Source organism: Molothrus ater, chromosome 8 (assembly GCF_012460135.2).
Source record: "Molothrus ater isolate BHLD 08-10-18 breed brown headed cowbird chromosome 8, BPBGC_Mater_1.1, whole genome shotgun sequence".
Taxonomy (NCBI): Eukaryota; Metazoa; Chordata; class Aves; order Passeriformes; family Icteridae; genus Molothrus; species Molothrus ater.
Window position 1 is genome coordinate 20,097,053 of NC_050485.2, and position 144,179 is coordinate 20,241,231.

At 39.8% G+C, this 144,179-nt stretch overlaps 3 protein-coding genes across 6 annotated transcripts; all 3 read right to left on the reverse strand.

Annotated features, from left to right (window-relative positions):
- Positions 1 to 3,691: 3,691 nt before the first annotated feature.
- Positions 3,692 to 6,885, reverse strand: LOC118688238 (cytochrome P450 26A1). The gene is made up of 7 exons (XM_036385683.1): positions 6,570 to 6,885; positions 6,149 to 6,373; positions 5,770 to 6,057; positions 5,501 to 5,650; positions 5,042 to 5,176; positions 4,671 to 4,823; positions 3,692 to 4,482 (listed from the first exon to the last, which is right to left on the reverse strand). Exons 1-7 carry the CDS (start codon positions 6,756 to 6,758, stop codon positions 4,141 to 4,143), a joined length of 1,482 nt encoding a protein of 493 aa, XP_036241576.1. The 5' UTR covers positions 6,759 to 6,885; the 3' UTR covers positions 3,692 to 4,140.
- A 3,586-nt stretch (positions 6,886 to 10,471) lies between these two features.
- On the reverse strand, positions 10,472 to 17,702 carry LOC118688360 (cytochrome P450 26C1). The gene is made up of 6 exons (XM_036385869.1): positions 17,511 to 17,702; positions 17,212 to 17,436; positions 16,816 to 17,091; positions 15,049 to 15,204; positions 11,106 to 11,612; positions 10,472 to 10,834 (listed from the first exon to the last, which is right to left on the reverse strand). The coding sequence occupies exons 1-6, from the start codon at positions 17,700 to 17,702 to the stop codon at positions 10,472 to 10,474; spliced, it is 1,719 nt and encodes a 572-aa protein (XP_036241762.1).
- Positions 17,703 to 18,406: 704 nt separating this feature from the next.
- On the reverse strand, positions 18,407 to 106,921 carry EXOC6 (exocyst complex component 6). 4 transcript variants are annotated; one of them, XM_036385332.1, is made up of 24 exons: positions 106,769 to 106,921; positions 85,991 to 86,162; positions 84,657 to 84,704; positions 84,453 to 84,543; positions 83,503 to 83,548; positions 76,113 to 76,317; positions 74,857 to 75,012; positions 74,144 to 74,212; positions 70,696 to 70,779; positions 70,556 to 70,602; positions 70,028 to 70,148; positions 68,077 to 68,148; positions 67,383 to 67,480; positions 66,184 to 66,289; positions 64,229 to 64,338; positions 63,083 to 63,194; positions 62,145 to 62,279; positions 59,009 to 59,188; positions 55,945 to 55,974; positions 50,258 to 50,399; positions 42,426 to 42,499; positions 20,389 to 20,501; positions 20,003 to 20,014; positions 18,407 to 19,538 (listed from the first exon to the last, which is right to left on the reverse strand). In XM_036385332.1, exons 1-24 carry the CDS (start codon positions 106,888 to 106,890, stop codon positions 19,406 to 19,408), a joined length of 2,478 nt encoding a protein of 825 aa, XP_036241225.1. In that variant the 5' UTR covers positions 106,891 to 106,921; the 3' UTR covers positions 18,407 to 19,405. The 4 variants fall into 4 exon arrangements, with proteins under 4 accessions (XP_036241225.1, XP_036241228.1, XP_036241229.1 ...); XM_036385335.1 differs by lacking the exon at positions 106,769 to 106,921 and adding an exon at positions 104,499 to 104,587; XM_036385336.1 differs by lacking the exons at positions 55,945 to 55,974; positions 106,769 to 106,921 and adding an exon at positions 104,499 to 104,587.
- Positions 106,922 to 144,179: the final 37,258 nt, after the last annotated feature.

Genomic DNA, 144,179 nt, shown 5'->3' on the forward strand with positions numbered 1-144,179 from the left:
GCAGTATATCTCAAACTCAGGATTTGTGTCTGCATTTTAAAATTTCTAAATCTTTGCAAAAGTCAGTAAATTAAAGTTTGGTTTATGCAAATGTCCTGCCTAGCCTTGTAAAAGATCCAGGAGCCTTGCATACAATCCTGTTAGACTCTTCTAGGAAAGATGATATGCACTAATTTTCAGGTAAAAAAATTCAGCAATAGGTTGCTTACACATGGGATATTTAATCTATTTAATTGGTGTTTAAGACTATCAAAAGTAATATTGGATTTTCAGGCAGTCTAGGCAGTGCAGCTCCCTTTGAGATAGATAGCAAATTTTCAGAATTTATACCTCATGAAATCAATTCCAATCATAAAAAAAATTAGAACAAGGGTTCTAATTTTATGCACATTAATTTCTAAAAGACAGACATATTATTTTATCAACATCCACCCTGAAAACCTCTGCAGATGCATAGAATTAACAAAGAACAGCAGTGTTCTGTTCTCAAAAATAGCTACATGCAGATTTGTAAAAACATTGTTTAAAACTTCCTATAGCATGTAGGAAAATGCAACTTGAAAGTCAAAGATTAAGTATTTTACATATTATTAAGTATTTTTCTTGGTACCTCTCCAAAGGTTAATTCTAAATCACTGAACAGAATAAAATAAGAAAACAAACAATCGATTGAAATGGGTAGAAAGAAGGAAAACCTTTTTGTCAGCCTCTCATCTTGCAAGGTCCAGGAAAAGACTCCTGTAAGGAAATAAAATAAAATAAAATAAAATAAATAAAATTCAAACTTTAAACATACAAGACTTCAAACTATATTGTCCCTCAAATAGGTGCTTCTATGAACCATAACAAAGGAAAATCTTTCCCAGCTCAACTGCTGAAAGCAACATGCAAGTAACATACCTTTGTTTCACAAGGACAAAATAAATAAACCTGATCAAGTTATTTTTAATCGTTTCCAATAAGTCTTCAGCATTTTTTTCCTTAGTCATATAACCACTAGCAAAATTCACTTTTACCTGTTTTGACCTTATCTGGAAATACTCTTACCTTTCAATCAAATATTGATTTATCAAGTAGCATTCCTCAATGCCAATTTCCATCAGTGTAATTCATAAATGTCGTTTTGATTAAAGAGTAGATACAACTGTGTGTTGTTAAGAACAACACATGCAGAACTTAACAGATAGTTTAGAAATTCTAAGCTTTAGAGATGCTGCTGGCTGGCAGGAGCTGTTACTCACGTGATTTTGGGAGAAGTGTGGGTTCTATTAACTCACCTTACCCTCGGGGAAGAACCAGCATGCTACATATAAATCATGGCTTTTTACTCCAGGACCAAAGCACAGCACCTTCTAAATTGTGTGTGATTTTTTGAAGAGAGACCTGGTCAAATATTTTTCTTTTAAATAACAGGCTAACCAAGAGGACGAATATGAAATACCCTTCCTCCTGTCTGGGTGCAGCTCCCCAGCACAAACTATGCTCATGTGGGGAGCTGGAATGAGGACCTGGTCTGGCCAAAAAGCAATTCGTTTTTTGATAGGTAATTTTTCAACAAAATCAGTTCCGGACCCGGCATAACAAGAGGGGTGGGGGCTCGGGCTGCAGCACCTAAACAGCAACCACAGCCTCAGCATGTGCCCACCCCAGCCTCTGCTGAGCAGGCAAAGCTGCACTCACAGCAGAGCTCACCTGAAACTGGTCTGCAGCCAGCATCCAAGCTGTCAAAATACAGCTGCATACAGGAGATTAGCAGGGGTTGTAAAACCTGCTCAAGAAGTTGGGCAAATATTTCAGCAATTAACCCACACTGAGCTCCGTTTTACTGTAGCTGCACTGCTAGCATTTCTCAGGATAGCTGGTTTAAAGCTAGCTCCAGGATGCCTAAATTGCACAGCAGTGACAGACTGCTTAGCTACAGAGATAAATTATTACAGGGGCAGTACCTAACATAGGTTATGTTGTCATGATTTACAGCAGCTGAGGATGTGCCCCCAGATGTCCAGACAAAACCAAATTAAGTATATGATTTTTTTTCTTCTCCAAACATAAAAGCCATGCAAACTTGACTCAAAACCAAAAATTAAAGACTTGCATGTATGACCTTAGACTTACACTGTGCAAGTATTTGTATTCTCCAGACAGCACTTAGGTCCCTATTCTTTATAAAAATAAAATGTAAACTAAAATAATATGAAGACCATGCAAAAAGTTCCCACATATAAAAGATTTTAATTAAACCCAAACAAAACATTTAAAGAATATCGACATCTATTTGGATTTGGAGAACATTTTGATGTTACAGAAGAAAATGTTAGTAAAGAATACTAAGATAAGAGTCCTGCTGTTCTCCAGACTCCAGATCACCTCCAAATCAGGATCAAGGTTTGCAATTTTCCATTACTATATTGGCAATAAAGGGGTTTAAACTAAGGTTATTCATCAAGTCCCTGAGAAACATAATGGTACAAGAAATTTGCACAGGAGAAAATATTTAAGATTTTAAACACTGTCAAGATGACTCAGATGCAATTTAAAAAGAATGCTTTTTGGGGCCACAAAAAATTGAGTACAAAAAATTATTGATAGTTATACTTGTACGTAGGCTGTATCTAAAGCCATGTGTCAGACGCCCCCATGTTTAAAATGCTAGCTGGAAACATATCAAATGCATTATAGAAACACCCTTTAAAAAATTCCAAACCTCATAGATGCTATTTTGGGCAACTGGTACCTGCAGCTATTTTGGGCAACTTAGCTTTGTCCTTAATTTTGATCTTGGGAGAACATAATAAAAAAGTGACTGTTTTCCAGAAGTAAACAAAAAATTTAACGATTCTATGTGGTGCTACAAGTGCTCATGACACTGAATTACATTGCTTTACTTTGTAGATGTTTATAGAGCCACCCTATGTTGTTTGACTTTTGAGGGAAGACTAATAGGTGTAGTAAGCTGGGGTGGCCACAAAACCCCTTACGGTTAAGCCAAAATAGGGGTCATGCCTAGGGCATTTTATCTGCCCTGCTTACACACCCCTGGGGAATTGCATCTCAACAGTTGATTCTCTGTTAATCAATTCACATTAGTGCCTGCCTTTTAGTTTTCACTTTGCTGAATTCCAGGAAAGAAGTTCTTAAACCAAATGCATGCTCTCTCTCACCTAGTCAGAGCTGTTGCATTTCAAGGAGAAATAAGCAGATTTTATTTGCTCTACCAGCTGATAAGAGAACCTTCGTAAGTAAAGATTCATAGCTAGCAAGCTCAACACAGAACAAGATTCAGTGGTGTGTTTACACAGGTCAGCACTAATATGGGAGGAGAGGACATTTGTGGATTTTTTTCCTCAACTAGCTCCAGAGAAAAACTTATGTGACATTATTCTGCTTTCCTTTTCTTTCTGATTTACTGGGGCACAACATGATGTGCTTGATAAGGAGACCTGTAGCACTTGCCATCACTCCATGCAGTTTTCAGTGAGCATGTGGTTTTGTACTGTTCTTGCATTTACAGCTAAAATTTATAACAATTAGCTACTCACAATAAGCAACTACATGTGAAGGAGGGAAGAGTTATGGACAAAAAAATAGCAAATACCTCATTCACAGAAGCAGATCTGGCTTTACATCCAAACCGTAGAGCCACGTCCATTAAGTTACTCTCTAGCATACACACAGATCTTCATACAGAGGATCATCAAAAATAAACTTTATTATCAAACTTAAAATTCACACATTAAACATACAATCTAGACACAAATAATACTGAAAACATTCTCAAACAATAACCATTTCAGGTAATTTGGATGAGTAGCTGGTTGCCATTGTTTTGAATGCTTTTCGGATATTTCTTATACATACGCCATCCTGAAATGTCTTTGAATGCTTAGCTGGCCAGTTTTCAATGATATTTTTAAATAGGGGAAAATTTATTTCTATAGAAATAACATTATCTAATTATGAATCAGAGACCCATAATTGTAGTGCTGGGGGAAAAATATCATAGCCTCTTGAAATACTTAGAAGACATAAATAACTATTGTACATTTACAAGTTTTAAATATTTAAAGGCCTTTGTTACTATAAAAAGTTACTATGTACATATTAAATGCTATATAGGAATCCATTTGGAGGGTTGAGCTCTCAGATTTGGCCACTGAAACCGATGAATTTGGTAGGCAGATTGTCCACAGGGTACACTATGGGGCCCGTTTTCATTGTAGGAGGTCCATTCAGCAGCTGCCAGTCACAGCTCCGAGCCAACTCCACTGTAAATATTTTTAGAAGGACTTTTGCAAACTCTTTGCCCACGCAGCTCCTCAAGCCCCCACCGAAAGGAATGAAACTGAACCTAGAGGAATCCTCTGGAGATGGAGACATGAAGCGATCTGGGTTAAATTCTTCCTTGTTGGTAAAGAGGTCTGCCACATCATGTGTATCACAGATACTGTAAATAACATTCCAACCTTTAGGGATTTGGTAACCCTATAAAAAAGAACAGAAAGGAGATGTGGAGCACCTTGCTGTGTTAAATAAAGTGAAGTGACAGAACAGGACACATCAGTGAACCCCACCTCCCCTCCTGGCTTCCTGCAGGTCACTCTAAGGCAGACAGGCTACATGAACACAAAATACTTTGCAGCTGCTCTGAGTTGTGCCCAAACCTTGCTTACATTTAGCTCAAGGGTCTTGAGTGCAATCCGAAATCCTCCGGGAACAGGCGGGCTCAGCCTGAGGGTCTCTTTGATGACGCAGCCTGTGTACTTCAGCTGCTCCAAGACCTCCATGTCCAGCTGCTTCTCTTGGTTGGAATTGCACAGTAACCCCTAGAAAGGAAAATGCTGCCATGACATCCATGAACCACGCAGCCAGGGCTCCTGGCACTGCAAAGCAGCTGCCCCTCAGCTACAAGCAGTACTTTCCTGCCACCCCTAAAAGCTGGACACCACCTGGGTCAAAGGGAGCCCTATCTGGGATACCTGTCCTGGAGGTACCTTCCTCCCACTGCCCCCTCCTGTCAAATGCCTCTGGGGAAGACACAAACCTTGACCTGCAGCTCTTTCCTCACTTTCTGCAGGACTTCATGGTGGAGCCCTAGGAAGGCAATCAGTGACGTGGCAGCACTAGCAGTGGTTTCATGGCCCCCGAACAGCAGCTCTGTGGCAGACTCCTTCAGCTCCTTACGCAAAGGACAGAAGAGGCATAAACCAGACCTTGAACACTGTACCAGGCCCACTCATCCACTGCAATGCTGTACATCATTCCCAAACTGGAACAGACACCCAGGGGTCTGGACGGAGATGGTTGGTGGTGCTTATACTCCTTGGGAACCTGTCTTCCCATCCAACAGCCTGACTGCAGCCTCTGCATCCTAGTGCTCAATACTAGCAGATTTATTTCATGGAGAAAGAGAGCATCTCCTGCTCTCCCTTTTGTCCCCACAAGGTAAGTGTGACATTCTTAGGGGGCATGAGGGAAAGAGATAAATCCGGGGGAACCTTACCTGCATGTTGAGCTGCTCGCCGTTACCCTGTGTGTGTTCCATCAGCAGCTGCAGGGCATCCTTGTAGCCCCCCTCAGGCTCCTTGCGGGCCATCTTGGCACGGATGTTCTCCTCGATCTTGGCATGGATGATGTTGCGTGCCCGCAAGCCCTGACCAAGCAGGAGGGAGAGCAGTTTGGGTCTCAGACTGTACTGCCATCCCTGCCCCCCGATTCCCGTGCCCTGGCCGCAGGGGCACCTCTTCCCTGCTGGCCCGCCGTGAGCCTTACCCGGTAGAGCCCACTGAAGGGCACATCGATGGGCAGGGAGAAGAGGTTGCGGATCATCTCCTCGAAGGCCTCGACCAGCTGCTGCTCGCCGTCGGGGCTGGCCTGGCGGGGCTGGAAGCCCAGCAGGATTCTCATGGCAATGCGAAACATGAGGCGCTTCACCTCGGGGTACACGAGCAGGCAGGGCCCGGCGGCGCCCAGCCACCGCGCCAGGCAGGCGCTCACCTCCTCCTGGATGACGGGCACGTAGTGCTGCAGGGCGTCCCGGGAGAAGGCCCGCATGATCACCTGCCCGGGGGGACGAGGAGGAACGGGACAGAGGCTCAGCCGCCGCGCCCCAGGCGACCGCGCCCGCTCCCCGCCCGCCGTCGGCCCGTACCTTTTTGCGGTGCTTGTGCTGCCCGTTGTGGAGGTTGGAGAGGCAGCCCGAGCCTAGGATGGTCCGCACCGAGGCGGGCCACTGCACGGAGACGAGCCGGTGCTCGCCCAGCAGAATGTGCCGCACGTTCTCGGCGCCCATCACCCGTACCGTGGGCCGCCCAAAGAGGTGAGTCTTGTAGATGAAGCCGTATTTCCTGCGTTTCATCTGCAGGAATTTCCGCCTCTAGACAGGAGATGAGAGGGGGGAAACGATAAATAAATTTTAGACAGCATAAGAGGAAGAGGCAGGGAGAGCAGCTCTTTCCCACCTGGGCACGGAAGCCTGTCAAAGTTGCCGCTCATCTCCCTCCCCTGCAGCCCGAGGAGCTCTGGCTCCAGAGAAGCGCCTCTCCGTTCCCCGCGCCATCGCCTGGCCTTACCTGCAGCACCAGCTGCAGCGTCTCCCCGAAGAAGGGGAGCCCCATGGTGCCCGGGGGCAGCGGGAGCGGGCAGCTGGGGTCGCGGCTGCTCACGCAGTACAGGTCCCAGAGCTTGACGGCAGCCAGAAAGAGTAGCAGGGGCAGCAGAAAGGTGCACAGGGCGCTGGCGACTAGGGCGGAGAAGCCCATGACTGGGGAGCGACTCCCACCCAGCCCCCCGGGAGCTCTGAGTGCGCGGGCTGGGCTCGCCGCGGGCCGCCTTTTATACCCTTCCCAGGTTGCTGCCCACCCCTACCTTGGTCCGATAAATTAGTTCACCCAAAGTTCATCTTTAATTGCGGATTGCGGCCTGGCTCCTCCCCTCGAAATCTTTAACTATTTGCTTTGCGTAGTGCATCCTACCCGCCGCAGACGGCTGCCGGGGAAGGAAAGGTGCTGTCGGGGGCGCCGGCAGCGGCTCCGGGCTCGCTGACCGTGCACCGCGCTCGGTGAGTGGGCTGCGGAACGCCGCCGACAGCTGACAGCCGGTGGTCGGCCACCACCGCCTCCTCGTCTCGGATTTATCACCGATGCTCGTTCGAGACCAGCGGCTGCACCCAGAAATTCCCGCGCCGGCACCCGGCGGCCCGGCTGTCCGGTCACCTACCCAGCGGCGCTGCCGCCCGGCGCCGATGCGCTCTGCGGAGCTCCTTCGTCCGCCCGCCACCGTTGTCGGCTGGGAACGGCGATGTAGAGGCCGGACCCGGGAGACACCGGGCCGGGACCGTGGGGCGGCCGGAGCGGACGGTCCCCCGCGCTGGGACAGCCCGGAGACCCTCTGAGCAGAGCCGCCGGGGCATCGGCGGAGGAGCCTCCGCTGTCCCCTGGTTCACCTCGAAAGGCATGGCTTGTATTTCTGCCGGCCGTGGAGCAAGGAGCCGCCAGCAGCAATCCGTCTCAGCCTTCCGATGCAGGTTCAAGCGCGGGTCACCGAGGGAAAAGAAGGTGAGCGCGGAAAGGAAACACCAAACTCGCCGTTCCCAGCTCCTCTCCCCGGGATCCACTGCCCACCCTCGCCTGAGGCTCTCCGGCATCCCGTCGGGGCTGCCGCGGCCGGGAAGAGGCGGTCGGCACGGCCGGGCACCCCGCCTGCAGCCGCGGCGCGGAGGGGCGGGCGGGCACCGGCGCTGCTCTCCGGACGGGAGCGGCGGCTCCGGGCAGGAGGAGCGCGGCGGGAGCGGGGCGGCGGGAGGGCGGCGCTGGCTGGGGCGGCTGCTGCTGCTGCTGCCGGCGCAGGAGCCGCCGGGGAAGGGGCGCCCGGCGCGGACCGCGGCTGCGGGGCGCGGAGCTCTCCGCCGACCACGGCTGCGGCCAATACACTTTTTTTTTTCTTTACTGTTTTTATCTTTTCCCTCCCTGTTACTTTTGCATTCTTGTTCCCTCAATAACCTCAATAAACCTCAGCTCAATAAACGCTGGAAGTTTTGTGTGTGCGTCTGTGTAGGGGAGAGGGAGATGTCGCTTTTAATTATTATTTTTCTAACAAGCAACGCATCACACGAGACCCGCCCTCCTCTTACGATGCCTTGTTGGAGCGGGGCTCCCGCCTCCGCAGCCCCTTGCCCAGGAGGGAGCCCCCCGGAGGGTACTGCCCCGGTAGCCCCTCGGGGTTCGCCGCGGGCCCGGCCGGCGCTGGCCGGGAGCGGCGGCCGCGCCCTGACCCGGCGCTCTCCCCTTGCCGGGCACTGACCTGCTTGTGACCTACAACACGGACCGTGACATCTGCGTGAACCCGGCCGGCAACCGCGCCAAGTTCACTGTCTATCAAAATAACGAGATACGGTGGCCTGAGCAGCGATAATTGCCACAGGAAGGCTTTATTATCTTTCCAGCTGTGTATTCCCCAGCCATCGGCTTGAAAAGAATCAAATGGTAAAGAGTGAAAGGGATAATTAAAAACATCTTGGAAGGGGGTCAAGAAATTAACAGCCTAATATGAACAAACTTTGATTACAAGTAACAATTATTACACTTCATTTGTAAATGGTCGTGTTTATCTGCAAACAAAATCAGTTTATCTGTTTCTTTTTGCTTCTTTTTTTTTTTTTTTTTTAACTAGATTCATGTTACATTTTTCAGCGGCTTGCTGGCGCTCAGGGTAATTTTTAAGTGCCCTGCTGGAGGAGCCCTGACCTTCCTGCCCAGGGTGCCGGACGCTGCAGGCCCAGCCCTGCCCAAGTCCTGCCCGCGGTGAGACCCTGAATCGCCTGCAGTCTCAGCCAGCCAGTAGCTCCTGCTAATTAAAGTTAGTCATTGCCACTTGCAGCCACCATCTACTGATTTCACCTCTGATAGGCAAAAAGATTCACCTTTCAGGACAAGGTCAGGAGGGCCAGAGGCTCTGGTTCACTACAGGGTCGACTTGCCAATAGCACTTAACTCAGCCCTGCAGTTCAACCTTTTCCAGATTTGACCTGTCACGTTTGGGAGCCAGGTTTCTGCCCGAGGTAGCGTGGTGGTCACTGCAGTGCCCCAGCATGGCCAGGCAAGGGGGATTGGCCAGGGCAAGGCCATCTCTAGCACCCAAGCAGAATGATGATAGAGTTTCAGGAGCCTGGAGAGCTCCCCAGAGCCTTTCCAAAGGGACACTGTCTTCGTGCTATGTTTTGGCCTTCACAGGCCAAGCTGGTTCTTCACACAGAGCACATGGACACCACATCAGGCTTGGGGTGCTCTGGAGGGACAAGGAGGATTATTTTCCCACTGCATTCACACAGAATGCATGACAGTGGGGAATAGAAGTGAAGCTGAAAGAGTGTTGTTGTGGATCAAGGACCTGTGCCCAGCTCTGTTCTCAGTACACAAACAACAGGACTCACTTTATTTTACATGGGAGAGAAATACCCTGTAGGGGTACTCAAAAGCCATCTACAAGGGTGCCCTCAGCACCCATGTTTAGCCTCGGGTACCACCCCCTGGATAGATGCATGGAACTGCTGTCCTGACACTTTTCCTGGCAGAGCTGGGCTGACAGAGGTGACAGTCAGTCTGGCCAGCCAGCCAGCTACCACAGGGCCTGTGGCACCTTGCAAATGTCCCCTCTGCAATGTGAACAGCATCATCAGGAACAAGGGACTTTGTACCACAAATCAGACACATTCAGAAATTTCTGTTTTCTAAACACTTGTTCCCCAAAGCCCCCTCCCCCTGCTTCAGTCCAATCCCATGAGCAGGTTGTGGCTGGGGAGAACATCCTGGCAGGACCTCAGAGATGGTTTCATGGCAGACCCCAAGCAGCAGCACAGTGCAAAAGCACAACATACACAGCTGCTACTAATGGGTGAACGAGACATATCCTCCTTGTGCCAGCTCTAATGGGAAGTGCATGAATGAGATTAAATATTTACAATAAAAACCACTTTACACCCTATTATTCTAGCTAGAGTTGATGCTGGGGATTGGGCAACTCTGGCTTGTGTTTTCCTGCAGAGCGCCCCACCTCCCTCTTTTTTCATCTAAAAAGCTACAGTGTGCAGGATGTTTGTCCTGCCTCTCCTATAACACACCTACAGGAGATAACTGGGAGTCTTAGCTGTGGGTCTGGGAGTTTTGCTCCCCATCTCTGGTAGCTGGAGGCCTGTATGGGGCAGGGGCTGACTGAGCCCCCATGGCATATGCACCCTGCCAGCATCTTCAGCAGGTTTTGCCCCAGTGCTCAGGAGTGCTCTGCAGGACACCCTACTGCAGCACCCTGCACACCCTACCAGCCTGTACACCAGGAGAGGAAAATAGAAAGACCTTTAAGGTTTTGTTCAGCAGTAACCCAGCAGCATTCCCAGCATGGGGCAGCAGAGACCTGCTCCTGGCAGCTGTGGCAGGGCATCGGCCCCAGGGCTGAGGGGAGCAGTGCACCCCTCACCGGCTCAGGCCTCGTGGCCTTGGCTGGGCTGCAAGGGGTGGAAGTAGAGCTGCAGCCCATCGTCGACAGGGTGCACGATGGGCACGGTCTGCATGCTGGGGTAGCCAGGGGTGGCCAGCTCCCAGCGGGCCGTGCTGACCAGCTCGATGGCCAGCAGCTTGAGGATGGCCTGGGCCAGCTCCTTCCCGATGCAGCTCCGGGCCCCTCCGCCGAAGGGAATGTAGTGGAAGCGGCTCGCAGCCTCGGGCCGGCCGGCGCCAAAGCGCTCGGGGTCAAAGCTGCTGGGGGGGCTCTGGTAGACAGCTGCTGTCTCATGGGTGTCACGGATGCTGTACATGACGCTCCAGCCTTTGGGGATCTGGTATCCCTGGGGAAGGCAGAGAAGAGGGAGGAGAGGACTGTTACATACCTGTGCTACTGGAGGGTGAGCAGAGGGTGCCTGCAGACAGCCCCACTGCACTTCCCACCTGCTCTACAGTTCCTTTTCTCCCCAGCCCAGCTGAGACTCACAGAGGCTGCTGCTGACATTTCCCCTTGAGCTACGCTGCCAAGCACCACCACTGCGCGGGACACAGGGTGCTTGCTCACAACGGCAGGCAGCAGCTCTTAAGCAGCCTGCTGGAGTGCGGGACACTTACATCGAGCTCAAAAGTCTGCAGCGCCGTCCTGTAGCCTCCGGAGACTGGGGGCAGCACTCGCAGCACCTCCTTAATCACACAGTCCAGGTAGCGCAGGCGGCTCAGCTTCTCCAGGCTGATGTCTGCGGTGCAGTGACAGCTTTGCCCTGGGGGTGCCGGGAGCTGGGGGCCGGGGCAGGGGGTGCTCTGGGGGACAGTGGGCTCCAGCACGGCACTGGGCTGGAGGGAATCTTCCTCCGCCGGGGCTGGGGGCTGGCTCTGGTCCTTGTGAATGTCGTTGGCCATGGGGTGGGAAAGTGGTTTCTCTCTGTCCCTGCTCTGGATGGTCAGGGTGTCTAGGCAGGGTCCTGCAGGGCGGCACTCACTCTGCTGGTACAAGTCATGGGACATCAGCTCCTGCCTTATTTTTTCAATCACTGAGGGGTGCTTCAATAGCAGGAGGATCAGGGAGGTGCTAGCACTAGCCGTGGTGAAAAAAGCAGCAAATATGAGCTCAATTGCTGATTCCTGGGAGAGGAATGAAAATTACAAGTTTGAATAACATTTCAAAGAAATTGTGTCTCAGACTGTTCTCACCTTTTGCAGGTTTCGCCCCTGTGCAGGGGGCCCTGGCCCCCACTCTGCTCTCCCCAAACCCACACCCATCCTGGGTTGGCAGGGACCAAAGCATTTCTGTATGAACTGGACATCCACTTGCCAAGTGACTGCTGCAGAAGCACAGCTGGAATGAGTACACATTACCTCCAATCCAGCTCTTCTGAGCTTTCTCACAAGATTTACCAATTTTAAGGCAGCGCTTTACCATGCATTATAGCACATTGAGTGAAGTCCATTTCAAGTATTATGCTTTTTATCATCATCTGCCAATTCCCCTCTGCGCCCAACTTTTACTTTTCTGTCCAGGCAGTGGATATGGGCAGTGGTTTATGCACAAATTTTAGGTGTGCTGGCAGCTAAATGGGTTGCATTTGATCCATCTCCAGTTGTGACTGATCTTACCTGGGAGGGGACTCAAGGCAAGAGTCAAAAGCATGAAGGCCTCTCTGCTAGAGCAGGTCAGCCTGGGAAGTGCTGTAGCCAGCAGGGAGCACACACCAGGCAAAGGACTTGCTTGCTTTTCAAGCTGTACAGCCCGAAGCACAGCAGAGTTCCCAAAAGCTCCACAGCAGAGGTATCCATAACAAGTTAGGAAGTTACTCAGCTCAGATACATGGACCACAGCACAGCCAAATCTGTAATGTGTGCCTTGTCCAAGGTCAGGGGTCCCCTCGCAGCCCCCCAGCCTTTTTGGGACTGTCTGCAGGGTCTATATGGAACAGCACATGCCAGGCTGCTGGGGGCTGTTTGCAGCACCCTCTGACCAAGTTTTGCAAATGGTTTCCCAAAAGTTAAGGGTTGCCCATGGCATGACACATCTCTGACAGCAAACATAATGCTCAAACCTACAGCACCATCTGAAGGTGCCAGTGGCTCCACAGCACAGGGCTGGGAGTGCTGAGAGACAAAAGCCAAAGAGAAGGCAAAGGGAGGAGTACCATGAACTGTCCCCCTGGAAGGCCTGGGACCTGACTGGTATTACAGAGCACTAATGGCTCCAGCCCAGGGGCAAAATCCCACAGGGACACAGAGCAGTTTCCTTTCACATGACTGTGCCTGGACTTTAAATTGTTCTGACACAGTCGGTTCTAAAGAGGTGAAGCCACAAACACAGAGAAGAACATTTGAAGACTGAAGGTACTTGGATTCAAATCTGATAAAGTTAGGGATAATGTAACAAAGATGACTCCTTGCTACCATCCCTAGTGCCATATATTGGCTGGTCTAGATGCTTTGCCAAAGTGCAGCTCTCAAGGGCATCTTTCAGCTGAAATAAAACCCCTGGAACAACAGATCCCTGTCAGCCCCTATCACACCTCCTGCAGGCATTAGCAGGAATTTTTACATTCACAAGTAACAGACACAGATGAAAAGAAACCTCTCAGTTCCACCACATGCAATTAAACCCCAAGACATTTCAATAGCATGCAAGGAATTTAGGGCAAGCTCTTAGGTTTGAAATAACAGCCCTTATGCTCTTTGCATCAACCTCTGACAGTGCTGCTGCAGAACGTGTGCCACAGCTGCTGTCACAACTTTCCCTCCCTGCCACTGCAAGGCCAGCAGAACCAGTGACTGGAAGGCAGGATATTCCCAAGCTTCTTCATCAGTACTGTGCCTGTCCTGGGAGGCAGAATGGGCAGCATTACACCCAGCCAGTGACAGCATTATTATACAGGATGGGTTTTTTAAATCTTCCCAAGGTTTAAAATATTTTAAAACAGTATTGTTGGCAAAGCAACATCTTTTTAATGACCTTTACGTTTCAAGGGCCCTGGTGAGTTCATAGCAGCAATACAAATCACAGTGTATTTAGAAAAATTTCTGGGAAAAGTCTCTTTTCAGATCATTTGAACAAAAAGCAGATTAGTAACTAGTTTGCGCCAGTGTCTGAAGTGTTTGTCAAAGACAGATATATCCACAACTCTGAGACAGCTTTGGACTTTTTATTCAATTACACTGCTTCATTAAATGAGACCTCTACTACTGTTTTATTAGGGTGGAGAATATTGCCATAATTGCAAGCATAGGCAGTTCAGTTTGAAAGTAATTTTGTTAAATACAGAAATTTTCTAACCATGAAGGTACATTACAACAAATGAATATATTATAATTTGAATCAGCTGTCCCAAGGTTGCTGCCATGTTACTCAATCTATGTTAGATTTAATATCTCCTTATTCCATTTGTGGTCAGAGTCAGGGATATGATGAGAGATTGTGAAATTATTCTTGCATAATATTAATGTGAATACTAACAGAGATTAATTAATCTTAATCAATCACATTTTGAATCTGTCAATTATTTTTAAGAATCACAGTATAATAAAAATTGTTAGATTAAATAATGTAATAAAATTTATTTAGTAATATGTACTGGTTCTAATTATATCTAATAGTTGTTCAAAGCTTTTCAAATATTTTAGATTTAGAGATTGCATTTTTACAAAATATTTATAAAACATTAGTCTTTAGTAGTAGATAGTTATCCTGAAATACTTAAATAAATAGTAAAACTACCTTTAAACTATACTCAAATACTTTAAAATCATATCCAGCTGCTGTACCCATGCAAAACTGCTTCAAAACTTGTTATATAAATGCAATACCATCTATCATTCACTGATACCATGTGATTTGGAACTATGAATGATGCAGTACTAAAGACTAATTTTTTTCCCAAGACCTTTGGCAAAATACTCATCACATTCACTTGGTGGTTTTGGCTCAGTAAGGATCACTGGGTTCATCCCTATGTCACAGCCATACATCACATTCATCATAGCAACCCACAAGCTACATGATCGGATGAATGAGGAGGTGCTAGGAATGACCTGGAATCCATTGCTGCATCCCTAGACCTATTCTGGTTAATCACCCCAGAAATTTCTGGGCTCACAGCCCTGAGGAGTCCAGTGATGTGATCTACACCCTGCCCTAGGCTGGGTGCTGGGCTGTGTTTGAGAAGCACACAAGTAGCTCTGAATATTTCCAAGAGAGTGTCCTGGAGGTTACTGAGTGCACAGACGTGCAGAGCCTTAACACAGCCACATAACCCTACCAGCATCCTACATCGGGCTAAGGCTGGTGGCCCTGAAGAGGAAAGGTAGAAGGGCATTCATTCCCTTTTAACAGGTCCCTTCTATGGCAAAGAGACACAGGACTACAAGGGCGTAAGAGTGTGCTGAGTGCAGGAGCTGGTGTCCTCACTGCGGCTGGGAGGGGGGCAGGAGCCAGCGGCTGGGGGTGGTCCCCAGCTCCCCACAAGCCTCCTCCTGGCCCTCAGCCCACATCCCTCAAACAGCCACTGAGTCAGGAGTGGCACTGCAAGGCAGAGGCTCTCCTTACCTTTAGCTCCTGCATGGTGAATTCTTTGCCATGCTCCTTGGCACTGTTCATTATGAAATCCAGAGCATCACTGTGGTCTTCTGGGTTGTTTCTCTGCAGTTTTTCCTGTATAGCCTTCTCCATAAACTTATGTAGCATGTCCCGTGCTTTGATTCCCTGTGAGAGGCACACACAGTTCAGGAGAACCTTAGGAACTGTCCCCCTCTCTAGAGAGACCAGGGGAACCCAAGTGTAGCAATCCTTAATCCCAGGACCTGTAACAGCAAGAACTGTTTAATCTGCTGCCCAGCCCCAGAGCCTTGCAAGAGGCAGCAGTCTGGGGGGAAATGCTGCACCTTCTGTTGCCTTGCTGTTGTGAATCAAATGCAACAAGTCCCAAGAAACTCTCTGGGAGGAAAAGACAACAGTAAACCCATGCTACCACGTTCAGAGGCATCTGCACTGGGCAAATCTACAGTTGTGTCAGGTCCAAAGGAAGCTTATTCCAAGGGAAAGAAAGGTAACAAGAAAACTGAGTCCAGACAGCAAGGCACAAATGGTTTTACATGGGAGTAGTGGATAAAGACACATTAATCACAGTCAGCTCATCTTCAGGTGTGTTGCACTCCTGAAGTGCAGTGCAGCAAAACATTCCTGTAAGATCTCAGCAAGTCAAGTGATCAGCAATGCCTTTGCAAAGTGGGATGATGGAGTCACACTGTACGACTCTCTATAAAAATGTCTCCTGCAAAAGCCACAAGGACCAGAAATTTGAAGTTAAAAATAGCCACGGTCAGATATTGGGAAGAAGATATAAAGGCTTAGATTTGAGGTGGGAAGGATTGGACAAAGTAAACAGGGCAGGGAGCGAGGTGAACGACAAGGGGACCTAAAGGCAAGTTGAAGATGTTGGTCTGGGGCCAGACATGCTTTAGCTGACCTGAAAGAGGGCAGGGGGATGAAAGCTCATACTGGTGACAACCTGCAAAGGGAAACTGGACAGGGAAAACAAGAGCTTTGATGAAGAGTAGCAGGGAGGCTGGGGGAGAACTGAGACTGTTTAGGTAAGGTGATCCAACAGGGCAGAGCTCACAGTGGAAATAAGAGATGAGGGAAGACCTGTCTAAAGCAGACAGGAGACTTCAGCTGTGGAGAACCCAAAGATAGAGGAGGGAGGAATGTGAGAGGAAGAATAGTACCCAGGACCTATACCTAGAGCAGGAGTGTGGAGAGGCAGGCAAAGAGGGACAGAGCAGCAGGGAAGAAACTGCAGGCTGAAAGAGGCAGAGGAGACTGTCCCTCTCCCTGGGCTGTCTCTGGGCTGCTGGACTACAAGGGACCGAGGACCATAAGACAGTCTTAAATTCTCAGCCTGCCTGAGTTTCAGAGGAAGTGCTAAGCTGAGGTGTGCTGTGCCCACCTGTCTTTGTGCTTATGCCCACAGATGCCTCTGCCATGGGCTGACATGAGTTCAGATGGGATAGGGTCAGACATGATGGACTCACCAGAGGCAACATATGGGATGAGGGAGAAGAGGAGCCCTATGCTGAATAATGAGCTGGAGCCAGTGCCCAGAGGTGTTGGAAGCCAGCCAAAAGCAGGTGAGAAGTGCAGAGAGAAGGGGAAATGGCTGGGGTAGGTAAGACACCACACCCTGACCTAGAATGGGGTGTTGCAGAAGTCCTGGCCCATCAGAAATGTCCCTTGGTGGACCTAAGGACAGGGGGTCTGTGCCGCCAGGGCCCAGGCCCTGCCCCCGGGCAGAGGGAGCAGTGCAGGCGGCAGTACCTTGCGCAGCCCACTGAAGGGTAGGTTGAGGGGCAGGGAGAAGAGGTTCTCCACCAGCTGTTCAAAAGTTTTGGCCAGATCCTTGAACTGCTTTTCCTCCAGGCAGAGCCCCAGCAGAATCCGAGCTGCAATGCGGAAAGTTAAGGTTTTAGCGGAGGAATAAACTGCGATAGAGCCTGGCTCCATGCACCAGCCCCGCAGCTCCCAGCTCACAACCTTCTGGATCCGCGGCAGGTAGCTCTCCAGGGCGGCACGGCTGAAGACTCTGGCCAGGATCTAGGAGGAGAAGGGGGAAGAGAGGCAGGTAGTTAAAGCAGGGGGGGCACACATGCCACCGAGGCCAGGCCTGGGCGCTGCCTGGGCTGTGTGCCCTGTCGGGGTGGCTGTGAGGCTCACCTTGCGGCGCTGGCGGTGCAGGTCACCAGTGGAGCTGAGCAGAGTGTGCGAGCCCAGGATGATCTGGGTGCTTTGGGGCCACTGTGTGCTGACCAACGTGTGCTCACCCAGCAGAATCTTGCGGATGTTCTCAGCGCCTGTCACCCGCACCACAGGCCGGCCCAGGAGGTGGGTCTTGAAGACATTTCCGTACCGCTCCCGCCGAGAGCTGTGGAAGCGGGAGCCCTGGGGACGAGCTGCGGGTCAGCCCGTGGCTCCCGCCAGCGCCTTCCACCCCGCCCCGTCCCCCGGCGCCTCACCTGGAGCAGCCAGTGCAGAGTCTCCCCGAAGAAGGGCCAGCCCATGGAGCCCTTGGGCAAGGGCAGGGCGCTGGCGCGGTCCCGGCTGAGGCTCCAGCGCAGCGCCCACAGGTGCCGGCACAGGGTGATCAGCAGAGCCAGGGCCAGCAGCACCAGCGCCGCCGCCTCGGGCCAGGAGGGCCCGGCCGGCATCCTGCTCCGGTGGCGGGGACGGGCCGGGTGCGGCTGTCAGGCTCGGGGCCCCGGCGCCCCGCGACCGACTCGGCTACGGGCGCTGCGCGACGGGCCCTGCCGACTGCTGCCCGCCCGGCCCCGCTCGCCTCCTGCTGCCGGTTCGCCCCTCGGCCACATTTATATAGATATTGGCCACTTACGCCCGATCCACCTTCGGAGATGACGTATCCGCTGCATATTTAAGCAGCGCGGCCAAGTGCGGTGATTGGCGCGGGAGGGCCTGGGGACAGCGGCCGAGGGGCTCTCGGGCAGCCCCCGGGGCCGGGGGCCAGGCGCCCCTCCCGCCCCCGCCCAGCCCCTCGGGGCGCCCCGAGCCGGAGGCGGGACGGCCGCTCCTGGCAGCGGGGAACCTTCTCCGCCCCGCCGGCAGCTGCCGGCGCCCCCTCGGGCCAGCCTGCCCAGGTAGAGTCCCGTCCCGGGCTCCCCCGACCAGGGAGCGCCCCAGCCCTGCTCCGCAGCCCCCACCGCCCCCCGCTTCCCGGCCTGCAGCGGCAGTCGGGGCGGCCCTGCAGCGCTCCCGGCCCGCACCCCGCCGTCGGGGCCGCGCGGATCCCCGGCCGCCTTTCCCGGGGAAAAATCACCAGTGAGTCGGGACCTGCACAGGTCCCGCGAAACCGGCTTCGAGGTGTGCTCCCGTGTGTGAAATTAAACAGGAATACGGGTGAGGTTTATATTACTGTATTTAGACCGTCAATAACTTAAAAATACAGCGAAATGTACATTATTTTTACACGTTCCATTTGGTTTGTATTTGTTAGACATTCTCTTAAGTGTCTAAAATAGCCAGGAGGGGACAGTGCAAAGAGACCAGTAGTGGAACAAAATGCCAATCGCTGGGATGGGGCTGGCAGGAGAAAGCGCAAACTAACAAACAGATGCGGCACGAAAACAACAGCGGCAAACCTATTCCTGACTGCAACCTGGGATAAAGAACCCGAGATCTTTACAAAAGTACAGTTAGAAATAGTAACCCTGAGGAACAAAACCAAAATGAAACAACATGTCACATTATAAAGAAATCAAATGGTTATTTACATTCACAACCTCAAGATTAAACCTTTTGGAGAACAAAGCCTGTAAGTCCTAATGCTAAATAGATATCAAGTCTAGTTCTCGGGTAGTTTTCAAAGGTACTAAAAATCAGAAGACCTTTTCATACCTCCAGACTACAAAACCTGGTATACAAAATTATGTCCAATCACTTTAGGGCTAATTACATTTAATGCAGGAAAACAATAAGCGGCATCTGAAACACAAGTATCTCAAGCTTAAAAACTTTAAATTAGGATTCAACCAGAAAACAGCAACTAAGGGATCATTTCTCAAATAATTCCTACTCGGAGCAAAATTTTGGACACCATATCTGCAGATATTTAAATAACATATTTACAGTTCAGCAGTTCCATGTACAATACGATTGCGCTGGTTTTTATTGTACAACCTCGTTTTTCACCATTTGTTTACAATATACAAAATAGTATTCGACCCATTAAAAATACGTACAAAGAATTGTTTGTTGAAGACTACATGTACAATCTATCTACTGCATTTTTCCTTTTCTCGGTCAAACAAAAGTCCTAACTGGTATCACCATTTGCTTAGTAGAAATAGTGGATAAGAAACACCTCTTGGTGTGATGAGATACTGTCGATTTAAGAGGCCTATGTGTGCTGGGACATACCATTCACTAAACTCCTAAGTTGTTTTACTACAGTCTCTATTAGCTTCTGCTTGTCACGGTCATTCTTCCTGAACTGAGCAAAAATGTTGTTCTTTTTGCTGGAGTCTTTCATTCTAGAGAAATAAAAAAGCAAATGACAAACACATCAGAAACATAAATTGAAAACGAAAAACCCGACTATTTAGATTGGTTTACTAACGTTCTTCTTTTGATCTTTCTGCTAATAAGAACTGAAAGATTACAAAACCTGTTCTTAAATTAAACTTCTGCAATGCAGAAGTGCAGAATGTGTTTGTTTCAACAAATACTACTTTACAAATAACCTGTAAGTATTAAGCAAATACCTCTTCAGCAGGACCCTGATCCTACCAATTGCCTTAGCAGAGAAGCAAGTCAGAAAACCCGTTAGTATCATCTTCATGGTAAATTCAGACTCAGCGAATGGGTGAATTTTGTTCACCGTCAATAACGGGCATCTATATTGCTGATTTTCCGTACCAACGGATATAAAAACGAAATTCGGGAAATTAGGCAAGTTACAGAAACAATATTTTGTAACAATATAGGCGATACATACCCTCTGTGAACTCTGGAAAAGACATTTTCATCGCAGGCAGGGGAGGAGAGAAAACACTGTTAGAAAGCGTTATTTAAACCACAACGTGTTTTGTTTGATGCGGTTTTTACAAGCAGGTTGGTACCGTGCTGCCGGTAACGCGCCCTGCTCACCCTGCCCTCCCTGCCCGCCCGAGACGCTCGCACCGGCTTCACCACGGCCAAAGCTCAGCGTCTCCCTTCCCCAGAGCGGCAATTCGGGAGCCGCCGGCTGCTCCCGCGGCCCGGCCCCGCCGCTCCCGGCAGGGCGGCTCCGGCTCCGGCTCCGGCTCCGCTCCGCATCCCCGCGCCGGCAGCTCCGGCCCCGCTCCGCATCCCCGCGCCGGCAGCTCCGGCCCCCGCACTTACTTCTCCAGGAGCGTGAGGGCCGTGCTGGGGTTGACCCGCAGGTACTTGGAGGTGGCCTGCCCGTAGTCAGCCAGGTAGGTGGACCAGTCCCACACCATGAAGAGGTCCAGGAGCTGCGGGGGGAGAGGCGGGTGAGGGAGTGCGGGGAGGCTCTGCGGAGAGAGGCCAGGCGCAGCCCCACGGCGAGCCCAGCCACCACCCCCCCTTCACCTGCCCATTTCTTTCTTTAACGTCTCTCACCTCCCTCAATGTGCAGGGAGGCGGCTGTGCAGGTTTGGCCCCAGGAGGGGAAGCTGATGGCTGCACGCTTTAGTATTTAGGAACTTGCTTTACCGTGGGGAGCAAGACAGGGATGCTAGTGTCTGCTGCTTCTCACAATGATTTAAACGAGGTTCAGGTAGTCCAATTAAAGCGAATTAAACACCTCCTGGCTGCAGTCTCCATTATAACTGATCCCTGAAACTCAGAGCCAAGCCCTGGGCACACTTCTGGCCCAAACAAACCCAAACGCTTCAGTGGAGGAACAAACTGTCTCCAACCACAGTACTACGCTTGGCTGCAGTTTCAAATCAGGTCTTGGACTCATGATCTGAGAGCTGCTGTTCAACAATAACCCAGCCTGCTTTTACAATCAGATGCAATACTGCACCTCCAGCAGCCAGCACCCTCACAGCCCTCAAAGCCTGATTCCCCCTCCATCATCACAGGGTGCAAGGCCAGGCACTGCTGGGCACCCTGCCCAGGCTGCCAGGGGCCAGGGCACAGGCAGCCCTGCTCGGGGATGCCTTTCCCACGGCTACCTGCGCGCCAGTGGGCCCCACTGCCATTGACGTCAATGGCGGGGCGCCCCAGCTTCCCCCTGCGTCTGGGGCCTGGCCTTGTCCCGCTGCTGAGGGCTAACAAGGGCTTGTTCTCAGGCCGTCCCGTGTTAGCCAAACCTACTGTTAAAAAAAGCCTTGGGAACCATTAACAGCACTTCACCCCAGCGCAGAGTGCCCGAGGCTGCTCCGCTGAGCTGGGTCCTCAGTGTAACCTAGAGCCCTGCTTGCCCAGAGACCTGCTGAATCACTAATTCCAGAAAGGTGGGCTGGAACTGGATTTTGTGTAACAAAACCACCTGAAAAAAAATGTAACAGACTACTGCAAGTCACATCATTTTGCTATTTCAAGGAAGAACTGTTCAAACATTTGCTTCTGCTACACCTGACCAGAGCTGTTAGAGCTGGGACACAACAGTAGCAGCCCTGCTCCCACAGGCAGAGGTGCAGCAGGTGCTCACTCCTCTGACTTCTCAGGCTACACTAAGAGGAGGGCTGCACCCCAGAGAACCTTACCTTGCCTTACTTAAACTTCTCAGTGTGACAAACTGTCAGAAGAGTCCAGCAATGCTCATGCCCAAAATCATAACACCAATTCATTTACAGAAAAGTATACATCCAGTCTTCTCAGATTCAAATTTCAATGCCTCTCTTTTGCAAATTTTTCCACTTCCAAAGCACTTTCTTATGTTACTTTCAAATATAGTGTCTAATTTAAACACATATTTTTAATTAATTACTTCTTCCTTATTTGTAGTGTAATCTTTTAGGACTAGGTAGCAACATTTCCTGGCATTATAATGGACCTCTGACACATCTACTTATATTTTACATTTAACTATTTCATAAGGGTGAAAGGGTCTAAAACCGAAGGAGGCAATTTCACTCTCTGCTGACTAGATATCCCTTAAAAGCACCAAGGTCAAATTCAAACAGTTCTTTCCCACAAAGCCCTTTCTCAAGATGGACACCACCAATTTTACTGAGTTGCTGAGAACATGCCTTCAGTCACCATGCAAACAGACTTGGGAAGGCTTGATAACTCAGCTGTGAAACTCACAGCCTCAGTTGCTACTGCATGTTCTCATCACTTGTTATTACTTGTGTGACACAGTTCGGGTGCCAGTCCTCACAGAGGTATTTTAAAGCACAGCCAAAAGAGTGGAAAGATAGGACAGGGAGATGCACAAGGCAAGGTGTGAGGATAAAGCTGACAGGAACCCAAATGATATAATCTGGTGATTAATAACTTATTGGTACTTACAGTGCTACTTGTCATGGGCTTCCCATGGGACATGGTCCTTAAGGATGGACCCATGTTCCTGCAGTTGTATTCAGTGAGTAAGAAGTGAAAGATTTAATTTCTTATCCCAATAGTACCATTGAAATTGAGGATTCTGGGTAAATCTTAAACAACCCTGACGCTCATATGGGTGAAAGGTACCTAAAATATCCTGCTAGCAATGTGCAGCCCAAAGCCATTGATGACTGACACAATTACAGTGCTGACAAGTTCAAAGGAACTTCCCTGACAATACTGCATGAGTGAGTTTCATACAATGCTTTCAAGGGTTGACTCGACTGATTGTGCCATGGCTCTGGGAAATCTCAGTGATAGTGACGACTGGAAGATTACACCTCATTTGTGACCTGGCCAAACACAGGTAAGCATGTAGGGCTCTAAACAGACCATGAAGCCTGTTGTTTTTTAACACGAGGTAAAAAGATGTCATACAGAACATGAAGCATATTCTGTGCACTCCAAGACAGTCCTGGTCCTCAAGAATGAACACCTAAAGAGACACTGTTGGCAAGGGTGATGTACCCAGAGCTCCTTTCCTGCTGCATGCATGGTCAATGAGCTGCACGCAACCAACCTCATGCTAATACATCTCTTGAGTTCAAGCAGCTGTCATGACACGTGGCAGGTAGCTCAAAGGCCCAGACATGCAATCAAATGACACATGCCAGTCAGTCACAGCCCCCTTCCCTCCTTCTGTGCATCTGTTCAGGGGCTGCAGTGTGACAATCCTGTCCTGGATCAGGATTAAATGTGGCAGGGAGCTGCAGACACTGCTGGAGCCCAGACTGCTGCTGTGCACGATTCTGCACTGTGCATTTTGTCCCATCACAGCTGCAGTTCTGCACCATGGCACACTGCTGTATGCAGTGGGCTTGGACAGCAAATACTGCATGCAGTGGGGTGGGGAAGAGCTGCCTGGTGTGCAGCTCTCAGGATCTGTGTCCTGGCCATTCCTATCACCTACATCTGCCCTGGCACCCAGGCTCAGTGGATGCACAGCCCAATGCTGGTTCTGTGACAGTAGTTTTTACTGCAGCATCTAGCATCAAATCAAGGCCAAGTTAAAGCAACATTTCCCTACTACTGTTTCATTTATTAAAGCTTTCACTATTACTGAGACAAAAACTGAAAATGAAATGTATTGTCTAACAAGGAATGCCCCACACTGGCATACACGGTCAAATATGGGCAAACAGTAGGTCCTGGCAATAAGCATTTCCCAGCCTCAAAAATCAGTCAAAGGCCACAGAGTTTATCACATCATACCAGTGCTACTGGCTACAACTCCTTTAAGGTTAGACTGTGCACAACTTGCCTTGAAATTACAATAGGAAAAATGTTTATTTTGCACATCCATCTTTCCTAAGTTAACATGTGTGGAAAAAACCTGACAGAAAGGCAGTCTCAGCCCCACATAAGGAGCCACCCAAGGGTGTTTAGTCAGAACCAGCTTATCCTGCAGCCAAAACATTGTGAAGCACCAAATAAATATATGTACTCTGCTACCCAAGAACAATGGCACTGCTGTGCTCTTCATCCCATAGTAACAATAAAAAATAAGAATAAGCTCAGACAGGCAATACTATACTCAAGTATTTTATAATGAAGCAGAATATGCTTCCCTAGGAGCAAGGAGCAATTATTCCCTTCTGACTAGGAACAATTTGCAGAGATGTATGTGTGTCTGAGTCATTTGGAAAAAAAAAAGGAACAAGGAAAAAAAAAGAACAAGCTTTAGCCTTTCCTGTACACCGCAAAGAACATCCTATATATTGTCCACTTACTTACATTTACAAGATACAGTCCACACTTCCACCTTATTTAGAGGATTTTGCTTTTTCTAGAGGTGTGATATAAGGGGAACCTTCATCCACCATCTTGGAACCATCAGGGCCGATGATCAGAGAGCAGCACTTTTCTTCTACTATACATGCAACAATGTTGCTTTCCCAAACCATTACATTATTAGTCACATATATACTTCTAACATTATAGGTAACTTAAGCCTCTGGTTGCTGTACTGCACTTTTATTTTGAATTATACTCTACATTGCTTTGATTTTGTAATTTTCCCTTCATGTGTAGGTATTTTCTAGATGCCTTTTATGTCTAACATTAGGTCTCTTTGTAGAAATAAACATCACTTAGAAAAGAAAAGGTGTTTATGTGTACTTACGTAAAAGTTTATAGTAATTTCTGACATTATACAGGTAACACTGCTATTTTTAATTGGAAGACATTTTAAAAGATACTAAACTATGTTTTGGTTAAAATGTTTGGTTACTCCTACTGTAAGACCTTGTTAGCGAACAGGATCAGTTAAGACAAAACATTATAATACTGATGCTATGAGAGGAAAAGATCTTCAACTTTTAGGGACAGAATTCTGATTTCAAATAGGGTACTTGCACCTATTCCTACAAGTTAGTTCTCTAGCGTTTTCCCAGTATCTAGGTGATATGGCCATGTTTGAATAGAAATTACTCTTTATCATTGCTCACTAAAGCTTTGTATTGTATTACCTAAAGTTCAGAGCAGCTCAGCCATAGTCCTGTATTTAGGCCATCTTGTAATTACGTGAGAATTTTGTGCACTGGGAACTGCTGGAATCGACCATCCGGCCCTTTCAATGACATCTGAGCCTCTTGTCACATCCTCAGATATCATACAGATGCCCTTTCCTTTTTACTTTTGGGCAACTGTCAGGAATAATCTTGGAAGAGAATGCAACTTTGGGAAATAGCTATGCACAGAATGAGCACAGCAACAGACAGAGGAGGAGACGTGAGCTTTGCAGATGGAAATGGGGGCAGTGTCCATTAGACCCTGTGCTGGTTATACTACAAAAATCCTAATTGTAAATTATAAAGGTAGCTTAATGCAAGTTGGAATGGTGCGAGTTGCAATCTCTTCTGAAGCAGCATGAGCATCAACAAATAGCTTTGGGTGTACAAATGGCACCAGTGATTCAGGAGCTGGAGATAAAACTGAGTTGTACACTTAATTTCCTACTTACCTTTCAGTAAAGCCAAATATTCCATCCAATGAAAAGTAATTCTTTTAATATATCACTGTCAGTTATGTCAGTTCTGGCCCACTCTCCTTGCTCACAAGCTGAATATTTCTTATGCTAAACAGTTTATTAACCCCTAATCACCCAGTTACTTCTGGACTTGATTGCATGTGTAATTACCTTTTGTCAGGTACAATTTGCCTGATAAACATGTCAGAACACTTGCTGCTTAGTCTGTTGAAACAGATAAATGCTGTCTTTCCACAGCCTTGGGGCATAATTAACAGGGAAAAAAAAGGCAGTTATAAAAACACACAGAAGCTGATTCAGTGAGGCAGGAGTTCACAGCGTGCAGCCCGCCAAGGCCCATTGCCCGGCCCGCTACGCTTGCCTGAGCTCTTATTGAGTTCCAGCCTGCTGTGACAGGGCAAAGGGGGCAGCCCTTAAAAACTGAGATTTAAAGTAGGTTTCCACGTGAACTTCAAAAAAGAGTGGGATGATGCCTGTTGGGAAAAAAAAAAAAAAAAGAAGAAGAAAAAACCACACAGTGAAGCAGATAATGAAATTGGTAGAGTCCCTGTCATCACTGTGTGTTATACACTCAGATTCTCCGGGATGGGACCAAGAACGGAAAAACTAAAAGAAAGCAGAGGAAAAAAATCAGGAAACGCAAACAGGTCAGGATTAACTAAAAATGCTTTGTGGCATCCTTGGGCTCAATTGCTTCTGATTTCTGCCCTGTAGTGTTTGCAGGTTATGTACCCGTGCGCTACGGGGAGTGCGAAAAAAGAAATCCTTACCTGACCTCTGGATAACCCAAACAGGAGATTAGCCCATTTCCAAGCAAAGCAGGTTGTCACACTGTTAGGCCAATTGCTTCTATTGACACTTTGCATAAACATCTTACACAGGGTGATCAGAAAGGACTGTTACGCCATTAATGCTCTTTTTATTTTTTTATACCTAAGTCTTACAGAATAAAGGCCTTTCTGAGTAAGGGATAACAAAAGGGTCAAAAGGTCACAAACATTCTTTTAAGTAGGCAAAAATCAGGGAAGTTTAGATTCATTGAAAAGTGCAAATTGGAAATTTTTTGCATCCTAAACATTGCAGCACGCTCAGCTTTTTCTAATTTCACTTCTAGTAAATTCATTATCTACTTAATTGTGCATTTTTACTTTTAACTTTTAAATAAGAAAAATGCTAAAGTCTTAATTTTAGGAAAGAGCAAGCTGTCTAACCTTCTCAGCTAATCAGTAATCTAAACAGACTTAGACATTACCATTGAAATCCTCGTGAAGACCAGTGTGAAAATATACAGAACCTTTTCTTGAAGTGGGATGACTGAACAGTCTCTCCTGTACAGTTTTCACATAATTTACACAGCATGTGGTTTGCACTGTGTACAGCAAAATATTCTACATTTTCTTTTGTTTTGCTTTCACTTTGATCAGAGATGGAAACAATCTCCCTTTAATAGTATAAAAGCCACCTGCTGGGCATCACAGACTACAGCTAATTGGCAAATTCTTTGAAATTTTGATATAATGGATTTTGACCTCTTTAATTAAAAAAACCCAAAGCCTAGAATACGGTGAACTCTTCTGGGAAATGAATAGTGCCAAGCATATACAACTGCAAGCTACACCAATCTTTTCTTAGGAAAGAATACAGAAGTAGCATTACAATTTTTCCCTTGAGGATGCATGGCTTTTGGCCTAGGGAAAAAAAAAAAAAGACTATTGCTAGCTATGTATCATTTCAGTCCCTAAGATAAAGACAGAGCAAACACATTAATATTTCAATTATTTCTACTTTTATTGGGCTTTGGAGCAAGCAAAGCACCAAACATGAAGGTGACTTTTTCATTTTAAACACAGTAAACTCACAAAAGCCACTCACAAATATTCCAGTCCGAAACATTTCCTACTCCAAGGAGCTCACACTGTACCAACCCAGCCTGCCTTGTTTTAAGAAGGACAAATGGGTTTCAGGACCCAAAAGGAAGCCTGTCAACCAGAATTGTTGCTGTTTCATAATCTCTGACATAACGTTAACCTTTCAGTGGAGCTATAATCTCATTGCTTTGGGAACTCTGAGGCAGCACTGTCTTTCTTTTGTTAAAACACTTATTTATATTCTGCCCAGCATAATGGGGCCATGGTCCATGACTGGGACTCATAGGCACTGCAGTAACACAGCTATACAACAACAACAACAACACCAGCAACACTGTTTTAATCTTTGCTGAGGTTTTGTGCACAAGTATCCATGAACATACGTTACACAGGTATACACTTATTTACAACAAAAACCATCTGCATGACCATGAAGATAATACCATCATTGTTCACCAAGTTATGCTCCTGTTAATTAAAGCATGCACTCCATGAGAACACTTACTAAATTGGAAAACAAAACATAAAGGACCAGGATCAGAATCAAAACTGGACAAAGACAAGTCTTGTTTACTCTGAACATTTCTTGGTTGCAAAGGAACAACAGAACTACTTAAAATGTAGATACCTAAGTCCAGCTTGAACGAAAAAAAGAGAGTTTGCTAACTGTAGAATAACACCATACCAACCAAACACAATTATCACTTAATCAGTAGGTGTTCATTACTGCTGACAAACATCTTGTTAGCCTGGTTAGCAAGTCTGCCTGCCACTTGCCAAAATATTTTGTTTTATTTAGACCTGGTGACTTATTTTGTGAATGTGGTGAATTTCAGAATCCCCTCTACTGATCACATAACTGGAATAACGCACATCGGTCTTGTATTTCAAAGTGTACATTACTCTCTTGATCTGTGAATGTCTCCCCGTAGTTTATGCCGTTTATCTGAATTGGTACAACAAATGGATTTTCAAAGTGATGTTATGGGGACTTAGCTATGCAATTCCCATTAGTGTCAATGGGGGTCGCAGGCTAAATTCCTAGACAATGCTTTGAAAACTGAGCCCTGGATTTTCAAAGGAAGGATAGTCAGTGTTAGAAAGGCAGTGTCTTTCAGTTTTTAAGCCACTGCACTAAAACCTGCCTTTTTCTTTTAAGCACGATACATTTAAAAATTGTGTCCAAATTTGGGACATTGAAATGTTCACAAGAATGAAATAATTTTGTATTTAAATGCTACCATCTGTTTCAAATTTATAAGTGAAATTGTATCTGTCACAATCTTGAATGTTGGGATACAATCTTCAACACATTCATAAATGTACAATGTATAATGTTATGACAGCTGAACCATTGGGATTTGTTGCTATGCTAAGAGAAAACAGAAGTGATTTGTGTTCATATACTTTTATAAGAAAAAATCCTTGCAAAGGACAGAATTCTTTCCTAAAATCTGGACCTTGCGGTATACTTTGAGAAATGCCTGGTCTTGTTATATTCATGAATTTTTTTTTATTCTTTGGCACTTCAAATGAACTTAGGCCTGCCTATAAAATAGAATACTTGCTGCTGAAGCCACGGGAACAAGCTCATTGCTGTTACCATAACCAGAAAAACACTCACAACATATAATTTTTACAAATCCCATTAAAACTTCAAGCAGCCCAAGATATAACATCTGAAGACACAGAAAAATAGTTTCTGAGACAAATATAAATAGCTAGGCCCTATGAAACACCCAGTACAGCAACAAGTAATACCTCTTCAAAGAAGATTTGTTTAATTACAGTGAAAATGTTTATTATGTAGTGTGTTGTTCTTCATCATTAAAGAATAAGCTGGACTAGTAGCAAAAGAACCATCTTTTGAGTCTAGAAGCAGAGAAGTGTTTGAAAAGCAGGAGCCTGGCAGACAGTCAGGCTCCAGAGGGCACGGGCTCTGGCCAAATTGCTCCTGTCAAGCGTGTTAGTCCGTACACAGAGTCCCTTCAGACAAAGCATAAAACTATGTCAATGGCAAAATTTGTGTGGATTAAAAATTGTGTATTATGCAATGGTCAGGTCATTCACCATTTTTTTCTGACGCAGAGGTGTACACATTCAAACAGCACACAGGGGTGACAAGTGCAGCCTCCCAAACAGGCCATCTGCCTCTCACCTGAACAAGACTTTGAAAACACAATTTCAACTGTTCAAATTATGAAGGATTTAATATAGCAGAGGTAAATCTCAGCTGGCATTTCCACTTGGCTTCTGGTTGTTTTTCTAAACACAGGTTTGCCAGTAGTACTTAAATATTGACATCTACTAAAAAGAAATTTTATAGTTTAGTTTATTTGATCTTTAATTTTCTATAGGCACTTTTTTAATTGCACTAGACTCACAACAGGTTTGCTTTAAACTATTCACTTGTCTATGAAATAATGCCATAAATAGCACATGATGAGGCACACTATCTGAGAGTAAGCTTCTCGGGGATTAAAACTGTACCATTTGTCTCAATCCTTCCTGTAAAAATCCATTTGAGATGTTTCACTATAAAAATGTTGTCAAAAAGTTAAAAATCTAAAGTTAAAATTTCACTACCTTCTCTGGTTTAGAGGTGGGTCTAATTAAAATTAATCTAATTTGGTGTAACTAGAATAGAATTCAAACATAAAACACACTTCCATACTGTGTTCTGGAATTGAACACTCTTGTCCCATCTGCCACATTTAATATTTAGCACTATCCATAAGAGTAACTCCAGATGCCTGCAGTCTTACAAGTGTGTATATACACCATACCATACATTATCTGACAAATGCTGGTTCTGACGACTCCAAAACTGTCCTTGTATACACACACACCCAACCTAGACAGTCAGGCTGCTGTACCCTAGAACTAATCATCTGCAGTAGTCTGCCCAAGTATGCATCTCCAAGTTTAAACTTCAGTCCAGTTAATTCTAGGATTAAAGGAAGAAGCTTTAGATACACAGCCCTGGCATGTGAATGCAAACTGATGCCTATGGGAAGACAAGTGAGCACTGCACAGCTCCATGGCATCAGCTTTGTGCTTACAGAGGAAGAGAAGACTTCAGCTCTTTGTGTGAAGCTGCAGCTCAAGAACAGACCCAGGACACCACCAATGCAGGCACTGCTGGGAACTAGGGATTCAGTGAATGGGGCATTTCCCTCTCCCAACTTTCCGGTCATTTTTTGTCATATTCTGACTTGGAAAAAACACCAGAGAAAATTACATCCATGAAATATGCTGAAATTACATTGCTACAGAGATTGATTCAACTTAACAGGAGGATATACAACAGGTCTACAAGGTTTATGAGCCCTCTTGAATCTGCAGCACTTAAATCTCCACAGAAGTCCATGATCTACACTGTGTACTATGAATCACATCACTTCCACTGAGATAACCTGAGATTCTACAGCAGGTAAGGGGAAATAGTTCAGTTCAACACAACAGAGTAATTCTTTTTTAATTAACAACTTTCTTTTGGTTTAGTTTCTTTTAGCATCTGTGCATTTCTCAAAAGCTACACATCCAAAGTAAAAAATTACAGCCACAGTGTGCCAGATTCTTCTCTTAGGCAGCCATTAAAACGCTTAGAATTTTATATACAAGGTGTCTGTTTGAAATGCTTCTTCAGAAAGCAGCTACAAATACAGCAACTGCTCAATAAAGTATCTCAGCTGATCTTGGGTGCTGAGCTAGAATACATGAAAAGCCACTGAAATTCAAGACATAACAGGCCACAAACCAGCATAATTTTGTTTGCATCCAGAAACAAAAATCCAGTGCAATCCATAAGGCACAGATACTTACAGATGTGGCCATCGTAAGTTTACTGTAAACAGATAGTTATTTCTTCCAATGAAGTTCACTCAGGGTATGGCTGCATAACCACCCTTTATAGCAGATGAAGTTACATCCCTTAGGGAAAGCTATGCTAGACCTGAGAACCTCTGGACAAGGAATTCAGCAGTCAGTAGCTCAGGAATGTAAATACAGATGAGTTAAAAGGAAAGCCAAAATCACTAGGAAAAAATTCTCATATTCTTTCATGGACAATCTTCACTTTCCTCTTCAGCTACAAGAAAACATTTACTTCCCTATTTATATCTATCAAATGACTCTCAAAACACTTTAGCAAATACTATAGCCCATATAAAATCCTGGTTTTGTTTTGTTAACTTGTCTAGATAACTTGGCTTAACAAAGGCTTCCAAGCCCAGCAAGTTGCAAGCTGGATACTTCAAAATTTCCTTTTCTAAATTGGGTTTTTGCAAAAGATCTTTCTCCTCGGGCTATTGTTTGCAAACACATTAGGAAAAACCCCATTTGGCTTAAAGGCAATAATCCAATACAATTTCATTTCAAAGAAATACATCTTCAAAAATTATTCTCATTACAAGATGCTTTTTTTTTTTCCCTTTAGATTATGCATTTTCTCCTCAATCCTATGGACAGTATTTTCTTTAAATGTTTTATCTAAAAAATTATTTCTTATGATTTCTCTGGAAGACCGAATAATTACAAATTATTTTATAAGTCATTTGCAATAATTACTCTTAATATTTTAGCTCCAACAGATCCCAGTACACATGGAACTTCTGCTGAGTAATGATGGCAAAATTCAGCCTCTAATGCCTCCTGCAATTCGAAAACATCTTCCCCTGATTTTACTTGCCACTTTGAAATGTTATCCCTTTCTAGGGAGTAATCCTGTGCTAGATTCTTTTGCTTCTTAAACGAACATTATTCTCACCCTTTATTGACTGACCAGATCTATTATCACATGTAAGCAGTGTTAATCCTATAGTAATTAACACCCTTATTAAAGTAATTTTAACTCAAAGAAGTTTAAATCGCATTATTGGTTTTATTTAATTAAGCTATGAGGGCCGTTTTACAGTGTCACTCAGTTTTCAGCTTGTGCCTTTTCTATATCAGTTACACAGGTCCCCCCTGCAGCCACCTCATCCTGATACACACAAACCACCACCACCACCACCCCACCCAGTTACCAGGGTATTTCTGTCTAAGAGTTATTCAACATTATTCCATTTCACTGTGAACTCTTTCAACTATTCTGCATGTCAATAGATGCAAGATGTAGACACTATACCGAGCATTTTACCATTCCCAGAGCTATCATTTGGATGTGCATTGGAATGACAGTATCACATTCACCCTTCCAGGGGACTCAGTATCTTGTTAGTGCCTAAAGTGAAAGAGCCACTTCTTTTCATACATCCTAAGCAAGGGCAAACATATTTCTTTAAACTTCAGACTGGCAAAAAGAAACAGAATCTCAATGCATTGAGTTGTGCCAATTACAATGGCCCCCTTTTCTGTTACTTTGAAAATAAGTAAGTTTTAAAAGTTTAATAAATAAGTTTTAAAATTGGGTGGGTTTGTGTGTGTCCTACTGCATGTTCCTTTCTATGGGAAAATATGTGATGGCCTATGTTGTCTTACAGATCTCAGGTAAGCTACTCAACTGACACATTTGACACAGGGTCAAAAGATGAAAACTGTCTTCTGGTTTAACTGCATCAAGTTACACTGTGCACTCTGGAAAGTGTGGGCTAATTATGTGTCCTTCTGAACGATTTCCTGGAGGCACACTACTAAAACTGGGAAAGCTTGGGTTCTCCTGGGAATAAGGCAAGCCCATGGTTTTAGGGACTTTAAACATCATTAACTGTGTACTGAAAGTCCTTTCTTTTCTTTGGATAAAAACATCTCTTCAAATTTCTACTGTTTAAAAACAAATGTTCTTATGGGTCTCAGCATAAACCATGGAAAATTATAAACACAGAAAGAGAAAGGTAAGAATAATAAAGTACATTTACAGACACAAATTGACTTTTAATCTTTTTATCACCTCATCCCATATTTTTAAGTTCTTCTTTTTTCCCTGTCATTTAGTGCTTCCATCTACTCATATTTTGATTTATTTCTGTTATTATTCACTCTTTATTCACACTTTCTGTCATTGCAGGGTCTTTTAAGTTGCACTTTCCTTTGCTACTAATGCTCTAGATAAAGTCCTCTGCAAGGAGGACACAATCTATATGTGAATCTTCCATGTGAACTTAGTTATTCCACTCTTCTTTAAAACAGCACAATTTGTGAAAGTATAAATTGCTCCAAACCTGACACACCCATAAGAGCCATAAATGGTAACATATATGATAAGCTGTGCCTAAGAACGTGCTGGTTCAGTCATATTGCTTACAATACAACTAGTGCACTTCATTCAGAAACCAGTTATAACAAACCAGGATGAAATTCAATTATTCTTTTGCCAGTTATTGGTATCTTTGTATTAACTTCATCTCCCAAATTTCACTGACTGACTGAAGGCAGTCTAGCTAGACAGAATAATACTTTTTAATTTGTATTTCTGCAGTTCTAAGAAAGCCAATTGCAAATCAGTGTCTCATTATGGTACACCCTATATAAACACTTTTGAACATATGATCTTTTTTCCTAAGATACTATGATCCAAATGAATAAACATTCATTAACTACATTTCACCAATTCAAGTCACTGCCTTACTATGTCCATGCAATTCCTTCATTGTGTTGTTACTGTTCTGAAGCTGAGAAAAAGTCTTGTTTTCCTGATGTAAAACTGGATTTTACTGGATTTTATATTTGCACCACAGTGACTTACAAAGATGAGATGGACTTTCTTTTTCACAGAAGATACTAGCAAAAGGAAAAAAATGGGGTATTCTGTCTGCTGCATGTGATTGACAGATAATTTAGAAAAGGAATGAAACCTAAGTATGCTGATTGATGCAACTGAAAAAAATACTGAAGGCAAATCTGTAGGGTTAAAGGGTTAGTAGTGCTGCTCAGTACATACTACATAGCAGTGGTACCCCCACTTTATATAAGACTGGAGAATGTAAGTGATTTTGGGGCAGAAATTACTTAATACACTAACACAGTTACCAGTTCTGTGGCTCCACGATGGGAGAGCAGGACTTACAAACATTAAGAGAATTCAAATAACATGTAACTTGAAGGAAACCAATAATTTTCTTCTCTTGTGTTGCTCAATCAACAATGCTTCTTCATTACTCATAGGAACCACATATTGCTCACAGAATTCAGAGGAAGTACTGGGGAGATGGGGCTCCAAAACTGAACTCCATCCATAATTCAGGGCTACAGAAGGGCCCAGACACAATAGTGGAGATCTTGCGGCAACTGGCTGTCAGCAGGAAGACAACAGCTTGATATAATGTATTCACAAACTTTGGAAAGTTGTGCACCCAAATCTTTCTTCCTTGCATGTACATAATTTCTTACATGACAAAGGCAAGAACTGGATGGGAGCAAAACTGCTAGCAGAAGAATAACTAAAGAGAATCTTCACTTCATTGAATAACTTTCACTGAATAGAATGCATATCAGTGATTCGAAGAGTAAGCAGGATTTTATAAACATAACAGGCACATAGATCAGCTTCTAATTGAAGGAAGATATTTGTTAATTGAGAAATTATCTGGAAGTGAACCTTCTGAAACTTTCCAACCAACAGGTTCCTCTGCAAAAGAATAAAACCTTCTCCAGATAAAGTTTTTTTAGTGCCTTCTCTCATAATATCATTGGAAATGGCTGCCTCACAAAGTGTTCCACAGCATGCCAGTTATTAAAGAAATTAAGTGTCATGCCCAAGGAAACAGAAGCCTTTGGGTTCTAACATTACACGCAGAGTATTCTAGGGATTTCACTTCAACTACCAAGGATAAAATTTAGGTCTCAGTATTATATGAATTTCCTCTGTAACTATGGGATGAGCTTTCTTTAATGGAAAGGTTTTCCAGATATATGAAGTTTTCATCATAACAACAGCTCTGTAGGTTTTGAATTAATTGATTAACTATTTCTAAACTGTGACTTGCAAAAGTAATGATGACCAAGAAGAGCTTAAAGCTGATTAAATGTGACAGTTGGTAGTATTCAGACTGAGATTCAGATATGTCCATCTAAATAGTCTTGACAGCAGCTTTTGCCAACTTTTTCTTTTCTTTTTTTTTTTTTCCTTCATATCTGCTTTGATCAACCTCTCCAGTGAAACTTTTAGTGATTTCCATGATGGTACCATTTAGAAGATGAAACTGCCCTGCACAATTCTAAGTTAAGTGTTTCACCTACACAAACCAGATCAATAAATGTGATTTCCTGTCTCAGCTCCAAAATTATAAAATCAACGAACAACAAAATAAAATGCCCTAAGTGAGGCTTATTCAAAGGGCATTCATCTTATTCAAAGACTGGTATCTGCAGGTCTCCAAGTCAAGCTGAATCAATGCTTCCCAAGTTCTGTGTAGTTTCTAAATATATAGCACAGATTTCTTGTTGGCTCATTTAGTTCTTGTGTGTATCTCGTTAAGTAAGAGGAGAACTCAAAAAATTGTATCCCTTAAATTAACTTGCTTAAAAAAAATAAGGAATTTTCTTATTTTTTATAATTTCCATGACTTAGGTACCTCTGCCATTCCTTACTGTTGATGAAGAGATGGCATTCTGCTTACACATTACATCTGTACACCTCACAGCCTTTTGTGCAACATACTATACTTTCCTTTGGAGAAACTACTAAGTAGGTTTTTGTCAAAGATGGAATGGGATATCTTGTAGTTAAACAGCCATATGTATATAATTTTTGTTAAGTGAGGATAGAGCTAGTGAAGTAACAGCATTTGCACACCGAGGTTTTCAAACCTGTTTTCAAGTATGGCCCCTCATCGTTAGTACACCATGATCTAGAGCAAAAACCTGGTACATGATCAGCGTGTTATTTACACTTCTCTGCTGAAAAAGGAGTATTTACATGAACTGGATACAATCTGTTTCGCACTGAATTTGATGAATGATTTAATGTCCCAAAGAATACACAGGCACCTAATACCCACCATGTGTGCTTTTAGTTTCTGGCACTTACAGGGTAGGAATACTTACTATCAAGAAATTACTAACTTGCCATTCTGCTTTGATTCTGCAAATCCTTATCAAGATAGTGAATCCAAAGCCATGCTTGTTTTTGACCCCCTGCTGCTAATTTCTGTGCATTTGTTTCCCAAGCTTCCTAATTCTCACCAGCTGGCAGGTATAAATCCCATCCCAGTGATGAGCCAGCTTGTTTCTGTGTACAGAGCACTGATTGAGATCTTCCTCACAAATATCTATACACACAGCTTGTGATCTGAGCCTACTGTGATTAACTACAGGCTTTGCAGAACACAGCTGAGAAGGAGAAATCAAGAGATTCCATTGGGGAATATAAGTACTTACAAACAAGTTGTCACATTTGTGTGAAGAATTCCTGTTTACTTGGAAGAATACAGTACTCTGAAAAAATATTGTGTCTTCCCTGCAAGGCAGGTAATGCACATTTTGCTTGCAGTCATACTCAAATAACTTTTGTCATTTTAAACCCAGAGCTGCATATGCATGCTACCATGTCGACTTGTGCCTGTTCTGCTCAGTGTGCCTCAAGCCCTCCTGCCTTAGTGCCAAGTCAATTTATGGAGAAGGGAAAGTCCAGGAAGAATTGCCTTCCTCTTCCAGCAAAGTGAGGGTCTATGCTCTGAAATCCAGGGAGATGCAACTCCGGCTTTGTTGCTGTCTGAAACCTGAGCTCCTTCCTTTAGCTAAATAAGCAGCATTGCTCTGAAAACTAGAGAAGCACAAATCCCATTACATAGCAGCCCGAGGCTGGGCTTCACATTACAGATGTAACATGCTCCTCTGCTTCTTCAGAGAAGCTGGGGAGTGCATAACAGGGGGAAAGGGATCAGTAAGCATTGTGAAAGAGCCTCTGTGAAGATGAAAGTCTCAGCAACCATTTCCCTCAGGAAGCAAAAGATGAAATGCTCTATACTACTTTCTAATTAAAAATTCAAACTGTTGCCTTATGAAAAAAAGTCTTACTTTTATCTTCAAACTCTGAAGTTTTTAAGACTTACTCCTAAACATACTGTTGGGAATTTCTTCCTCTTGAAAACTCCTGATATTTTTTCAGTTCAAGACTCAGAGGTCAGGGTGGGTGTACCCCACTAATTTCAAAGCCTAGGCACTCTGTGGGCTGGCAGCTTGTAAAGGAAGCCAGAGCACACCTTGTGAGCCCTCAGCCTCCAAGAGTTATGGCCAACAGGTTTGGGAACAGGCTGCAACTTATTCTCTGAAGGGCTCAAGAGCACTCTCCACAGGGAATACAGATGGCAAGAGCTTTGGCAGGCTGCACGTTTGGGAATCGGAGACAAGCCAGAGCTGAAACATAGTTACTGCCACAGGAAATTAATTCAAATTAAACACTGCAAGCATAACAGTGGGGAAGACTGATCTGTCACCCTGCCTTCCGTGTCAGAAAATCCTGTGCCAAGGACTGAAGCCCAGTGGTCTGTTACATACTTCCTACCTACCTCAGAGTTACTCCTGAGTTTATCAGAATGACAATGCTATATCTCAGTAATGAAAGGGAAGAAAGAGGAGGACTATATTAAGTACTAACAACAACTTCCTCTTTCAAATAAATTTACATTACATTTTTTGCATAGAACACTACAGTTCACAAGGTTAGCAATATTTCTTACCAGAAAATACATTCCAGTATAAATGGACAAGCAACCAAATAAACTATCAATGATTCAGAATTAGAAGAAAATGTATAATACTTCTAAATATCAGGTATCGATTTCCTGATGGAATACATACTATGTACTACCAATAACTTCAGTTCCTAGAAGTGACACAAGCTTATGTACACACACCATAAACAAAAGTGTGACAAAAATGTATCTTCTAATGTTTCTATGCTAAATTACTCTCTATATTAATCATATTGACTGTGTCATGACTTTGCATCCAATTTATCTCTAACATTGAGAAAATACAAAACTGCTGAAAATCTTCTAAAATTTCCCCCCACGCTTAAGCAGAGCTTATGGACATTGTGGATCACAGCCCTTGGTCTTCCATCTGAAGGACACCACCATCAGACTGTAAACTCTGTTTGCCATGTGGGTGGAGATACTGCTACTGTGGTTGCTTAACTCTGCAGTTACCAACAGCATATGATAATTTTCACTTGATACTGCTGCCCGATGCAGGACCAACACTGACAGCAGCTGGAAGGTGTTAACAACATGTACTTAAGTGCCAAAAGAACACACAGGTAAGACACAGTTCTCCTCAACCCAGCAACACAAGGAAATTCCATAAATCATCAAGCTAGATGAGTACTTGTTTGACATGAGACAGTAGAGGAAGAAGCCCCTAAGCAGTGCTGATGGTGGACAGAAACATCAAGAACAACCTGTCAAGTTAAAAGTGGAACAAAGTCAAGCTGTGTCGGCAGCCTAGTTATATCTCTGCAGGAAATAATTTGAAGAATAGGCATTTGTTAGCACTCATTTGGTTAAGAATCAGGACATTTGGCCTAGGACAGCAACTGCTGAACTGTCAGCCTACCACAAGGTTATTGTTCTTGTCCACTATGTACTACACTGGCTCTCCAAAGAATAACAAACAAATTATAATATTCATGTCTTATCCTCACAGTACTTAAGTGTACAGGACATACAAGAAACTGCCTCACATTCAGAGCTGTAACTCTAGTCTTTAGGCAGTAAAGAACAGATCATAACCAAGAAAAAACTAATTCATGTTAGAGCCTGTGAGCCTGTGCTTCCTCCTCAGAGATGATTCAAGTAAGACAAATGAAGACTTGTTTACTTTAGAATGTTAATTCCAATTGACGTAGGATCTGAATTGGTAGCAAAATCCCCAAAGTTTATTCCTCCCCACTTTGGGGAATAAACTGCACTATTTACCCAGGTTCCCTGTACAGACAGTAGCAAGAAATGATTGTCAGAGAGCAGTGCAAGTTGCAGGAGAGCTGGGTCATCTCCACAAGATGCCAGAGACAGTCTCTGTAAAGCAGCACATGCCACTTTGATAATTGCCTTACTGAGATGGCCCCTCAATGGCTTTAAGTAGGGTCAAAGGGTGCACCTAGGTGTGACCTCAGGTCATATGCTAAGACAAGTGGCATAAGGCATGACACAATCACTGCAGCTGCACAGATCCATGAATCTGCCCCAATTTTCTGCCTGCTAAACTAGCTGGAACTGCAGGTTTCTTTCTAGATGATAAAGTGGCATCAGCTAACCCCACCAAGTCACTTGTGTAAGATGCTGAGATACTGTGGTGATAAAAATAGCACAATAATCTTTATTGACTAGGGTTTCTTCAGATTACAGAGATCTTTAAAGAGCATGTTAAGTATGACAAAAGCCTGAGTGGAGAATAGTATAAAGAGACAGAGGTGGCTCAAATGGGACATTGGTTAGTGCTTGCTCCTTTGTGATTTCTGTCCTCTTAGAGCTTCCTGCTACTAACTACTGTTGTCTTCTTAAACACAATTCTTTCTTGGGCCAGCTGTTTCTGTTTGCTCTTCTATGTCTGTGGAAGGAAGAAGGAAAGTGGGCTTGCTGGGGGCAACATGCTGCCTACACATTGTCTCCAGGGAAAGACAGAGGATCAAGAACTGGTATTTCAACATAGGTTGAAAATACCTATGACAATTCTTCTCAAAGCTGGTCCTCCCTACATGGTAATCATTCAGGTGTAGCTCCTCTCTCTGTCTTCCAAGCTGGCTCCCTGTAAGTGACTTTACTTCGTTAGTAAAACGTGCTAGAATATGCTACTGCCCAATCCTCGTTAATCTTACCCACCGCACTGGTACAGCACCGAGTGAGTAGCTGTTGTTGAGATAACTGGCTTCCATTAGCAACCATGTGATTGGCAGGACGATAAAGTCTTTTCCCTTGCAGGTCAGCTGCTTTTTAAGAAGAGGGCAATCCTGCTGATCCATCTTTTAGCTACAGTCTCTCACTGAGTCCCAAATCTCCTGCCTTTTAGCTTTGATACGGTTCAAGCTTTCCCCCTTGTATCAGCCCCTACCTGTCATCAGCTCCTCTGTACCAAACAGCCAATATCAGGAGTTTGACCTCAGGGCACAGTCCGGGTGGGCAGGTAAAACCTGACCACTGGACCGACTTCCTTATCTTTCATATCCTGCAATTCATGAAGAAGTATCAAATTCAAACTAAAAAACAGAAGCATGACCTTTTATAAGAACCTTCTGAAAAAGGCTCTGTTGCCTTTCTAAGTATTCTTGAAAAGAACTGTCATCTACCCTATTAAGACAGAAATGCATCACAAATAAGGAGAAGAGGGAAAGCACTGAAAATCCTTACTAAATGGTAGAAGTTTTTGATGTGTGCTTGAAATACCTTTTGGTGATGCACACAAAAATATAGTAAAACCAAACCAAATCAAATATGCTGTTCTACATCTGCAAGCTCCAGCTGCAACCCAATAGACAGTTGCTCAAACTTTTCCTGTTTATAAAGTATATTAAGTCAATCAAATTCACATGAACTACAGAGCATCCTCTGTAATGTGCTTGAGAGAATTCTAAATATAATTGCTAACACAAATGAAGAGCTATCATAAACAACATAATACCTATTTAAGTGACATACTCCCCAGTTAGTGCTTAAAACATACGAAAATCTTTCTTTCCTGTAGCAAGTATGTACACACCCTGCCCTCTGCATATATGGAAATCATGTCTTCCCTTGAAACAAACATAGGCTCTGCAAGGACTCCACTTAGGCTAATGACAGAAATGGTGCCAAAATCTCAACATCCTTTCCCTTCAAATGAAATGATCTAAGTACAAATTGGAAGATGTTTAGTCTCTTTTAACTCTGACAATAAAAACAGAGTTAAAAGAGAATCCAAAAGAGGAAGGCTGCTAGTCAAGACAAGACTTGTGACATGAACAAGCCTTGTAGCCATAATCCTGTATCCTTCTCACATTTTACACTCTTACTCACTGTAGATATTGTTCATTATTATATTACTGTGAGAATGTAACAGACAACCCTAGCTTTTAGTTTTTTCATTTAAAGAGACACAATATTTTACTAAGTCCTTTCTAACTACCACGAGAAATCTGAATACTTTTGCCTCAGGAAGCTTCCCCTCTGAAATGCCCTTAAATAATCTTGTTGTGAAAAACCTACTAAATTATTAAAAGCAAAAATATTCTTACTATATAGATAATTTGGTATTTGGTATAGAATTCTTTCTACTTTCTCTTATTTTTTAATGACTTTGATAAGCTCATAATGGCACTGAAAAATATCACCAACATCTGCAGAAGGGTAAAGATCCTCCATGTGCAGTAAATGATTCATTTCACTATTTATATGATACTTACAATTACAATTCTGTGAAATAATAAATCCTTTGTAAAAGCTAACTTCAAGCATGAAAATGTTTTGAAGATCCTTTATTATGGTGGTTATAATGTCCAGATTGACAAGATTTTACTAGACTTTAGTCTGGGAAAACTTTCCTTTTGGCAAGATCTGTGGAAAAGTGCTTCCAATATTACAGCATTTAAAATATAATTAAATTAAATTTTATGTAGAATAAAGATCATCCAGTTGGAATAAAGCTGCTTTCCAACAATTTAAAAGAATTCTACGCAACAAATTCAGGAAAGGAAATGTTAAATAATACGATGCCTGATTCTGCTATCCAGAGAGTAGTTTTGTAGACAGGAGCAAATGCTCACAATGCAATCAGACCAGCACACACCAGGATGACATGTACACTCTTGCAAAAAGACATCACAGGATCTTCACAAAATTGTCAGGACCAAAATTCAATCCAGTATTCCCATAACAGTACTACCAGTAGCACAGTGCCCCCTAACCACACACTGGAGAAACAGTTTTATACTAAATTACAGGGAATAGTGCCACTAACAACACTTCAAATAACTGCTTTTCACAACTAATTACATGGGAATGCAAAACCATGAAAGGTTCTTGAATTTAATAACTTCAGCATTGGTCAGAAGGGGAAATTAGAAGGATAAAAAACACCAACTAGTGTCTTACTTGTCTGAGGTCGATGAAAGCTAACTGCAGGGTGTCTCCCTGGAATCCTGGCACAGGCTCAGAACTAGCAAACACTGCAAAAAAAAAGGTTAAAATATTACGGATGTAGATTTATTTTTTTTAGTCTAACAGAAAAATCAAGCTCTATGCAATATAAATGCTAAGTAGCATAGTTTCATAGAATAGTTTAACAACTCACAGTGATTTAAACCAAACAAATCAACAAACAACCTTTTGACAGTTTTTCCCATAATCCTAAAGAATAATACTTTTAGGAGTATTATTAGAAATTTTGCTTCACGTTCTAACCCAGTAGTAATGCTACAACCACAGAAACCAAGATATTTTTTAGCCTGAGGTGCATGATTACTGAAGAATTTCAAAATAATACCAATTCCATGGCTGTCAATGTATTTTCAGACATCTGCCTTTGTTACAGCAAACCTTCACCTCCAGCCAAACATCATTAAAAGACAAACACTAAGGTGGGAGTTGGTTTCATGTGTAGACAACAGGTAGAAAGCCCTACATGCCATGGTCAATGCAGAGCTGAAATGCTTGCTCATGCCTTTTAGCCTGCTTATCCGTAATGAACTTCTGCTCATTCTGAACCAAAAATTGGCTGTCAAAATTGGCAAGCAAAAATATATATTCATAATACAAAAAATGGCAACACAGAAAATAAAAGAAAGTCAACTACTTGTATAAACTAGGAAAAGATCAATAGTTGTTAAACTTAAGAATAAATACACTTTTTGTTGTTATTATCCCAGTCACAAGTTAGTAACAAAGACAAACAACCGCTGCCTCACATCCTCACTCAGTTTAGATATCTTATTTCAAAAGAACTTGAAAGTATTTTTCTTATGCCCTTCAGGTAGAACTTTCAACAAAACAAAGTAGATACTACTGCAACAGCTTTAGAGAGGAGCATCCAAGGCAGTGAAAGGTAGTATTTTTTCCAAGTTTGAGAAACAGGTCATTCAATGGTAGAGGAAACAAAACAAATGTATCCAATTTCCAGACCCAGTGCTAAACTCTACTGTTCTCAATACCAACATTTAGAAGTTATATGAAATCCTCAATATATTTTCTTAAATGGCTAGTTAAAAAACATGGATTATGTTGGAGGTAAAATTCAGAAAACCGCTGCTGTCTGAGCTAAGATGATAGTAAAATAATGGTGTCAAACATTTACTTCTGAATGTATGGTTTCAACCTAAAGCAGACTAATGAATTCAGATGGGCTATTTCACAAGTCTAAAAATGACTACATGGAACACAATTTTAGATAAAGACTCTTACTTAAATGGTACAAGAAACTACTAGGACCATCTCAGAATACTTTAAAATAGCTTAGTAATAGATGGATATGGTATTAGAGTAGCAGCTTTACCAGTAGAAGTAGAATTTATTACTTGTATTACACTAGTGTAGAAGTTATTTTATTAGAGTCATGTAATAGGAGAATGAATTCAACTGCAATAGAACTTTATCAACTAAAGAAAAAAAACAAAACAATCAAATGCCTTAGGGAGACCATTGTAATGTCACAGACAAGTACTGGTAACATTGGCAAATGCTCACTGATTACTGTATTCAAGTGTGAATTTTAAATTGTCTGGTCTTCCTACTTTAAAAGTAACACCAACTTTCTAGAGGCGTTTTCATGGAATTTTAATTGACCACAAACATGCCCGAGAAAAAAAAAAAGAAAGAAAACGGTAGAAAAAACATAACCTTACACTCAGTATTTTATAGGGAGAGGTTTCTCATCATAAACTCTTTAAATCAGGAAAGACAAAACAGCTTGTACAATCACCAGCCTTCAGAATTACAAAGATGCCTAAGCCTAGGAACCTTTGGCACCCTACTGCACAGCCTAGGCTGAAGGTCTGTGTGTCTGTCTACATGGCTGTCCTCTGCAGGTATTTCATGGCCACTAGGAACGCCCTTTCTAAGGACAGCAAAGCTGAGCTCTGAGGTCAGCCAAACCCAGAGTTTAAAACAGAACACCAAACTCCAGCAGGGAATCTTAAGCAAAGCTCCACAGCAAGGAGATAAGAGATACATGAGTTGTGAGCTATGGTAGCCCATTAATAAGGAGGATATGCGTGGTGGTCAGAAGGGGTCTTTTCTACACCCCTTAAAGCAGAAAGGTAAGGCCCACCAGATCATCTGATCTGATCCTAACTTTCTGTTCTTAGATAGTACACTGCCATCAGCTTCCCCCACCAGAATCTCAGCTCTTCCAGCTACTTCACAATTATAGCTAGCACTGGGAGAAAGAAGATGAATGGCAAAAAAAGGGTTACAGAACTGAAAAATAAATAGAACTGAAAAGTGTGACCGTTGGAAAGTCGTTTCAGTTAGCTTTTGGCACTTTACACTTCAGGAGATATCTTCCTACAGCAGAATACTCTAACATGCCACGGGGCAAATATTTGCATCTTTTATGTGCTCATCAAGCTAAGAGAGTTTGGAATTTATCCCAATGCATTAAATAATACAGAATAATTACGTTTCTCTACTTAATACCTAGTAGCATTGCAGCTGTAGAACAAGAAGTACATAATGTACCAAACCTAATTGTTGTACAAGCTTTGTTCTCTTAAACTACAATTTTATACTATGAATGCATTTACAACATTAGGGACACTCATTATAGCACAAACATTTATTCTCACATTTGGAACATTCTGACAGGTGACTACAATAGAATTTGCCTCATTATTATAATTTCATGAGTTCAGAGGGCAAAAAGATAATCTACTTATGGTAACAGTCAGACAGTTCCCCCTCCACCCTCAGCACAGGGCTTTTAAGTTTTGCTAACAATTTTACAAAGCTAATTAAATATTTTCTACTGCACAGCATATTAGGAAGATATAAGAACAGGATTAACATTCTTAATGTCTTTGTCCTAAGGGCCCTTTTCTAGATAGTAATGAAACACTGTCATATATACATCTTTTAAAATATTCACCCCCTACAATCATTCTAGGCTTAAAGAGGATTTGCAGGGGTAGGGGGCTGGTTGTTGTTTGGCTTAATGTGCATAAAAACATTCTGGAATTTTATAATATAGCAGAATGAAATGCAAAGATCACTATTAAACTGTCACTCTTAGGGGCAAACAACTGGCTGTTTGGCAGTTTGAATCAAAAGCTCAAATATCTGGAAAAAATCGGTTGAAAATATACATTATATGACTCTGGTATGCACAAGGTTTTTGTTAACATCTTCTCTTCCTCTGCTTTGCTGATACTGTATATTTAGAACAAGAACAATGTGGGTCCTCAGTATGTTCAATCTCAACATAATTCCTTGTAACAGAGAGTTTAGAAATATAAAGAAGATAGGATCAAATGAAATAAATATACAAAAATAGGCTGGGATTTTAAGTTATTTATAAATAAATTATAATGATTAATATAAATGTTGCAAAGATTACTTCAGTCCATTTTCTTTTTAATATTTTGCTTTGATCTTATAATTACATTTTGTATACAGGATATATGAGAATTGACATATATACATATATGTATTAATGGAGATCTTAAGATAAAGGCTGTATCTACTAAATGGAATTTAAGGTATCTTTAACTGTAAATTGCACTGAATTTCTACACAATTCTAGATTTATTAACAGGTCTCTTAATTTTATTGGCTCAAAATCCCATCTTTTAGGCATCATCTGGTTGTGCCTCTCTGTTGGTCTGGGAATTCAGAACCTAATTCTTGACAAATAGTTTTGCTGTTCAGTGAAGAAATGAAAAACCAAAGTCCAGACTTTGAATCAAAAGCTAAATGAGGACAGTTTAACTCCAGCCTCATAGCACTGATTCACAGGCGGGACAGCAAAGCTACAGAAGTATTTTTAAAGGAAGAGCAAAGAATCAGGCGACTATCTCAGCCACTTTGCAGCCCTGTTGGATGCTCCAGCTGTTCAAACAGGCCTGGAGGGAGCCTTGCTGAGGGAGCTGCCAGCTGGCCAGGCAGCAGCCCCCCGTGCCAGCAAGGTCTCTGTGCTTCCTGTGCCCCCGCGCTGCCACATGCGAGCAGCAGATGAGGGATGGCCTCCAGCCAGTGAGGTTAACCTGACTGCCCAGAGGGGACAGGAGGCGCGTAAAGCAAGGGGCCTCCAGCGAAGAATATGTGCCTTTTCAAGGAAATACAGCATCTGGGTTCCCCAGCTTCTGAATGCCCACCTGGAGACCACTTTTGGTGCTCAGCAGAGAGAGAACACTTTGGTCAGGATGTCACTTGCTTTTGGACACTGCCACTCCCCACCCAGTGGGGGAAAGGAGGGACTGCCAGGAAGCCATACAGAGGGCTGATCAGGAAAATACGGAGTACTTTGCACTAACTCTCCACTAACCCTTGCTTGCTTACAGGCAAGACCCAAAACCTTTCCACTCGTTCATATCTGGGTGAAGAAGGATGCTCACTCACCCGTATTTCATTCTGTGAACTAATCCTGCCTCACAATTCATCTATGTTAAAATACATAAATAAGAAAAAACAAAAACATTTAGCTCTTCCAACAACCACAACTTTAGACAAGTTCGAATTCCTTAATAAGAAGCTGATGTAAGCTAAGTAGATCTGGATGGTGCCTCTGAAAAGCTAATTTTTTATTATGCACACCTTTCTTCCTGTAAAGTGAAATACAGTAACTCACATTTGAATTTCATCTTCAAGAAACAGAAACACCCCCTTCCCAACCCATTTCCTTCCTTGGGGAACCAAAATGTAATATTCAAGCAAAAGACCACTCTTTGGATTTTATTCAATGTGACTTAGTACGTTCTATTTTCTGAACAGTGCTTCAAGAATCTCAATCATCCTAGTGAAAATAAGCACTAAGAAAGAATGGTACAAAATACAGGGGTAAAACACTGCTCTAGGTTATAAAATTTGCAGAGGAAGTAGAGAAATACTTTCATTAGAACAAGACAAACTAAAATAAAACTTAAATCTTTTTGGATCGTTTGGAAGGAAACAAAAAACATGCTAGAAGAAGAGTGAGATGATGATGACTCTTTTTTCTAAGAAGAGAACTTACTGACTTTAACAGATTGCTGAATTGTTGTTTGGACTGTTCATTGTTTTTAAACAGAAAAGAAAAAAACTAACAAATTATCATATTTTTCTGATTTTATTTAGATCTCTCCAGTTCCTATTAGAAAGAGTAAAATTATAATGTTTAAGATCAGAAAAAAAATTCTACAATATTAGCAAGAATTTTTAAAAGTTTGCCTTCAGATATTAATAATTTTCTACACGTTATCTAAATTCTTAGTTCAAAATTCATCTGAGTATACTCCATTGTAAGTAAAATGTCAAACCCATTAATACAATACAGTAGAAAACTCCCAACAGTTGTGAATTATTCGCCCACTCTAAGCACTAATTGAAATGTCACTGTCGTATCCATTAATCCCAAAGCATCAAAGAATAAAGCTGGGGGAGGGTGATGAGCAAGAACATAAATCACAGGCATCACAGTGAGGCCTGGAATGTGCTTGTGATGGACCTTATGAATGAAACCACATCAGTAAAGCAGTCTGAGCAAAATCTTGTGTCACTCCTTTATTCCACAGACTGCAAAATGTGGTTTGTTGCAACACACTACTCTGACAAGCTTCCATAATTGTATTTAAACTGCTTAAAGGGTTTCTGTGCAAAATAATTTTTTCCTAACATGCCTTAAAAGCTTTTCACTTAGGAAGAAATTAAGTTCATTCTATCAGCCTTGTACAGCCCATGCTAGAAATTACACAGTGGTGGAAGAATGTATTTTTCAGTTTTTAAGTTACTAGCTTTATGAAACTTTCTTATTTTGGCCAAAGCTTGGGTATGTCCTGTCCATGCCATATACTCAGAATAACAGCTACATATGAAAAACCATGTCGTCTTACAGTTATATTACTTTTTTATTTTAAAATAATGAAATATCATTTTAGACTAAATAAAACTCTACCAATATTTCTTCACTGATGAAGTTTCTGCTGTGCATGAACCAAAGATGGTAGAAAGAATGGCAATAGAAATTAGGATGACACAAATCAGGGCACGTATCAGCCTTTGCCTGAGAAGAAAACAGTCTCAAAACAAGCCAAAGACCAGATGACAGCTGGAAACAGTGGAATTTCTCCCTTCTTTGCTGCGAACATACTGTTCATACTGTGAAAGTCACCTGCAAGATATGCATTTTAGCCCTGTACTGCTAGAAATCCCAGGGTGAAACAGGGCATTAGTCATCTACAGAGAGTAGTGAAGTACTGTGTTGTTCACAGCTGATATTTTAAATATTAGAAACAGAGTAATACTGTAATGGACAAGTTTTCTTCACTGTTACACCATGTGTTCAGAAGGCACATGATGGTTTAGTGCTTCCATTAATTCAGCTTGTTAAGATGAATGATTATGATGTCAGTGCTATGAATACTGTATAATTTCTCTTTTAACAACTGGTAACTTTTTTACATATAGGAAACTACACAAATGCACAAACACGCTCCCATGTACCTACCCGAAAAGTACACTAATAAATTTGCAACATCAAGCATACTAGAAGTAAGAAAAGTCAAACCATGATCTGCTTGGTTAACTTGTACAATCACAGAATTTTAATGTCACAATCACAAATATTCTATCAACTTGACCCTGATAGTCCTCTCAGATTGTTCCATACCCTGAAAGGCCTTAAGGCTGGACAGTGAGGGACTGTCAGAAAGATGCCTGCTCTACCTGTTACTGAATTGAGCTGGAATGTAACAAATAAAGCAGGAGAAGAAAAGACAAGTATATGGTTAAAATGACAAAAACACCCCTAAGTCTGTCCCACAAGAACCTTTTGTGATGCTAACCAAATTGCTTGAAATTAAATTTTCAGTTTCCCATAGGTGGCTTTTAATGGAGTAGTCACCAATTTTTTTCATGTATCCAAACTAAAAGCCTCAGGATATGACTTGAATAACTGCCCCATTTCACAGCTGTCAACAAAATCATTGAGTTCTGTGCTTCAAATACCTAACACCAAAGATACTTTGGGAAAAAAAAAAAAATAAAAACAAAACAAAAAACAACAGAGGAGAAGAATCTGAAAATACGCATTGAAAAAATCTCTAGTGAGCCTTTCCACTGTATCTCAGCCACCAACTATACAGTCCTAACACCTATTCATGGAACTTCCTTCCTACAGATAAACAGCTCACCCTGAGCCACAAGCTCCATGCAAAACACAAGGTAATTAATCCTGCCTTCAGTGCTGTATTGAACCAGTTTACAAAATAATTCTGATACCATATTTTAAACAGTGACAGTAAGAAAACATCTAATGTTTACTAAATGAGTACTACTACTCTGCACAGTAAGGCAGTAGCAGTTCTAGGAGTGAGGAAAACCCTACATAAAAGCACATTTAAATATCTGTATCATAATAGATGAACTCAAGAGAAAACATTAGAATTTTATAGACATTTGACTTTTTTTTCCTAACCATTAAAACTTAATATTTATGTAGTACTTTTGGGCAATTTTGTACTAAACTAAATTTTTACTGGATATAGTGGTTATGACCCCATTAGGAGTAACAACAATGTATGTTTCAATTTAGGTATTTTAGTTAAAAGAAAAGTTGCATTAAAAAAAATTCCCAGGAATGCCAACATACTTACTTATAAATACTTTTACAAGAAGATGTACTGTAATATTACTTTCAATAAAAGGCAAGGTTAGTAGATTATGGAAAAGGATCATGATATAGCTTACACTAAATAACTTTTTTCAATGTTAAGACAAATACAGATGGAATATATACTTACATTCACACTGTATCACATCTAAATTAAACTGCTGAATTGCTCCCATGCTTATTTGTTTTAATTCACTGTCCAGTAGCATCTGCATTAGGGACATTGAAAGATGCTGGCAGGCTGACATGCAAGCTGTCTGGGCCACTTTTCCCTAGTAGAAAAAGCAACAAGTTTTACAATCGAAACAAATGATACATCACTAAAGAACTGCTGATCTGACTGGATTTTAATATACATTCTAAGCCTTAATGATACAAAATTTAGATTAGAAGGAGAGAGATCATACTTCCTGTTATTTCTTCGACCTGTTAGATTTGTTTCTATTAGATCAAACAGAGAATTAGATTAAATAGATGTTAAAACAATTATTGATATTTCTTCCAGTAATCCAACAGTCTTCACAAATACAAGGACATTTCCAAAACAATGGCAATTAAGGTTGCTGAAGCATATGAATGGCTTTGTGGATTTATTTAAATATTTTTAACCCAAACAGAATGAAAGCAAGAATGTAATGAAAACCAACATGCAGCATATTTTTAACAGTAGCAAATTAAATAAACCCCCAACTTTACATAAACCAAAATGACTGCAATTGGTTGAGGCATTTCTTGTAAGAGTTTGTGCTAATTGTTGGTAGTTTAACTGCTCAGATTCCATCTCAAAGTTTGTTGCTGAATTACTTCAAGAATTCATGCTTATCCATCATCTCAGGTGCTTAATAAATCAGTGCTGTCAGTGATCAACTACTTACAAAATGAAATGTAGCCCTCTGCTGTACAAAATAGAAATAATTTCCCAATCACAGTCTAGCTGGCAATATTGCTCTCCTCATCATCTACATGTAACTGAGACAATTTTCCCAACATGAGATCAAAAAACAAAACACAAAGTCTGACATTAACCTGAATAAATTATTTAAAATTTAGTACAGAAAAATTTAAAGATAACAAAATTCTACCTTAAAGTTAAGAAAACCACTTGAGACCAGATAGCAAACCAGATGGCACTATTCTATTCACAGCACTGCCATCTCTTAAAACAGAGTGATCTTAGGTGTCAAATGCAACTACAAGAATCTCTGTAGATTAATGTACTGAAACCACTGCTTTCAACTGATGGGTGTGTTACAATGATATTGAAACAAAGATAACAACACATTAACACAAAAGAAATCATAATAACATAACAGAGCTACTGGAGCACACGGCACTATTGTTTTACTTCTATCCATTAGTACAGTGATGTCACCTGCTTCTCTAAAGTAATGGCTCCCCAGCTGTTTTCTGCAAAGTCAGGTTGATCAATTCACTGTTGACTCCCAGAATATAAATAATGAACAACTGTAATGGACAGTTCACTGTCCCAAAAAGTTTGGAAAGTTCTGCTCCAGCATCTGAAGAGCCAGATCTTGTCCTTAATATGTCAACTTGCTAAGATGATTGAATTTTCATGTGCAGAAAATTTTCATAACAGAAAGCAAATTTGGCCCCAAATATTTCACGCTTTAAAAATCCATTAGTTGTTAAAAGGTAATTAAAATATAATGAATTCAATAGAAAGCCTTCAACCCTCCTCACATTCACACTGAAACATTAAATGGCTGCTGCTAATTCTTTTCTAGATTAGGACACCTTGAACTGTAAGGAGCTTTTTATCTAAAATGACATGTGAGTTTCTTAATTGAAAATCTCAGAAAAGCAAATAACATATTTGAGCAAAATAGATGAACTGACAACAAAGAATGTAGGAAACAATACAAGAACAGCATGCTTAAAAGTCTCCCAAACCCAACAGCAATTATACTGGGAGACATGCAGCTCTATTCCCCCAGCAGAACAATATCAATATGAATGGCGGGGGGAGGGGGGGGGGAAGAAATAAAAAAGAATAGGCAAAAAAGGAAGGAAAAAGGGAGGTGAGAAGGGGACTAAATGGGCCACAGTTCATGTAATTACAGTGTAGTGCATTTGAAATACTTAATGGAAATGTCATTTTGATTTAATGGAACAACTAGTGCATCTCTGTTTAATGTACTGCTCCATCAAATCAGCTCCATGTCCTATTTATGCTGCCACTGTAATGTAATAAAAGTTCAACCAGATAAATAGGTTGTCATGAAAAATTTTAACATTCAGTTTATTTCATATGGAAACAATGTGTACTCATCTGTTATCTTAAATAAATGACAGAATTTTATATTTCTAACAAGCATGTGTAGTTAATTGTTACATTCTGGCAAATATCAATAGTACTGGAGCACAAGATAATGGTTACAATACAAAGATGACACAGCTAAAGCCACTCGGACTTTAAATAAGTATCAATACATGTACATTTAATGTTGGTTTTGAAGTTTCATAAAATGGAAACATCCTAACATATAAACTATTTCCAACTATGTAACTTGAACTACAGGCTTATTGTTCAAATGACACATCAACAAATACTACAAGTTTACTATACACAGTAGATACTAAAAAACACTTAATAGTCTCAAATTTAGAGAAAAAACAAAGCTACGCATATTTATCAAAATGCTGAATTTTAACTAAGAGAAATGTGAACTATACTATGTTATCCTCTTCAAAATTCAGGGCTTCCCAGTTCAAATTACATTGAATATATGTTACCCAGAAAATAATAAAATAAACATTTGTGTTTGAAAAATAGAATCTAGTTAAAAATTCATCTCCAAATTTCCAACATCTACCACATCATCAATTCCTTGCCAAATTTTCATAAAGCATTTTGAAGAGGAAATATAAGTATTTGTGAACATAGCAATAACATTTATTTTTCAGGATTGAACAAATATCAGCTAATTTTAAAACAGTCTTGATGTTTGGGTTTTTTGCCTTTTAAAATTACAATTATTATTTAAGGGGGTGGGGGTGGCCATGGTTATCTAGCAATTAAATACCTATATTCAACAGCATGCAGAGATTCAGCAGGCTTCTCACATTTGCCCCAGTTGCCACCCATTTGGAGACACTACTATTGTCTCTGCTGTGCCTATGCTAATTGCTCCTATCTACAAAACCTATTCTTCCACTCAATCAGTGTAAAGTTTAGGAAACAAGGACTCTATTCTATACTCAAAAACACCTGCTAACAGTGTTAAAGGCAACTGTTTTTTCACCCAGCCTCCACATTTTGCTGAAATACAAGTTTGTAAAAAGAGAAAACCCTTAGACAAACTTCTTATATTTCAAAGGAGCTTGTAAAGAGAATCTGCTGACATATTAAATCCTTTTTTATAGGACCCAAAAGCTTTTCTCCTAAGAACAATTGTAGTAAAGAGACATTTGGCTCCTAGGAAATTCCCAAAGGGTCAGCCATATGCATCCTTCCACGGCACCTTCGCGGTGCTGCTTTCTAAAGCCCATGCTAGCTGTCTCAAAAGCAGCTTTCATCATTCACTATGGTGTCAGTCAATATGATTTATGGACTGCATTCAACAAAGTCAAAGCATATAGAATGAGAAATATGACTACAATCTGCTAATTTGTTTTGTATTGAGCCACTTAGGAGTCAAAGACCTGATGTCAGGCTGAGACCAGCAACACAATTAACCAGCCAGTGACAGATTCATCCATCCTCCCTGCCAGGCTGTGCCAATCAAAGACAGCATGAAGCAGCAGTTGGAGAAGTCAGTAAGAAAACCCATTCTCTAAGTAGCCTGTGGAGGCTGTTGATTGACAGTTTTTGAATATAGCTGCAGAAAACCACCACCCCTTCACCCTCACTGCAAGCTGTGAAATTAGGCTTTTGCTGCCAATCACAGAAACAATAAAATAACACAAACTGCCATCCTCAGCATAAAAAGAAAATAAAAAACTTACCCGTTAAATCTAAGATGCTAAGGTGAAGAATTAATATAGCAATATGAAATAACATAATGTTATTCTTTCTGAAAATGCAAATAAATTAAACATACAAATTTTATCACTCAAGGTCAAAAACTCCAACTTTTGAACTATTGATAGAATACAAGTATGATAAAAACATGAATGGAATTTTTAAGAATCAATTTTACTTCCAGTCTCTGCCCCAAATGCTACCAATACCTAACTGAAAGTAATTTGCAACAGTCTCTTTTCAATGGTCACTCTTTTCCAACTTTGTATTGACAAGGCATATATCTAGAATAAAATTTCAGCTAATTCTAAACTTAGGTTAAAACCACTTATATATAGGCCCACATAATTTCGAGTTAACTCATCTGGAAATACAAGGAAACATTTTTCCCTAACTCTTCAAAACAAAACTAAAAAAGGTAGTTTCTTAATAACAAATTTGATCATCCATTTTATTTCATGAGATTAATGACTGTATAATTAAACTTTAATTTGCTTTTTGATTCAAAGCATCTAATGGCACTATACACTGTAAGACTAATTTAAAATGGGACATAAACATAATCCCAAAAGACTAAATTCTTGTGAATTCAGAAAACAGAACCATTAAAAACTGCATGACTTTCTAATTATAACCTCCCCAAAGCCACACATCTTCTGTGTTCTACATTGCTGAAATTCTGCTAGCCCTCTGTCATGAAATAACCAGCAGCCTGAGACCTATACAATACTTACAGGAAACATTTCTATACAAAACACAGAGCTCATGACACCTATTAGCTTGACAATTCACCAGCATGCTGAGTATTCAGATGATGGGAGTGTTGATTGGAATGAACCAACATTGTCATCTAGTCCAACCTTCTACGTGGAGCACTGCTGCCAACACTACTTCAGGTCCATAGACCTTTTTTCCTAGACCCTTCAAAGTAGCAGAGGATGGGAACTCAGCAGCCTCTTTGTGCAGTCTCCTTCAAAACTGCTCTACTTTCTTTAAGCACATCTTCCCTCTAATATCAAAGCTCCACCTCCCAAGCTTCAACCTGTGACCACAGCTACGTCTGAATTTGTCAGTCCAACCAAGAAGTTTGGCTCCACCAGTTTTGTATTTGTTCTTCAACAAGTTGTAGGCTGCCACTGGATCTCTCCTCAGCCTTCTCTTTAACAGACTAAATACTCCACCTCCCTACAGCTCCACTAATAACTTGTGCTCTAGGCTCTGAACAACTTGGGAGCCCACTGCTAGATTCATTCCCCAGCTTTAATAATTTAGTAATAACCTCATCACTTTCATTATCGTGACAATGTTTATGCCATATGAAAAAAATTACAATGCGAAAATAACCAGGGATAGGAGAATTCTTAAATTCATCAGCTTCTTTAAAAAAAATTGGAAAAGCAAATAAAGAACACCAGTACACACATTCCCCTGACCCCAGACAAATGTAGCAGAGGAACGATAGAACTTTCACTGATTACTTTATTCAGCTACATCACTCTATCCTAATTCTGTATGCATGTCTCATAGCTGTATTTTGATACCTGACCTCTCTTTCACGAGGTCTCAGTCTCTAAATTACCTCATTTGGGATGCAAGGCACACCCCATCAACCTTCTGCAAGGTTTTTAGGACTCCTGCTGTCTGTCCCAGTGTATGAAAGCCCAATGTTAGTCATTAACTTGATCCCTGCATGCATCCACACAAGGTACACAGCAAGTTATCAGCAAAACAGAAAGTGTCTTTTTATTAAATGATTAAAAATTGAAGCAATAAGCCTGCAGGCAGTTCATAGTTTTTCTGTTCACATGCTTTTTCTTCATCTTGCATCTACTTACCGACATAGCTGCATGGTCATTGTTGTTATGCTGAGAAGGAAACCAGTAAGGCAGTCAAAACAAAAAAATTAAGATGTACTGTCAACTTAAAAAAAAAAGAATAAAAAAATTGGTAGCAATAAAAGATAAGAAAAAGTGTACAAAAAGAACAATTATAGCTACATAATAGTATTTTCTAAACCTCTGAACTTATACAGTATTTTGTTGAAGTGTAACAAAGAGATTATAACTTAAATAATACTAATTTGGCGATAATATGTTTTTCTGTAATAAGGAACTGTATGCCAAAATATCAAACTTCAAAGTGTCTGTTGAAATGCCTTTCAAGAACTTTTCATCACAAGAAAGAATATACTTCAAAAGTCTTAGGTTAAAAAATAAATGCTGTTTACCATTATGGCTTACAGAGGCTATCTGTGTGTTATTAACATACTTTGTTCAAGCAATATTTAAAATGGCTCAGGATAGTAAGAATCTAAATATAACATGACCCATTAATAAATTTTAACATTAAACTTATGGCTATATAACTGTAGGATTGAAGAAAGCTGTTTTCTTTTCCAAAATTGCTTCTTAAGTACAGTAAACAAACACAGAGGAGAAACTAACACGCAAAACTTGAGAGGGGAAAAAAGCTTTGGAGACACAAGACATTTCCAGTGATTCAACAGAGATATCAGACCCCAACTAACTTCTGTCACTTTGTGTGCAGATTCAGTACAGTTCATGATCTACCTGATTTAGAGTTCTAATATTCCAATGAAAAGAATACAAATTGCAAAATCCAGATATACAATGTAAGATGCATTTTTGAAAAGTTATGTCTACATTTGTACAGAAACACTTCAGTACAGCCCCACCTAAAAGCACAAAGGGAGACACATCCCTGTGCATTTACACAGCTTATACATACAACGAAAATAAAACAAGATTCTAATGAGAGGAACCCACTGACTGCAACAAAAAAAAAATGTTAAAGAACATATTACAACATTTCTACAGGCAGACTAGCATTTGAAACAATACCAAAGAGAAAGTCAGTGACTGGAGTGTGACAACAAAGAACTACTGTGGCCAACTAGGGTCCCTAGTCCTAGCCCAATGCCCTCTACCACAATTGGGTATGTAAAGGCAGAAGAGAAGAGACCTCTCTAGCTGTTCCACTCTTTTCTTTATTAGAATTATGGCCAGTGTGCTAGGGATTTGTTCTTTGACTGCTAATTACAGAAAAAGTTCTGATAAACTATTTTGAGCAGTGAAATGTTTCTGCCATACAAAAATTACTATGGAAATGACACTGTAACATGATTGGAATAATTCATTAATGAAAATTAATTCTAAAAGTATTCCAAACCTTAATTACAGCATGTGAAAAATCTAGCTCAGTTTATCACTCCAAAGCACTTACTATTTTAACGAGTCATAGAACCTGGTTCTGGGCTAATCTTGGAAAATACTTTTACTGTAAGTTTTTTTTTAACAGAAATAACTTACTAGTACAAATCTAACTAGAATCACCATAGTGTGCACACATTTTCATATAAACTCCACAGGTCACACACAGCATTCACAGGACCGTATATTTCTACAATTGGTCAAGATAGGACAGGGAATGAGATGCAGGATAAGTAAAAAATTACAGGAAACCTCTTGCCACAGCAGACCACTTGTCCATACAGTTCTTCATCCTGCCTGTTACCTGACCAGTCTGAAATTACAGAATAACCTCTCTACAGAAACTAGCTTTCTCTAAAGGCTGACTTGTACCCCCAGGCACATAATTCTACACCTTCCACACTTCTTAAGTCTGAATGCCACAGCTGCTTCTTTGCATTCCCTTAACACATTACTTCATTTTGTCTGTGGCTCATTTCTGAACAGCCATTTAGCAGCATGCATTCATGACAGACTTGTGTACATCTTGCTCTACAAATTTCACATCCCTTAACTGCCACATGCCTATGGCCACTGAGGAGCAGTGCCATTTGTTCACACTGCTTTGTATACTAAGTTACAATGAATTACATTATCTAACAAACTTGCTATTCTTTATCAAAAAACGCTCCACTGATTTGGCACAGAGGCACATGCCTCACATGACACATTCACATCAGTATCACATGATACAGTTGGAGTGGCCTTTGTCTTTGAGTCAGTTAAAAGAACAGGAGACAGAAGAATCACAGCCTCTGTGTAATATCTGGAAGACAAGATCAGCCTGCTATGCCAGCAACTTCAACATCTTGCTGTGCACATAAAGAATTTTTTTCTTTCAGTTGAAGCCTCAAAACATTCTATGCATTGAGGACTTATTCTTTCTAAGCATTGCAGGTGGGCAAAGCACTCAGACATCAGCGTGACTGTAACAACCAAGGACAAGCTGATAAAAAGCAGATGTAGCTTGAATTACTTACTGAAGTTACTCCAGTACTATAAAACTATGAACCATTATGATGGTAAGCCAAACTAGATATAGTTTTTTTTATCTGAAAGCAAGGGGAAATCAGACAACAGAACGTAACAATTCATACATAAGACAGGTTAACAGTACCCTTTTTCCTGGGACAAAATAACACGGGATATTTGAATATGAGCAACACTTCATTCAATGAAGCTCTGTTAACTAGAATCAAATAACTTCTTATGATCAAAAATATTTAGCTAAAAGCCTTAGGGAATACGAGACCTCCACAATCTTATGCACAAATGTAGGATTTACACCAATTCTGCATTTTTTGAACCAATGCATGTGCACACAAAACCAACATGGTACACCAGAAAGGCTGTAGAAAACTGCCTGAGTTCTTACACTATTTGTAAATTAGTTGCTGGTAACAATATTTAGACTAAAGTATTTGAAAGTATTTTCTAAGTATTCTGATGGGTAAGCTTCATCAACATACTGATATCCATTTGACAATATTTCTGTGCTGAGAAAAACTTAAAAATACATCTGTCAGCATGTGCACAAATCAAAAACCAGAATCTTTTGTTCAAACCTTACTGTTTTAAAATAAAATTATGATCAAATAGTTTGAAATTAAACTTAATTTTGAACACTTACAGGTAAATGAGTAAAAACTTGAAATGTGCTTCTTAAAAAGTTAATTAGGTCCATTAAGTATCCACTGGCTCTTCCATCTGACTCAGACATTGTCCAATCATAATCAGCAATCTGAATAAATTCATCAATTTTTTGGTTAAGTTTTGTATATATTTCCCCTTCTGCAGCATGCCTTGCATCCTGAAAAAAAAAAAGTTTGCAATGCTTGTCAGAATTCTAAAATATTATTAAATGCAGATAAAATGATATCCATCAACAAAACTGAAGTCTTGTGTTTCTCTTAGATTAAAAAAATATTTTATTGAATTTGGTACTTTAATGTACTTTAAAAAACACATTTAATTCTGCCTTACAAATTTATCAATCCTGACACAAAGTTGATTTTTCTTTTATGAAGAAAATAATACAAGACCCTAATAATTTTGTCTTTTATGGACAGAGGTCAAGTAATCACATGTTTTTTATGCAATTATTGTCTTAAAGCTGCACATCTGGAGAATACTCATAATTTTTCATCCTCCTTTAAATATCCTGATCATCACATACAGTGATGCAGAGCACTCCCCTACTCGCTCCTACTTTGCCACACCCTGGATTCTACTCTTTGGAACAGCAAAGTCCTGCATTTAGTGAGAGCTGAGTTTACAATGCTGCCTCTGCCTCGTTTGTACAGGGGACTTCCTCAGAGATCCAACAGGACCTATGAGCAGGTGCTTGTGTGTGCGCTGCTGGAAAGTTGTACTTTTGCCAGCCTGGAGTTTAAAGATATTGAGATCTTTCTAATTTGGGCTCGACATAAAATTTTCTTAACTGATATGGAGAAATAATTCAAGTAAGACAACTGACTTAAACCAAATGGATCAGTTGCTTAAGGTTTTCAGAGGGTAAAAATAGCCTGGATACACTGAAGTAACCAAAAAGCAGATGAAACTCCCATCGCTACTTTCCTCTAGAAGAAAGCAATCCAAAAACATGGCATTTGAGAAAAGCATAAGTAAGAAATGCAAAAAGAAAAAATAAAAATTTATGAGCTTAAAGGTGTCCTCACACTGAGAGTGCCAAATTTAGAATTCAATCAGGCCCTAGGCTGAGAGGCACTTCAGGAGTAAACAAGAAAGTATGCGGCCCTGCCATAAATAAATATCAAAGTATGATTCCCTAAAAATAGCATTTTTACTGTCAAATCAACTTGAGAAAGGCTCCACTGAACAGCTCTCCAAATCCAACATGCAAGAATCTGGCAACCTGTCATCATGTCAAAGGAGTATGTGGATATCCACAATTTTGTAGACGGCAATGACTAAGAAAGTTTCAATTAAAGTCAAGTCTACATATAAAGTTTCTGATTAACAACAAAACCTCCATTGCAACAATTTATAATGATGGGACTTGCAAATGTATCTTAGGCTTAGAGCAAAATTTCTTAAATTTTTTTTGGTTGGGTTGGGATTTTTTTTTTTCTTTTAAATCAAAGTCATTCATGGAGTGGTCGTATCACCTTTAACAATTAAAATGATTTTCTGGTAATGGCAAGACTAGTCCTTCTGGTTTTGCCTTGCATTAAAAAAATACAGTGTAGATGTAAAAGCTCATCTCATGGAATGAGAACCTGACCAATGCTGCTAATAAAAGGAGATTTTTGACCACTCTGAAAGAATGGAGGTGACACAATTTGCCACTAGGAGATTAATTTAATAACAGTAGAACATACCAAACTCTGTGAGGGCCCAGTTGGGGAACTGTGAGCAGTTTTTCATTACAATAGAAAGGGGAAGAAAGAGGGATTAACAAGAAAAGAATTTTCCACTATAATTGGAGAACATTGCGCTAACAAGATCTCCAGGCAAGTAGACAGGAGAGAAACCACACACACAAAAAAGCCCTTCTGTTTGTCAGCATTTGTCCTGTATTTTTCCAAAGTGCAAACTCACTAAGAACAGACACAGTATTGGATCCCTCCAACAGAACTTACTTTGTAGGAGTGTTAAACATAGCTGCTAAACAGCATAAGCAACCTACAAAGAATGTAACTCAGCTTGCAAATGCATTTATTAAATTAAATTCAAGGATAAAGAATATCTCACCTCTTACTGAAATCAAAGACTATGGCTGTATTAAGTGGTTTTGAATGCACGTTTGATTGGTAAAAAGATAATGAATTACCTTTAGAGGAAAATAGCTACAGATACACAAATTCTAAGACACAACAAGCAAACTAGACACCCTAGACCAAAATTAGTAAAACTGCTGGGAGGGCAATGGTAACCAAGTATGGTTGCTAGGCCACAACCTTTCTTTTTTGCCTTATGCACTAATCCTTAGCAAAACAAGCAACAGCTAATGGGAGAATCATTAGCTATCAACTGGAAACATGAAGCGTCTTGCAGTTATTCCACCTCACCCACCTTTTAACATCTATGCCAGAGGGTATATTACAGTAGGACAGACCACATATTGCATCAAGAGATAAAATGAATTGCAGAAAACAGAACTCTCTCAATAGGATTAATTCTCTTTATCCCATAAATACAAGAAATCACTCTCCTTTGTTTCAGTGTGCATGGAAAAAATGCCAAATACCTAAAGTTCAAGTTGCAGCTGCTGTAGAATCCCTGATGACTTTTACTTTTGTTTTGTGCTTAAATTACAAAAATATCCTAGAATCATTTTAGCTCAAGCACTAGTTGCTAATACTTCTTTTATACTAATACTTAGACCCTTTGAAAATACATCACAAAATAATTCTATTGTAGAATAAAAAACACATTTTAGATCAAGGTAGCTGTTTTGCTTGATTCCATTCAGAAAAAGGGAGAAGTTACACAAACTGGAGCTTAATTTAGTAAAAGCTTCTGGTGAAGTTAAGCTTTAACTGTCACTTCACAACTTAATAAAAAATGCACTTGAAAGATAATATTGAGGTTTCTCATGTAGTGACATATTCTAGCTCTATACTAAAAACATAAAAACCCACTGTTTAACTACTCAGTGTTCAACTGAATGCTTAAGAGTTCAGAATTATTTTAGAGACAAAGATGAGAAGACAAGCAGCTTTGCTCTCACCCCTCTTGTTTTAAAATGCTTCATTTACATAAATTTTCAGACATAGTCATATAATGGATGAGATATACCATACCTTAAAAGTAGAAAGTCCATAAAGTCTTGCAGTGTGAACAGTCAATTGTGAAATATTTGTAATGTTAGATATAAAATCCTCAAGGTATTTACAGGCTTGCTCCAAGTGTGTTGTGTTTATGATGATTTGAACAAGCTACAAGAGATAAAAATTCTTGTAAAAATCTTTTTATATCACCTACTGTCATTTAATTTTGTAAATGGTTACTTCTTTCAGGAAGAATGCTACTAGAAATTCATTTCAGTATTTCAGGTTACCACCTATTTCCTGTTAGTTTTCAAGTTTGCTTTCAAATACCATTAAGGAGTAATAATGTAGCTTAAATACAAATTATGCCATTTCAAAAACAACGATTTCAGTGAAATCTACCTACCCAGTGAAATAAATCCAATTGACAGTTTAGAATTAAAAAAGGGAAAATAAAGGAAAATATATTGCTGATATAATACATATTAATTTGTGCCATTTGATTTTTTTAAATTTACTGCTCTTAAAAAGTCATAACACTGTCTGTAGAATGATACATTCAAGTATATCTTAAATTCCATTCCACTCTATTTTTTATAGAAAGAAACTCAACATTAGTGGTACTAACTGATAGACAGAACACACAAATCGTGCTCTGCATGTAAACAAAAGTGCGAATGTCTTTGGCTTATTTCCTGCAACTCTCAGTTTATCATAAAAACCACAAAATTCTTTCATTGTCATGTCTCTCTCAAAAGGCAACCCTGGGCCCAACAGGACCCAACACTGTATTGTTCTTATGTATGTAACAGATATTGATGCTTTTTATACTTATTCTCATTTTTAATTGTTAAACAAACACTACTTGATTTTCTGTGGTGTCAATACCTGTGTATCTACATTTACCAAATTAGTTTTAGCATGGATTGTTTTAAAACCCATAGTGTTTGAATATGTGTTTCAAAACTTACCTCTGTTAAACCTATATGAGGTTTTTTAATTAGGTTCTGTAAACAACTACTTAGAGTTCTTGTAAGCAGCAAATTTGTAGATTTTCTGAGCATATCATCTATTTCTGTTGAACTGAAAAAAAAAAATTTATAATTATGCTGCATGTAGCAATACTTTGACAGCAATACTTAATAATTTAAATTTCTTCCTGTCAAGGGTACTTTCAATGCTAAGAATTCTCTATGTGCATTTAAATTCTGGCTGCTCCAAGTTTTCTGTGGTCTAGCAGATAGAACACCTCTTTCACCTACCAAATTATCCATTAACTGCAATTCAACACTGAAGCAAAATCTGTTATTTTTAGATTTTGGACATGTTTATTGACACAGATGTTAGTAAAGAGTAATTTGTGGGTTTTAATGAGTTACTAAGGAGGTCAACATGTGCTCATTAGTACGTGTAAATTATAAACAGTATCAATTAAGAATGTGTGAAAGAGAGTAATTTACATCTTTAATAGTGCAGAAATGGGTGACAAGGCCACAAATCCCTTCCAGATTTTAGATCTCTGAATTCTATTTTATCCAATTAAAACTAAGCTTTTGAAGGCCAGAAGAGGAAAGAAAATAGGTGAATTGTGAATTGTGTTTTCCCTCAGAAAAAGGGGGGGATAGGAAAGGGAATGAACATGGAGACAGCACATTTTTTTGCAGGAGAAATCATTGCTAAGGAAACTCAAAGGATTGAGTAATGAAACACAAGGAAGTAGTCAGGGATGCTAAACAATTACTTCTGAAATGGTCAGTATCAAAGTATTCTTTTCAATCTTTACATGCTTTGTTAAATAAATAAATTCTCTAGATTATTCAAACTGGTCAATTCTGTTTAAGGAACCCCAGCAGTGTTTTAAACTGTTTACCCCATCAAGCTACACTCACCGATGCACATATTGTATAGTATATACATATCCACAAATGGATAAATACATGCTACAGCATTGGGAATCATAGACTAAATATATCTGAAGAATTATACATGTAAATTATGAAACAAGCACAGCGAGCAAGTACACAAGAAAGTCTATTTTCATTTTAGTATATGTATTTTTAGGTCACCTGAAAATTACAAGGTACTTTGCAGCCACACTCCTGACAGTTCAAGCTTACCTGCGGTGAAGTGACTCTGAAAACTTAAGGCTTGCATAAATAAATTCCTTCACCTGCATATAAATCTGAGGCACTGACTGAGACATTGGAAGCTTCTTTGGAAAGGATTGCTGAGGAAATAAGAGATCATACTGATTCCAACAAGAACTTGGTACTAAACCCAACAATTAGAAAGCCATTTAACATTATCAACATTTTAATCTAACTAAACCTTTTCTGATCTCCATCAAATACAAAGCTGCACGTGTTGAGCTGACTTCTACATCTGTTTAAATAGCTTATAAGCAGAAGAGAATTTTATCGCTTTAAATTACAATAAAGTTTGGAGATTTTATGTAGTTCAAGATGCCCCTGCAGAAAGCAATTTACAAATATACATTAAAAAGCAGGTCTCAAACTGCTTTTAATCTGAATGAATAACATAGATGTAAACAGGATAAGAAGTTCAAAAATATAAACTTTTCTTTCACTAACAAAACAGTGCAAAAAAAAAAAGTTTGAGAAGTTAACACTTCTGGGATTCTCAAAGTAGCTTGAGAATGCTTAGACTATTTTTTAAAGTTCACAAAACCAAGGCAGTTTGAATTATTTTCAGGAATTTGGATTAACATGTGGGAAATAGTAATATGTTTATAATAATAAAATCATGCTTCTTACTTGAATTTTAAAGCTGATACTGTATTTGGGAGAACAAAAGTGAATAAATTCACTTAAATCTACACAGACTAAATAGGTATTTCTGCACTGAACACATAATTTTTGCCATTTACAGAAAAATCATTTTTCTGTTTATGACTAATGCATGAGAAAAATAATTAACACCTGGTATCATCCATGAGTAATTCAATTTGTCTTTAGGAAAAAAGCATCCATCAACAACAGCCAAAGCTTTGTAGTAATCATACATATATGTATAGCAGATAAAACTACTTAGTAGAAAATAAAAATTTCTGCGGTTTATTAGCAAAATATGCCATGCTAAATAGTATCCAGGGTATAGTATACTTCCAATACTGTAAGGGATATCCATTCTACTTAACTTATTTTAGTACTATAATGGCTAAGTAATTTAATTTGATGGAGGAATGCACCCAGAAAGCACTCTGGAATCTCATTCAAAAATCAGCATAAAAACCTCCTTCAATTTTTCATTTTCATTGCAACACTGTATTAATGACATGCAGCTGTTACAATTGCTGGCAAATCCCTGCTGAACCACAGAATTAAAATAGCTTTTCATTTCTGCAGGTATCTGTAGCAGCGGATCTTGTACAAAACAGCTTCCCCCTACAGCAGCTACTTCCACTGTCATGTGGTTCTTAGACTTAGTGCTCCTCTATAGATTCCATCACGAGCCTCTTATTTCTTCACTGGTATTTCTAAAATCATACTTGAATAGCAAAACAGGTTAATCACCTTTCTGAGAACAGAATCTGTAGTGAAAGAATGGCTGAGGCTACAAAAGGACATCCTACTGCAGTGCTATTACAGCAGAATTATTCACAGTCCATGTTTATTTTGCCCTACATGCTCAAACACAAATATTTAAATTAAAAGTGAAATACAGAAATCATTCTCTCTAACCAATCTCTATTTTACACGTATTTTTGCAATACAACAGTTATACTGAGTAATTAAACATGAGTTGCAACAAAATTTAGCTACAGACAGATTGCATTATAATTACATTAGGACTTTATCAATTAAACTCTATTATTAATTTGTTTACAAAACAATGGGTTTCATTATTCACTCAAACATCTGAGCAAATGACTCAACCTTTCATTTTTATACTTACTTATGACAGGATAATTACACACAGAGAAGGTGATTAAGCCTCTTAATAGACCTAGCTTTTCAAATTTTAATTGTTTTTTAATTATAGAAATCATTACTGTCCCTAGTGTCTTCAACTGGATTTCCACAAACTTTAATAACATAAAAGTTTCCCTTACCTTATCAAGTTCTGGATCTTGAAAAGGAAATTTGCTAATAACAATTCTGTATTCCTCTTCATTTGCTACAGGGATAGGGCTGTAGTTGTCTGCTTCAAAAATATCCCTGGTGAGTAAGTGAAGTGAAAAAAATTTGGACATGTAACTTAGAGTATTTTCTGGTGTTAAAATGTGTAATTAAATATCAACTTTACCACCACACTTAGGTCTGCATCTTCAAAAATTTTTAAGAACTTTACACATCCCAAGTATTTTTGATTACTTTGGAAATACTTCATATATCTTAACTCCTTACAGTATGTCTACAGTAATCATAGAGGAAAAAAATACCCAGAAGTGTTCTCATATGTGCTTAATACAGCAAAGGAACCTTACAGCAACTAATCCACTCCAGAATAAACTGTAATATACCTACTGATTAAGGAAACCTGCACTTTTCCTACACAAAAGCTGATATTCAGAGTGTCTCACTCTGGCACCAGAGCTACATATGGTCAATGGAGATGACTGAGACAGCCTCAAGCAGGATGTGGCCACCTTGTTTGGGCACCCTCTGCACTTCTGTACTAGTCAAATGTCTGTAACAGAAGCACAGAGAACTGGAGAACATTAAGTGGTCAATTTAATAGTAAGGTTTTGTGTAATAAAACATTTTATAGCAAACAATTTCTGCACATTGAGACATCACACCCTATCTGCAAGGAGGCTTTGGAGTCCAGTCTCAGGCTTCCTGGGTTTAGATTTTTTTCAATCAAATGATCCCAAGGACGTGGTGGAAAACATCCTTCATTAAAAAAACATGAAGACATAGTGGCAATGTCAGTAGTTTGTCAGGCAGATATGCATATCAGCCAACAGCAGATATTAAGACAACCTAAATCAGGAAACTAAAGCCCTCCTGCAATAACCCGGCATTATCAGATTCCTAAAGAAGAGAAACAGATGTCTCTCTCCTGCTTGTCTCTCTGATCATGTCCCTTTGGAGACCTTCCCTCTTTCCATTAACGATAGAAGCAGTACTTGATGTCTCCTCTTCTAATTGGTAGTCACATGTGATGAATATCTTAGTCCTAACCAACCTGAAATTCATACACAACACTTGAGTTCACAAATTCTTTCTGAATTACATCATAAAAACTTGAGCTCAGACAAAAACAATAAATGCAACACAAAAGGCACAACTATTCTGATATACTAACCTGAACAATCCAGACCACTTTTTAAGAAGTGTTTCATTGTATTGGTCTCTAATTTCAAATAAAAGATCAAATAGTCGGTTCACAGGAAAACCGTAGCCCTAAAGGATGAAAATGAAGAGGGGATAGTTCATGAACCAATACACTTAATTCCTCTCACAACACTTGACAAGTCTGAGGTAAGACTTATATTCAATCTTATCATCTCTATAACACAAATCACAGTACTTTCAGCACACTATTACATGCTGGTTTCTTAAAATTTTACCAAAGTATTTATCCTATGCATTGGAAAATTTGCCCCATTTCTCCTTGTTTGTTAAAAACTGCAAGAATACTTTCTAACGACGCTCACTTAGTCTTTCAGCTAAAGAGTTAGTGATTACTGGAATACTGTTATTTTTTATGGTGAGAAGTAAAGCATTTTAAAAGACAAGAGCGTACACAAATTACAAAACTAACACTAATTTTGCACAGAGATGAAAAACTGATGCTTGCTAGATAGCCCAGAACACGTATGTTCAGTTCATAATAATGAAAATGAGGACCTAAGGCAAGAAATAATTTTTTTTTTATATTACTGTGCAATTTTGGGTTTGATTTGTATATATGTTTTATGAAAACACAAACATTGCACTCACCTAAAGTTAAAATCTGACTATAAGAATTTCAGGTAAATTAGTAATACAGTATGTACCTGCAAAGTATCAGCAAATACTACAATGAGATTCTTCAGTTCCAGAACAAGGTCAGGATCACTGCAATATGACTGAAAGTGAGAAATTCTGATTTTATTAAAAGGATTTAAAATATGGGACATACATTTTCAAAGACTGGTATCACAGGTTAAACTCTCCAGCCTTAGTGAAAAACAATTTAGACTTGTTTGTCTTCACTTAGTCCATCTACATAAAAGTATTTGTTAAATTTTTATATAACTATCAATGGTGTAAAGGTTCAGAAAAAGTCAACTAAAATATGTGATTGAGTAAGTACTAGCATGGTGTACTGAGACTGAAAATCAACAAATTACATTTATTTTAGTGGAACATAAGCACATTTGGTGGAATCAGTGTCAGAGAGGTTCCACAGGACATTCTTTTGACTACCAAGCTTAGGTTTAACTGATGCTGCACCACCTCAGACAGTTTTTTTCCAGCTGTATGGGTAAAACTTAATACAGTATTTTCTAAATAATTTCAAATTTAAATTGGATGAATTGGATGATAAAAGGTCAAGACATGAAGTTATTTACTAGGTGACTGAAAATGAAATTTGATTTTCAGAGGAGTAGAGTCATACAACTAAGGCTTTCACCTCAGCTTCACTATTTGAAATACTGGATAAAGTAAAAAAATTCTATTAAAATAATTTAAAGCTGCATGAGAATACAGTATTGAACTTCTTGAAGTTTTGCTCTTGACATACTTTATTAAAAGGAAGAGTATGGTTTATTTATCTAAACATTAGTCTTCAGCAGGATGATGTTAGAGAGATTCTGATTGAATTGGGTTTGATGGGAGTTATGTATATAGAGAAGAAATAGTGACCAAGAACATGACAAGACTTTGAAGAGTTCTTTAGAGGCTACATTATTTTCAACCTTTAAATTATCATATTCTTATATAGGTGTATAAATCCACATGGAGATAATTAACTAGCAAAGTATTTAGCTTTAAAAAATGCTGGATGAATATATCTCAATAATCCTCTCAAAAGAAGTAAAAAACTATGAGAACATCTCATGTACCACTAATGCTAATAAAGGTCCTATGATAACTATGGTTGCAATCTCAACTTTTTCCCCATTTTCCCCCAGGATATATGAAATATAAAATACTTCTTGAATTAAAAACCTATTTTAATAAAAATAAAAAACAACACTGCATAAAGAAAATGCTGGTAGCAACCTTTCAAAAGGGAAAGATAAAGTTCTGGTATTTTTTCTGACAGTAAAAGTTACACCAACAGTAAACATTGAAGCAATTTATTATCAGCCAGTCTGAGTGAACAATGTGTATTCCACTGGTTTTTCACAGAGGAGTAAGAAAGAGCACCCAGCATCACTGCAGCTAAGGTAGGAATATAACTTTAGGTGACACACTTGAATGCACTGAAAAACCCAAGTGATAGAGAATTTCTCTAATACCTTTACTTCAACATAAACATAACACGACTAGAGCATTGAAGAGAGAGCTGTAAGGGTTTTGCTGCTGGAGTTTATTTTGGAAACACGGCATTTGGAATGATAATTAGGAACTATTTCCTGGTGGTGCTTTCAGTGCTGAACTATTCAATCTGATCTAATGAAGAGGTCAGTTGAGACTAATGAGGAAGGATTGCAATAATAACAGCAGATTAACTCTGCATATTCTAAACTGCTGGACTAAGAGAAGGTTTGGAAGACCCAGTGAGTTGTAAATCAGTGGAGGATTATGCAAATAGCCCATGGCTGTGGATCACAGCCTGATACTGTTGGGAAAAACAAAAGCTTGGCAGGCTCCCTCCCAAATCTGAGCAATTTTTAATCACAAGAAAAAGAAAACATGAGGTGTAATTTTTCACTCTGTTGCTATCCCAGCTTTAAATACACAGAGCTCTGAAGTAAGAGGATTTAAACTGCAATACTGATAAGGCTTCTCACTTACTGAATGTGTTCTAAGAACAGCAATGATCTTGGAAAGGGCCATGTTCCAGAGTTCATCAGTGTATGTCCTGGTTACCAATCCTTGGGTTACATGTAAAATGTGGTCTTCTACTACAAAGAAACTAGAACAAAATAATACTTAAATTATTAAGCTGTTTCTAACATTAGAGCAAATACTACCTTTCACACCCAAGCATAACCAAAACCCTCCCCACTGGAGGAGCGACACTTTGGTAGGTTTGGTGTTGTGCTTCATCCAGAATGAAGGAAAAATGTGAAAAGTTTGTTTCATGCCATCTGGAGCCCAGGCTGCTGGAGGGCCCTTGCAGGGCCTCCTGCTGGTAGGATCTGGATGCTCTTTCCTGCTCAGATCCCGAAATAACCACCCACATGATTTGTGAAGAAACTGAATCTTGCAGAAGAACGTTCTTGGACAACAGGAGAACACAGGTTGAATTAAGAATCAGCACAGGTTGAATTAAGAATCAACACAGTAAAACTGAAATAAATTTTCATTTAGAAAACTTACCCTACAATTTGACTGAAGTATCTTCTATAGCCTTCTACTGTTTCATGCTTTCAATGAAAAAGAAAACAAGTTCAGGAACAAAAATAACACCAGGCATTAGCTTCAACTCAAATCAATGCAAAACTGAAAGTATTGATTACCATGCTTGACTGTGGTTGCAGAACTAATCTTGCTTGTTTCCTCCTTTGTTTTCTGTAGTAATTTTCAAATATTTCTCCATCACCCTAAAAAAAGACATAAGTAGTTCAAAAAAAGAATATTGACTCAGTGTGAAAAAGGCCCTTCTTAATTTAAAGGTAGTATTCTCTTAAACTAAGCACATATTTTGCATTTACTCTGCATGTAAGCCTCCAGCTGACACCAGCAAAGTTTTGCAAGCATGAAATACTCAGAAATTACCTTCTTCTGTAGAGAAGCCTACAGGCTGTACTGTAAATAGAAGTTTTGCTCACATGCCTACATTTTGCCAAGCAACACCATGCATTTTAAACAGTATGTCCATTTTTAAACTACAATGTTCAGAGTATATTAATATTCATAGACAAGGCATATTGCCTATATCTGTATAACTGAAACTCATTGTCTCCTAAAACATTTCTCTAGGTTATTCAAGAAAGTAACTGCATTATAAAGTTGTTACAAAAATGCTTCTCTGAATGTGTGACACATCTGAACACTTAGCTGCATCAGCTTTGCCTGAGGAAAGACACACAGGAGATTTATTGAATATTTGTTTATTCTCTTTGGATTTATAAAGAGTGTGGAATTAGATTTTTTTCCTATAACGATCCTCAAAAATACAATACCTTCTGTGCCTAAAGATTATATTATGAGGAATTCAAGTGAATCCTATTCATCTCATTAGGATGACTATTCAGTAGAAACCATCTGTCCATTTGAAATCAGTGCTACATTGACTCATCTATCTACCAAACCACATGCAACTTGTATGCAAGCAAAATAAAGCAGCTTAGCATTTTTAAGGTTTGTTTTGGCTTTATGAGCGTATTATTAGGCCACTGCTATTTAGAATTCCATTACTTGGTCTTCCAAAAAGTCTCCAAATTATTACAGACATTTTATCCTACTGATCCAGCATTACCTACCTAAGCTTTACAAGATATAAATTTAGTTAATAATGAATATTTAGTTAATAACAAATATTTAGGTATATTTAGAAATACTGCTAACCTAAGAAAGCCTAAAAGAGAGACTTTGCTTAAAAACAAAAAAAATCCACTTGAAACCAAGATGCAAATTTACTAACACTGTCTGCTGCAGCAGAACTTTACACAGTATGCTCCAATTCATACAAACATAATGATCACAGATACAACCATTCACCTCCAGCCCAAACATCCAGTGCAGTTTTCAGATTGTTAACTTCTACCTCCAGCATCAAATCTCTAGCCAGTCCTGACAAAAGCTTCTCGAGTGAAAAGGACTAGCTGTTCTTCTCAAATCCACACCACAAGTGGAGATGTAAAGTATCTCATGATTATTTATAGACCACACTATACTATGCAGTCAGAATTAACAATTCAGGCATAACAACTGTTTGAACCACATGTGCTGAAGCAATCACCAGAATACACCAACAACCCTGATGATTCACTCACTGAATCAGTAAAGCCTAGGCAAGATAAACTGTAAAAAAGCAATGCATTTGTTTTGCCCGGCATCCAAAGTTACTGTTTACAGTTTCCATCAACAGAAACAATAAAGCAGTTCGTGTTTTGTTATAAATTTTAGGAATATTGCTAATATATCAAATCCTGTTTCACACCACTTGTTTCACATTGATACAGTGTTTGTAACATGAAAAGGTAACATTACAAGCAAAAGAGGCAGGGGTATCTTGACCAGAATTTATATATACAGCATCTCACACAATACACGGGTTAAAAAAAAAACTTTATGTATATTTCTCATAAGTTTCTAGTCTAAAGAAAGGTTACTGGCCCATAAACACGGTCTATGTTTGGTATTTATGTATCTTGCTATCACTAGGTTGGAATCACAAGCTGTGTAATATTCTGAGGCATATAAAAACTATGCTTTCTGTTTCAGTATGAAGCAGCAGAGTAGAAAATTTCTGTACGGTGTGAAATTAGAATATTTTCTACAATTTTGTAGCAGAGACAGAATTCATCAAGAACATAACACTTGCTGCAGGGTTCTAATTATAGAAATGAAAAGCCATCTGGTATCAACTCCTCTTCTTTGCCATCAACAAGTTCTCTAAACTCAAAACAAGGTAAATGAGAAGGACTCCCAAAAGTTGCTAATGCACAACTCTAGACAATGCTATCACAGCTGATTAAGGAAATTATGCTGGCAGGAAATACAGAAATCTACATCAACAACCCTTTTTGATATCATGGATCACTCCAAGTTGTTTTCTGTCTCCAGTAAATTTGAATCTGGAAAACTTTCAGTGTAAACCCAAAAAGCATATCTTTGGATCAAGGGTGATTGGAACTTCAGGATCCTTGTCAAAGTGAAAAATAGAATTATGTATTACTTTTAAATGTCATCTGTCCATTTTACTTCCTGTTCCTTTATTATACTAAAGGAAGAAGTAGCAGCTGTTGTCAACTGGTATGCTTAGTTTTACACATTCTTTTTAATGTGTTATTTCACACTGCTCTCTGTTAAAGTAAACAGTCCACTCTTTCAATAGTTCTGGCAGCCTGTCTTTCTGTTCCTCCCAACTTTTCAGTGAGATGAACAATTAATGATGGTTTTGTTTGCATTTTTTTCTTAGTAATAAAAAAAAAAAGTTCCAGTGAAATTACATTTTAAACAGTATTTCAATATGCAAGCTTTCATGTACCACAGCTGCAAGTATTCCATAAAAAGAAGACAACCCAGCCTGAATGCTTGAAGGCAGGTGCAGCTGAGACCTGAGTAGAATAAGCAATACTTACAAGTACATCACCTATGTATCACTGGTACTTGAATTCTATAAGTAATCTGACCTCAAAAGTAAATGAGATGCAGGAAAGATAAAAAACAACAAATAATTCAGTACCATGTTTCCAAAAAATGTTTTCTTCCTTGTAAGTTTGTGCACTGAATCTCTTCTACAGAAGCTAAAACAGCCAATTGTGTCTCTGACATTGAATCCAATCTAATCTGCCTGGGCACACCCTGTCAGAATCTGCAGATTTTGCTTCCTATTTTTGCTACTACTCTAATTTCCGCAAGATTCAGACTGAATATTCCTATGTTTTGTAACATTCATCCACATATTTGGCTAACATGGAACACTTGTGGGAACTGTGAAAGTGTAGATAGCAGTATTAAGGCAAACATGCATATTTTACATATATACTTTGCATATTTTACAAATATACTTAAAACCACTTAGGTAATAAATGAATTCTGGAGTGTGCTTTACTATGCATACAAAAGCTCATGCCCTGAGTACCCACACCCATCTCAGCTGGTTCATCCAGAACTACTAACACTAGAAGCAATACATTTGCCTGTTTGGGAACTATTTATTAAGAGTATGAAGAATGTGAAAATGAATATGTAACTTCAAAAATTTAATTCTCTTTTTAAGGTCACTTTAACACATACCAGAACAGAGTAGATGTGCAAACACCTATAGACTGGAGAAAAGTCTACAAGATCTTGGGCAGTTAAGACCTGAAGAAGGAAAGGAAAAACAAGAGTATATAAAATATATAAGCATATAATCTGCAAAATGGGATACATTACCGACAGAACTTGTCTACATAATAAAGATTCAAAAATGGCTGGCTTCTATTGGAAAACAATAAAACAATTACTCCAATCTCTCTTCCTTCTGCATTACAGTCATAAACTTTACTTGTGTTATAATGCCACACTCCTTTCTCTGTGTTTCCAGAGCTTTAAAGGTCTAAATACTCACTGTTTTATTCAATTTAGGAATATTGAGTACTTGATAGATGAAAGAGTACTTAGTTGAGCTGAGGGCATCAACACCAAAATGCAGGATTTAGCAACATCAGAATATTCCAGTGGACCATATAATACTAACAGTGGGCAGGCAATATATGATGTAAGTTGCAAGTGAATTCCAGAATAACTGGAAGTCCTGTGCAACTGAATGTCCTCAAACGTAATGCTAAAGCTAGCATTAATACAAATAATATTTTAGCAGTAATTTTTCACCCTCAAATGCTGATCTGAACTGGTACACCTTGAAGGTCTTCTGTGTATTTTTCTAACTAACCATCTAAACAAAGTGTAAAGACAGTGAATTTTGTTCACTTTGAATAAGATGAACTGATTTAGTACAAAATTACCTCCTCATCATGCTCATCCTCATCTTCAAATGTTCGCTTCAATGTGACTTCATTCTTGGATTCTAAAATCCTGTTTCTACCTAAATGCATATTCCGACCATAGTTTACGTTATTCTGCTTCTGAAGAGCAGTACTAAAGGTTTTCTGCTGCTGTGCCTGTTTTAAGAGTAGAATCAAGTAAGAGGCATGCAAATCAAATTTCAACACTGATGAGTATATGCTAGGACATGAAAAACAGGTGTTGCAATTGAATACAATATATAACTGTATAACAATATATACACATCAATGTATAACTACAAGGTGCAAGCACACTCTCAGCCTACACCAGTGATTTTGCCTTTAATCAGTGTGGGATGATAAATGAGTTCAAAAGTGAATCCTGCATAACTTTTCCCTAACCCCCAGAATGACATTTTAATGGCAGAAAAAAAGTTAAAAATCAATCTTTAATTTATCTGATCGTAAATTGCAGAGAATCAATATCTAAATGAAAAAGAGGTATCTGAGTTCCCAGATACTTTTTTTGCTGTCTTCAGTTAAGTCTAAGTGAGCAGTCAGCTACAGAAATCAAAGGCACCATATTGCCCTTACTATTGAAGGCAGCACAGCATAACCTTGCAATTAAATCTCATTTATAATAATCAATGCTGCATTTTACAAGAACCTTAGATGACAAAATGGCAACCCAACCTGAATTCTGTCAACAAGAAGTCAAATTAAAACCTTATTTGCTCTCTGAACAAATTTTAAAAGCATTAACTGCTTTGAAACTTGCCTAGTAGTAGTGCTCTCAAGTGCAGACTATTTTGTGATGGAGCAAGGCCTCCAGCTGTCTCAGTCTCCTTCTGGCTCTTACCTCAGTCTTCTGTATGAGTAGCACTTCAGAGAGAACTAGGCTGTTATCTCAACACTTCTTTTGTCTAATTCATCCAGGCCAGCTGGCCACATAGGCTGCTCTTTGTTTTGGTGCAGTAGCTGCTGAGATAGACTGTCCAGGAGCTGACTACTCAAAGTACTTCATAATTTCTTGAAACCTAAGATATACAGCATCTCTCCTTCCTTTCTCAGGGAGGAAATTACTTCGTGTCTAGGGCAGTGATAGAAACCACACAACATGTTTGTATTTCACAGCTCTCCACCTTTACTCAGAGGTCTGTGGGATGACTGTAATCTTTGAGGGGTAACTTCAGACTAATGAAACTGAAATGTTCTGTAAACAACAGGACTGAAGTCATTCTCTTTGGCTGGCTTACCTGCTTCATGGCAGTTTCCCCAATTCTGTCAGAATGCTTTCGAATACTCTCTAAGAAGTCCTTGAGATCTGACATGGATATTTCTTTTATTTCTTCACGCAGTTTTGGAAGATTTTCCATCATTATCTGGCAAAAGCGGTATTGGCTAACTCTAGGAAGATACAGATTTTCCAGCTGCTCCATTGTTTTCAAAGCAGAATAGTATCTACAAAGAGATTAAAATAAAATTATGTAGCTTCTTATAAAAAGTTGGTAAAATAAATTTCCAAATATATATCAATATCACACATGGAATCAATATTAATTTACTCTATTATAATAAATAAATCTAATTAATTTACTCTATTCTCAGAAAAATTAACAATCAAAAGGTCATCCATATAATGCTTTCATTTGGAAAAAAACCCAGTGAAGAGTGACTCAGCCAAGTCAAACTAAGTAGACTCCTACAGTATTAATAGTTCTGATCAACAGTCAGCTATCCTGGACTATCAGTCTACATCCTGCAGAATGGAGACACTGAAGCCATAAACATTACCTGCCCTTCTAGAATGAACTGATTAGGGGGTTTTTATCATTTGGAGTTTTTTCTGAAACACAAACTGCCAATCACCCAACACTGCACCAAACAATGAAAAAAATCTTGAAAAAGCATGTCTGCAGGTATCTGCTATCTTCAGGCATATGTGAACACAGGCACACATCTACACCCACCCTCTTTCCACCATCCTTAGTCAGAAAATACATGTATACACCTATCCTGACCAATGTTTTTTTTCCAGCAGTGTATCATATTTTGCTGTAAACCACAAACCTATTAGCTCTTCTGACAAAATACAGTCTATCCCATCCAGAAGACAACTACATTGAATCAACAAAGTACCATTATCAACAAATCTGTGATCTCAACCACAGTTTAAAGAGAGGCATAGGAACCAGGCTAAACATGAGTAGGACAGCAGCCAATTGCAGATGTGACAATAATTTCCCTTTATGTAGTATTCTTACCAGCTACCTTACTACTGGAGGGAGTTGGGAAAATGAATTTAGTTTGTCCAATTAGAACAGAATAAGGTAAAACAATGTCTTCTACCTTGGTCTTAAATGGGAAAAGCTGAGAAACACTCAGATCAGATGGAGATAACTTGCTGCTAGTTCCAACCCTTTCTTTTCACAAATATGGAGTAATATCCTTCACCCATTTTCAGCTTTTATTCCATAATTTTAATTCCTTTTCCTTCCTTAAAGTCCGACATCATCTGTTTTGAAAAATTACCAAATTATTTCGAGGGAAAAAGCTGAATAAGAGGAAAATCCCTTCAAATGAGAAAAACTAGACGTGTTCTTTATGGTTCTCTAGTTTCTAGATATTACTTTTTAAATATAGTCAGTAAACACTTTCAAAAAATGTAATTCAAGCTTCTGGTTTCCTTCAGTAGACAAGCAATAACAAATGACTAACACTAGAACCATGATTTCTTGTTCAACTCTGAAATTAAGACAGTGTTTTGAACCTTCTTAATCAAGACATTTCTAAGTTAACAACTTAGCATAGCTGGAGGATGGGAAAAATCTTCTCTTTTATTCCAGAACAGAGCTGCTTTCAGAAGACTGCAAATAAAGAGGTTTCAAGTGTAAATTAGGAGCTTTTGTTTGTTATATGCTTGGTTCATATAAAATATACATAAGGTGACGGGAATGTTGCACATAAGAAAAGGTCTGGGGGGGTTATGTGTGTGGGTTTTGTTTTCCTAAATAGAAAATGGCCACGAGTGCCACATGGTGAGACTTCTGGGGAATAAAACCATCATACCGTCAAAATCTTATAAAAGGTTTTTATTTAAATTATACAGATCAGCTTATCAGAACACTGTTAGTTCATCTGGAAGGGTTTTTGACTGCTGGCTCTAAGATCAGAATTAACATAATCCATTCTAAATCCATTCTAGAGTCCCTTACTAATTACATATATATGGAGCTCAGGACCTTGCCCTTTTAGCATCTGTTCTGATAAAGCACTGAAGACTTATTAATTTGAAGGTCATCTGCAGGTCAGGATTTAAACCAAAAAGTTTTGCATATCATTTCACAGAGTGATATATTTACATATTTAGATTTTAAAACTTTCCATAGATTTAGCTCAATAATGAAGGTTTTGACAATATTATTAGTTCCCATCATGTATTATCAATCACATAAGGTGAAGATTGCCCATTTGACTACAAATTAATTAAAGAATATCTTCAAAGTTATTTTTCATATAAATACAGCATTCTTCTGTCTATTCTCTGAGCTGATCTTGTGACAATATGCTCTTCAATGCAAAATTTGTAATTTTTTTCAAACTGAAGACACAAGTTTGAAACACCAATATGGGTCATATGATAAGACTGTGCAGAACTGATCCATTTCAACAACAGAACAAGAAAATTGTACAATGTATCTTACTAAAACTATAAAAATGGAACCTTTAATACCAGCAAGAACCAGGAAAGAAAAAAACAACTCACAACACAAAAGTAAATGGAAAAAAACCTCGCAACAAAGAAACAACCACCACCCCTCAACCCCCCAAAAATTATTAGTGTTTTGCATCATCTTATTCTTTGCAAAATGCCCCAGGCACAGAAGAGTCAGGTCTGTATAGAATATAAAACATCAACACATAAAACCCCCAGAATTAAAAGAAAATTACCATTATTTTAGTATATATTAAGTATTCCCTTACGCTCTAAATTATAAAGAGAACTTTTAAGATTTTTATCACCAGAGTGTTGTTTGGAGGGAGTAAAGAGAAATACCATAACTTACTAAAAAAGCCCCGTCAAGTTAAACTACAGCAGTAAAGAAATTACACCAATCAGGAGCAAGATGAACTCAAAGACTGAATTTTACTCAGAGTACTTTATTTGCACACAAGCTTATTAAGTAAAAAACCATGTAGTTGTATCTCAAAATTTCCTGCTGAAAAAACACAAGAGATAAAATCTTCATTTTATTTTAATTAAGGAAACAAACCTAGTTTACAAAGAAAAAATAGTAGTATTCTCCAATTTTAGGACTTCCCTTAGAGGAAACACTGTATATTCTTGCTTACTACATTTCCACTGAGTAAATACCTAAAACTTTGCTACCAAACACATTTAAGGAAGTTCTTGGGATTTTTCGATAATGCTACAGAAAAATCACATTCAGAGATCCTGAAGGTGACATGTTGAAATTGCAATTGAAATCCTTTTACCACAAGTATTTATTTTGTTTTTAAATCTAGTTGCCCTACCAACTTTAAACCTAAGTTTTAAACTTTCCCAGCATACAAATTTTGTCAGTTGCCCAAATGATCGTGAACTGAGACAGAGGCACTACTAACTCTGAAACTTCTGTAAAGTAAATCAAAGGCTCAGTATTTCTGAAAATCAGATTAAAGAGCTCCTGTGTGGAAAAAACCAAGATATATGGAATATCTTTTTTGTCTATAATGTGGTGGGGAATTTTTTAGAAAGTGAAATTATCAAACTAATAATGCTTGAGAATGGCGACAAAGAAAGCAGCTGACATTTCAGTATCAAATAACCCCATCATATTAATTCTGATGGGATTTTTTGCCAGATCCATGGTACCACTGGGAAGTGTTGATTTGCTGCTGGTAAAATCCAGCGCTTCATTCTGACACTCTTCCAAAACAATGCAGAAAAACAAAATCGAATTACCATGATTTTATCTGTTCTGATATCTTCCATACTGATATGGGTAGAACCAAATTATACAAATTATGAATTTTTCATGTTTGCATCCTTTAAGTATTAAGGTTTGTTTGGATACTTGGAAGGTTTATGCAAAGAAAGGATGCATGACTATCTCAGTGAGTTTTAGTAACCTAAATAACTAATCAACTCTGCCTTTCTAGTTAGGAAAAAAGCTTGTAACAAGGTCAAAAAACAAATCCAAGTCTTTCAGGGCAAAAAGCTCATTCTGAAACACTATACTTGTTCTTCAGTCCATCTCACAGAAGATTTCAGAAGATACAGAAACAACCTTAGCAGTTTGACTTATTGATATACTTCCATTGTATGATGGGTTTGGGTTTTTTGTAATATTTACTGGGGAAAAAGACTTGCAAAAACACCAGTTCTAACTATTCCAAATTAGACCACAACCACTTGAAGAAGCTGGGACCTGCCTCCCAAGAAACATATCAAAATCCAAACACTTAGACCATGGTAACAGCTGTATGAAATGTGTGATGGCCTTATCTCTGACTTAAAATTCAAGCTCGAATTGTGTAAGTGCATAGCCCCCACTAGGCGGTTGGGAGAGCAGCAAAGAAACCACACTTCTCCTTTGTGCTTCCTCAGCTAAGACTTTAAACCCTCTGCAGCTCTTTCCAGCCAACTGTGTCTGTTTAGAGCAGATTCTGCAGTTACTTCTTCTCACTACCACAGTTCTTGTCAACTTGTGTTATCCATGGCTCAGGAGACAGATAAATAGGATACAGAGCCTTTCACCTCTAGGTCATCAGTTCAAATGTTACCCATGTTGGTAAAGGACCAAAAGTTGCTATCAATAGATGGTTTTTTGGACCTCTCTGTAAACCTCTATTTCACCTGCACAAACCAGCACGTATTCCAGATCCCAAATCCTGCATTATCTTAAAGGAGGTCTGCCACAGAAAAAGGAAATGAAATTCCAATCTTTTTTCTGTAACAACTATCCCATAAACATATATAATACCCATACTTTTGTTTTCCCTTCCTTTAAACATTAGAATTGAGAGTTTTATTCATGGTGCAAGACTGTAAGAAAATGGAATAATGAAAATATGTTCTAAAAGGCCACAAGCAGAGAAAGTCAATATGTCTTTTTATAAAAAAAGAGCAGTGAAAGCTTTGCTGCATTAACAAATCTCAATGAAGATTTATGAGAAATTATTCTTGCCTAAAATAAACAGTCCTTATTGCCTTGTTATGTCGTGGGTTGTGACTGCTACTCTGACTCTTCCATGCAAAAGCTTCACAGCAAAACTAAGGAAGATCAATTTTGAATTCCTTTTTATGTGCACACATCAGCTGTCAGATCTTTGCACTGACACTATGATGTTCTTGCAGTTGCTCAATCTTTTAGTAGTGATAAAAGCCAGAATAGATGCACTCTGCTGAGCCACAAGGAAATTACCAGTTGAATTACCTGCAAGTTCCATGGAATAGCCACCTGTAGGCTGTATTATAGGGAATTGGAAAGTCACAGGCAAAATAATAACTGTAGCATAGCTAATGAAAGAGTTATCTGAGCTGCAGCAGTAGCCTGCAGCAGAGTCTAAGCCTTCTTCACTCCATGTGATTTCAAGGCATGGTACATCAAAGCCATGGCATCTCCCCTCTCCTTTAGATCTCTTTATGGTATGACAATAACATGTCCAAACCCCTCAATTCAGGAGTCCTTTGACTTTTAAGACTTCCTGTCTGGCAACAACTTCCAGGGGAAAATTGTCAGATAGAAGTCTTTAGGATTTGAAGAGTACTGATGGCTTCTTGGAAAGCACATCAACCATCAGTGGACTCTACAAAAGCACTAGCAAATACAGGTCAAAATGCTAAAAACCATCAGCAATTTTATCTCACCTAAATGATCTTTACATGATGACATTAGGAACTACAACTTTCCCTGCAACTCTAAAACCAGGAATGCTGCTTGCCTTGCCTGACAGAGCAAGGGTAGGCAGAATACAGGCACTGAACCCAGTGTTTTCAGGACACTAAATGTAGCATTGTCCACAGAAGACCTTGCAGAGGGACGTGGTGTGGTTCAGACAGCACACTCTTCAGTCTGATCTCTGACTGGAGTAGCAAGGGGACTGTTTACATCTTTCTGCAGAGCTGCTCCAGGAACACTGCAACAACATGCTGCTACTACTACTGCTATGTGCCAGCTACTCGAAGCAGATGCTGAAGCAGTGTCCTGTTCAGAGGTAACGCCGTACAGCAGTCAAGCTGATGAGATCTACCATACTGGTTCACATATAGCAAGTTTTAATTTTAATAAGAGACACCATAGTGCCATAGCTGTAAGGTCATTCTTAAAGCTTTTGTATTTCTGCAGGAGACCTCCTGGAGAGCAAACATGCACAGGTATCATATAACACATATATCACTGTCAAAGATGCATCAGATCTGCTGCAATGTCCATAGATCTGATGTGTACAGTTCATCTGAAGCATTTTGGACATGTCTGCACACAGGCTTTAGAGCTGATTGCTCACACAGTGGCTGCCTGTTGAAGGTTTTCTGATGTCCAACAGTATGGTAGGAGGTGTTGGTTACCCAGAAACCGAAATCCAGACAAACAGTCCAAAAGTAAATCTGTATTACATAGCAGCCCTGCAGACAACTGACCGTGCACAGCTAGTTCCAAATGGAACAGCCCTGTCCAGACAGACTTGTCAGCAGGAGCTCCCTGCAGTGGTGCCAAGTGCACAAAGAGGCACCAGCAGCAACCAGGAGCCCAGAAAGGCACAGAGCACTGGTGTGACTGAGGCGCTGTGAAAAGCAGGCAGGGATCACAGTGGCAGTGATGATGTGGAAATCATGAAGAAAAAAACAGCAGCAGTTGTATTGCTGGGGTGGTGTGTGAGGTGCAGGCAGCAGCCCCAGTGGGACAGGATACAGATAAAGCAGGGGGCAGGGGCAGCCAAGCTGCCATGGAAGGAGGGAGAACTGGGGATGCTGGGACTAGAGCAGCAGTGAGTGGCTCCCTGAGAAAATGAAAAGTAGAGACACGATAGGAAGGAGCAGCTGGTCATGCACCACTTATAAACTATTATCCTAGAAATTAATTTATAATTATAGTTTTAATTATTTTTAACAAGTCAATTTGTCAAAGAGGGAAAACCCCCAAACAACACATTATCTTCACTTCATTCCCATAGTCCCATTTAGACAAAAAGCATAGAGAAACCAGATAGGTCTAAAGAAAGGTATAAGGAGTAAAATGTCCTTTCTTCTGGTATTATGCATTTAATTTAAATATATCAGGATATATTAATCAGATATTAATGTACTCTAAAAGACCTTCAGTCTCTAAGGGTCTTATTTTTCTTGCTTCTTAAAGTGCTTTAAGTAATAAAAATTTAATTTCATATTTTACAATCATAATTTCACTACATGTCATACCCATTTTTAAGTAAGCATTATTTCTCATGGCAATCAGTAGGTCCTAGAAGTTCTTTAATACATTTTCAAATGTTCTTAAAACACAGACCAGTGTTAGGAAACAAAGACTATACATATACCAAGCTACAGACTAAGAACACTTACTTGTCTACATAAGTGTTTGCTATTCTGTCAATTTACATACAGATGTTACTTTTTTTTCTCATAGAAATAAGTTTACTCACCTTTTTACACTCATCTGTTCTTTTAGTTTGCTGTACATTTCCAGCACTGCATAAAAGCAAACAGATTAACTTGTGAGTCTTATTGTGGCTTTAGTTAATAAAAGAGGAAAATATGTACTGTAAAGGGCAAAATTAGAAATAGAAAAGGATGTGCTATACTTACCTTATTTAATTCCTACTGTAGCATAAATGTGATAAACCTAGCAAAAAATATTCTAGAATGCAGCTGAGAGTATGAAAACAATAACTGAACCCTTAACAGCTTTTAAATTAAAAAGAATTAAGGTAACAAAAACCAGTCAACACTATACATATCAAGCATATTCATTCATTTACTACATGCGGCAACCTGATCTGCATTACCAGGCCATGGCCTGTCTCCATAAAAAGGCAACAGTACCACCTACTGTACTCAGAACACGTCAACAAGAAGACTTTACAAAGATTTTCAAATCCACTTTACACCAATATGACAAACAAGATAAAACCCTCATGGAGCTGTGTGCAATCCTACAATATTACCTCCCTGAAACAACATTTAGAGCCTTTTTGCTTATTTCAAAACACCTGTAGTGACACAGAGCTAAAAGTACAATGTTGAAAGAACATCGTTAGTATTTTCCCCACTATTCAAACACTAACACCCACCCCTCTCAAGCAACAAATTAATTGTTTACCATATTAAAAATATTAGCTCATTCAAAGCTGTACTTGGCTACATGGTTTGCACCATTTAAATGTCTCACTGCTTCTGACATTGTTGCAATTGCTCTGTGTCAAATATTGCAAAAGATATGGAACCTTCATGTTGACATCTTTTAAAAAACCTATTAATTTTTTCATTAACCTGGATGTTACAGGACCAGAACTTAGAAAAAATAGAAGACTTTTCCTTTTGGCTATTGAGACTTTATATAATTTGCCATCATATTTCACTGTAGGTCACTCACCTGGAAGACACAACTGTAGTTTTTCCACAACTGTTGTAATATTCCGCTGTTGAACTCTACATCGGATGATTTCCTCTGTTTGGGCTATCACCTTAAAGGTTTTTTATTTAAAAAAAGGAAATAAAATCACACTTAAATTATGCAAATAAACCTATTTTGCTACAAATATTCATAATGTCCATATAGGAAGCATCATTTTCTCACCTCTTTCCCAGCATCCTGAAGCCTTCGGTTGGTATCAGTAACTTGGACCTTAAAAATAATTTCACCTTTGTTAGACAAAAATGCATATATTGCCCTGATGTGACTGCTCACCCTTGTAATCAGATCATGCTTCCTGAGAAACTTAGAACAAAGAAATGCAAATTCAAATTAACTCTACAGCTTGAACTTGAACTTTTGATCGCAAAGGGCTTTTGTTAAATTCAATTACTTATGACAGTTCTTTCTAACAGATTCTGTGGCAAACTTCTCAAATTTACTTGGGATTTTTGAACTTTCCTTGTTTCTGTAGGTCTGTCAAACAATTCAAATCATTGACCCAATTGACCACTGGTCCCTTTTTGATAACCTCAATGAGCTCTATGGGCCATTCATTGTCTGTAAGAAATGGTGATTGCATTTTATGGTAATTAAACATTCATACTTTGCTGAATGCAAACACTGGGTGGTTGATTAACATCAAACGTGGAAATCTCCAAACCACAGCAACATTTTAATGCTGCAGGTGCAGGCAAAGCTCAACCTCAGATTTTCCCACATAGTAAGTGACTCATTAGGTCATCATAATAAGGAAGCACATTCTAGTTTATTAAAAATCTCATTAATTTCTGAACAAAGATGCTCAATGACCTCATTGATGCTGTATTTGGTCTCTTGTTATCTGAATATCCTTTATATAATGGTCTTCTAATCATAACCTCTGATGAACTATGCTCATTCTGTCTGGTGTGCATATTTTGCTCTCAAAAGTGTAAGGAGAGCTAAAAGGGACGGATCTCATAATTCACTATTCTGCATTCTGATCTGTGAGGAAATCTTGGTTCTCATATCTCATGAAAACTACTAACATCACCTACTCTGCTGCTCATTATAAAGTAAAGAACAGGGGTTTTTTCCATGCATAATTGTGGCATTTTTAGTTTTCTAATAAGGACTTTCGATTCTTCTAAGGTCTGACATATAAAAACATGATTAAGAAAAGACTTTTTTAAGAAATACTGTGTTTATCATTTGCTGTCCTTCACCTTCTGAGAAAGCCTTTATAAAAAGGCAAAATAATTTGGTAGCATTTTCTGAAAACATAGATTAAAAAATCAAAATGAGATCTAATAAAATATTCAGCTTTATAAATATAAATTACTGTATCAGGCAACATGGCTCTAATCACAAATCCTGATCAATTCACTAGTAAAAATTTGCTGCAAACATCAGAGTGCATGTGATAAACACTAAATTAATCTCAGTAGAAGAGTCCAGTTCCTTCTTTTAGATTCAAAGACAATGATATACGAAACTCTGAAAAACTTGTTCCTTACCTTTAGCTTTTCTGCATCAGCCCTAACTTTAAGAAGTTCTGTAATAGCATCCACAAAGCCCTGATGGTGAAAATTGCACATCTTTTCTATCTCCCTGTCATGGTTACGTATGCAGGCATCAAGCTTTTCCATAAACTTCTGATGTGCATTTGGTTGGTCATCATATACAGACCTATTAAATACAAAGAAGAAAATAAAAGTTTACTTTTTTCACCAGTTGAAAGTAGCATGTATGCAACCATCTTTATTGAAACCTATCTCTCTTAACAAGAAAATAAAAACAAGCAAACTTGATGTTAGTGGCATCCTTTGGTGGATCCACTCCATCAAAATCAGCATTAAAGAAAAGATGGCACAAAACTGAGAACTGATGGCACAAAACCCAGCCCTTATGGCATTAATCCATGTGCTTAACCAGTTACATCATGGTTGACCTGAGCCTCACTGGTCTGTTATTTATGCCCTAATGCTCAAATATGGGTACAAAAGAATCAGTTTCTCCAACCACCTCAAATAGCATGGATCGCTTTTCCATCAAATTCCACTCTTTGCTAAATATAAAGAAGTGCAAACATACAAATTTGCTTTCCTGCTATTCCTAACAGCAGAGTTATCCAACTCAATCAGGCTTGGGTGCCTGCAGCCAGAGTGACCGGAGCACTGCGTGGGACCCTGGCAAAGGCAACTCCCAAGGCTCCATCCATCCCCAACAGCTCCCAAGGCAAAACCATGACGTGCACACACCTAAAGCTGCCTCCTCCACAGAACCTAACTGCTGGAAGGGCTAGAATCAGGTCTTCTGGCTTACTTTACTAATTCTCAAATAATTCACTTAGAACTCCAGCAGGAAACATGACTTGGGAGAAATTACTGGTGCAGTTTGTTAAGCAGCATCAGAAACAGAAATCTGCATGGAAAAATGCTCGAGCATGAGAAGGGGCAAAGGAGGCAGAGGGAAATTTAAGGCTTTAGACTTTGGCAGAGTAAGCAAGAGAAAAGGCTTTATATAGAACTGTACCAAAATCAAAGGTATGGAGTCTCCCAACAAAGGCTAGGTATAGACAGTTCCAAAAATTGATTAATAATTTGACACAGCAACAACAGCAAAGACTGGTAGTTTTGAAGTAGCTTTTCACATAGAATGAGAGCAGAAATGTGAGCAGGATTTAATCATATATATACAAACACATTTGTACTGCAAACTACAAGTGTTAAAAAAAAGTTATTAAAAATCTTTAAATTGCTTTTTTAGCCTCTAATTTCCTTTCAAAATTATAAAGTCTTCTCCAGATATTTACAATGAGAAGTTGATTAAGAAAAAAATAAAAATTCAAAAATATTCACGTGAGGAAAAGGCTGAAATTCCAAGTGTTTCAATGTTACTTGCAGAAGTACAGTCCTAAGTTCAAGACCCAGACGACCATGAGTCAAAGCCTCTAAAACCCTTAAGTAGTAAGAAACTACTTCCCTCCTAGTCTTCTTGGAGAAGTGTGGTTGCCCATATTCTTCAAGATTCTCTTTTCTAACCAGACATCTGGACTTTGCTGAGATCTGAGCTCATCATCAGCACAACAAACCTATAGCTGAATGTCTGACAGGAACACAACCTTTCAAAGTAGAAAACTAGCAGAAGAGATTGAAAAGACTCTTGTTATAAGATTCTTTATACTTTCTGAGTTCCTTTTGACCTTGTACAATATATTCAGAGAAGCAACTGAACTTAAGTGACAGAAGAAAGGCAATATGCTGTCCTACATGTTGAAGGAAGAAAGTCAATTCCTTATACTCAGCTTGTTATAGATACTTATTCAGGGGAAAAATCTACCAAATAAAATTTTCCAAGAATACCCCCTTATGATGGGAAAAATAAGGCTATGGTACTGAAAGCAGGCTCTTTCTTCCAAAGTGCACCAGAGGAAAAATAAGATTGTTCACCCATCAAGTTTATCCTTCACTGTTTCTACCACCACAGTTTGAAATGACAGCTGGAAGGAGCAAATGTGTGCCCAGAAGTGTCTCCTCCTGAGGCTCCTGCTGGACTGCCTGAAAGGGCTCCCTCAAGGCTGCCCAGGATGAGCTTTAAAGGGCTCTGGTGGATGGTCAAAAGTGACCTGCATCACCAGGGGGAAAAAAATACCCACATGCAGAACTCAGTGGTGGCTGGAGGGAGAAGCAGCATCCTGGCCTGGGAGGAAAGGAAGGTACAAGACACAGTGGGCACTGAGTGAGGCTTCCTCAGGCAGCCTGATGCTCTGCATGAGAATACACAGGGACAAGCATGTGGGCCATAGCACTGTCACCTGGACAGAAATGGGGAAGGGATGAGAAAAAGGTTCAATGACTGATGTGCTAGCACTCCAAAATACCCATTACAGCTATGTGAGTGCTGTTCCATTAAGAAAAGGGTCAGAGATGCTGGAAGCTACAGGGTGGACACAGAGGGGCATCCAACTGTCTTCAGAGCTCTCGGAGAAGAAAAAAGATCAGGAGGACCAGATGATCAAAGTATCTTCACAGATATCTGGCAAGCATTAGCCTCCTCAAATTGGGCTGGACTCACTACCTATACTGCACTGTATGCTAAAGAAAAAAACAAAACAAACCAAAACAAAAAAACCTTCAAAGAAAAAGAAATTCAAATTATTACTGCTTCTTTAGCCTTTTGTTTAAGGGTGGAAGAAGCCTCCAAATTTAGGTCTCCTTCCAGTGTTCTCAAAGAGAAGTGAGAAAGAAGCATCATTATCACAAAGACAGGGGACTTGTATCTATCACTATGTGCCCAAACTGTAAATTGTGTTATGTAAGCATAAATGAAAGCAGCAGTAAAACTCAGTAAAGAAAATATAATTAAAATGAGAATGAGACTACAAAAAGATGGTACAAGAGGAACCACCAAACTTTCTTTGATGGTAGCAATGCACTGTGGTTTTGGACTTAGCTACTGCCTGATGATTTGGGGGTATCCAATCGCTGCCTTGATAACTTTTTATCCATTTCACATCTGTGCCAAGACTTTCAGACATATTCTCACAATACTGACAAAAGGAAATCCTCTGCAATCAGAAGATTTCTCTTTAAAATGTTACCAAAAAATTCCAGAAAACGCAGCCAGAAGTTCTGGAAGTACATACAATGTAGCACAGGCAACACAGTTTCCACTGTTATAAATATATGTACTGATTATGTTTTCCTCAATATTAAGGCCACTTATGCTTAAATTTAATTATAATAAAGTACTGGTTTTTAATCTCAGGGGTAGTAACACAATATTTAATTGAAAATAATACAGGGAATAAATGTTCAAAATAAGGGGGAAGAAAGCAATACTGTGCACCTCCCAATACCTTAATCACAAGGTTACCCTACCTTCTTAAAATAATAGTTACTATTTTGTCCTGTACATTGTACTCTTTTCTGTAAGGGTACTAATAAAATTGTGACCTGTGATTTAAACCAGCACTTTGTCAGACCTCCCTAAAATGCACTAGTAGTATAAATTCCATATTAATTCCATACGTAAACAGCTCCATCTTGTGGGAACAACAAATCAACGCTCATCAGCACGAGACAGAACTGCTCGCCTTTACAGAAATAAATCACCAGTGTATTTTTAAAAAACTCACACTTCATATCACAACTTTCTCATCTAGGTGAGAAGAAGATGAATAAACAGGTTTATTGACTCCCTGAGGACACTGTCCTCTGAGGACACTTCACACATGCAGTTTCAGAGGCTTCAGAACAATGTCTGGCCTTTTTGAAAATCTAAGTGTACACTGGAGAGCCAGGCCATCTTTGGCCACAGACAGAAATTAGGCTTTTTCTCAATCCTGCAAACACAACTCAGACAATACACACCTGATTTACCTTTTAGGGAACACCACACATCATAGTTCATTTCTGATACTGAAACTCATTTTCCATACATACACTTATTTCAAAGATTACCTACAGCTATCTAAATAAAGTAATTTATACCTCTTAATAATTATCTGAAAGTGTACATTTCAACAGATTATGACACTGCAGGAGATGCTGATAACAATTCTCCACTTTTGAGAGCTAAATTAGCAAGCAGACAAATCACCAATACTGCAATATCTTGGAGAGACATGAAATCCTAAAAGCATCCTAGAGATAACTCTTTAAAATTACAAGACAAAATTAACTGAATTTACAGCACACACAGAGTTCTGCTGGAAAGCAAGTGAGGAAGCAGTAACCCTTCCAGCTCCATTTCTTCAGGAGATGACAATTACATGCAATTATGTCTACCCTAAAAATCTCTCTCTCACTATAAATTGTTTCACATCCAGCAGTAGCAAGTGTCAATCTAGGATACCAAAGGAATTTCTACATGTGTAATACACAGTTCTTTCAGTTTTTGTTTACATTTATACACCTCTGAATGAAGAGCCCCAAGGATCCTCTTCAGCTTTATGGGCCCCTGAAGTGGATGCTGATGGTCTGAAATACAGCACAAATTTGAACTGTATCAAACTGAAAGACATTATTAGTTTTTATTAAAACAGCTTTCAACCTCTGATCTGCACAACTACAGACTACTAGTGTTGATTCATATCATGAAACTTTGACAGGAAAGCTTTTTTCTTGGTATGAGTCTTCAGACTGGATAAAAAAAAAAAAGAGAAGATCACTAATGCTGGAGACAGAAGTTTATGTTTGATTTTGGCACCCAAAAAACCCAAACCAACACAACATTATCAATTTTCAAGCTGGAATGAGAGAGCTTTAACTTGAGTGACTACTTCACCACCACTACAGCAAATCAGTGATAGGACAGGTACTGGTTTCTCTCCTCAGCAACAGGGCAAGAAGGGAACTCAGGAAGAACAGAAGCAGAGCTGAGCAACTTTCCTGGTAATATGCAGATATCTGTCTATATTCCCAGAAATCTGTATATAAACTGAGACTTTTTTTGGGTTTTTTTTTTTAAACTCATTCCAACAATTGGATGAGTCATATTAATGCCAGTCTAGGTAAAAAGAAGATAGTGTAGAATGTACTTGAAAAAGGCAAAAAAATAAAGTAGGAGCAGTCAGAGAGTCACCTAAAGGAGAAAAATGTCTGAGTTCACTGGATACATTTTATTGCAATAGGGATATTTTTATCTTGATCTTTCTTACCAAGCAGACTGAAGGGAGAACAACAAGCATAAACAGATTTGAATTCAGGTCTCAAGAAATTATGAAGGAGGATTTGCAGATATACAACCATTTTCCAATTGAAAACAATAAAATAAGTTTACTTTATACTGTAAAAAACTTTCCTAAAACTTTTACTTTCAAAACTGAAACACAATATGAAAAACATGTATTTAATAAGACTTATTCACGACTTTTGTGTTTACATGCAAAAATATACTGAAGCACCAGAGGGCACCATCCTATGCACAAAAATACCAACAGTTAAGTAATCAAAAAATCTCCAGAGAACTAAAACTTAACATGCCAAGAATTCCACACAACCTTTATAAAAAATAGTATTCAAAATAAATTGTCCTGAAATCATCTATTCCATAATGACAACTCCATACATACATATTATCACTCTAAGTGAGCATCATAAATGTCTTCACAAATGGTTACAGGCTCCCTTCAAAATCATATTTCTGCTATAATTTCATACAAATATTTCTGTGCATGCAATCAGGATAGATGTCCTTAAATGCCTGAGTGCAGGCAGGAGTAAAAGAGGACGAGAATTTCAGCAATGAGGAGGGAAATAAAAAGTCAGAAGCAAAAAAAAAAAAAAAACTTGTATAAGCCCAAAACTTAATTTAATACATTGGCTGGACTACTGGAAGGGCAGACAATGGAAGTGCATATAGACTATTAACTGCAAAAGAAGAGGAGCCCAAAATCATTTTTGGAAGTTCACCAAATATCCCAAATTTGCTTTTTCCCCTCCTCATCTCCAGTCTAGCTCCACATCTATGGCCTCTAGACATGAAAATTACAATAACCAGACCTAAGTAAAACTTCTACTGCAGTCTTCTTGTTTTAGCATAGAAAAATAGATTTCAAGAATAATCAGAATGGGAACTAAATTAATTTTGTCTCATATCTATAGCAATAGCTGTAACTTTTCAAAGGAGAGAACTACTACTCAGGAACCCAGGCTTCAGGCCAAAAAAAATGAACTTGAAGAGTTTATTTTATTAAAAATAAAATCTCCATACTTTCATAAGAAAATAGTAATTCAAAAGATAATATGAATTCCTGGTTGGTGAAAACTCTCTCACTTAAAATTCATTACTAGAACAGTCTACTAGATAAAGAAAAAATAATATTTAATAAATCCCACTGGAATTTTTAAAAAATTAATATTTCTTAAAGGTTCTGGGATTATTTTGTGTGTTCTTTTAAATGAGCAATGATTCAATTTTTAATTGCAATCCATATTCAGGAAAGACAAACCTGAGCTTATGGAAACTGTAAACTTTTTGAGAGAACAATTCTTCTAGCAATCATTTATAATAGGTTCTAGCAGCAGCAGAGACTTTTAAAACAGATCATGTATTTTAAAATAGCCAAAAAAACATGTTAGAAAAAAAAAAACCAACAATCTTTTTACAGGACAAAGAAACTTTTTATTAATGACCTGGCGCCTTTCACCATTTTCACACCTCCCCCAAACCATCCTGTTCTGTCCCATTTCTAGGATGAATTGCAGGTTTCCCCACCCCTGCCTATATTGCCACAAAGTCTTTCATTTCCTGATTGCACAAGACATATGAAGCAATTAAAAACTGTATGTACACATTCCTTTCAGGATACTGATAACCACTCAGTAAGTGCCAATCAGTTACAGCTCCATGAATGCCGTGACAATGACAGGAATTACACATATCTGTACAACAGCTGTATGAGTTTGACATGGAATGCAAGTCTGACCATGCAACTTCTGACCTTCAACAGAAGCAAGAGAAAAAGTTTCATTCGTAGAGCTTCATATTAAGCAACATGAGGGGAAATAATTATAATTACTTGGATCAATTAAATGAAGGCACAAAAAAAATCCACCCAAACATGCACTTTTTATTTAATTTTTCAAAGTAATACTTTCAACAAAACACACACACAAATGTACCAACTCTCAAATGAAGAAACTGTGCTAATGGATAATCATGATTTTAGAATTCATGTCTTGCTACCAAAGCCAATTTTGTCCTGATGCTAGAGATGCTCCCAACTAATTCCCATAGACATACTGCAAGAAGTAACCCCCTAGATGTTCTCCCTATTTCTCTTTTCATTGAAATAAAATCCCAAAATGAAACAACACTAAGCTATACTAAATAAAGTTTAAAAACAAAGTAATATTTACAATTCAAATATACATTATGAGTTCAGTGGGATCAGTGCAAGCAGAAAACACTGACACTGCAAATTAAGATTCTGCTCTTAAAACAGCCCTGTCACACTGTGACTATAACTATGGCATCCCTAACCATGATACTGTATCACACACTCCATTTGAGCTGCAATTTCACAGGAAACATTGTATATTGTAGGACAAAGGAAGTTTCTGCAAAGATATTTTCTGTTTACAGAAGCTGCAAACTTTGTAGGGATTTTTCCATGGAGTAATTTCATATAGGTGGTTGCATACACCCTAAAAAGCTTTATAAAATAATGTCCAGGTGTTTCCTGTAATTCAATTGCAGTTATGGTAATAAGCACATTTCTTAAAAGCTAAGCAGCCTTTCAGTGCCAGATGCTACCTATGTTCCAGTTCTGCCATTCTTACTCATAATTACATCTCACCACTCTATTTAAAAGATCACATTACCTGCCAGAACAACACAGAACTCAGCTACGGCCTATTCAGAGAAAAGATTTTATTAATCTTAGTTTAGCTGTTATGCTTTGCTTGCCTGGTTTTCCTGGATGTGCAATTTCTGTCAATTGTTCTCACTAATAGTATCCTGTTTCTATGAGCAGGAAAGGGCGGAGTACAGTTTGTAAGTTACCATTACTTCCTATAAGCAGGGTGCTTATTCTGTAGTAGCAGCACTAGAGCATTCATTGTTCATGCTGGATAAGCAATGCATCACGCTGATGGCTGTTAATGGACATCCTCTGCAGCCAAACACCAACTGATAATCAGCACACCCAGATTTGCAATAGACTTCCTCCTTCCTGTTTTTACACTGCTGACCAAGGAGATGCCTCTTCCTGCTGAGCCTTTGTGCGACTTACTGATGTATGAAGTAAGAAACTGAAAAACAAGTGCTGTGCTACCGCTTTTTTTCCTAATTTTGTGTTGTAATAGTAGATAAAAAGGCAGCAAAGGAAACGGCAGCTTTGCTCCCTTTGGTGCTGGCTATCGCCACGGAATGAGGTGCCAAGTTTGGCCATCTGTTCCATACACCTACATGGATACAAGGGGATGTAGCTGGAACCTGTGTTATTTCATAGAATATAAAGTAGGAAAGTGAAGTCTGGATAGTAATATTTTTATCTTCCTTTAATACTTCCAGAGACTTTTGTTACATAAATTGTTATCTTTTAGGAGCAATGGATCAATCTGTAAACCAAACTGTGAGCTTCCAAGTTCTTTTAAAAAATTTAATGAGATTTCTATTACACATGTACAAGAAATAATTAGGCCTCTATTACAATCTCTAGGTAATCTGTCAACTTTATCTAGAGCACTTGAGACATAATCTTTAAGATAAATACACACCAATTTTTTTTAAGAAAATTAATTTCATATTTCAACAATCTCATATGTCTGTTCCCAAGACATATGAAATAGAACAGAATATTTAATGTGAGAAATGTGTAGGTTACTTATTTCAATAGGCTTTGAATATTGACACTATACAGATGTAAATACATTATTTCAGAAATTTAAGAAGTTCCAGATAAAATAAAATACCCAGTAATTAAAAAGGTTCAAAACCAATTGGATTAAGAATGTATTCTATTATATACAAACCAGACAATCCTATCCTGCATCACACTCCTCTTCAAACATATAACCAAAACATGTACTTTACAAAGATTTTATATTATTCACTTTTTTTAACTATATGAGCTCACATAGCCTATATATAAAAAAATCATCATGTATTTAATTCATGTAAAACAACAGCCTGTGCTGTATATTCTTTGCATATCTCCAAGGATCACTGAAGAAAGGAAAACATGACTTCTAAAAAAAGTCTGTTTTCAATTCAGAAGCTGAACTGAAACTCAGTGTTTCTCTCAGTTAGGAAGCCATTAAGAGTGTTGATGCAAGTGACTAACTCCAATTCTCTACCTGCTTGATGAACAAAGAAAATCTGCTCATTTCTTTGCAGCTTCCTAAGTTTATGAAACATACCAGAACAAATATAAAGTATAAAACAGTATCTGCTATGTTGCTTTTATATTGAAATTAACTGAAAACAAAACTTGTAAGAAAACATTGCTTCTATGAACAAAATGGGGTAAAAATCCTTCAAAGCCACTCTATGCCTAAGGATGTGTGCAAACTGGGAAAGTCCCAAAACTCGATAGGTTAAACATTTCCTTTTGAAGCTGAAATGTCTCAAAAGTATTCCCCAGGTACATATATGACAGTATATGCTTTATTAATTTTGTATTACTCTGATTCCCAGGAGAATTGCAAGTTACACTCACTGCAATTTTGCAAGCAAATTATTTTCCCTGAGACACAGTGAAAATCCCATTCACAGTATTAGAACTGAACACTTTTCTCATGCTATATAAATAAAAAAAAATCCCCAGTGTCTTTTAGGTCCTCTCTGTCCAATCCCACGTCTTTCCATCAAGGCTGATGCACTCTAAAATCTGTTTCCTTCCTTCTTAATACCTCTGTCAGTGATTAAGTTCCCTACTAGTTTGCTATTACTGGCAAAGGTTGAGATACGGGAAGGGTTTCAGCCAGGCTCCAGGAGAGATCATTAACTCCTTCCTGCACAGGAAGGACCCAGTTTTTCAGGAGTACAGATAGTTCTGTACTAGACATGTACAAGATGAGGAAAAGCTGCATTGTTGAAAGTACTTCATCAAGCTGAGCCTCAAATTGAACTGTTATTGTTATACCAAGCTCTGTGATGACAGGGATTAGGTTTGGGCATTTCAAACATCACCAGAAAATAGCCAGAAAGACCAGCCACAGCTGGATTTTACAACTAGCCACAGCAAGCCCTTCAGAAAGATAAAATCTCATGTGATTACCTGATGCTGATGCAAAGCTAGGACTGTATTTCTGAATGAGTTAGTACTTAATAGTTTACTACAACCCATAAAAATAGTTTCCTATTTGCAAATCCTTTTCTGGCATTATCTTAAAAGCATTATTCAAGACATATTAATCCTCTTCAATTTGAATGAGCTCATTTTAGTAGTATAATACATAAAGGCAACATGACAACATCTGCAAATACACCAGCACTTAGCAGTCAAAACCAGACTTATATTTAACTGAATTATGCTACAACTCCTCAGGTAGATATCAATGGTTCAGACACACACAAAGAAAGCTGAAGCACAGGCTATGCTGTTGGCTTTCCAAAAAGATTCACAAGGAAGTAAGCACCCATGTGACTGGCATTTGTGAAGGATGTAAAATTATGCACTTCCTATGCACATGGCAGGTCCAAAATCTGGGTCACCAAACATTGAATAAAATTAGCTTGACAAACAAGTAAATGAAGAGATGATAGGAATAAGAACTGGCTTTTCTGATTTTAACTGAGGTAAGAGTGCACAAGTATAAGCCGTTCATATGAAGAGAAGGCTGAATGTAAATGAAACAACGACACAAACTGCATAAAACATCTATTAAGTACACTATTATGATGATGATGTATCAGATAATTCCTCTACTTTAAAAGCTTTAATGTATTTTTGAAATTGTTTCCTAAACACAGGGACAAGCTCTTTGGCAATGCCTGTGAAATTGGAGAGAGCTGTTTCAGAACAATTCACACAGGTTACTACCTAGGTTAAAGCTTCACTTGGCAGTTGCCCATTTGGAAAACACTGCAAGAACTGAGTCAGAAGCTGATGTGTGAACAGCTAAAAGATCAAGATAACCTGATTTGCAAACACATATTTCATGACAAACTTAATCAGCATTGAACCTAAAGATTTTTTCAAAACAAAAAAAAATTGCAGTGCAGATATGATTGCGAACAGTTTCAGGCTTTATAAAAACTTGGAAAGTAATATGTTGAAACTTGCAGCAATGCAAGTGATTCCTTATAAAACACTTTTGCTACCAATGGCAAATTTGACCAGGCTACAGAAAAATCAGAACTGCAGTTCTGCTGCTGTATGCCAGATTAATCAGTCTACAGCACACACTCTTCAAATGCCCTTTTGACTCCATATAATGGACTAGGCAATAAAAAAATAATTGCTCCTTCATAGCAATATACATCACATAGACAGTTGCTTTATCTGACTGTTGTCTTTCAATTTAAATACTTGGAATACCATCAAATCCTACACCAAGTGACAAAATCTGCAACTGACACTACAAGCAATCCTCTATCTTTTTAGGATACACTGGTTCACAGCAAGCAGGTCATTCTCCTTACTTCACAACAATCCACTTAAAAAGTAGAAATTAGCTATTATTATAAACTGATAGATAAATATATGTGCTAGTTTGGGCTGGGATAGAGTTAATTTTCTTCACAGTGGCTGGTGTGGGGTTGTGTTTTGGATTTGTGCTGCACACAGGGTTGATAATACAGACATGTTGTTGTCATTGCTGAGCAGGGCTCACACAGAGCCAAGGCCTTTTCGTGCTGCTGCGCTGGCCAGGAGGCTGGGGGGAGACACAGCCAGGACAGGTGACCCCAACTGACCAAAGGGCTGCTCCAGAGCAGATGGCATCATGCTCAGTACATAAACTGGGGGAACAAGGAGGAAGGGAGGAGACACTGGGAGTGATGACATTTTGCCACAATAATCCCCTGCAGTGCTACAGGCTGGGACAGAATGGCTGGACAGTGCCCAGGCAGAAAGGGACCTGGGGGTCAACAGCCAAGTGAACATGAGCCAGAGTGTGCTCTGGCAGCCGAGAAGGCCAAAGGCATCCTGGCCTGTATCAGGAACAGTGTGGCCAGCAGGAGCAGGGAGGTCACCCTTCCCCTGCACTTGGCACTGCTGAGGCCACACCTTGAGTGCTGTGTCCAGCTCTGGCCCCTCAGTTTGGGAAGGACATTGAGACGCTGGAGTGCATCCAGAGGAGGGAATGAGGCTGGGGAGGGGCTGGGAACACAAACCCTGAGAGGAGCCACTGAGGGAGCTGGGGGTGTTTAGCCTGGACAAAACGAGGCTCGGGGGAGACTTTATCACTCTCTACAACTCCCTGAAAGGGGCTGTAGTCAGCTGGGGGTTGGTCTCTTTCTCCAGGCAGCAACTGACAGAACCAGAGGACACAGCCTTAAGCTGCACCAGGGGAAGTTTAGGTTAGAGATCAGGAAAGAATTCACCACTGAAAGAGTGACTGGGCACTGGAATCATCTGTCCAGAGAGGTGGGGGAGTCATTGTCCCTGGATGTGTTTAAAAAAGAGACTGGATGTGGCACTCAGTGCCATGGGTTAGTTAATGAGGTGGTGCCAGGTCATAGGTTGGACTCAATGATCTCAAAGGTCTTTTCCAACCTAGTTCATTCTGTGATTCTGTGTTCCAGAGTAACCACTACTTGTGATGGGGTCCTGCTCTCATGGACATGAATGAACACCTGCCTCCTCATGGGATGCAGTGAATTCAGTCCTTGCTTTGCTTGTGTGTGCAGCCTTTGCTTCTCCTAACAGTAAACTGTTTTTATCCCAGCCCACAAGTTTTCCAGCTTCTATCCTTCTGATTTTCTCCCCCATACTGCAGGTGGAGGAGTGAATGAGCAGCTAGATGGGTTTGGCTGCTGGCTGGGGTTAAACCACAACAGTATACATGAAAGTACAGCCCTGATCCAAAAGAGACCACAGCTATCACACAAGGTTTTTCCAGTTCTTTGGAGCTACTTTGTAACTTCTGTCTGAAAGGGAACCAGGAATGAAACGCATTAACTTGAAAATTAAGAAGGGCTTGAAGACAGACCATTAATAAAGATAGGGTCTACTGATTTTCAAACCAATAGCTTACAATTCTGTAAAAGATTACCATACCATTTGAAATCAAAATATATGATCAAACCATTAAAATTCTCATCTAAACCACTGGCTGATGATCTTATAGTATTCTTATGTCTGCTCTATATTTAAAACAAGACTAAGCTATAGACAAAAATGCTATTTGCTGGCTCATGCTCCAAAACCAAAATAATGAAAACACTGGAAAATTACTTTAGACAATCCCACCAGACAAGTAAGACCACAGGAGAAAAATGAAGGCAACCACATTTTGTTACTGGATAACCACATCATAAATCCCAACAGACCATAGGCAGAAAAAGTATTTCCCTGCCTGCAATTGTGTTAATGCCGTAAAATCTTCCCACATTTTCAGATTTCATTCATACTGCCTATGTTACCACTTACTAACTGTGGTGCTGAAGACACAGAACCACATACCTAAATCACACCTGCTGGTAACTTTCAGTAAAACTGAAGTTACATAACATTTAGGCACTTTGCTCATTTTGCTTTGGACAGGCTCCCTCAATGAATTCAAGAATATCTCCAAAATACAAATTACAGACCCCAGTCTGGGGAAAGCACCTGCAGTTTCAAAGTGTACCACAACCCAGTAAAAGCAGCAGAATTAGACTCTCACTCCATATCTCTAACTCTGAATTTTCTTAGGACCTTGATCAGTAAAGGACAAAATTGCTCATTTTTCTAATGATGCCTTACTAAAGTGTAGCTTTCACTTTCTCTTTTCTGTAACACAAGGACAGAAGCTCAGAATGAACAGCTATCAATTTAACACTTCAGCCAAACTCATTTATGATGTCCAACCTCCAAACTCTGCTTAATCTAAATGAGAAAAATGCAGCACTATACACAAATGATTCTGCTTTGCAGTCTCAGCTCAGTGCTGCTTTTACCAGTGCAATGCAGTGGGACTAGGGGAAGGTGACTGCAGCATACTGCAGCATCAGGCAGAAATGCATCAACTGAATGGTGCTTGTGGCTGTGATTTGTTCAGCCAGAGACAACAGGACAGAGAAAGGTCTTTGCAGGAGGCTCTCTGAGAACTCTTCAAAGATGTTTCATGGGCAGCACAACTTAGAGCAGCCTACAAGATGCTCTAACATCTACCAGGCAACGGCTTCGTGATGACAGATTTCAGGAAGAGACAATTGAATTAAAAGCAATTTTACACTGACTTTTGAGGAGCACTTTCCAAGCTGTGATTGTCAGTTAAAGCTACAGAGCTACAGAGTACATTCTGTTTATAGATAAATACATCAACAGACACAGCACCTCCTTATCAACTTCACCTTAGCAACAGAATTTCCATTATCAAATCCCCCACATTTTTTTATATTTAATTTTACTTTTGTATTTTTGTTCAGTCAACGGTTTGTGGGCATGGAGGTACTCCCCTGACAGGCTGTGTATGGGAACCACAGAACACCGCAGACTTAGTGACGCAAAGCTCACAACACCAAGTGCTTAGAGAAAGTCTACCATATGCTTATGAAATATTTCGCCAAGCTAGAGTTTAAGAGTTAATTCATTTATTTAAAAAAAAAAAAGCTTTAAAATACTACACACTACTACAGACTCAAAGAAACTCATATCTATAGTACACAGGGCACTGGCAGAACAACTTCTACTCTGTCGAGTTCCACTTTGACCTTTTTCAACCAACCATAAACTAACCATCAAATAAAGTCAATTATTTTCTTCTGAAAAGAATCTGTCTTACTAGCTACCACAGCATGTCCAACTGACTATTCAAGAAGTGTTAAAACACAGAGTTCAGTGAGGCCCTTAAGTTTTTTGTTATTAAATTTCTAATTTTTCTGTTGTTGTTGAGAGGATTACAGGAATTGCTTTTCTTTCTCTTTGTCTTCTTCCACTTCCTTTCTAAAGATTAGAAATAAGATAGCTCTCCCTGAGAGAAGCTCAAAAGTATATATGCAACATGAATTATATTATATTAACATGTTCTATAAAAAGGTGAGAGTGATGAGCCTTTAACAAGTTTTGTCATTAATCTCATTTTGTTAGCCATTAAAGCCAAAAAGATGCTGATAAAAGCTTCACAGAGTCTGATAAAAAAAAAAAATCCTGGCTTGCTATAGACACAGTCTGCCTATTTAATGAAAAGCATGTTGGCTTAGGTCTCATTTATAATGATTCAGCATGTGTTACTGAATTTAGAGATGCAAGTAAAATAGCAGCAAATTTAAATCAATAAATTCATCAAGTTAAAATGTAAAAAGAAAATTAATTTAATCCAATACAATCTCTTCCTCTCTTGAGATGCAGAGCAGTCTTTAGGAGCTAAATCTCCTAAACAGTAAATAATCCCACTGCACTAGCTGTATGCTGATTCCTCCTATAAAGGACCTGCATTTCACATTCCTCTTTATGGGCAGATCTCAGCAGTAGAAAATCACCTGCAGAATCAGTCTGTATGTTGTTCCTTACCAGTAAATTATACACAAAAACATTATATATCAACAAATGCTATTGTTTTTTGTATCATCACACTGCAACACATAAAAACAAGTGCTGCCACTCTTGTAGCAGGGCAGGAAACAGCACCCTGGCAGGAACAGCTATAACCAACTAGCAAGCAAAACATTGAAGAAAAACAGGAGCAAAAATGTGTTTCCATGGAATCTACATACAGCCCAGAAGAAAAACGTACACTTCCATTGTGAAGCATGGATGCACTATGAAGACATTAATATCTTGATATTAACAAATAAGGATAAGTCAGATCTTGCATATCCTACAATCTTCAGCATTTAATATTACCTCATGCTACTTATCCAAACCACTCACCTCAAGTCCCTTCTTTTGTTCTGCTATTTAAGAAGGTATGTTGGTACTTTATTTGATGTGGCAATGCTATAAATATTCTCCCAGCATTACAACCCAGAGATTACAAAAATATTCCATTTCACATAATGAAATTAATGTCATCTCAGTCATTACGTGAGACAACTGGCTTCAATAGCTTCTGTGACTGGAAATCAATGGATCACTTCATGCCGTAGCCTTATGCAACTGCACGTAGAATTACTCAACTAATTTCTTTTATTCACATTGTTTAGCAAGTAAAAACCAAGTTCTCATGCAGAAAATAATGCTCCATTTTACATTCATGCTTCTTTCATTGAAATAGATCTTGTAATTTGATGTGGGATTTCAGACTTTTCAGTTTTACACAGCAGTTCACAAATTGAAACAGAAAGCTGAGCAGACAGCTCAAGTTTTGATCTTAAATACTGCTGTTCTTAGGGAGTAGAAGCACACTTCTGTGGTGTTTGCTGGACTTCCTTCAAAACACTCAGCCAGGTGTGAACCGCTCTTTCACCTAAATTTTTTAATTGGAATTGAACACTAGGGTTAAATGAAACTAACATCCACTTTTTCCCTAAAAATCCTGAAAGTCAGCAATGTAAAATTCCCTTACTGGAAAATCAGTGATAAGATAGAAACATGCAAAAAATAAGAAATTAAGTTTTAGTGTTTATAAAGACACCAGCACATTTTAAATGCTTAATATGGATAAGAGATTCATACGGTCCCTTCCCCATCCACACCTGTGGATGCCTTCTTCTGCTGTGTAGCCCAATACTCTGTGCTTTCTACAGGTTACTCTGACATAAGCTCTATACTGAAGATGGTGGTGAAACTGCAATTATATTTAATATTTTGTTGTGGTTTTTTTGCAGGCATCAGCTTCAACCTGCCAGGGCTTGTTAAGTGATTAACATGGTGAAACTGCCTCCAGGGACAATTTAAGTCTGAAAGCATCCCAGCTACCTTCCATCAGCCTAAGCCCACAGACTCCCACAGGTGAGGCTCCTTGTGATGCTCAGCTTCAGCATCTCCACACTGTATTCCCAACAGCAGCTGTGCTTAAGGAACATGAGAGAAGGTCAGAGTGCAGTTTGCTCCAAGTTGACCTCCAAGACCAGACTAAGCCAGCAAGCAGTCCCCGTGTGATGTCTAGACGAGCCCACCACACTCCTCATGGGGGCTCTCAGAGGAGCGATGAGCCCCAGCCTCACACAAATGCCCAGACTGCCACCTCCCACACAGCTGTGGAGGATCCACTGTAGACACACGTAGCTAACCTCAAAATCAACTGCTGTGATGTGCAAAATGACCTACTTGGCATCATGTAACAGGAACTTCTCTTCCACCAGTTCTCAGGACCACGTTCTCACCCATGTAGCCCACGTTCATCCTTTCTCAGCCTTGTCCACACTCTCCAGCAGGGAGCATTCCCACTGCAGGGAAAGCCAGCAGCACCATGCTCGCTGCTTTGCAGCACGCTGCCACACAAACTGCCTTTTCCAGTTTTCTGCACACAGGCTCACTGTATCTTTTCAAAGAGATAACATTCACAGTTCTCTCTCCCCCGTCTGGCTAGTGCCTATGCTTTTTTTACTTATTTCAGACATCTTTAATCGGGGAAGCACCAGCCAAGCTCCACGATGAAGATCCCCTTTCCCGTTTCCTCTATAACCCAATTCATTCTCCACAGGTCCTGCCCTTATCTCCCCAGCTCTAAGTGAAAGGTACCTCCACATTTGCCTCTAACAGGAAAGGTTATGCAAAACCTTATTTTCGAAATGCAGGCTAAGCCATTTGGCAGCACGTGGAATTGGAGGAAAAAGACAGAAAACCAAACCATTGCAGTCATGGCACACCAGACATGCTCTAAACACTGTCACATTTCCAAGGAAACTGACCAGGGAAGTGGGTTTCAGACCGCATCATTAGAGGTTGATAGAGGAGCACTGCAACACCCACCCCCGATACGGTTTCGGCCCCGTTCTCAGCACAGAAGCGGCGGTACCGGCACACCCAGGGAGCTGCCTCGTGCCCAAGCGCGGGCAGTAAAGCCCGGCACTGGCTTACGGCGGGCGCCCCAAGCCCGGCCACCCGCGCCGGGCCCAGGGCCGCCCCGTCCCGAGGCCGCACTCCAGCCCCGCCGGGGCCGTGCCCGGCGCTTCCCCGGCAGACAATGCCAGGGAGCGGCCACCCCGGAGCCGGGCCACGGCCCCCGTCTTCGCTCGGTTGCCTTTCCCTGTCAGAGCGGCGGCACGGCTTGACAGGCCCGCTCCCTGCCCGCGCCGCCCCGCAGCGCCCGGGACGGGGGGCGGCGGCCGGACCCCCACGGAGCGGCAGCGGGGGCCGCGCGTCCCCTCCGCACCCACCGCAGCCGCTCCCGCCTGCGGCGCTGCGGGCGGCCCCGCGCGGTCCCTGGGGAGCAGCTGTCAGAAAGAGCGGCCGGGTCGCGCCGCGGCTCCCGGGCCGGCGGGCGGGCAGGGCGTGGGATTTTCACCCGCTGGCGGCGCCACGGCCCCCGCGCCCCGCACCTCAGGGTGGGTCCCACGCAGGCCGTGTCGGTGCTCTCGATCTCCTGCAGGATCCGATCATGCTCGGGGAGACTCTCCGCCATCTTGGATGGGAGGGACCCGGCGGCCGCGCCGCTGCGGGAGGCGCCGAGGGAGGAGCGGCCGCGGAGCCGGGCGGGGGCCGGCGGGAGCCGCCGGGGAGGGTTCGCCGGTGCGCACTGGGCGCGGGGCGGAGGGGAGGAAGGAGGGGCTGCGGCAGGTGAGGGGGCGCAGGTCGCGCCGGGTCGCGCCTTTCGGGCTCGCACCAGTTCGGCGGTGCTGTGCTGCCCTTGTCAGGGGCAGGGCTAGGCCGGGGAGCCCGGCAAAGCCCCTCCGTCCCCATGGCATCTCCGGGCGCTGGTGTCCGGCAGAGACCGCGGGCAGCCGCGTCTGCCCGGCGCCAGCCGCTGCGACCCGCTCGGGGCACTGTGACAAACGAGGGACGCGCAAAGTGCGGCCCCTGTACCGGACGGACAGGCTGCCCGCCGCGGTGCGCCGCGCTGCACAGACGCCTTGAAGGCTTACAGGGCTCAACACTGAGCTACTGAGTGTAGTTCTGGTTTGGCCTTGTGGCTACTGAGTGTAGTTCTGGTGTGGTATTATTATTATTATTATTATTATTATTATTATTATTATTATTATTATTATTATTATTATTATTATTATTATTATTATTAGTTTTGTTTTGATTTGACCGCTCCCGCACACGCGGACCGTGCCCGTCCCGGCAGGGAGGGAGGCACCGACCCCTGAGGCGGAGGCTCTGCCGGGTTTCTGCATTGAGGTTATGTCAGTCTTCATTCCTTCCATTCTTTACGTGATAGAAACTTGGGGCTCGAGGTAAAAATAGAACAAAACCAATACAAAACAAAAAAGTGCATCTTTATATGCAGTGGCTTGCTGTGTTTCACTAGAACCTGACAATGTTTCCTAGTGCTTTGTACAGCAAAGCTTCATGTGTCAATGAAGGAGGAATTACTTATTTTCTATGTAAATTTTACACTTTGTGGCCTGTGGCCAGGGATTAACTAATCCTTGGGTTTTGCATGCTCAGAAGACAGGATGCACCTGCTTTCTGAGCAAAGTTATCTGCACACCAGTGGGAAGTTCGCGTAAAGCAATAGGCCAGATACGTAAAACTTCAGGGTGATTGTGTAGCTACTTTTTCCAGTAAGGAACTGACAGCATTTGACAAATGTGAATGCATCAAGGTCTACAATTGCATTTGGCATCCTTCCAGTTACTATTATCAAGCCCATCATCTGTTCTGGTGCAACTACACCTGTACACGAGTTAATAAATGGCACCGAAGATGATGCACATCTTGTCTATGCTTGTGCCTTTATCATATTCAGTGTTGATTCAGATTGTTGATTCACCTACTAAATCAACAAGGACTATTCTGAATGTAGACAAGTGCTTACAAACTGCATAATAAAAAAAAAAAAAAAAAAAAGGAAAAATCCTACCACTTGTATTTCCTTCAAGAAATCACTCAAATACAGTAACAATTTTCCCACATTCCTTTTTTTTTCCCATCACCAAAATATTGAAGTTATAGATTGACACATTTTTCAGGGTGAATTTAATTTTCTTATTTTAGCCTGATGCAACCTGACACCTACAGTGCCAGTCAGGCTATTTTTAAAACTCTTCTACAAATACTGACAATATACCTAGATAAATTACATTGCAATCTTATATATAATTACTTTTTTTAAGGACAAATATGTGGAGGAATTTTTTCAGTTGCATTTTTACTATAAAACAGTTTGCATAAGCTACAAACAAAATAAAAATAATTAAATCTTCAGACGTTTAGAAATAACAACAGTAAAACCTTAAGTAGTTCTGTCTTTGGTGATTAAAACAAAAGTTGCATTTATTAAAAATGTAAGAATAAGAAGCAGTAAAATATTTATAAAAATGTAGCTGTTGACTTTAAAAACATTGCTACACAAAAGAGAACATTTCCCCTTGTTTTCATTTTTAAGAGCACTTTCTTTTTCACAAATCTGCAGCCAGCTATCAGAAACAGATCGCTTTGTCCAGGTGAAAAGAAAGAGCAGAGTAGGTGACCTTGGTTTGTATTTTTTCACTGAGGGCCAGTCACATTGAAATTAAACTCAACTTTCTTGTAGGCTTCAGGGTCAGGAAAACAAAGTTTCTAGTATATTTTGCTGACTGAAAGAACAGCTACAGAAGGAACACATCCATCATGAAGAGTATAATACTATTAAAAAGAAGCATACCTTATGGTGGTTCCAAGAGGCAGCTCAAAGGACTGGATCTCAGCAAGGGCATTTTCATATATCTGATCTTTATTTTCTTCTAGATACAATTCTGAGAGATTTGACTTGCTTTTCCTTGCCATAGAGTAGCATAAAACTAATCTAACTTTAGGAGAGGACTTTTATTCTGATTATTATAGTTGACTAAGTGGCTCTGTAGTCAGCAAAACCAAGCATAAAAAAAAGATCCTGTGCTAACCTCGTGACTCCTGAGGACTTTGTGTCCAAGAATGGTGCACAGCTGCTCTTTTCCTGTCTGCTGGTATCATTTGCCTCGTGTGCACTACCCAGGCCTGCACAGTCTTTTGTGTGTATGTGTCCAATATATATTAGTCTTAACAACAAATTTCCTGTCAAAATAACATTTTTACATCCTTGAAATAAATATTAAACCTGAAATTTAGTAATTTTGAAAACATAACTTTAAAGGAATTTCAGGCACTAGACATCAATGCTTAATTTCTCTGTTAAGTTTTATGAGATTAAAATTATTATTTTTTAATTATATTTTCCTTTTGCTATATAAAAAGCTTGCACACAAGGACTTAGCTGGATTTATGAAAAAGGTTTATGGATCTCCTGAAGCAGATTAGAAAAACAGAGAAACATTTATGTTCTCATCATTTTCCTTTTCAGCATTAGTAGTTGCTACTTCTAATAACAAATTGCAGAAAAAGCTCTGTGATAACTATGGGGTTTATGTGTATGAGCAAAAAAAAAGCTGTTACTAATTTATTACCTGCATGGAAAAAATTGGATAACAAATGTTGGGAGCAGTGCTGCTGTCACATCATTTTCATGATGATGGCAAAGAAAACACCTTGCACAACTGCCATGAATTATTTTAATTTCAGGCAGTTATTTCAAACATGAGACTGGAGTTCTAGATCTTTAAGTTTAAAGAATTGTTTAGAAGCCTAATTCAATATCATTTGGATAATCAATATATTTTGGGTTTTTAAAATATTGCTAGAGGTTTAATCAAAATTTGGCTCCTAAGCTCAGTACTGCTCCTGACAAAATTGATTAATCCAGACACTCATGATGCAGTCAACAGTTAAGTGCAGGAAAACAGAGATCACTCCTTTTGGAGCAGGGTGATAAACAGTTTATTCAGTTTATTCACTTCTCTGTGCCCAGTGGGAGCACTGAGGAGATGAGTTCACGTCAGTAGCAGTGGGAAAGAACACTAAAGGCTGCAGTGAGTTAAGGGTACAAATTTGCAGTGTGTTTCCGTGAACAAGCTGCTTTAATCACCAGTTTATTTTTGAATCAAAATTAAGCAAATGCTCTGTTAGCATTATTACGCAATACATTTCCTGCTTTCATGTTCTACATGGAGTTTGAGTAATTTTTACACTTTTCACCAGAAATGGGAGCCTGTGATTGACCCATTCAGCCACTGGATGTCACACAAACGCAGATGAAAGGATGGACGTGGAAACTACTAATTTCTAATCTTAACAGTCATCGGATTTAGAATTAATTTAACAATTATAAGGTGACAGTGTGCAAGTAAACTGCAAATATTATAACAAGATTAAGCTTATTTGTGTGATAGAAGAAAGTACATCTACTGCCACTGTGGAAGAGCAGAGGCAGGGCAGGTAAATCAGAGATGCCTCAGACATCTACACCCAGCCATCACACACTGTGGCTGGCAATAAAAATAGAATGCAGTGATGGAAGCATGATGATTTATACAAAATGCTTTTATGAATATATTTATGTGATTTTAAATTAGTTCAATTCTTACAGAGGCTTTGGATAAAATTTCTTTTTCCTCCTCTCCCAAAAAATTTAAACAGTAGCTTACTTTAGGATATCAGCTAACCAAAATAAACAGGACTCTGAATCTGTTGTGCAAATGTTCTTGCTGGTATCACAGCTGCCTGGAAATAAATATGTTTAATAACAAAGCAAAACAATGTAAGAAGAAGCAAACAAATACAAAGGTGAATGACCAAGAAATAGGCAGATGTTAGAGTCTCCAGTTATGGCAGTGGGTGTTGAAGTACCTTGGTTCTTTGGACAGGATCAGGCCAAATTGCCCCAGGCTTGACTGCTCAGCTCTCCAGAGTGTTTTACACCCCCATTGAACCTAAGACCATGACATCCAGAGGATGATCCAAGGTACAGTGGTGGATTTGTATCTGACCTCAGATCAGTGGGCAGGAGTACATTAAACATGCCAGAAGCCCTTTCTGCTGCAGCTGACCCTGCTTCTACCCTGTGCTGTCTGTCCAGCCTGTGCTCCCCTTCCCCACGTCTGTCAGCTGCTCCTCCCCACCGTAATTCCAGTGCTGATTAGATGTGCCCAACATCTACATCTTTCAGTCACACAGGAGCTTTTCCTGTTTCCAGCTGAGCTCAGGGCCACTCTCAAAAGGCTTTAGGGAACTGCCTCGTTCAAGGAAATAAAGTATTTTTGTAAAAAGACAAAGGGACAAATTCAGTATAGGCACTTGACATCCACTTCTGGCAGAACAGTGTATCTTTGCTTCACAACTATACATAACATACTTGGAGGCTGCAACTAAATAGTTTGTCACCAAAGACAATACTAAGTAATTTTTTTAAAATTTATGTTATTCTCCATGCAGAAAAGGACAGGAGATGTTATAATTTCTGAGGTATCATATTTGTACTAAGTATTTGTACTTGTACTAGTTCAGATTTAACCAGGTCAAGAAGCCTGAGAAGGCTTCTTCTAGGAGTCCCCAGCAGATAATGAGAAGGTATTTTCTGTGCTGGCTAAATTCACACTATTTCTGTGAAGGAAATATTTCATTATCTGGACAGGCAGAAACCTCAGGCCCTGTAAGATATAGAACTGTTGCCATCGTTCCAATCATCCTGAGATTTTCCTTTGAAAAAATGATCCAATGCACCTATTTCTTGCTGAAGGTGTAAAAACAGTTCACAGCTCAGAAGAAAGCAAGAGGGGAAATTGAGGCAAATTATTAACAATATTGTGAAACAGGATGCAGAGGCTTATCTAAAGCAAAACCACTTTCACCACGTCCTTTCTCCCCTTCCTCCCCTGATTCCTACTCTTCCCCAACCCTAATGGGATACCAGAGGGCCAAGAACTGCTGGTTTAAATCTTTCCTGCCTGTGTTGATACTTTAAAAATACATTTTACCCCCATGACCATTACAAAAAGTGTAATGAGCTGTAGAGTAGGGTCCTTACTGGGTACAGCAATTCCAGTGTAGATTATTTCTTTTTTTTGCAATTGCCAATGCACAATTAGCAGCTTTGAGTCTGTTTCATTTTCTTTCCCAGTTGGATTGGAATCCATTTTGAATGAATCATGGAAAAGAGAGAAGGGGGAAAATGTTCACCCTCAAATGGAATTACTATAGATAATTTTCACATGCAATGCCATCCATAACAAATTACTTCATTGGTCATTGCCCAGATATCTCCTCTTTACATCCCTCCACAAGGACAACAATGCCATTAGTCATTTCTCTGGCATCTCCTGCTCTGCTACTGCCTTCTTTCCCGGGCTCATCCCCAAACTGGACCCTTGCAAACCAGCTCATACTCCCTAGAAACTGAACTGACTGCTCCTGTTCCCCTTGTGCCTGTTTTTCTGATGGCCAGACCCATTTCTGCCTCTCAGATGAAGCATGGTAGCAACAACCCTATCAAATGATTCTTGAGGAAAACAGGCAGATGAGGAGATGATGGAATTACCATTGCAATTCTTTGCCTTTTACCTTTTTGCCTAATATACAGCCAGTACATTAGATATCAGCAGGGAGATTACCTTTTTTAATTTCAGAGCATTTAAGTGAATTATGTTTTCTGAATAGTAGTCAAAATCATAAATACATTGGTTTTTTTTGTTTAATTACACTAGATTCAAGAATTGGACAGTGTATATAACAATCTTCACCAAAATACTGAATGAATAGTGTTCACATTTGGGGGTTCACATGGGGCTTTTTTTATGGTAAATTGTCAGAACAGCACACATCTCTCCTGTTAGGAGGGCAGTGCACCACTAACTGCTTTTGGCATTTCACTGACATCTTGCAAGTGCCTAAAAATATCTGGAGAGATCCTCAGCTGGTGCTGATGTTATCTTTGTAAGAGTCAATAAAGTAATCGAAACTACTGGTTGAACAGAGACACCTCAGTCTGACTGCAGTGGGAAGGAGAGGAGAGTCCATCATTACATGTGTTTATATAATGCTAGTTGCCATTGAAGAACAAGTACTATTTCATTTTCATTGCAACATACAAACCATATTTTTTCAGCATAGCATTTGAATGATGCTACAAAATAGCATCTTTATCATTCCACAGAACAAAACACTGATGCATAAAAATTTTTCTCTCTGCTTACCAGTGCTTTTAATGAACAGGCATTGACTAAAACGCTGAGTCAAGGGCATGCCCTGGGAGCCTGAGGGCTTTGCTTCTTTATAGGCAGTGGGGAGCTCTATTACAGATTGTTTTCTGGAGGACATTACTTTCCTTGAACAGGGGGGCTTTTATTTCTCCACACTTTTAAGAGCATCCAATCTTAGATAGCCACAATGTCTGTATTCCTTATGTAACCCAGGAGAACTTTCCTGAGAAAAACAGCCCCTGTTCTAATCTGGGATATGAACAAGTCAGAAATTAAAACTACTTTTGATGTTAGGATGAGTGCATGATGAACATCTGACTGGTGATGGCCAAGTGGTCCCAGCTTGATGAGTTGCTCTGTCAGCTGAGCCACAGTGAGTGACAGACAGAGTGGTGCCCACTCTGAGTCTGTTCTCACTGCAAACTGAATTACTTTAATTGAAACTACTATGAACAACCCACTAACAAGTTTGATCATTTTTATCATGGCCTTTATTCTTTTAATACTTCAGGAAGAAAAAACCAACCTTGTCTGAATATAGGTTTGAATCACTTTAGCTAATAATTAATTAAACTAAATATCTCCATAGGCATTTTCAGTCTCTCAGGTTCTTATTTCAGTTTAGTTAGAACTCCACCTAATTGATTTAAGTGAAATAACTCTGCCTTAGAAAGGAATATTATCAGATAGTTTTTTGCACCAGTTCTGTGCAGGTCAGGCTTATGCTTCTGATACATTCTCCACTCATGGTCCCTGAAGTTTGTAAGAGAGAACAGTTAGCATTAGGTTATCACTGCACGATGGTTGGTATTTAATTGTTCTTCTAGTCAGATCTGGCCAGAGGAAATCTTCAGTATTCATTTTGCTGAAGAGCCCATGCCTATTCAGTAGTGTTAACAGCAATCAGGAAATTTAAAGGAAGTACCTTGACTATCTGCTGCTTAGATAGCTGGGTCTTATTACTATGAAAAAAAAAAAAAAGAAAAACCAGCCAAGGAAACAACATTGCCAAATAATACTATACTTCAAGAAAAAAAATCTCTTTTCCAGTAAATGAGTTCAAGAATCATTGTTTAAAGTGTCACACCACATTAACTGCTTTTTTGTAATATTTCCTAGCTATATTCAATTAACATGGCACGTTAGACCTTGTAAATCAACACTATGAGCTTTGAAAGGAACCGCTTGTTTTTTGAGAACATTCCAGGCCACAAACACTTTTTCCAGTGAAAACTGAACAATTACAATAAGACTCTGTTTTGGTATGAAAATAGGAAATGATGCTAAACAAAAGGGAATGTTTGTTTAGAATTCCAAGGCCATTAATTTATATTAAGAAACTGTTTGTGCTCAGAGACTGTAATCAAAAGGTGATGTGAATCATTGATCACAAAAGGACTTTATAGATAAGGACCAAGTGCAGTTCTGGGTGATTGTATTATATATTAACAACTTTCAGGAGCAGCTTTTGCTGATTCATTTGGCAGGAAGTGAGCTGCCAAGAGAGATTTCTAGAGGAGGAACAATCAACAATATTTTCATATAAAATAACCTCCAGTTACTGTATTGTTCTCACAACATTTGATAATGAATGCTTTCCTGTTCAAGAAAAAAATGCATAAATCACAAAAACAAAGGCAAATCTGGTTTAGTGTTACACTGCTATAAATACACATATAGGCAAAGTAAGGGCACTGATCAATTAAAAAATTGGAAAACTGCTGAGTACTCCTTGTGAAATTGCTGCACTGTTTAGAATTAAAGATTTGGTAAATGCTATTCTTTTTTAGAGGAAAAAAAGTCACACCTTTGTCTTTCTTCTTGGTTTGGAAGCTCACTGGCCATGACACGCCTGGGATTTTATCCAAAAGGCAATACTTGGTTTTCATTCAGGAGAGCAGGACCTCCACAGACACCAGTTCTGAGCCACACTGGGGGTAACACCGTGCTGGGAGGCTGCTACAAATGATAGGAGAGCTCCATGCTTTAGAAATGGAAGGTGAATCACTGCAGGCAGACCCCACACAGCAGCACACCAATGTCACCAGGCCAGCCCCAGGAGCAGTTCCAGAGCGCCCCATGGCACAGGGACAGCTTGGCCCTCCAAGCAAGCAGCCCTGAGCAGCACAGCCAGCCAAGGAGGGGTCCCCACTGCTCCACCATGGTGAGGGGAGCTGGGGGCCTGTGTTACACAAGGTGCACCAGGGACAGTCCACAGCAAGGGGACACAGTGAGTCTGGGGGTCCTCTGCCATCCAGCCCGTGCCCAGGATGCTTTGCCCACATTGCCAGCAGGCATCATTCAGCTTTCTTAAACTCTGTCATTACTACCACTGGTACAAATAGAGAAAAAAAAATTACAAATGCCTTCAACTAATCTTAGTTATAACTTGATGTGTGATGGCAATGCCAAAATGCAGTGAATTTGGGAACTCATGGTAAAGGAAAGAGAACAGGAGAGAAAGCATGGACCAAGGAGCTTCTGAGAGTAAAAGATGGTGCAGTTTATCTTACAGACACTTGTAGGTTCTGCTCTAGCTGGGTCCTGGTTAGATGTTATTCACAACCAGTTGCACAGTTCTTTATTGTAAGATTTTGATGTACTACAGTACTTGTCCTTAAATGCATGGTAACAAATCAGGGGCAGATTTAGGAAGCAGTCTATTAGAATGACTAAGAAAAGTTTTAAAGAAATTAAGGAGGAAAAAAAAACAGAAGCCAAATATGTTGGCAGTTGTGGATTTTCATTCAGCACAGACCTGGCAGAGCTCTGGTACTTTATCTTCCTTTTTTTCATTATGAAACATTTCATGTTTCATAATGTTGCAGCTATTTGTTTCAGCTAATGTTTCATAATGTTTCAGCTATTCTCTGATTCAGGAAATACTAATTAGGCCACCATGGAAAGGAAAGGCAACTCTTGCTAAGGAAAAGTGCTATATAATAGGCTGTCATGAAATTCCACTAATTCTACCACAAATGATCACCAGAGAAAGTACTGATTATCAAAAACCTGTCAGCCAAACATAAAAAATAAAAATATTCTAAAGTAAAGATTTAGAGGATTTTTAAAATTAGAATATCTTGAAATGTTTTGTTCAGTAAGGAAAATCTATTAACGTAACTGGGGTCTGAAATCAAGATAGAGTTTGTATACGGTTAATGTAAATTCAGACTTCAGAAAATGGTTTAAAATATCACACATTGATGCCAAATAAATACTCACACTCTCACTTCTGCTGGTTGATCTCATCCTGAGAACACAGATAATAATCCATTGTAAGATTAAGGCTGTCCTGATAATGTAGCTCATCTGAGTGACAACAACAAGAAGCTATAGTCTGCTCATCAAGCACTGCAGGAAAGGTAAGATTAAATAATTAATCATGGCAAAACCCAGCTAGTGGGAATATCAGAAATTCCTGACTTAAGAACCATTGTTAATAACATAAAATATTTGAAGCCATTTGTATACTGAAATTTACCAAGGCAATGACGATACTATAAAACTAAACTGCAAAACTGTAGAACAACAAATTGCATTCTACAATGTAAGCAGATTTTGGTAATTAAAAAATGTGACGTCCAAATGATTATTTAAATTATATTTCCCCCTTTGCATACAGCAGTCTACCTGAGATACTATGATTTCAGGAAATATTATCTATTCAGTGGAATTCATTAATTAGAAATTCAGATATTTAACACATCCTATCTCCAATTAGTCAGGAAAGACATTAAAGATATCTGAGTCACATTAAGAATAAAACAAAAACATTTTTCACATCAGATTTTACATTAGGAAGCAAAAGGGATGCAGTGAAAAGGTTAGAACAGATTAATTCCTCTTTTCATTGTCCAGAGAGGTACATTTATAAGACAAACTGACAAAAGGCACAGAGAATATGCATTTCATGGAAAACAGGGTAATAATGAACTTTTAGTAGTACTGGAAGGATTCAGATTTGCACTGCAAATAGGGATTCTAATAATATTAGAAAGCAAACAATTATCTCAGAAGAATTGCTAATGATAATTTAAAAGATATTTCTATTTTCTCTTCTCTTACTTTGTTATTACTGGATGAAACTGTCCTACAGTTGGATGGTTCTCTTATTTATTTCAAAAATTGACAAGCTGAAATAAAGGATGATTTAATATATTTACATATACATACACCACTTATATGTTAGCCATTACCTGCCACCCTCCTTCCCCATCTCTCAGTGTAACATAAGCTTTACATTTACAGTTTCCTTTTCCTCTTAAAGATAATGTATCATTTTCAAAGGTTAGGAGCCCAACAGTGTAAATTTTGCAACTTGAAATGTAGCATATAACATTGTCTCCCATGTCTGCTTCAAAACCTTAGGGGAAATTTTACCTGACTGAGACAAAAAGCAATTAAGCCTTCAGTTTTAAAGGGTTTTTTTCTATGCTTTGACTGCAAACTTTCAAAAGGCACAGAGGTATTTTCCTTCCCAAAGACAAGCAACCAACAGACTTGGAGCCCACCACAGACCACTGCCCAGGCACAATGGGAAGGAAAAATCAGTCTTACCTCTGAATTTTCCTGTGTGTTTAAATCAGACACTTAATGATTTTTGTTTAATGTAGGGTTTGAGTTTGAATAGTACTTTAAGCACTGAACTGTCTCCTTAATGTTTGGAGGGGATTAAGTTCAGAGTTCATTGTGTTGTCTGTCATTTTAAAAAGATTAGATAGTTTAGTTCGGCTCCTAGTGGCCATGTAAAAGTCTCTGTATTTATTGACTGTCTGGAGTCATTATCAAAGCCTCTAAAACCAATCGACACCTTGTAAACAGAGGTGCCATTATTTTAGTGATCCTGATAAGATTTACATGATATCCACATTTTTGTTATGATCGATTTAACTGTTAGAGATATTCATACTGTAAGAGCTTATGTATGATACATGATTACCAATTCCATTAGCAAATTAGGCTTTATATTGGTTTGGAAAATACAAATGAATGTAGCCCATCTTAGTCTGTGTCAGATGTAACTTGTAGTTTTAGGTTCGGATCAGGAAAATTCTGAAAGGTTTCAAATATTCTTCCAGGAGAAAAAGATCCTTTCAAAGGGATCCTTTCGAAGGGAGGAAATGATATTTTAAACCTGGGGATCATTCTGGTGACTATTAGTAAACTGAGAAACAATATCATGTCATAAAAGAGTAGATTTTCTTTTATGTAGTAAGAAAGGTGTGCACCATTAGATTACTATTATACGATTGTTAAATTCTATGAATTATTTATTTTTTTCAAGTAGCTATACAAAAATCAAGTTGAATTAGAGGCTTCAGAGTCATTCTCAAGAAATGACTGAAGGGTTTTGCTTGGTTTATAAAGGGGCAAAGCTAAATTACAGGGCTGTCAATTGAACAATCACATTGTAAATATCATTGACAGCCAGTCCCACTTCTGATGCCCCAGGACTTCCATTTGTAAGTCAGATGCTCCAAATACAGCAATGGATTGCAGTCTTTCTGAAAGAGAATTATGCATTTCACTGTATTTACTTAGAAGATGGGTTATAAAATCATAAAGCATAACTGACAGAACAAGAAAGTTCCATTGGATTTGAAAAATTTGGCATAATTTTTACAACCATGCTGTCATGGCAATTTTTTTTTCACCATTCATGAAAGGAGGTAAGTAAAGGTACTCCAGGGGAGGTAAGAGCATTTTTTAGGCCTGATTATACAGTTGGTTAAAAAAAAACCCCAGTTTTTCAATACCCAGCTTATGTTGTGCATATCATGGTAGGGCTCTCACATAAACTGATTTTACAGAAAGCCTTTTCCTATTGAACTTCAGCTTACATTGTGCAACAAGTCATTTTTTTGGTGGTGATCCATCTGTTGAACATTTGTTTGCTGACATTTGATAAATACTTGCTACTTCAGATGTTAATCAAAGGTGTTAATAAATCAAATCAGTTTGTTAAAACCTGGTGTGTTGACAGTGCCAAGGTATCCTGTAATCTGTGTCAAAAGGATCAATAGAACCACATGAAAACATTACCACTGTGGGACAATATTGATTTTTGTCTTAGAAATTCTTACTTAGCTCCTGAACTAAATCATTAAAATCAATGAAAAATCTTCCATTGACTTCACTGGGCGTTGGGTCAGGTATTTAGACTGACAATTTTTGGTTCAGGCACTGGTTTTAAGTTTGCAGAGCAGAGCAGAATGAAGGCCTGATCCTTGATGGCAAGTTCCAGGCATGTGTGTGATGCAAATTACAAGAAGCAGCTCTGGGAACAGCTCCATTGCGCAGTTTCTCAGGAAATACAAATTTAGAAGGTTTGCATGGTAGGCTAAAGTTTAATTCCCCTCCGTTATTACTACTTCAGTTTGTGTGACTTGGTTTTTCAAACTTAAATAATGGTTTTCATAATTTTGAAACAGAATGTTTAAGTAATGCACCTTCCCATTAGAATTATTTCTCAAAGAATTTATGGCCTTCAAGGTAAAGGTCTGTGTAATGGGATAACAACCATAACAACTACACAATAGCATCATTAAGGGTACTTCAGTTGCATTTACTTTCCCAGTGCTTGAATTTATTGCTATACTGTAAAGTCTCCATTCAGAAAAAAAAATATGTTTAGCTCCATTTACAGAGCTGACTTTGCCTGAGAGAGATTAGAAGTAAAATTATTTGAGATAGAATCAAAGAATTCCATCTTTTTAATTAGTCTGTTAAAGGCAGGAGCACCTAAAACAAATATTTAACTCTGTTGTTGAACACTACTGCCAAAGTCATGAAGAGGAAATTTATAGGGAGCTCTAAAGTCACTTGACAATAATTTCCTTGGGTTATGACTTCTCAAATTGCTGTTTATTGCCAATAGCAGTACATTTCAACATAAATAGGATTCATGGGATTAGTGCACTGTCCTGGTAAAGATGTTTAATCTTCACTTTAAATGAAATATGGTAATTGAACCCCTTTCTTCTTGTGTAAGAAGTGCCTTTAAACAAGGCTGGCTGTTTTTGTATGCACTAATGAATTTCTAGCTAAAATACCTTTTTGGTCAGAAGCCAGGCTTGCCTTGTTACCTGATGTTCTCTGTAAATATAAAGCATGAGCTGAAGAGGGAAAAGAGGAAGGGAAATGTTCTAATAAGAATTAACTAGTACTACTTAAAATACTTAATCATCAACAGGATTAAAAATGAGAGAGAAATAATAAACTTTGGTCAATAAATAGCTAGTTGAAATTCAGAGAGTTATGTGTTTAAAAAAAAAAGTAATTTGAACATTCTTGATTTGTTTTAATAAGTTTAATAAACTCCCCTCTCTCTTTTTTTTTTCTTCCCTTTTTTCCTTTTTGGCAGCTGGACTGAAGCCCAGCTTAGTTTAGCAGAGAGACAGAGACAGGATTACCTCTCAGTTTCAGGATGACCCCTTGCACGTAGACTTAAAGAAAACTAATCACAATAGGATTTGCTTTGTTAGAGCTGAAACAGTTCCAAAACATCCAGAAAAATAAGGGACCCCATCTCCCTGCCTGCTACTTCAACATTTCTACTGGTTGCAAGACAGTAAGCATTTTAAGATCACTTTAAATAGTTGAGTGCTTCACTGAGATGCTTGTTGCTGGGGCCTCTTGGAGTTAAATGGCAATCAACATCTTTGAGAGTCTCAGAACACTTTTTCCTGAGCCCTTCAATTCTTCCTTAGCTACAGAGGTCATTGCAGGACCATTCCAGGACCAGCATCCCTCACCTGGGCATCCCCAGCACAACCTTCTCACCCAGACAGGCGCTCATTTGGGGAGGCTCTGTGGGCACAGCACAGCTCACTGCACACATCCAGTCTCCTGCTGTGCTGTGTGCCTCATTCCTCCTGATCACTGGGATCCAGATGGATTCTGCCACGCCCTGAGGCTGAGGCATGCCCTGAGGCTTCTGCCATGCCCTGAGCCATGCCCAGGGTTTGCAGTGAGGAAAACTGAAAACTCCTTATTACAGGTGACAACTGCCCATACAACAGAACAGAAGTGTTTGGACAATGCTCTCAGGGACATGGTGTGACTCGGGGATGTTCCTGTGCAGGAACAGGAGTTGGACTTGGTGATCTTTGTGGGTCTCGTCCAGTTCAGGATATGAATCTGTGATGATTCTGGCTGGTGTACTTGTATTTACCTTTTGATAATGGTACATATAGCAGACCTGGTGAGATATGCACTGCATTTGCTCATTAATTGAAGAGTAAATCACTCATTGACTAGTGCCAAAAATTCAGAGTTAAGGGTTGAGATGGCATTTATGCAGTTAACCAAGTCTATACACACACTCAGCCATCAGTTGTTAAGTGCTGGACACTCCCAATTTCTAGAGGTCTAGACAGGCTGTAAAAAAGGGAGTGTTTTGCAGAGTCCTGGTTTTTATAGGCTTAGAAGCACCATACTCACAAACTGGAAGCAGAGAGATCTACACAAACCCTCAAAAACCAAACCAACCTTGAAACTCAATTCCTCAAAACAGCTTTACAAAAAGATTTTGAAACAATGATTGGTGTGAAGAATGTTTGTCACCCACAAAAACTCTTGTCTAGCATAAACCACCACATTTTCATAAATCAGACTGTTCACAACCATACAGGCATAGGTCTTCTATACACAGTTCACCAGATGTGAAATTACTGCAACAAGGACTACTGTCAAACTCTTAAAAATTGTGGAACTAACTTTGAACTTCTTATTGTTGGTTTATATTCAATATCAAATCCAATCTTAGGACCTCACCCACTACTGTAATGCAATGCAACTGTTCAGAAACATATGTGGCCTATACATCATATCCAATCATAACCCAAACACATTTGCTTAGGTTTTCAAAGGTCTTGTGTCAATTGTATGTCACAGCACCTCAGTAACCAATAATTTTTTTTTTTGGGCAAACATTCATCTAAGAATGATAAGTTTACCAAGTACTGAAAGCTACATCATGTTACTCCGGCTTACTCAACTTCCGGTTTTCTTAGTGCTTCTGAAGCAGCTAGAAACAATTCCAGGTTCCAGGTTTTGCATCTACAACAAAAATACTTAGGCTGGATGTCCAAGTGGCTTCAAGTTCAAAGCATTCTTTCATTTGTCATTAGAACTTACTGCAATGAAAATGCCTTTGACTTTAGTCTTTTTGACTAAACTCACATGTGGATACAGATGTTCTTTCTTGTAGATAGCTTTTCAAAACCACATAATATAAAACTGGACAATACCATGAAAATTTAAAAATAGAATAATACAGTAATTGTATTATGGTAATTTATTTATACAGGTACATAGCTAAGATTCAAAAGATAGCTTAGTCATTGTCTAATGATGAAGGCAAATGACTCAGTGAGTACAATAGCACTTCATAAAGAGCTTAGTCATTTGCTTGAGAATAATTTTTAAATTATTCTTCTTAAGTGCAATGGACAAATATGTAAACCATTACACAGCAATGTTATAATAAACTTCAATACTTGTCTTTTTTAACTGCTGAGGCAGCTGCAATTAAATTTTTTCTGGGAATCTAATTACTTGTGAGCCTTTCTTTTGCAAAGTGCTTTGCTGAGTAGTTTGCTGGAATTAGTTTTGTTTGTTTTGTTTGAATTTCTAACTAATAGCATGTCCAGGATTAAATGTTTTAATTTTTGTATTTACTTAGCCCTTTCAAAAATTTGACTCATGAAATCTAGCAGGATATATTCAAAGTGCTAACTCATGAAAATAGGTAATGTGTTCATAATTTATTATTCATACCTGTAATAAGTTACACCCTTGCCTCCTAGTATCTTTTGACTGAAGAAAGACCATGGAATTTGATGTGATTTTAATGTAATAGTTGAGGATTCTTGTAGTGCTAAAAAATCCTTGTCAACACCTGGCTCTGTGCTACACTTATTCTATTTATTTTTGCAAATACAAATCCAAAGAGCAAAACTTTCACTAAAACTGGCAGGTGAATTGATTCACCATTCCCCAAGATAACAAGCACATTCTTCAGATCATTAACTGGAGTCAAGGTTGATGAGAAGCTGGGCTACCCTTCAGACATTCATTTATACCTTTCAAATTCACCATTCTCCTTTGCATCTGGGAACACAGCTCTCCATGTGCAGAACACCCAGACTGGGTTACCAGAAAGTGACTGTGTGAGATGACAAGTTGATCTCCAGAGCCAGGATCTCTAATCTTAGGGTCAGATCATCCCTTCTGTGCTTGAATTCAGAGCCAGACATATAGCTTCTAGATGCACTGCCCAACACTTGAATGAACATACTCATTGCTTAAGACTTGCTAACTTTTAGGTCTTAAAGAAAAAAAAAAAAACTTCAAATGTCTTATTGAAGACAGTACCTCTGGCTGTGTAGCACATCCCACCCCAGGTCACCTGGCCAGCAGTGACACTGTCACAACACACACACACACAGAGCTGCTTAGGACAGGGATAATATGTCTCCAGAAACAAACACTACAGCTTGTTCTCCAGCAGGTTGAAACAAGATAAAAATAATGATTTGGGAAACAAACCCCAATCCTATGTTTGTCTAAATGTGACAGCGTTTTGTTGTTCTTAAAGGGCCTCTCTGTGCTCACAAACAGCTCCGATCACCACAGCAGTGTGGAACCACAGATTAACTACTGGAAATAGAGAAAAACTACAGAGTATTCTGAGTTGGAAGGGACCTACAAGGATCATTGAGTCCAACTCTTTAGTGAATGGCCTGTACATGGATTGAACCCATGATCTCCCTGCTCCAGCCAACTCACAGGTGGGTGCCTGAAGCAGAGACTCATTGTATCAAATACTTTATCCAGTATCAAACTCCAAATGAGCGGCAAGGCAGAAAATTGAACCTAGATTTCCCAAGTCCTAGCTCAGGATTCTCAGCACAAGAAGACCTATGCTTTGCAAAATTGGGTGTCTTTAATTTATTTCTGGTACTTTTGGGTTCTGATGAGGTTGGAAATATTCCAGCAAAAGAAGGAAGTGGAGATGAGTTTGAAAAATGAAACAAATATACATGTAACCAAACTTGTTTGGCAACCTTAAGCTTGGTTTAAACTTAGAAAGTTTTTTTCCAGGACAAATTAATCTCTAAATAAAAGTCTATGACTTCTGATATTAATTTCCTTTTTAAAGTAGGTTAATAGCTGTACCTAAAAATATGAAAGAGAAGAAAGCAATTTAGGAAGTCAGACATTTGAGGTTTTATCTTAACTTACTGCTGAGCATAATCTTATAGAGCATTGTTGCCCAAAATGCTGGATCTGTTGCCCAGGGCAAAAATTTCCTGACCTCTCCATAAACTGGATCAAGGAATGAGAACAGCAGAAAATATATTAGATACAACTGCTTTTCTTTTTTTCTTGTCTCTCTCTCTTGTCTCTCTCTTAGCTGGCTGGCTGCTGGGTCAGCTATTGCTCCTGGTGCACAAAAGGCAGCAGAAAATTATGGCACAAAGATTGAAAGGGGACTGTGCTTTTTTATACCATGTAGCTGCCACAAGTAGCTAATTTAACACCAAACTCCATTAAGTGAGAAAAATTTGGTCCCAAGTTAAGGTAGCCATTTCTCTTGGACTGAGATGAGAAGGGTCTCTCTCCTTTGCTCTTATTTTCCTGAAGTATTTTTCCAGGCTGGTACCACCATGACTGTGCAAATGTTGTGGTCATCTGAGCAGCTACAACTTCTGGGGGACAGAGAAATCCATCTCTGACAGAGTCATTGAGTAAAAACAGACACGAACTGAGGTGGTGGGTCCACCATTAGGCTGTGTTGTAGGATAAGTTCAGACCTGATCAGGCGTGATGGTTTACCATGATCACAAACATCTTGGTAAATCTGTTACATTTAATCTTTCAAAAAGAATAAAATAAAAAGAACTTTAACATTTCCAGAAAGACTGTGTGCTGTGCTTTATGTTATGGAGCCTACATTTCTAATCAGGTACAAGGTTCCAGGAACTCAATTTATCTATTGGAACCACAGACAGAAATTTACACACATTGTAAAGAAGCTTGTCTGCATACTCCACTGTAATTGCTTCAGCTTCCAGAAGGCAGCAAATTGCTAAGATAGATGTTTTTCAGTTTAGCACCATGCTCCCAACAAGATGAAAACAGCTTGTGGTAAATATAATAGCTAGCAGCCAGAACAATGGCAATTAGGACAACAGCCTAAATCCCGTGGTGGCTGTGGAAAATGTGTGAACGGTCTTGCTAGTGTAGTGATAAGAAGTTTAAATTAACATTCATTAGCATCTCCGGGAGTCCTACAGCAGCCCAAGCCAAGAAATCATTAGGCTGGTGCTTCTTCCTACTGGCTAACCTTGCTTGGATTTAAGCAGAGCTGACATCACCTTACATCCTTCTCCAGGTGGAGATATGGGGCTCTGAATGAGGACTGAAAAACCCCAAACTGATGACACTAATACCACCACCACCCCCCGCAAAAAAAAAAAAAAAAAAAAACCCTAACAAAATAAATAAACAACTTTTAAAAGAACCACCAAAGGATTTCTATTTAAAGGCGGTGGCTTAATTAGAAAGATTAATAAGTAATTCAGTTGTTCGGACATTTTATCTGCACTCAAGTCCATGAGTCCACAAGCCACAGACTCTCCAGAGATGTGGACCTGCTATACATCTTCACTGACATAGGGTACCATCATCTATTTAAATATTTAAGACTTTATAAATACAAAAAAAAAAAATTCAAAAAAGGGGCAGTTGAGTTGTAGAGTGCAGTTGTAGGGTAGTGTGAGGTTACACAAAGCAGAACTACACAAAACTTCCAGTTTTCAGTGTGCAAATGTGTATGTGAAAAACTATATGGCTGATTAGTAGCTGTAAAGTCTTTTTCACAGCACTGGTTATCCATATTGACTAACAAAAGCAGGGTTTCCCTCACCGCAGTGAAAAGGGACATATTCTTCATGAGGCAACAGTGCACAATTACTTCCTGCAAAGTACTGCTGTTTCCAAAGTAAAACTATTTTGAAGAGCAGGACAAGTTGTTTTGAGATATGTTCCCGACTTTCACTTTTGCTATATAATCTAACTGAAAGAAAAAGGGAGAAAAGTTCAACTTCTTTCAAAAAGTCCTTGGTTTTATGCACTTTCCTGTTTTCTGGCCAGAAGTGAGAGTTCATTCCTCATGAAAGATTGACAAGGCTCAAAGTTACAGCACACAGCAGCATGTCCCGCATTTTTCAAAAATTTCCTTAGCTCTACTGAGTGCTAAGGCCCACACCACCCCTTCTGTGCAAAAAGTGGTAGGAGGCAGCAACCAAAGGCAGGAAGACAAAAGGAAGCGCCCCTCAGGGTTTCCTTGGCATAGCGAGGCAGAGTGGATACCAGCGGAACTGGGAAACTCGATTATTCCCCAGCTTGCACTCAAGGATTGACAGGATTCTGCCAGCACCTGCCAGGAGATCGAGTCATCCCTGCAGCTCTGGGCTTTGGGGCCCCTGTGCTCAGATGGGATGGCTCTGCTCCGGTCACACTGCTGACTGACTCCCCCAGCAGCTGCTTGATGGGATTTGGAGCAATCTCCTGATCATGTTCATCAACTAATACACAGTTAAAATAATTGGAAAAGGGAGAAGGAAAAAGCCCTCAATCAGTTTCTGTGTCCACCTTCTAAGAATAACAACTTTTTTTTTTTTCTTTCTTTCTCAGGTGAAAGAAAGAGATGTGAAGAGAAGAGACACTTTGTCTTTTACTGCTGAGTCATTTAAACCTCTTTTTCCTCCCTTGTACAGTACTAGGAGATTTTACTAATCAGAGGGCATGTTACATCATGGACCTTGGAATGGATACTATCCCAATTTCATATTCTCAGTTTTGCATCTATCACATGGTTAAAACACACACCAGAAGAGTGTGGGAAGGAGCAGAAGCGGAGCTGGAGCTGCAGCTTCCCAGCCGGGGCTGTGCAATGCCTGGACACTTATCAGCCAACACGAAGGCAGCTCGTGTGGAGCAGGAGGGCCAATAGAGCTGGGTGAGGTCCTGCCAGGGGCGTGGGGCAGGGTGGTGTTAAAAACCAGAGTCAGCGCAGAGGAGCTGCTGCTTGGAGCAGAAGTGTTGCTCCACAGTTTGAATAGACTTCCTGTGGCTGCCCTGAGACAACATCTGGCACTGCAGCCTGCTCTGCTGGAAAGGGAACTCCTCTGGCAAGCCTAGAGAAAATAGAAACAGAGCCACCAAGGTGGGAGAGCAGGTTCCTAACCTGTACCCAGCCTCCTGCACTAAATGTTGGGATTTGTTACAGCCTCATTAAGTTCATTTGACACACAGTTGTCTAGATAACCATCTACCATTTCAGATTTGTGGGAGCAATAGCCAGCTGAAAAGACAAGGATTCAAAACTTTAGAATTTTTTTTTTTTTTTTTTTTTTTGTCACATAAGCAGACAACCCAACAGTGTACACCAAGTAAATCCCATCTGAGTCTGGGGTTTCTGAGTTTTTTTTGATTGTTGAAGCAATGTTTTCGTTGTAGTTTACATAGTAAAAACAGGCAAACCGTGTCACTGTTTAAAAAGTGATAAATTTAAAAACAAGAAGTGAAACAGTGCAGATACCTGAAACTACACCAATTCTGCTAGCTTTGCTACACTACCAACAGAAATAGTCCTGTCCTGTTTAGATAGACTTTGTTTTGCTACATGACTGCATATGCAGTGAAGCGATATCAAGTCCTGAGGGTCCACTCCTTTGATGAGTTAAGCACACAAAGGCCCACATTTTGATGCAATCTGATATCATATATTTAAGTCCTAGACAAACTGCAACTGTGAGGAAGTGATAAACAGAACTTCCTGCACAAAGCTGCCTGAGATAACACTTTCCATGGACTGGAAAAAAAGAGACATGATTGCTACAGAACTAAAAGGGAACTGTTCTGCTCTTAATAAATAACCCTTTCTTTTTCACGTGGCTGTTGCAAAAGCCAAAGCACAAGTGACTAAGATTCAGTAAGCTGCGAAGCAGTTCTCCTCACACATTGCTGAAATGATTCTTTGAGGAACTACACTCAATTCTGAGCTCCAGATCCATGTTCTCCCAAGGGCTTCTGTGCTGCAGCTGCTGCCCTGCAATTCAGAAACCTCCTGGCTAATATTTTTACTTACATTTTAAAGAACATTTTGAAGAAAACTAAACTAAAATCTTTAGTCAAAGGGAGGAATAAGGAAGGGTTGTTTAAAGAATAAGGCTAGATTTGTTTTCTATGAGGGAAAAATCCTATAGGAAATAGGATTAATTCCTTCTTATGGAATTTCCTCCCAATTTTGCATCAATGTCACCTCAAATGCCAAGAAATTTATTATATTTATAATCACTTTGAATTCATTTTGTGATTCTTTGAGCAGCCAAGTTTTCCTCACACTGAAAGTCATGGGGAAGATGAGCTTCAAATGTGAGTATTTAGCATGCACCAGAAGTTGTTTGGGTTTTTTATTAGAATTTAGAAAACGTTTAAAACATGGAGGTATTTCTTCATATGCAAACTGACTAGCGCACAAAATAAAAACCCATGGAAGTTAAAGGTTCAAAGTACGTGCAATGTCTAATACAAAGTATCAAGATTTCATAGTAAACTGTTCAAGGGTGAACCAACACTTGAAAACTACTTACACATTATCAAAAGCACAGCAAAATCCCTGAAGCCTGGAAGATATTCCACGGGTGCTTCTGCAACAGCTCACCTGCTATGCAGACATCTTCTCTCACCTCACAGGGGAATGTCCTAGAACCAGCCTGGACATCAAGTTCTTCTGAGGCACCAGAAGGCCCCAGACTCTGGCCATTACCAGCCTGTTCTGTATAAAATATTTCTGCTAACATTCATCAGTTCTGTGCATTTCTGTTTAACCTAATGTCTACACTAATTTTTTGAGGAGCTCAGACTGTGTTACCAGTGAGAAAACAACTGCAGTATATTAAAAATCAATCCAATGCTAACTATTTTTGAAACATTTAAAAAACTTCTGTGGCTACTGCAAGTTTGAGAGGTAATAAGGTAAGCACAATCATCAATTAAATGTGACATTTTACTGGTGATATTCTCAAGGACTTGCCTGTACAGTGTTTCTTGACACATAAAGAGCCATAATGTCATCATTTCTTCTGGTCCTTCTAGTACCCCACACGCTGCTGGTTGGGTCTGCACCTTCCCAGCGTCCCTGCAGGCAGCTGTGCCACAGCAGTGCTGAGGATGCCCACAGCACAACCCTGCTGAGCCCAGGCAAGCCAAGGCACAGCTATACAGGGCTTTCAGTCCATGAAACACCAAGCTATAGAAAACTAAATACCTTTTCAGCAGCCTTTTCCTTTGTCCCGTTTCAGAGGGCTGGGTTAGAGCAGAGCCACAGTGATGGGGCACAGCCCCTGCAGAAATCTGTGCATCAGGCAGGGAGGAGAAGAGGAGAATCAGATTTACTCTGGAGAAATGGTAAATGAAAGGACAGTCCAGTGACTGCTGATGACTGTGCTGTCAGGGTGTGTGGCTGCAGAAAATAGCAGGCCTAATGATTCTTTTTCTGATAGCCTCTTAGCCACACACTTGAGCAAAGAACTAAATGCTATGGATGACTACAGGCTTATGTGATTTATGAGACAGTAACTATCATAGTGGCAGCAAGAAGTAAACATTTTTAAAATAAATAATAAAATACACAAGTACTTGTCAATTTAGGCCTTTTTCCATTGTCTCTACATTATATTAGAAATATGGAAATACACTCATTTTTAATCAAATTCAAAATTGATTGCTTTCCCTCTAATCTTTCATATTTGCTAATTTTATTCTGAGCTCTTGTACATTCCCTTCCCTGGAAAGACTTTTCTTGCAGATACATTAATGTAATCAGTTAGATAACAATTTATATGTCTCAGGTGCAAGTTGTTTTTGAATAAAAAATAATTCAGATACTTTTTTTTGGGGAAGTCAAGGGCTGCTTATTCACTTGGGAATTATGGTAAAAATTTTTGAACAAACATTTTTATCGTTGTCAAAACAAGTTTCATTTTCATTATACTAAGTTATCTTGAAACCAATATTTAGTATAACACTTGAGTGACTAGCTTATTGTTACTTAGATAGCCCAGTGATAGGCACCTTAGAAAGAACAAAAATAGGTCATAGACTAAACTTAAGTGGCAAACATTCTCAGTCTCCTCCTCCTTTACTATGAATACAACTGAAAATCTTCACATCGGTGGTAATCTCTTAATGGGCTTGAGCTCTTTATCTTGGCTATGAATTAATTATTGATTTTTCAACTGCAAATTCAAGCCTGCCGTGCACTCTGGTGGCTACAGAAAGAGTGCTCATCTGATGTGAATCAGTGGACAGAGGAATATTGTGCGTCAGCAACCGATCCTTAAAATAAATAAAATGTCACTTAAATTTTGTAAAAACAACAAACAAAAACCCATTTGATTTTTAGTGTTGCAAATGGAACACTGTGCCAACTTTACTCTGCATAACAAGTCTCAGAAAGCTCTCCTGGGAATGTTTATATTGTGTTTCTATCCAGACTTCATATTTGCTTTGAATTGTGACAACAGTTTGACCGTTTTCATGTTAAAAGTTTCCTGCCTTTGTCATGAAAGGCGCTTTTCATCAATATAGACAAGAGTCATAACAGGAACTCAGGGATACTGCTGCAAACTTCATGAGCACCTGCCTGGAAGTGCTTGAGCCCCAGCACCACCCCTACATTCCCCCTCAGCCCAGGTCTTCAGCCAGTGGCAGTGCCCCAAATGCCCCTGAGAGAAGCAGAGGGCACCCAGACCCAAATCCTGCTGCTGCTGCTGCTGCCCTTCTGGGAGGGGCAAGGGCTGGGCAGGAGGTACCACAAGTGGAAGGACAAAGAGAGCTTGGAACAGGAATCTGAGTGCAAAGGATGGCAGAGAAAAGGGCTCTGCTAAAATCCTCTTGGTGATGTCTGTCCCATACCCCAGCCCGTTTTAGTCAGCATTTATGGTGATGAAGGTGGCTCTTTCAAATACAGTCTGGCAGAGGATTTCAGAATGGGCTGTAACTGTCCTGCTAATCTTAACTGCACATGTCAGAGCCACTGAGAATGCCACAGAAATGCTGATAACATTAAGCTAGCTGTGCTATCAGTTACAAAAGATATGTATGTGTTTAAAAATTTGGGGAAGAATATTGTTCGTTTTCTGTTCCAGTATGACAGAATAAGAACTTTGGCAGGCGTGTTCAGATCCTTCTGCACCATGAAAATCAAGCAGCACAAAACATTTAAAAGAGGTTTTTATGTATCTCAATACACATACATTTGTATGCATAAATGGAAAAATCTTGGAAAGTAAGAACTCACATACATACTTGCATACCAGTTTGTGTTTTGATTTTTTACATTGAACATTGCAGAGCAGTTTGCTGTTTCCACACATATGTCCTAAGTCAAGTAAACTATTCATGTCCCCATAACTTGAAATATACTGACTTCCCCTTATGGAAAATTCTACTTGAAAGAAAAGACCATGCACAAGATTGAAATAATACTGATCAGGCAGAAGTCACAGTGTCTTTGACTAGAAGAATTAGTTACCTCAAAAATCCATTGCAATGAAGAGACATCAGAAAGTATGATTGGCCTTTTCAGTTGTTTTAGTTGAGTAACAAATAGATTGAACTTCCTTTTTTTTCAAAGTGTAGTCAAATAGTGATTATGCAAAGTGTACAATTCTAAACAGCTAATTAAGCAGCAAACCCAAATCTTTACAGCTGAATAAGCTGCTTTAAAAAAGAGGAAAAAAAGAAGAAAAAAGCCAGAAAACCTGTTACTTGTGTACAAGTTTTAAAAAATAGTCATCAGCTTCTCTAGCAATTCATCTCTCCACACAGTTTTTTCTGTACAAAACCCAATGATCTACAGGATTCAGTATATTTTCCTGTCAGAGAACTCTCTGTCTGAAGCTCCCAGGGGAGACAGTGTTTCCTAATCAAGAAAGTAAACCATCAAGAAGGTAAAAGTATAATGCAAACTACTGTGACGCAACTCAGCTTTCCAGTATCTTTGCTCAGGACTAAAACCTAATTACGTCACACCAAAGAAACAAGAGCATCTCAAATTTTCCAAAGGTCATTTTAACGTGACCTATGAGTTGTGTGCGCTTTCTTTCCATCATATACATACAGAAAAAGGAACAAAATATAGAAATATGTTTGAATAATATTCACATACTTTGGGAGACATGGCAGGATCGCCTAATAACTGCATAGTAAAAGACAATTTTGAACATTTCCTTGAAGTAGACTAGACTTGTAGGACCATGTAATTCCACTGGGTTTAAAGAGCTATTCAGCACAGTGAAAAAGCATACTCCAAACTGGTGTATTTGTCTATGCTTCCTATGCAGTGACCTTTATAATGTTATCATAGACTTCTCTGGCAAAGCCAAGAGCAGTGACAGGGTTTGTTCTCAGTGCCTACTTGAAAAGTCCTGGGATTCTTTGGACATTGATCAGTCGAGTGTAATTTCTTTAAACTTCAGCAAAAAGCTACCAACTGTCATCTTGTAGTACTTTTTCTGAAACCTGAAGAGAACCTGAAGTGAATCAATTGTTGGTCAAGCACACATTAGTCCGTCACAGAAGGTTAGCCCCTCAACTGTGTAATTTAATGCCTTTAGCTGCTCATTATGCACACTAATGGACAAACTGCACTATGAGAAAACAGCCATCACTACCCAGGACCCGTTTTAGCAGGAATAGCATTTGCAGTACTTTCTTTTTAATCACACGTGGACTGTTTTTTTTCCAGCTACCATTGTTGTGGGCAGTTGTGTTCAGAGCTGAACAAAAGCTAGCAAGCTTCACAAGAATAGGCACCAAAAACCCTTACTGCTCTCTCCTAATTTATGAGGGAAAATATTAACCTCTTGTCTGGATTAGGACACTTAGTATTAAACCTATTTTATCAATTTCATTTTCGAAACCTCCCAACATTTGTTTAAACCTTTTCTTACATTTGTTTAACAGTGCACTACTTTATGATGTAAGTCATCCATTGCTGTTAGGATATATACACTTCTAAACAAACAAAAAAACAGGTATTCTGAAAAAATACTTTTGCAAAAAAAAAAACCAAACAAAAAAAAGCTTTTCCCATCTTTTATGATAGAAATACCACTTTGGATAATCGGCACTATTGCTAGATCTTTACCTTAGCAGCCAGGAATGCTGATTCAAGTACTTTGCTTATATTATCCTGTTATCTAGGAGTGGGGTCTTCAACAGTACAGAAAACTATGTGAGACATTCTTGATACTCTATTTAACTTACTTTACTATGTCTCCAAGGTGTTAAGTGAAGTCTGTCACTGTCCCAGAAAAGTTCCTTAACTCTGTGGCTTTCACAAACTTATATAACCCATTTATCTTCCAATTCACCTGGGGATTACAGAAAACCTCAGCTGAGTCGCAGCTTTTAATGAGCTTACCCGGAGCTCAGGGCTGAGATACCGAGATTGCTCCTCCTCTGCAAGGCCATAGCTCAGACAGGGCTACAAAGACAGCAGTGTCAGAGCACAAGCCAGACCTGCTTCCCTTCCATCCCTAGCCAGACGGCCAGGAAAAGGCTCACTATATGATTTGTGTGTGTCATTGTTTCCTAAACATGGTGGATCACTGAATTTCAGCTAACCCACAACATCAAACTCTCACCTGTGCTGAAGGTTAAGATGCACGGTTAACAAACACAGTGAGGTTACGTCCCTCAAAGGGCTTGCTCAGGTTACCTATCATTGCCTGGAGAAGCTTTGCTGAGAATTAGATTTCCCAGCATTTAATTTAAATTTAAGCTAACCTGAATGCCTCCACGACTGGAAGGTGCAGCCCTGGACCTGCTCAGATGAGACTTCTTAGCCTGCCTCTTCTGAGTATGAGCAGTCAGGAAACTCTGCAGCCACTTAGCTCAGGGAACTTCTGCTGAAAATTAACCTGAAAAAATACAAATAAAGTGGTTAGTTTCCACTAGTGTGAGTCTTCACAAGGTGTGTGGGAACAATGACTGGGGAGAAAAGGGCCGGAAGAACTACTTTGGCTGCAACTTCTTAAAGGAATGGTGGGACCATCAGGAAGGGACTGAGAGCTGTGCCCGGGCTTAGTGGAAGTTCTTTGCCATGACTTAAAACTGGGTTGTTTTGAAATAGTATGTTTGCTGTATGTTTCTACGCTGCCTCCTGCTGAGGATGCTAAAGAGCTCAGCAAAGCTCACAAACAGCTCCTTGGCAGGTATTATCACTCCTGTTCTACAGGATTGAGGATGTGGACAGAGTTTGGATTGTTTGCCTGAAGCAAAAAGCAAGTTAGTGGAAGTGAGACAGAAAAACAAAGCCACTGATCCTTGATTCCCACCGCTATGTTAATTAATAAATCGATTGTGACCAACATGCAGAACATTAAGAAAAGCCCCCTGAGCATTTACCATCAGGTTAGGCAAATGAGCAGCTGCACCACACCAGTGCCTGCTCTGCTGCACAGGCAGAGAGAGCCGAGCACACAGCACCAGCACCCGCGGGGCTCTGCACCCTCCCTTTAGGTCTGGTGACACCAAACAAGGGGAGGCAACCCGGAAAGGCACAAGGTATGATTTAGACATGGATAAAAACCCAGCAGATCCTAACATCAGTTCAAATCTTGAGTGTGCAGGATGCTGGCAGCTCTCGACCTTGTCCTGCCATGGTGGGGCTCTGCCCCCTGCACAGAGGTACAGGGGGGAGCCACTGTTTTGTCATCCCTGTCAAGTCAAGAGGAGTGTGCGTAGCCCTCTGTGGCTGTTGTTAAATTATACCAGTCCCAGATGGGAAGCAACTAAAACTATAATGCTATTGAAGGAAGAGGAAGAATTTTATTTTATTCCGATTTACAAATATACATTATGAAAGGGTACAAAAATCTTTGTCATCGTTTTAAAGCCCGTTTGAAGCCTTGCAAAAATATATATTGCAATGGAGAAAGCATTTACTCTCTTTACTGCTTTAATAGAGTGGTAAAAATCAGATTAACACCCACTTTATCATAGTTTCCAAGCCTGCACTTCTGCCTTTCCTTCACACCACTTTGTATTGACGTGAAGGATGGCACACACTGTGGGGTAATGGATATTCAGATCTCACCTGTTCTAAAGGGAGTTGCTAGTTGGCTGTTAAGTATTTTTATCTTGTGGTTTTATAGCCTCCCCTGCCACAAGCAAACAAGACCCTTCTGCCCTTGAAACCATGAAGGTAGCAGAGTTAACATGGCCCTTTGAGGTGGCACCAGAGAGGTAACAAGAGATGATGTGCACAAAGCATGTGTCCACCAAGTAAGATTTGGTGTGTACTGACTCATTTTCACCTGTTTTAAGTATTAATAGTGGTGTTTGTAAGTATTTTTTTCTTCTTGCAGAAGTCATCTTAACATACTAATGTATGAAATTCTGTTTTCATCTCTCAAAAATTTCCAGCTGAGGACCCATTTATAAAATATGCCTAATTAAAAAAAAAAAATCTCCTAACTCTTTTTTCAGCTACTCCCAAAATATTTCATTTATCCAGTCTTTGGGCAAAGTCTACTGGTTATTTTTGAAAAAAAATTTCACACACAAGAAAGACAGGCAGAAGTAAGGCACTGAGACATAAAAGTGTGCAATGCAGTTCCTTCCCCTAACAGCTGGGGCAGATTTAATTCCCTAGCATTGACCCTTTGCTGTGTGTATGAGCAGACAGGCCTTTCCCAATCTGACCATTATTACCCACCTCAACACATCTTAGATATCTTGTCTCACAAGTTTTCTATCTGATGCTATAGGAGGGTTTTTTTACTCCTCAAAAGCACTTCTAACCACTAATATAAATGCTGGTTTATTGACCCGGAAAATTGACTCATCAGCATCAGGTATTTCTGTGAGGACCTTGCAGCAATGATGGCAGCCACAGGGGATGGGGACATGTCACACAGCAAACCTGGGGGCTCCAGTGACACATTGCTTCAGGGTCACTTTGTGTCCAGCTCCTTCACAGGGGGTCACAGACTCTGTAGTTGTTCTCGTTCTGCTTTGGCAGAAACCCAGGTATGAGAGCAGTGACAAGAATGGGACAGTACCTCTCTTGGAGGAGAGAGGTAACCCATGTCCTGGCAGACAACAGTTCAGTTCTTCTCGCTTCCCAGACTCCAGGGGAACACCAGTCTGGAGATCTTAATCAAGGAAGCATCTGGATGTCCAATTTTACTGCCTTTCCCAACTAGCTAGCATGCCAAGGGCTTCCTTTCACTTCCTACCCCAGGATGTGCATGAAACTGACCCATGACGTTTAGACAAAATAAAGTCATAAAAGGGAGCGCAGCAATGTCTGAAACAATTCACTGGGCATGGATTGTCATCCAAAGTGATGCATGTTATGAGAGCTTTTCCAGTCAGGAACAGGAGCTGAAAAGGTAGGCTCCAACATCTCATCAGTGCGGGGTTTATCCACAGGGTTTAGCGGCTCCTCTTTCTTTACGTTTCCTGCTGCATAATACCCCAGGCACAGACACTAGCAAACATTGTGAGAGGAGTCACAATAATAAATAACTGTATTAATCATGAAACTTTATAAAATAAAATAAACACTGTAAGAGTAATAATTTCCTATGTCATTTTATCCTCTGAACTTTCTGGAGTTGGTTGAACTGGCATTGAACAGATATTTGCTGCAGCCTGCTTTCAGATGCATCCACACAGATTCAGAATAAACAACACAGAAACAGTGCAGGAACTTTGAGCTTCCACTACCATGACCATGAGCAGAACACAACCCAGTGAAGGACATCCTGGGGCCAGACTTGGGAAATGCTTAGAAGATCCAACACAACCAAACCCTTTCAGTCAGGAGTGCCATACTATAAACAATATATTAAAGGCAACTTCCTAAAACCTTTCCTGGAAAGAAATTTATGTCATAGTTAAAGGCATTTCCCAAACATTTTCATCTTTGTTCTTTCAATCTTTGATAGTGTGGGAAGGAAATCAGACAGCTTGTGGATATTGCTGCTACCCTTCAATTCTACTGATAATAGTTGTGGAAACATACACATAAGAATAACTTCCTGAATGAAACAATATTTAGCGCATATAGAGTCCTTTGTTCTTACTGCCCAGAGAATATACAGTTATACACAATTATAGTGACTTTTACATGACCACTAGGATGTGTGAATACTCTCTTTGAAAAAAGAAAAGCAGCAAAATCAGGTGGGTTTTTCCACACAGAAGGGACAAACAGATATGTGCTAGCTCCATTTTTCTTAAGCCAGTTTTATCATAACAGGAAGTATTGCTCATTTTAAAATTGGTGCTGAATTATCTTACAAAAAAACTATGATGAACAGTGGACAGAGTTTTCCCCTTTTATTTTAATACCTTGAACAGATTATTCAAAAGAAGCAGCCAATGTGTCACTAGCTGAAACACATTCAGTCACAGGACTGAAGACATAGGGGTTTGATAATCCTGCCCTCACAATTAAAGAGAATCTACATTATTTTTTTTTTACTCAGGCATAAAAAGAAGATAAATTTATGACAAATAGACCTGTCACAGCAAGATGATAAAAAATACCAAGCAGTTAAGTTTTCCCCAGTGTTTAGACTTTCTAATTTTGTAAGACAGGTAACAACTGGAGAATATAAAAATGGCCATATTGGGTCAGAACAAAACTCCACATAAGCAAATATCCTCCAGCAGTTACAACTGTGCTGGATAATTAGGTAAGAGGGCAAGAACGAAACAATGGCAGAAAAATAAATCTAAACAAAACAGAGCAAGGTGAAATAACTCTTACAACTGTATGCTCTTACCTACTTATTTCATCAGAAATGCTAAAGGACAAGAAGGACTCAAGCACCAGTCCTCATAGAAGGTCTCCAGAAGGAAAGCAAGGGAGCAAACTGGACCAGAAGTAGTAAATTAAGACAAAAGAGACAACAGGTGTTCCTTGTTTTTGTTTGTGTCAGGTGAGTAGTAAGAGTGTCATTTCCTGAAGCAAAACTCAGATCCCATAAGAAATCCTGGGGGGTGTAACTTTATTAAGCTTATCTTTTCCCTCCTCTACACTGGAACATGAAGAGATTATTATATGCTCATGTCTCACCTGTACTGTATAATCAGCAATTTTATTTTCCAGGCTACATGATTTTGACTTGGCCCATGTTAATGTGAAGTGCTGTCTTTAATGCCTCTTTAATTTCAAATCAATACAGAATTCTGATGTTACCTAATTGGTTAAAACCCACATAATTTTCCCCTTCCAAGCCAGTATATAACACAGTTATCCAACACATCTCAACAGGATGACTTGAATCTGACATTGAATGGAAACAAAGCATGCTTATTGCTTTTTCCAAATTTTAGTGTGTATATATATGTGTGTGTGTGTGTGTGTGTGTGTGTGTGTGTGTGTGTTTGGTGTTTAAGATTATGTGCCCTTTTTTTTTTTTCCTTTTTTTTGTTACTTTAGTAGAACATTTTTGTGTTTTAAAGAGGGATTTTGTTAACTGTATTTCTGTTCTGGTTGCCAAAGTTAAGAGAAGTCTTTGGTTTCTTATATCAGACATAACAAATTTCAAGTACAAAGATTCTAATTTCCCTCACTCTGCACACCTTGCATAATTATTCACTCTAATCCTACATCTGAATTCATTGCATCAGATATTTATAAAATTAATTACATCAGAAATGAGACCTGCAAATTTAAATCTACACTGTTTTGAGGTACTTTATGCCATATCAGAGAACCACAATAGACTTCACCATGTAACAAAAGCAATGTTTTATTTCATCTATTTCAGCCTAAGATGGCAAGGACATAATCATACCTGTTTCTCCATCCTGCCAGTTGCCTGGGTAAGCAGTAAGCATTTAAAAGATTGAGCAATGTGAGGAACAGTGTCAGTGTTTAATTAGAGAACCAAAGTAAAAATAACCCTTATGCATTAAACTCATTGGCTTTAAAGTTTGAACAAACCTAAGTGGTTTCTAAATTGAAGTCTGTAAAACATCCTGATGACTGCTCCTTTATTCTTTCTGAGTATACTTGAGATTTTAACCTTTATCTGTATTTATAATTTTATTCTAAATCTTAACCTAAGAATGTCTCTTCCTTTGATTTCCTGACTGGAAGACTGAGCTGTGTTTTTATTGGGATGAGACATTGCTGACAGTCAAATCTTCAGAAGGAGGCCAGGATGGCCTTGTCCACCACATAGGCAGGGAGGGATTTTATTCCGAAATTCAGTGGAGGCAGTTAGGCTAAAACCAAGTACTTTTGAAAATCTCATCCTAGTCAGGGTGTTTCATCCTCTGTTTTGCTCTATTAGGTGAGTACACAGAGTTTTGGGGTTTGGTTCTACACCTGCCCCATCTAGATGGTGGTTATGTAAATAATACACTGGCCAGCCACCATGCTGGCCCATCAGCCAACGAGTGTGGCACCAGCAGCAGGGGTCGTGTGGGAAATCAAAGGAGACAAGAAGTGAAAAAAAGAAAAAAAAGAAGTTGCTTGAGTTCTTCCTGCCCTTGGTTTGTGTCTTTTTTTTTTCTTCTTTTTTTTTTGGCGACTCCACCCACATCATCGCCCCATTAAAGCTGTGGCCAGGGCAACCCTGAGAAGTGTGCATGTGAACAGGAGCATCTTCAGCACATTAGAGGACTTCAAAGCATAACATTCACCATTTCCAGTAACAATGTTAAAACTGTGAGTTGCCCTGTTCCAGAAAAGTCAGAAAATTGAGAAAAGCATATTTGTTTTACACATCACATAAGTTCTTATTTTCATTATGATACTTTTAGTCTCTAGCTGCACATTTTCTGATTTCTCTTTGACAGTGTAACAGGGTCTTTGCACTTCTTTTCTTTTTTCTTTTCTTTTCTTTTTTTTTTTTTAATGAAAGACCAGATTATCACACAAGAGCAAGAAACAAGACTGAAAATGAGCTCTGAGACCTGGTGCAATAAAGAGTGCTCTGCGAGGAGCTGGCGACACCTCTGCTGTGTGACCCTGGGCAAGCCTGTGCCTTTTTGCTCCCTTTGCGCTGAGTAAATAGATGCCAGAGGGGCAGCTCTCTGTGTACCAAGCTCACATGTGAAAGCTGCTGAGACAGTGAGATCGCAGAGACCTTTGCTTTGGTGTCATCATCCTGGAAAGACAGAAGTACTGAATCAAAGGCATCAGGTCTTTCATGTGAATAAAGTGCTGATCCCACAAGCTCTGAGGCCTCTGCTGACTGGCACTGCTGAGCACAGAAGAGCTGCCTTTCCACCAGGTCAGCAAACAAAAGGTGCTGTTCCAGTGGTCCCAGAGGCTGATGCCACCTCTGCAGGTTCCCATGAGAATGTCAATCTCCACACTAGCACAGTGCTGACCTCAACCCCCCACACAGATAATTTTGTCTTGGTGAGGACCCAGAAACATATGTTATATTAGAGAATTTGCAGCTCCACTTGTTGGGCCTGGGGCATGGGAGGAAAGCAGCTACCGGGGCTTGTCAAACACCCATCATGTGTGTTGGTGTTGGCAGAAGGGAAGCTCTTTATATCCCTTTTAGCTACACAGATGACTCCATTTCCTAGCTGGAGGACAACTCCCGGCCCACAGAGCGACTCTGCCCCTCCTCCTAGGCCCTGCAGGGAGGACAGGCTCTCTGAGAGCCCCCAAATGCTGCCACAGCATCCAGCAAAGGCAGAGCCACTGCGCCCCTGGGGACAGCGCGGAGAGCGGAAGGGTGAGTCCAGGGAAGGAAGGAGTGGGTGGACTGCAAGTATGCACAAATATGCTTGACTCTCCTCCCACCTTCTAGTGGGTCTCACTGGAGAAATTGTTTTAATTCTCCATCTTCTGCCCTTCCCAAAGCAGAGGGATTAACTAAAGCCCTGTGGCCTAAATTGCCACTGGTGGCAGGGGAGGACTGTCATACCCTTGGGCTGGTCATGGCTGAGCACTATCAGCTGGGACAGGACTGGCCAGGAACAGAGATAAGTGGCACCTGCGTTTCTTGAAACAATTTGTGTCCTCAGATTTCAGACATCTCCACAGAGTATAAGCTGTCAGTGCTGGAACTATTTTTCCTTCTGTTTAGGTGGGGGAAAAATTAATTCATGCCTGTTCATTGAAAAGCACTGTTTTCAACGTCCTGAGTAGCTGACTCCACATACTTTCCTTACCAAAATCCAGCCACCAAAGGTAAATGATCATTTAGATCATGCAGATGCTGGCGTTGGCTTCAATGGGATTAATCAGAAAAAAAAGGAAAGAAAATGGGCGGGATGAATTGTACTCTTCACAAATCAGTGACTTCACTGTCCTTGCACTTCTGGAGACAGGGCAAAGTTCAGGCTTGACATGAAATTCTGCAATTCATTTTGTTTAGATAATTGTAAAAATATGCCAGTCTTCCTAAACAGACACACGTATCCTATTTCTCATGGTATTACTACACTGGACACAGAGGCTGTTGTGCAACTCACTCACTAATTATCCAAGAGGGCTTCAGCCAGTCCTGCAGGAAACCATTCCCTGACAGTGCAGGTGAGGGACCAAGCTGCTGCTTGTTTGAGTAGCCCTTCTTGCTGGTGTCACACTTGTCTTTTTATTATTATTTTACTGATTTTGATAGAACTAGTAAAGCTCTAACTCTGTGAGCAGAGTCTGATGAAATGGAACGTAGCAGGGGACGAACAGAACTCCCTGTCTCGTTTATAACTCCTCAGGCTCTCCCAGCAGTGCTGCAGCCCACACAGCATCCACTTCTAAACCCACAAAAGATGGAGGTGGATTAGAAATAAGTATTAAATAGTTCTGCTGCATTTATAACAAGATATTCCCAATTCGAGGTATTTTGAGCACAAGGTACCTGGCACTGGCATATCCACATTATATGTAAGAGTTGGGATGCAGGGTAATATGTTGTCCATTCTGACAGCCCTGCCTGGGTAAAGGCACACACCTTGAGGGGGTTTTAGAGCTAGAGAATTCTCCAGAATCATGTTGTCTGGTCAGCAGGGACCATATAATTTGGTCCTTTTCAGTTTTGCCATTTTTTGTGGAAAACCTTTTTTTCTTACTACCAGTGGATAAAGAATTTTTTTTAAATGCCCAAGCAAGGGGAAAAAAAGGTGCTATGAAGAAGAAACTAAAAATACGAGAAGAAATTGAAATCCAGTGGTAGTTTTAACTCCAGTTTCAGCTGCCTTGACAGAAAAAATGCAGGATTTAGATAGCTTTTGGCCACCTAGTCAATTTAAGCTAGTTTTGTACCATTAAAACCTGATTTATAGTCTAGAACTTATCTACTGTAATAGAGCCAAATGAACTTTAGAGATCAACTTGTTATAAAATTATCAAAACCAAAGGTTTTAGGCAAAAGACAACAGATCCCTCTCCATAGCAGCACAAGTGCTACAAGAGGCAGCTGTAATGGCATAAATGGACATTTTATCAGCTTTCTGTCAGGGACTGACAAAATCATGTCAAATGAGGCATTAAAGCTCTAGTTTTGAAAAGTGTGATAAATACCAGCCAATCTACTGACATAATATATCGTGAGTCAAATATTTAGTTTTGCATTAAATCTAAATCCAACATTAGAGCATTTCCTCTTGATTAAAAAGGATAAAATGTAGATGCTATTTTATGCTTCAGTTCCCACATGTAATTAACGCTCAACATTCAGAGCTCTTTCTTACATTATAAATGTGTTAGTAAACATGTCAAGGAAAGAGGGGAGGCACAAAGGAAACAAGTGCAAAATCTATATGCTTAATTCATATTCCTCCATTTGCAGTGGCTAATATGTTATTGCAGAGCCTATTTGCAGACACTTGCCCTGCCAGTGAGCAGCTAACTTCCCTGATTGCTTGTATAAACAGTCTTCCAGATCAGGAGACAGACGTTGTAAGGGACTTCATAGCTAATTTAATTTTAGTATCATTAGGAATTAAAAGCAGGGCATCAATAGATTCACAATAAACGTTGGCTAGGCAATGTAAGCATTGCATGATGTGACTATTAAAAGCCTTAGTATTTGTGAGTGATAACATGGAAAAGTTTTTCAGAAAGTTTATCATCTTGAGAATAAGATGTACCAAGTTAGAGAACAGATTATTGCAGAGATATGATGAAACACTTCAGTGTTTTTGTATCATATATTACTGATCTTAGTGGACAAGGGAAAATTCTGCTTTTAAATGTATATATATGTATAGGCTAGTTAATGACCTACTCATATCTAGAAATAAAATGAGACAAATCCTCATGAATCACTGAAATATCTTTATTCATTATACATTATATTTCCAGCATTATGCTTCAGCTGATTCTTGGAAGACAGAAGTTTGAGAAATGTTTTATAAACAAGTACTATGACCTCAGACTCTTGTAGTTTCAGGAAACACTGCACTGTAATTGCTCCTTTTCTAGAGAATATATTTTAGAGAACTTAAATGCAATCCAGCACTGTATAAGCTGGCATGAGCTCAAGTCAAATGAAAAACACAAAATAAGTAAACATCTGCCAGCTTCATTTTAGGAAATATGTTGATTTATTTGTTAGGGAAAAGGTCTCTCTAGGCTTGCTAAGTTTGACACATAAATCAGCATTAAGTGAAACCTTGGTATAGCTCATGCTACCAGAAAAATAGTTCTTCCTACTCTGAAGAACATGAAAAATCACTGAAAATAAGAACAGAATAAAAATAAATAAACACACAAACACAAAAAAAAAAAAAAGAAAAAGAAAAATACAAACTAAGGAGACCTTAAAAGGTGGAGTTCAGGATTATTCAATTATTTTGACTCATATATTAAAGAAAATTATACCTTGATTCTTCTATTTTTCTTTAAAAATAGAAATTAAATCAATATGTATATCAATATTCAGGGTGCAGGTTTCAAGATATTGGGCACCTAAGAAGCTGCATGAACTTTATTGCCAGTCAAACACCTCAAAAGTTGTTTACCAGGAGTAGCAAGGCAGCCTCTGCCAGTGCACAGGTCTGCAAGGAGGAGGTGAAGGCACACAGAAGTGATACCCTCATACAATTCACCCTTTTGGTGGGTAGATGTTTTAATTCAATTTCCTCATTTTCTTATCTGAAAACCACAAAGACCCTAAGCAGAACCATAGCTCAGAATAGTTGTGCAAATATTTGGCCCCAGGCACTTTCCTGAGCTGGCTCCTGTAGCTTCTCCCTGCAGGATCTCCTGGAGCACAGGGCTCTGCTCACAGGAAACCTTCCAGGCTCTCCTTTCCACCAGGATGGCTTTTCTGGCCTACTTACCAAGTAGGAAGTCAACCCACTGTTGATATCAGCTACCACCAGGAATTACCTTTGAATCAGTGCTTTAAATGGTTCAATTGTTCCTGTAAAATGTCACAGCCAAATTTGCTATAATTCCAAAAACTGCAGTGGTAAACCAAGCTACACAGGCTCTACCCCGTCCAAAAATGAGTTTGTGCTACTTTAACCTGAAAAAGTTGCAGGACCATTTTGGACAGACTGGTTGATCACAATAACACAGGCACAGCAAACTTCTGTGGCTTGACAATATCAGTGAGTCTTGGAACAGCTCTACACAGCTTCTACTCTTTCTGCACATTTCTGCAGTCAATAAACAACAGTGCAGGGCCAAAACCTCCCCCTCCCCGAACCCTAAAAAGGCAATACCCAAAAAATGGAAGACAAACCCAAACTCCAGACCCTGAGTAGTTTTGCTCTCTGAAAGACCTAAATTGATGTTGTTTTCTTAAAAATCGGGTTTTGTCCTTTTCATGCCCACTGTCTCGTGTTACAATAAAAAATACTTTTGGCACCTACCTAATATTAAGGAAGACTCCATGTGAATGTCCTCAAATTTGGATAGATCTCATTATTTATATCACTGCCTTGTGCAGAATGTAATTGCCAATTTACATGACATCAAAATGGAACACTAGCAGTTTTATTTGCCTTGCACTTTGCACTTTGCACTTCAATTCAAGTACCTAAAAACCTAAGTAACAACCACACCAGTAGTTTAGGAGCTACTGATGGATAGGAACTTCAAGCAATAATAAGTAATTATAGAAAGATAATTACATTTCCCAAGAAGTTTGGAGGCATGTGCTCTAAGACTGGGGAACTGGCACATTTCCTTGTCAGTGCTGTGTGCTTTTGTCCCCTTTTCATATTTTGACAGTCATTTTTCACTCCAAAGAGATTTTGAGTGGCACATGGACTGACACAGAACCAGAACCAGACATCAGTGGGAATATCCCCAAAAACGGGGAAATCTTGGTGCTACAGAATTTCTTCTAAATTATTTCTCTACTACTATGTCTCTACCACTACTATGTCTCATTAACCCTTTGTGAAGGGGGAAAATGCAACCCAGCTCTTCCTTCATTTCTCCTTTTGGGACTTGTTCATAACCTCGTTACATCTTTGCATTGAGAGAAAAACGTGTCTAGCTCCTTTCTGAGAGTTCATCAAGTTCATGTGACTGAAGTCACATTGCTTGCAAGAATGAAGAAATTCATCCCAGATTCCTTCTGCATGGAAACCAGCTGTCTTTCTCTGAACTGATTTAAAAACCAAGCAAAGTACACAAGGACAGAACCCTCGGCACACAGGTTTTGGAAAAGGCTTCCTACATTACTGTATGAACATTGACTGATCACTTACCCTTTCTGGGACAGGTGTCCTGCAAAATGAAAATGTGTTAACCTGAAAGAATGTCTTCCTATGATGTTTGGAAATACAAAAAATGCCACTGATTGCTAGCAGTGGTCATGTCAGTCTGTGCACACTGGCATATAGAATCCAGGAGGTGCTCTGCCAAGTCCTCTATCAGCAACTTCCAAAGGAACAAGGAGAGGCCCAGGATGAGCTGTCCTTGCTCCTCTGGAGTCCTCCTTGTGCTGCCAGGCTGGCACCTCCAGCATTTTC

What these genes read in the sequence shown, in the direction of transcription:
- EXOC6 (XM_036385332.1), bottom strand. Translation starts at nt 106,890, where the DNA reads ATGGCAAGGAAAAGCAAGTCAAATCTCTCAGAATTGTATCTAGAAGAA. An exon ending in TGCACATCTACTCTGTTCTG is followed by an intron (nt 70,780 to 74,143) that starts GTATGTGTTAAA and finishes GTCTTTTTTTAG; the next exon opens with GGTGATGGAGAAATATTTGA. An exon ending in TATTTGCTGATACTTTGCAG is followed by an intron (nt 67,481 to 68,076) that starts GTACATACTGTA and finishes TTCATCCTTTAG; the next exon opens with GGCTACGGTTTTCCTGTGAA.
- LOC118688238 (XM_036385683.1), bottom strand. Translation starts at nt 6,758, where the DNA reads ATGGGCTTCTCCGCCCTAGTCGCCAGCGCCCTGTGCACCTTTCTGCTG. An exon ending in CGCTGCAGCTGGTGCTGCAG is followed by an intron (nt 6,374 to 6,569) that starts GTAAGGCCAGGC and finishes TCTCCTGTCTAG; the next exon opens with AGGCGGAAATTCCTGCAGAT. An exon ending in GCGAGCAGCTCAACATGCAG is followed by an intron (nt 5,177 to 5,500) that starts GTAAGGTTCCCC and finishes CCTTTGCGTAAG; the next exon opens with GAGCTGAAGGAGTCTGCCAC.
- LOC118688360 (XM_036385869.1), bottom strand. Translation starts at nt 17,702, where the DNA reads ATGCCGGCCGGGCCCTCCTGGCCCGAGGCGGCGGCGCTGGTGCTGCTG. An exon ending in CTCTGCACTGGCTGCTCCAG is followed by an intron (nt 17,437 to 17,510) that starts GTGAGGCGCCGG and finishes GCTCGTCCCCAG; the next exon opens with GGCTCCCGCTTCCACAGCTC. An exon ending in CCTTCAGTGGGCTGCGCAAG is followed by an intron (nt 15,205 to 16,815) that starts GTACTGCCGCCT and finishes TGCCTCTCACAG; the next exon opens with GGAATCAAAGCACGGGACAT.